The following is a 128064-nucleotide window of genomic DNA, read 5'->3' as shown; positions in this document are numbered from 1 at the left end:
TGTCGGAATTTTGTTTTAAAGGTACTGATATTTCTCTGTATTTGGATTGTTCGCATTTGGTAAGCAGTGCCGGTAGTGGTCCACTGGTACACACACTAACCAAGGCTCCAAACAGTTTTGCCGGGGTTGTAGAAGGCCAACTTCGGACTTCGTACAAGTTCCCACAAGTTCACAACTGCATGTCTGGACTCTGGACCTTGTTAATTAATAGGGTACCCTAATTATTAGTATACTGCATAGTAGTGGGAGCATGAACGGAGCCCCTCGTATGCTATGGTTATTCAACAAAGTTACTCGTTGAACAATAGTTTAACCATTGGATTGGATGCTATGATAAACTCCCCTCAATATCCAGAAGCAATAACTCTATTGCCTACCCATCAACTCCAATCTAGTTCATCGATTTGTTTAAACGTCCAATTCGACAAGTTGCATACCAAAAGCAATTCAAAGATAAAAGGTAATTAACCGACAAATAACTATAACACATTAACACACTGATTTATCAAGAATCAAAGTAAACTGCTACACCATGGTTATTCGATCTTATACCCCTCACAATTGTTTTCTTAATTCAGGTTGTACTAAATTTTTTGGCTATTAATATTACAAAAAAGAGTCAAACTTTAAGGTTGATCCTTAAGAGCATTTGCAATGCAGGTGATAGAGGGGGGGAAGTGATAACTATCACCTACTTTCCTCTAAAAGTCTTTGTGCAATCTTTGGGTGATAAACTTCGGTGATAGTTTTCCGAAGTTCAAAACAAAGTGAAACCTTCCACCGAAGTTTATCACTAACTTGTTAACCGGACGGGATGTTGGATTCCGGCCTCGTGTTTTTTTTTTAAAAATGGGTTTTTTTTAGGACGGGATGTTAGATTCCGTCTCGCATGATTTTTCGGTTTTTTTCGATTTTTTTTAAATTTCGGGACGGGATGTTTCATTAAAAGATCGAGTGTTTTTCAATTTTATGTCAGGGCGGAATCCAACATCCCGTCCGAGATATTTTTTATCACCTTTGCATTGCACAGCTTCACCTTGTTTTTCACCGGGTTGGTGAAAAGGGGGGTGAAAAGTGACGAGGTGGCGGTGATAGAGGCGGTGATAACTATGACTTGCATTGCAAATGCTCTAACAGGAGCAACCCCTGAACACACTCCAAGAACCAATTCCCTAGAAAGCAATATGCTATTGTCAAGTGTCAACTAAAAAATTAACATAAACCTAGAACATGTAGTTTATAAATAGAACATCAAAGTGACAAACAATATAATTGTAGTAAATAGAATACAAGTTCAGAACAACCTAGATATAAGTTTATTATGCAATTATTAACACATTCTACATAATCCCCAAATTGTTGGAAAGAGATGAACCAAACAATAATAGAATGCAACATTTCTCAATCACTTGAAACACCTCTCAATCACCAGAAAAAATTAACAATACAAAGGAAAATGTAACAATATAACTTGGTCATAATCTTATACTATTCCAACACCAAATTCCAAGCGACTGTTGTGATGTTCAGTGCTATATTACTCCAGTAGTAGTTTCCACTACATTTCTCCAGTATTACCTAGCCTAGTTTATTTACAGACAACTCCTATTTCTTATTTTAGCAAATGTAAGTACAGGGTTCATTTTTTCTGCTTAAAACCATAAATCCATCTAACATTAACACATTCAAATTTCCAATAACTCTAAAATCCCCAAATGCACCAATTCAACAATTGACTGGATCGCATTGCAGCTTCTTGATAAAACACTATAAACAAAGATAAAACACTATTGTGTGTGCATATTTTAGCAAATAGATATATAACACATGGCAACATCTTCTTAAGGCTCCGATATGGTCTTGGTGTGGGTAGAAAGTACCATAACACACTTTGTAACGCCCGTATTTTTAAATACGTATTTTTCTATTTTATTAATTAATTAAATTATTTATTTTCAAAAGTCTTGACAATTTCGGGATCGTGGGCTGGTTTGGGCCGAAGTCGGTGTTGAGCAGCTTGGGTTTAGGACCCAAGATATAAACACATTTTTTAAGAAAATAGGGTTGAGAGAATAATAAAATAATTAAAAATGGAAAGGAAGCATGAAAGTTCTGGAACGTTAGTTGATTTAATCGGTTAGGAGGATTCTTATTCATCATAATTGAGTAAGTATTTATTTTCTTTATTTCACGGATTCGTAGTTTACATACATCGGCGTATACTGTTTCGTTTTTATATTGTTCATTATCCTGTTGTATTGGAATTCGTGCTATTTGTGTTATTAAATTTTATAAAATTTCGGATTTGTATTAAGAGTTTAAACTGTCGAAACTTTGGAAAACTTGGGTTTTTGGAACTGTTAAAGCTTCGGAAGCTTGAAACTCCGACAGACGCTAATGGCGTCGACGGTCGTTTTGTTTGTTTATAGATTTCGTCGGCTTGAATGGTTTGTTTGGGTGTGTGTGGGGATGTCGAGTGAGGGCAGTGGAGCTTGAAGAACCGTTAATGGCAGCCAAGAAATCGCCAGTTTAAATTAAACTTGGTGTTTGGGTTTTGGTTGGAACTTGTTGTTTGGCTGTTGATGTATGATGGAAGGTCGAACTTGGGTGGGCTGTCAAAGCTCCAAGAAGCCAGTAATGGCAGTTCGAAATTAGGCTAGATCTAGTTTTTGGAAAAGATATATATTGATTGATTTGGGGGTTTCGGTTTTGTAAATATTGTGTGGTTTTTCATTCTCTTCATTTTCGGTTTGTTGAATTGGTGGTTGTGTGGAGGTTTGTGGGGGGTCGATTTTGGTGGTGGTGGAGGAGAGAAATGGGTGAAGAAGATGAACAGTAATCCGTATTGGGCCTTGGGCCTTAGCAAGTTTAATTTGGTTGGGCCGACCTTGTGTTTGTTTTAGTTGGGCCTTTGTTAGTTTAGTTCTTTGGGCCAAACTAAGTTTCTAATATTTTTGTTTGGGCCTAGCTTGTTTAGTTGGTTGGGCCGGAATTTCATTTGTTTCTATGGGCCGATTTTTATTAGTTGATGGGGCCAGCTCACTTTAGTTTTGATTGGGCGGTTTTGGTTTAATTTAGGGCGAACTTCGGTTGTGTTTTGGGCGTTCAAGATTCGTTTTTGGGGCCCGTTTTAGTCTTGCTTGGGGGGTAGGACTTAACATTGATCCCAATGGGTGGTGGAATAAATAATTGGTTTTAGACTTCGGGTTCTAAGGTTCGCCACAGTTAGGTCCCTTTATGACGCGGTGGTCATGAGCCTATGAAACACTGACCTTTACGAACCTATGTTATTATGAACTTAACCCTGTCGAACAATTTTAAAACGACAGTTTGACTTTACTAGAGACAGTTTGACTTTGACCATCGGCCAGATTGACTTTGACGGTTGACTTTGACCTTTACCATGGACGGTTGACTTTCACCTTTGACTTTGACGATAGCGGTTTGACTTTGACCATGACATGTTGAGTTTGACCTTGACTATGAGGTGTTGACCTTTGACCGATTGACTTTGACCGTGGAATGTTGACTTTTTAGTTTTTCACATATTTGATTATATAAAATATTGTCGATATTGTATAACTTGGTTTCATTATCTAATTTAGATTTGGACGTGAAGTAGTCAGAAATATATATATATATATTGGGCTTTGATTGTGTTTCGTTTATTTTTGATACGTTTTATGTGTATATTATATGGACACATATAATAATAAAATGTTGTGGAAGCTTGTACAACTTTGGTTGTCATTATCTAATAAGGATTTGACATTGATATTGTGTATTTTTGGCGCGTGACGATATTGAGATGTTAGGAGATATTATATTCCTAATCGTTATAATGTATGTGATCGTTGAAGATTGTGACATAATATAATATCTTTGGGATAGTTATATTAATCAATACCTCGAGAAATGTATATACACTCCATTATTTTATATGTGAGATCTTAATATAGTATTGGTGAATATTTTTTGGGGAGTGTGGTGTAGTCTGATAAGATATTGGCGTGAAAGTATGAAAATGGTTATGAGGTAAGCGAGATATTTCTATGTATTGTGGCTTAGTCAATAAGGTAATTGACTTGCCGTGGTAGAAGTAGAAATGCTTATGAGTCATAAACGTATGACACTGAATAAATTAACGAACGAAAATCCTATCAATTACCACAACTCATGAGATTTGCCTTGTGTGGGCTTATGTGATATGATCAACCCATGTGTTGGGTGTATATATAAGATGTGATTGACCCGTGTGTTGGGCAATCGTAGCCGAATATTGGCTTGATATATTCCGTCAAGAAAATAGAACGATGATCGCTAATATTTTATCCGAATAGTGGCGGTCTTACATAGATTTGGCTTTGTGAGGATTTACTCCGGTGTGCGGCATCCAAGGTGGTTACGCATCGGAGTGGCTCATTATGTAAGGAGGCGCATGTGGATTACATGTTAAGTTGGGTAGCGATTGTGGTAGCCGGAAACTAGGTAAAAGCAATGATCACGACGTGATTTTAGGGACACGCAAAGAAAACCTTAATTAATCTAATTATGGTAACATGCTTGGTTGGTTATTTGTTTAGTTAGAATCTAAGGCGCCTCGATGGAGGAACTACATGCCTTATTTATTATGTGTATAGTTTGTTGTGCGGTTAGTGGGAAGTTAAAAGCCTCAGTGGAGGAACTACCTGCCTAAATTATTGTGTTTCAAGATGTTGTATTAGTCGTTGAAAGTTAAGGCTTTTCGGTGGAGAACTAAGCGCCTTATAGATTGTGTATATATTTGTATAATTATATGTTGTATTTTAGCTATTACTCACACCGGCATTGTTTATAATCTTGACCCGATTTGCATGTTTGCTTATCGGGTGTGTTCATCAATGAACATAGTTGATAAGTTTTGACGAGGTTTAGTGTTGAAGAAAAGTGGTTCTTTGCTTGTGGTTTTCGTTAGCGTTAAATCTCGGGATTTGTTTTGTTTTCCCTTGAGGTGATATAGAATTTCCATCAACAATGTTTTTGTATTTTTCATTTGTAAATTTTATTAAAGAGTTATTGAAAGGAGAGTTGTAACCTAATCTTATTTGTGAATCTTTGTCATGAAGAAGACTTTGGTTTAAGTTAAAAATTTTATTGGTTTTTATTATCCGCATATTTAAAATTGTTTATGGGTTTTTGGGAGTTGAGAGTGCGTCACACCTCGGAGATCGAAGAGTCGGGAACAAATAATGTTTTTCCGAATTCTGTCGAAATTCGGGGTGTGACACACTTCAAGTCCAAATCCTCTTACTTCCTATGTTCGGAAGTGAGACAAGAAGAGGAGGTTCGTGGGCTTTGGAACTAGTTGGAGTAGTAGGTTCTTATAGCCAACTCCTAACTATGAACTCCAAATCCGGAACTCAACTACTAGGTTCGGAGCAAGTTCGTGGGCTTTGGAACTAGTTGGAGTAGTAGGTTCGTATAACCAATTTCTAACTATAAACTCCAAATTTGGAACTCAACTACTAGGTTCGGAACAGGTTCGTGGGCTTTGGAACTAGTTGGAGTAGTAAGTTCGTATAACCAACTCCTAACTATGAACTCTAAATCCGAACTCAACTACTAGGTTCAGAGCAAGTTCGTGGGCTTTGGAATTAGTTGGAGTAGTAGGTTCGTATAACCAACTCTTAACTATAAACTCCAAATCCGGAACTCAACTACTAGGCTCGGAGCTCTAACTACTACTCCGAACCTAAACATGTTTATCTGTTGTTTAAGTTAATAAAGGAGACCTATTTGACTTGGGAAACATGGGGCTTCTAGAAGAGTCAAGATGAGACTTAATAAGAGACGGTCTCCTAGTTAAACACTAATTGGAAAACCTCATCTATTCTTATAAATAGAGTAGTTGAACTACGCTTTGAGTTTGATTTCTATTCACAGGATACGTAGACAACCATTAAAGAACGTGGTTCAACTCATCATCTTCTACATCTTTTCTTCTTCTTGATCCAATATTTCTCATTGTTCTTTGATCATCAACAAAATATTTGTGTTTCTAGATTAGGAAAAATCATCACACAACTATAATGCACCAAATAACTATAACACATTGATCTTGTGAGTTGGTTGTCCATGTCAAAATCAGCGACTCGACAGTCAAACGCGTCCTGATCGATCCAGGCAGCTCGTGCAACATTTTGTTATACCAAACCCTCAAGGAGATAAACCTGCCCAGGTCGGTTATGATAGATCCCATAGCCCCCCTCTACGGCTTCAATGGATCTCGCATTGACCTGATTGGGGACATCATTCTACCTGTCTCAATCGGGTCGCGTGAAGATCAACAAAGTCAGCATCAACACGCATTTCAACATACTCGATGTCAACTCATCCTACACTGCCATATTAGGACGACGTTAGATCCACAAGATGCAAGCAATGCCATCAACACTCCATTAGGTACCCCGCTTCCCTAGCCCCATAAGCATGATGGAGCTTCGAAGCAACCAACTCGTTGCTCACAATTGCAATCAGATCCTCTCAGTGGACAAGCCCATTGTGGCTTCACCCAAAAACAAGGGAGAGATCACCAAAACCAAGCTGGCAGAAGACTTCATTGTTGAAGTCAAAACCATTGCAAAGACCCCACGTACCGACCTGGCAAAGGAAAACGCTAGGGGCTCACTCAAGGGAAACACCTCAGAACCCAAGACCACAGAGGTTGCCCATCCAATTCAGGACGCAGAGGCATCACAAGAGACCAAGACCCAAGAGGTCGCTTAGCCCACTAGTACGGCTACTCAGCTCGAACTCAAGGAGAAGGTTAACCTAGGAACTTAGGACAACCCTAAATTTGTTTATGTAGGAGGTAACATTGATCCTATTGTCAAGGCACAACTTGTAAGCTTTTTATCTCTGAATAAAGATATTTTTGCTTGATCGTACATCGATGTCAATAGAATTGATCCTAATATTGCATGTCACAAATTAAATGTCAACCCAAATGCTAAACCAGTCACCATCGACCTAGAAGACTATCTCTTAGGTTCCAAAAAGCATTGAATGACGAGATCGAGAATCTCAAAAAAGTTGGCTTCATTAGGAAGGTGGAGTACCCCGATTGGATTGCTAATATTATAGCAGTTCCAAAAAAGAACAACACAGTTCACCTCTGCATGTGTAGACTTTACCAACCTAAACCAAGAAACTCCTAAATAGAGTTTTCCTTTGCCAAGAATTGACCGACTTGTCGACCAGACCTGTGGCCACAAATTCTTGTCATTCATGGATGCCCATAATGGGTACAACCAAATCCGACCCATTGGCTGAGAAAGACCAAGAAAAAACCTCATTCGTAACAAAACAAGGCATTTACTATTACAACGTCTTCCCGTTCGGTCTAAAGAACGCTGGAGCGACCTATTAACGATTGGTCACAGATATGTTCCAAGACATGTTAGGAGACATTATGGAAGTCTACATAGATGACATGGTCATCAAAAGTAAGAAAGTGGCATATCATCTAGATAATCTCAATCAGGCGTTCTCCCGACTATGCTGAACTCAAATGAAATTGAACCCTGAGAAATGTCTCTTTGGAGCGTCATCTGGGAAATTCCTGGGGTATCAGGTCTCCCAACGAGAGATCAAAGCTAATCCAGATCAGATTCGAGCGTTCTTGGACATGCTCGACCCCAAGACAAAAAAACAAATACATAAACTATCACGAATGGTGGCAGCTCTAAACCGATTCATATCAAGAGCGACAGACAAATATCGTCATTTCCTATAGATTCACAAAAAGGGCGAACAGTGCGCATGGAGAAAACAATGCCATCAAGCGTTCTCCACTCTTAAATGTAATGTTATGAGGTATATCAAGATTAATTTACCATTCGACCATATCTGCAAATTTTTTTTGTTCCTGATAAGCACGTATATGTCCTCACATATATGATATATCATGCTTGGATCATTATTTTGCAGAGACAAATACTATTTTCAGATTCAGAACGATTCCAATTATTCTTATAATTCTAATTATATAATATACATGAAACAATATATATATATATTAGTTATAATGGGCTTGTAGAAGGCCAAGTACCCTAATTAATATTTATGAGACAATTTCATCGACTTGGTCAAGTTTCATAAGATCAAACTTTTAGAGAAATTGACAATTTAACATGATATTAAAGTTCAAATTTCGTCGAGGTCTCGCCTTTGAATTCTTGTTAGGTGAAGTTGTACAAACATAAGAAGCGTCCACTTATATTTATTTCCAATGTGTCCTGTTGAGGAGGTGTTGAGATTATTCCTATCAATTTAATTTATAGATGTGTCGCATCTATGTTCTCTCTCTGAGTCTATTCTCATATTTATAGAATTTTCCATTTTATATTAATTTGAGCTTATTAGAAAATTAGCAATTTGACATAGGCGAGAGAAAGCCACGTCACAACCCTAAACTGAAAAGTCTAAAAAAATCTTTAGAATAAATGATATCAACAATCCATTTGAATTCATAGTCAACAGTAGACCAAGACACCAAGTAATTTTTCCTGGCTTGAAGAAGCCAGCTTGGTCCAAACGGTATGGCCATATCGTTGGAGACTTAGTCCAAACAGTGTGCCCATATTGTTGGGGATTTTTCTAAGTCCAAATCCCGAACGACATGGCCACATCGTTTTGGACTCAGTCCAGATGGTGTGGTCATGTCGTTTGGGATTTAAACTTTGAAAAATATAAAGTTCTATTTTTTGGGCTCTTGACCAGTGTGGGCACATCGTTTGGACTAAGTCCCAAACGGTGTGGCCAAGTCGTTTGGGACTTAGTCCAAACGACCTAGCTGGGTCGTTTAAGTTTGGGGTTTCGAATTCAACTTTTTGGGGACCAATGACATACTTGTAATAATTGTTTTTTTAAGATTTTTTGAGACCAATGGCACACTTGTAATAATTGTTTTTTGGAGTCTGCCCAACACAAATTGGGGTCCGTCAGTAACAAATACCTTAATTAATAGGGTTTTTTTTTTTTTTTTTTTTTGAATCAGTTAGAGGTTAGGCAGACCTCAACCTGTATTGACTTAAAATCTTGTGTACACAACACCTCTCGCATCCTCATCTAATATTTCACTAAGTTGCTTAGGATAGTTTATAGAGTTATCACTCATGTTATAAGATTTGGCTAGGAAATATGTTGCCTGATTAGTTTCCATGAAAATATGGCTAACCTCTACCTTCTGGAATTTCCTTATCTGTTGTCTGATGGCTTCAGTCACATTGAAATAGAACCACGGTGTGAGTTCTTTTCCATTTAGTATATTGACAGCCCTCTTTGAGTCTGAGTTAATCTCAATTTAGTCATTCCCTATCATCCTTGCTGCATTTAGCCCTTCCAGAATGCCCAGTAATTCCTGAAAAAGTATTGACCTGCATGTGGAGCTACCATTATAGGTTATCAACACTGTACCATTCTTGTCTCTAATCAGCCCTCCATATCTATTGCATAGTGGTTGCATAATGCCATCAGTATTGAGCATAGCATTTGTAGGTTTCTGCCATTGGCATTGTATCACAGTTTTGTGGACCCATCCTATTTGCAGTCCCAACACTTTAATCATTCTTTTTGCTCCATCTGACTCTGTAACTTCCTTGAGTGCTTGTTGCAAATAGACTTTCATTTTCTTCAAGGTATCTTGTGCAACCTGTTTTGTTGTGTGTTTCTTACCCTTGAATCTTCGACTATTCCTCTCATTCCATACAATGTACACTGTTGCACATGCCATTTCTCTAATGATCTCTGCTTCAATAGAGTTTGTTCTTGTCTCCCTCAAGATGTAGTACCACTCTTGGTTAGATTCCATGACATTAGAATTCATTCCAAGATTCTTCTTCACCTCAGACCAAATTTCTCGAGTATAAGGGCAGTCAAAGAACAAATGGTGAGAGTTCTCCCTTTCCTGCATACACATACAACACTGTGATTGGTGTAGTATATTTTTCTTTATAAGTCTATCATGGGTAGAAAGACTTCCACTAAACAACTGCCAAGTAATAAAGGAATGCTTTGGCACTGTTAGTTTCCCCCATACTATTCGATACCATTTGACTTTCTCTCTAACTTTCTTGATATGAGGCTCATGTATGCTGATTTGGTGGTGAATTTCCTTGTTGAAGTTTCAGTCCACACAGTAAAGTCTTGCTGCAACATGTCTTGTATTTTTGTGCTCAAAATTTGTAAAGTCCTGAATTATTATTAAGGGTATTTTTGTAAATTTCATATCAACTCTAGGCCCGTTCTGTAAATTGGTCGTCGGGTTTATTTTTCACCCATACGTAACTTATCGAACTTAACTCCGACTCATAAGTCACGCGTTAGGTAGCGACCATAGGCGAAAATTTGACCAAAATGGCGGTTAAGCGGTTTTCTGCGTCTTACCGGGCACGAAGTTAACAGCTTACACGCATGATTGGGTCATCATTATAGCATCGCGGTGAGATAGAATATAGAAGATTAAATTTAGCGGGATGAGCGGAAAAATAATTACTACTGACGTCAAATTCGTTAGTGGTTAGGAGTCTAAGTAGGACGTTAAATCTAAGTAGGATATATTGGGCTTGGGCCTAAATATATCGCGGCCCAAAAATAGAAAAACAGAAATCGCGAAATCCAAATCGCACCCATCTTCCCCAATTCGCATCTCTCAAACCCTAGGAGAGAGAAATCTCAAATCGCCCAAATTCAACCGATTCCACCCAAAAATTTAAACCCCAATCACTAGGAACACTAAACTGAAGTGAGAGAATTCAAAATCTCTTGGAAATTCGAGCATACCGAAGCCAAATCGCGGCGGCAGTTGGGTTAGTTCCTCTCCAATCAATTCAAACCAAGAATTAGAACACCCAATCCTTAGAAACTATAAAACCAAGTGTACAGCTTCGAAAATTGAGTTGAATTTCAGCCAGAGTTAGGAGGAAAGGTAAGTTTGAATTCGTTTCAATTAATAGTTAGCTTCAATTTCGATTTCTTGAGGCGTGATGCTTTGAAATGGATTGTATTAGGGTGTTGAAGGTCGGCAAATGGCGGTTGGAGGAGCTAAAGTGGAGGGAAACAGATGGTGGAGCCGAAAATTCTTGGAGTCGCGTCGGGTTTCGCGAAAGGTTAGTGAATTTAAGCCTACAAATCGATAGTGTAAACTTCGATTTCGAGTTCATTAGTGGTATTGGAAAAAAAAAAAAAAGATAATAATAATTAGAATTGGTTGTTGAAACGCGTGATGAGTTGGTTTGGAGAGGATGAGTTGAGCGATATCGGTGGAGCAGCGACAAGCTAGGAGGCGATTTTGGTTCTCGACTTCGGTAAGAATTTAAATATTCAATCTATTTTAGAGCATTGATGCTAGTTCGCGACTTGTTTAAAATCACGTCGAGTATCGAGTGAGTGAGAAAGAACACCCACTTAGTATTATTGGATTAAATGTGAATTGAGAGGTGGAGAATGGGTTGTAGTTGAAATTTGATTTTGGGAATTGGGATAGAATAGGATTGGCCGATCGATATGAGGGCTGCCATGGCCTAAACACCCGTAGATCGGCCGTCGAGTTTCTGATGCCGTAAATGGCCTCAGAGCTCTGCTTAATGTAGTTAGATGGAAAGTTATCCGAAACCAAATTCTTAACGTCAAGAATTCTTCTCGACTTACACTAGATAAGAATTCCTCGTTGTTCGATCAATTCTAATAATCGACGTATTTGTATATGCTATTATAGGAATGAATTCGAGTGGATTGGGTTAAGCGGGATTGATTAAGTTAAGTGGGCTTGAGGAGAACGGAGCTTGCTAAGGTAGGAACCTACATACTAATATATAGCATGCTTATTTTCATACATGATTTGAATTGTTAAATTGGAAATAGATAGTTTGTATATCAACCATGCATGTATATATGATATTCATGTTTTCAGACTTGTATTTCTTATTTATAAATTATATATACTGAGATAGCTTTTCGTGTGAAAAGGGTTTTGGTAAAATCGGGTAACGGGATTTGTTTTCTTGGTTAAAAGAGAAAAACTGGTTTTGGGAAAGGTTCAGCGTCTCTTATCTCGATGGGCGACGAGAGATGGATTTTGTAATGCGGGTAAGGATTACCCGGTTGTGTGTAACTAGGTGCGAGGGTTCGATTGTTTAGGGATGGTCGAAGTTATTTACGATGATTCGCCGTTTTGGGGAATCATCGGTTGTTATTTACTATGATCGGCCCGCGTTTGGGAGTCATAGGTTGTTCTACTCGATTTGGAAATCCATGAACTCACACCTATATATTCAACAGTTTTAAAAGAAAAACTAGATATGTAACTAGAGTATTTGAAAACAATCGGTAATATGAGTATATATATATAGATATTACTATGTTTATCACGGGGAATGTAGAAAAGGCGTGAATTCTATAAAGAAGGAAATTGCGTCGATTTCAGGAGGCGGCATTCACTCTAGGATTCCAACTGTGGTGTACACCTTCGAGGTGGTGGGCCACCTTTAAAGGGATGCATCATCGGATGTAGTCGGGAATTCCTTTTCTACTTTTCTAGATAACCATGCTTCAGACGTGTCACGCTTGTATGGTGATTAGCTTCGAGTGGGGTTACATGCTTTACCTCGATGAGGGTTCGACGCCGAGTGGAGAGTTTAGTCCACTCACGGATGGATGTGTCGATCCCGAAAGCGGTCGGCGGTCGTCGAACGGTTGACCACCGTAAGTTAGGTGACAGCCCGTATGGGTCGTGGTCGTGGCCCACCGAGCCCTAAAAGCTTTGGGGATTTTGTGTGTAATGAACACAACAACGGCATTTCATCTCCCTGCCGGTAAAATCGAAAACAACGGTGCATGATTCACACCGGGAAATCATTGAACCGAGATTGCCCGCGGTGGCGAAAATTACCAGTCATTACCTCACCATTCTAATAGGATGCATTTCCACAATAGTTGTATGATGATTGTGAAAACTCTATTTTAAATATCAATGAAGCATGTCGAGATGATTTCGCTAGTTAGTGATGTATATATACATAGTCACAATATTTGAATACTATTATAGAAACCCCGCATGTTTCAAATGTTTTCTATAAGTAGACTATTTATGGCTATATGCGTTTCTTGGGCATAGTTGTTTGCTCATCCTACTTAACATTTCGACGAGCGATTGCGAGAGGCTTTTTTCCTAACCCCTAGCGATAGGGGGGTTATGGGGATTTGGGAGGATTCTCTTACGCTTGACGAGAGACGAGTCAAGTTTATATTTTGGGTGTATAGAGATAAGCTAGGTTATTCTTTTCTTTGTATATAATGAGCATAGCTCTTTTCTTTGGTTGTATAGTAAAGAGGCTAGTTCATTTGGTTGTATATATGGTGAAGCTAGGCCATTTTGATGTAATATTTGATGTATTTAAGTAGCGTTATACTTACATAGTTGGTGGATGGGATTTGATGTGGTTGGAAGGTTGTAGTTAGGATTTCCGGGTTTATGTGAGTTATTATGACAGTTTTAGGGTTTATGAATGTCGATCAAACAAAGGAAACTCGCCGAAATTCGGTAGATCGGGATAGGTGTCCGCCTCGAGATTCATTCCACGCCCCCGGGATGTGTGATGGGGGGCGCGACAGAAAACGCGATGGTATCGAGCGCCCACTATTAGATCCGTCCCCGGAGTCTGTAGTGGGGACTCGGTCGCGACGCCGTTTCGAAGTGTTAGTCGAAACCCGATAAACCCTAGATACATTACCCTTAGTTATGCGTTAGCGTTAATACTAGTTTAGCAATGTCGAGGACGTCATACGGGGAGTTGTTTTGTCCTGAGAGCGTGGACGTGTCGGAAAAAAAAAAATTGATGAATCGGACACCATTAGGTCGGAGTGAATTTTCACTTCGAGGTGCAGGGCACGACCTGCGCTTGCCCAAGCCTTATCTGAGCGACTGCGCCATCTCTTGAAATTTACTCATTCATTCGTGCATGTGAATTCCATAGGGCACGGCCTATGCTTCTTGCATAATTTTGAGAACTCTCTCTCTTTAATTTATCATACACTGAGTTGGCTCTTTGTGTATGTGCAGAATAGTCACCATGGATCCGGAAAGTACTAGTGGTGATAATGCTACGGATCGTGGTCGGAGGGGACGAATGGATAGGCTCCTCGCTATGATGAATCAAATGGCTCAAGCACAAAATGAGATGAGAGGTGAGATTGAAAGTTTGAGGGCTAGTCGGAACGAGCCCCAAACTCTTCTGACATCCACTGTTATTCCACCTGGTGTAGCACCAGAGGTAGCATCCCGACCACGGTGAGGGTTGAGGAGTTCAGCCACCGCTGCAAAGTCAATCGGGTTTCACCTTGCAAATTTCATCGCTACGCCCACTGAATTTGTGGGGTCTTCGAGGTTAAAGTAGTCAAGACCGGTTGTTAGACATGTCTAGTATCTTTGGACTCCATGATGTGTACTGATGCGGAACGGGTTACTTTGGCTGCCTTCATGCTTAGAGGTGAAGCCAAACACTGGTGGATCAGTGTTAAGGACGTGGAGACGTTTCCTATGAGTTGGGCTAAGTTTGAGGAACTCTTTCTTTTGAGGTATGTTACAGAGGCGGCGAGAGATAAGAAGCGAATGGAATTCCTCAAGTTAGAACAAGGAAACATGACAGTGGGGCAGTATGAAGAGAAATTTACTGTTCTTTCACGATATGGGAAGGAGTGGATTTCCACGGAAAAAGCTAAGGCGAGGAAGTTCATTGACGGGCTGAAACCGTATATGCAGAGCAAGATGTCGGTCCTTCAGATCGATTCCTATGCTGAGGCTGTGAGAAGAGCTCAAGGTATTGAAAGAGTGGATGATCAGTTATTGCTACAGAGGCAAGAGGTTGGAAGGGTAAGACATACCGGCATCGGGGTAAGGCGGGATACGGGAAAGAGGCAGTTTACCAAGGTAGTGGTTCGTGGTCGCAATGGATGTATAGGCCGGTTATTCAGAAAGAGCACCACAAGTGGAGGGCACCCTGCGGTAATGGGTTTGAATGTGGTTAGGCCGACAGAGTCTACCCGATTCGCGAGACCGATGAGTGGATCACAGAGGCCACCGAGGGTTGCTCCTTCTTCGCACTGAGCACCAAGTCTGCGAGAATTTGAGGCCCGTGGTGGTCGAGAGCTAGATTGCAATCTATAATACCACAGTAGTACACAGTCGGGGAAAGAGAGTGTGGTTTGCTATAATTGCGGTGAAGCTGGGCATATCAAGCGGTTTTGTCCCAAGTCCACTTCAGGGGTGGAACAGAGACCACAGGCCAAGGTGTATTATCTAGTGCCAGAGGAAGAAGTTGTGGATCCCTGCATCAGTCAAGAGGAAGCCACGGTATATAATGCTATGGGGGGGCAGATATCGCTGCTAACATCAAGTGGTGGAAGGTATGATATGTTTGTTTACTCATAATGTGCATGTCCTGTTTGATACGGGTGCTACTCATTCTTTCATTGCTAAAAATATGGTGGAGATTCTTGGTTTGGATGTAGTTAATACCGGGAGGAAGCTTATTCTATCTACTCCTCTAGGAAAGAAAACTATGTTCTTTGAAGTTTGTCACCATCAGGTGATAAAGATAGGTGATAGGAGATGATAGTCGATCTAACGGTGATGGACCTAAAAGATTTCAATGTCATCGTAGGGATGGATTTGTTAGGGAAGTATCATGCCCATGTAGATTGTTTTGCCAAGACAAGCTGACGCTTTTAGAGTACAGGGATGACTGAGGTTGTGTTTGAGGGGATTAGAAATACGGTATCCACGTGGTGAAGGCCAAGTCCGACTTCAAGTATGATAGATAATGGATTGTTAGTCGGTCTTAGTCTCCAAAGGGCCGGTTCGAATCTTCCGAGCTTGTTCCCCGTAGTTAGTGAGTTTCTTGGTTGTTCCCAGATGCATTGCGGGATTGCCTCCCGGCGTGAGATAGATTTTGTAATAGATCTAATGCGGGAACGTCGCCTATTTCGATGATTCCTTATCGAATGGCTCCTCTCGAAATGAGAGAACTCAAGTCCCAATTAGATGAATTGAAAAGATGGGGTTTATAAGGGAAAGTCACCACCTTGGGGAGCACCGGTGTTATTTGTGAAGAAGAAGGATGGGTCATTTTCGCTATGTGTGGATTATCGGAAGCTAAATAATGTGACTATCAAGAACAAATATCCGTTGCCTAGGATTAATGACCTATTCGATCGTTTAAGGGGTGCCAAGTATTTCTAAAAATAGATCTCGTAACAGGCTACCATCGATGAGAATTGAGAAGAAGATATACGAAGACGACTTTTTCCGCACACGGCTAGGGCATTTTGAGTTTTTGGTGTTACCATTTGATTGACAAATGCTCCAAACTGCATTTATGGATCTCATGCACCGAAGTGATGTGGAAATACTTAGATCAATTTGTTATCGATTCATAGATGACATCTTGATTTATTCCAAGACTAGAGTCGAACACAAGGAACACTTGAGGATTGTCTTCCAAACATTAGTTGATCATCGCCTTTATGCCAAGTTCAAGCAAGTGTGAGTTCTCGTTGAATGAAATGAGGTTCTTAGGGCATGTTGTATCGGAGAATGGAATCAAAGTTGATCGTTCAAAGATAGAGGCAGTGAATAATTGGCCGAGACCGACGTCAGTGACGGAAATCAGAAGTTTCTTGGGATTGGCAGGTTATTACCGTCGTTTTGTAGAAGGATTCTCTAGCATAGCGTCGTCCTTAACTAGATTGACACAGAAGGATGTGAAGTTTGAATGGACGGAGGCATGCGAGAAAGCTTTCCAAGAGCTAAAGACGCGATTGATAACAGCACCAGTTTTGACTATTCCAGATCCGGAGAAGAGTTATGTGATTTATACTGATGCCTCTAACACTGGGTTAGGATGTGTCTTAATGCAAGAAGGCCAAGTGATAGCGTATGCGTCTAGACAATTGAATGCCCATGAGAAGAATTATCCTACTCATGACTTGGAGTTAGCGGCGATCATTCATGCTCTAAAGATATGGAGGCATTATGTGTATGGTGAGAAGTTTGAGATATTCTCTGATCACAAGAGTCTCAAGTACTTGTTCTCGCAGAAAAGATTTGAATATGAGGAGAGGAGATGGGTTGAGTACATGGAGGACTATACATTCACATTGCAATACCATCCGGGTAAAGCAAATGTAGTGGCCGATGCATTGAGTAGGAAGCGAGAACATGGTTGTGCTCAGATGATGATGAAGGAGTGGCAATTGCTGGAGTTTGCTGCTTCTTATGGTTTTGAAATCACGGGAAATGGAAGTGGAGATTCTAAGAAGTGCTGTTATCTAGCACAGATGACAGTGACGGCAGAAAACACCTTGGTTCAGGAGATTGTGGATGCTCAGAATACATCGAGGGATGGACCTAGGTACCGAGGATATGTGGATAATGCTGAGGACGTTGATTGGGAAAAATCCGGAGATGGAAGCATCAGATTCAGAGGAAGAATTTGGGTGCCTTTTGATCACTCCTTGCGGAATAGTATCTTGAAGGAGGCACATAGATCGAAGTATACCATTCATCCTGGTGGTACCAAAATGTACAGAGATTTGCGTCGTCAGTTTTGGTGGCCGGGAATGAAGCGGCACATTGCGGAATATGTGAAGAAATGTGCCACATGCCAATAGGTGAAAGCTGAACACCATAGACCACCTGGTCTTCTTAAACCTCTGGAGATTCCGGAATGGAAGTGGGAGAATATAACTATGGATTTTGTATCCGGGTTACCGAGGACCAGTGAGGGAATGGATTCTATATGGGTCATTGTTGATAGACTAACCAAGTCTGCTCATTTCATACCTGTTAAGACTACTTACTCTGCTGAAAAGCTAAGTAGGATCTACATGTCAGATGTACTGAGGTTGCATGGGGCACCATTATCTATAATTTCAGATAGAGGTACTCAATTTACCGGTTCATTTTGGAGAAGTCTTCAAAGGGAATTGGGGACCAAACTGAAATTCAGTACAACATTTCATCCGCAGACCGATGGGCAATCGGAAAGAGCCATCCAAATCATAGAGGATATGCTTCGGGCTTGCGTGCTTGATTTTGGGGGTAGTTGGAAGACTCATTTGGCATTGAGTGAGTTTGCCTACAATACTTGATTACCAATCTAGTATTGGTATGGCTCCGCTTTGAAGCATTGTATGGCGACCTTGCGTAACACCTCTCCATTTGGAAACCGGAGATAGTATTATGTTGGGGCCAGAGATGGTTAGTGACACCACCGAGAAGATTAGAGTGATAATGGAATCGGTTGCTTTCAGCCGTGAGTCGCCGAAAAGCTATGCAGATAGCGAGGCGCCCCTTGGAATTTTATGAAGGTGACAGGGTATTTCTGAAAGTATCTCCGAAGAAGGGCATTCAGAGGTTCGGAATGAAAGGGAAACTTGCACCTAGATATGTGGGACCATTCCTGATTATTCAGAAGATCTCTGAGCTAGCTTATAAGCTCGAGCTACCAGAAAGGCTATCACGTGTCCATAACGTGTTCCATATCTCGATGCTACGCAAGTATGAGCCGGATCCACTACATGTTGTCGATTTGGAATCGTTGGAGTTGGAAGAAGACATTACCTATCCGGAAGGGCCAGTCCAGATCCTAGATGCGAGAGAGAAGAGATTGAGGTCCAAGGTCATTCCATTGGTAAAGGTCTTATGGAGAAATCACAATGTAGAGGAAGCAACATGGGAGAAAGAAGCCGATATGAGGCAACAATATCCAGAATTGTTCGAGCAATAAGGTATGATTTAATTTCGAGGACGAAATTTTCTTTTAAGGAGGGTAGGATGTAAAGTCCTGAATTATTATTAAGGGTATTTTTGTAAATTTCATATCAACTCTAGGGTCGCTATGTAAATTGGTCGTCGGGTTTATTATTCACCCATCACGTAACTTATTGGAACTTAACTCCGACTCATAAGTCACGTTAGGGTAGCGACCATAGGCTTAAAAATTTGACCAAAATGGCGGTTAGCGGTTTTCAAGGCGACGGCCGGGCACGAAGTTAAACGGCTTACACGCATGATTGGGTCATCATTATAGCATCGCGGTGAGATAGAATATAGAAGATTAAATTTAGCGGGATGAGCCGGAAAAATAATTACTGTGCGACGTCAAATTCGTTAGTGGTTAGGAGTCTAAGTAGGGACGTTAAATCTAAAGTAGGATATATTGGGCTTGGGCCTAAATATATCGCGCCCAAAAAAGAAAAACAGAAATCGCTGAAATCCAAATCGCGACCCATCTCCCCAATTCGCATCTCTCAAACCCTAGGAGAGAGAAATCTCAAATCGCCTAAATTCAACCGATTCCACCCAAAAATTTAAACCCCAATCACTAGGAACACTAAACCGGAAGTGAGAGAATTCAAAATCTCTTGGAAATTCGAAAGCATACCGGCCAAATCTGGCGGCAGTTGGGTTAGTTCCTCCAATCAATTCAAACCAAGAATTAGAACACCCAATCCTTAGAAACTATAAAACCAAGTGTCTGACTTCAAAATTGAGTTGAATTTCAGCGTAGTTCCGTGAAAGGTAAGTTTGAATTCGTTTCAATTAATAGTTAGCTTCAATTTCGATTTCTTGAGGGCGTGATGCTGAAATGGATTGTATTAGGGGTGTTGAAGGTCGGCAGTGGCAGTTGGAGGAGCTAAAGTGGAGGGAAACAGTGGTGGAGCCGAAAATTCTTGGAGTGCGTCGGGTTCTCGCGAAAGGTTAGTGAATTTCGCCTACAAATCGATAGTGTAAACTCGATTTCGAGTTCATTAGTGGTATTGGAAAGAAAAAAAGATAATAATAATTGGAATTGGTTGTTGAATGTCGGCAGTAGCTGGTTTGGAGAGGAGTGAGTTGAGCGATATCGGTGGAGCAGCAAGCTAGGAGCGATTTTGGTTGCTGACTCGGTAAGAATTTAAATATTCAATCTATTTTAGAGTATTGATGCTAGTTCGCACTTGTTTAAAATCACGTCGAGTATCGAGTGAGTGAGAAAGAACACCCACTTAGTATTATTGGATTAAATGTGAATTGAGAGGTGGAGAATGGGTTGTAGTTGAAATTTGACCGAATTGGGATAGAATAGGATTGGCGCCGATATGAGGTATTCGCCATGGCGAAACAGCCGTAGAGACCGTCAGAGTTATAGTGCCAGAAATGGCCTGTAGCTCTGTTAACGGTAGTTAGATGGAAAGTTATCCGAAACCAAATTCTTAACGTCGAGAATTCTTCTCGACTTACACTAGATAAGAATTCCTCGTTGTTCGATCAATTCTAATAATCGACGTATTTGTATATGCTATTATAGGAATGAATTCGAGTGGATTGGGTTAAGCAGGATTGATTCAGTTAAGTGGGCTTGAGGAGAACGGAGCTTGCTAAGGTAGGAACCTACATACCAATATATAGCATGCTTATTTTCATGCATGATTTGAATTGTTAAATTGGAAATAGATAGTTTGTATATCAACCATGCATGTATATATGATATTCATGTTTTTAATCTTTTTATTTCTTCGCTATAAATTATATATATAGATAGCTTTTCGTGTGAAAAGGGTTTTGGTAAAATCGGGTAACGGAGATTTGTTTTCTTGGTTAAAAAGAAAAAACTGGTTTTGGGAAAGGTTCGCGTCTCTTGTGTCCCGAAGGAGCATTGCAGAGATGGATTTTGTAATCGCGGGTAAGGATTACCCGGTTGTGTGTAACTAGGTGCGAGGTTTCGGATTGTTTAAAGGGATGGTCGTTAAGTATTTTTACGATGATTCGCCGTTTGGGAATCATCGGTTGTTATTTACTATGATCGCCCGTTGGAGGAGTCATAGGTTGTTCTACTCGATTTCGGAAATCCATGAACTCACACCTATATATTCAACAGTTTTAAAAGAAAAACTAGATATGTAACTAGAGTATTTGAAAACAATCGGTAATATGAGTATATATATATAGATATTACTATGTTTATCACGGGGAATGTAGAAAAGGAACCGTGAATTCCTATAAAGAAGGCTGATTGTCGCATTTCGAGAGGCAGCCGATTAAGCTCTAGGATTCAATTGTGGTGTACACCTTCGAGGTGGTGGGCCACCTTTAAAGGGATGCATCCTTTGGATGTAGTCCGGGAATTCCTTTTCTACTTTTCTAGATAACCATGCTTGTGCGTGTCACTTATTTGTATGGTGATTAGCTTGAGTGGGGTTACATGTTACCTCGATGGGGACGCCAGGAGTGAGAGTTTAGTCCACTCTGGATGTGTCGAGGATCCTGAAGATCTGCGGTCGTCGAGCGGTTGACCACCGTAAGTTAGGTGACGGCCGTATGGGGTCGTGGGTCACGAGGCCCACTTTGAGCCCTAAAAGCTTTGGGGATTTTGTGTGTATGCGAACACAACAACGACATTTCATCTCCCTGCCGCGGTAAAATCACGAAAACAACGGTGCATGGTTCACACCGGGAAGTCTTGAACCGAGATTGCTGTAGTCGCGGAAATTACCCGGTCGTACCCTCACCATTCTAATAGATGCAACGGTCACAATAGTTGTATGATGATTGTGAAAACTCTATTTTAAATATCAATGAAGCATGTCGAGATGATTTCTGCTAGTTAGTGATGTATATATACATAGTCACAATATTTGAATACTATTATAGAAACCCTGCATGTTTCAAATGTTTTCTATAAGTAGACTATTTATTGGCTATGTGCGTTTCTACTGGGCATAGTTGTTTGCTCATCCTACTTAACATTTCGATGACGCGATTCGCGAGGAGGAGGCTTTTCCTAACCCTAGCGATGAGGGTTATGGGGATTTGGGAGGATTCTCTTACGCTTGACGAGAGACAGAGTCAAGTTTATATTTTGGGCTGTATAGAGATAAGCTAGGTTATTCTTTTGCTGTATATAATGAGCATAGCTCTTTTCTTTTGGTTGTATAGTAAGAGGCTAGTTCATTTGGTTGTATATATGGTGAGCTAGGCCATTTTGATGTAATATTTGATGTATTTAAGTAGCAGTTATACTTACATAGTTGGTGGATGGGATTTGATGTGGTTGGAAGGTTGTAGTTAGGATTTCGAGGTTTTACAAAGTTATGACGAGGTTTATGGAGGTTTTAGGGTTTATGAATGTCGATCAAACAAAGGAAACTCTGCCGAAATTTCGATAGAATCGGGATAGGTGTCTGCCTCGAGATTCATTCCACGTCTTCGGGATGTGTGATGGGTCTCGGGGCGTGACAAAATTATAGTCTTTAATTCGCCATCTGGCAAGCTGAGTACTTTATTGTTCCATTGCTTATCAGTGATCAGCTCTGAAACTCTTGCATCATCAGGTAGCTGCAGCAAACTTTTGGCTTCTGCATTCGCATATAATAACTGCTTTGAGCACCAAGGGTGGTGCCAGAGGCTCGTCTGCTCCCCATTTGCTATCATACACTTAATGTATTTAACATCTTCTTTTCTATGTTTAAGGATAGACCTCCACACCCACGAACAATCTGAAGGAATTTTCATAGTCCAAAACTCTTTCCCTCTCAACTGATACTCCCACATCCATTGGACCCATAAAGTCTCTTCCTTGCATGCAATTTTGTAAATAAGCCCGCAATATGCTGCCACATTCCAAACCTTTGGATCCACAATGCTCAGTCCTCTCTCACACTTGTTATACCTTATTATGTTGTGGCTTGCTTTGTGCACTTTGCTTTCCATTGAAGGACATGCCCATAGAAATCTGTTTGTGAGCTTTGACACCTTATACATCACTCCCATTGGCAGAATGAAAGTTTTAGCCCAATAATTGTGAAAAGATGATAGGATTAAATGTATCAGTTGCAACCTCCCTGCAAATGTCAAAAAAACATTCTTCTAGTTTGATATTCTTGATGTTATCATTTCCACCAAAGGTAGGCAATCTTGAACCCCTAGTCTAGAGGCTATAAGAGGCAGTCTTAAGTATTTGATGGGGGGTGCAACTAGCTTAACTCCCAAAATTCCTACTAGTGTATTGCTTGATGAGAGACTGATGCTACCAGTAAGTAGGGAAGTCTTGCTTGTATTCATCTTGAGACCTGTCAGAGAGGAGAAAGACGAGAGGGCTTCCTTTACTCCATACATCGAGCTAGTTTCTCCTTTGCAGAAAAGCATCACATCATCTGCAAAACAGAGGTGCATAAGTTGTACTCTCTTGAACCTCGAGTGGTAATCAATGAGTTTTCTATCCACTGCTTGCTTCAAAAGACCACCTAAGACCTCTATAATAAGTACAAAAAGGCATGGAGAAAGTGGATCTCCCTGTCTTAAACCTTTACCACCTTTAAAGTACCCTTGTGGTATTCCATTGACCATAACGGAGAAGCTTGGTGTTGTATAACACATCTTCATCCATTCCACAAGTACTCTAGGGAATCTGAATCGCAACAAGATAGTTTCCATTGCTTCCCAACTAACTGAGTCGTAGGCTTTTTGAATGTCTATCTTAATAGTGCATCTCGAGGCTCCATGTACTCTCTTGTACCCTCTTATCAGTTCATGTGCAAGCAGCAAATTGTCCTGAATAACTCTTTCAGTCACAAAGGCTTACTGGTTCAGTTCAGTAAGCATTGGCATGAAAGGTTTCATCCTGTTGCTTATAACTTTTGAAATACATTTGTAGACCACATTGCAGCAGGCAATTGGTCTGAACTCATCAACTCTTGTTGGTTTGTTCTTTTTTGGAATCATGCATAGAAGTTTTCTTGAAAAAGAAACCATTAAAGCCATCTGGCCCAGGTGATTTGTTGTCTTGCATTGAATACAAAGCTTCCTTGATCTCTAAGCTTGTAACTTGCTCCATCAACTTCTCCGCAGCTTCACTATCAATAACATTTCTCACTATCAATAACATTAATAGGGTACTCTAATTAATATTTACTAGACAATTTCATTGACTTGGTCAAGTTTCATAAGTTCAAACTTTTAGAAAAATTGGCAATTTAACATGATATTGAAGTTCAAATTTTGACGAGGTGTCACTTTGAATTCTTGTCAAGCGGAATTGCACAAACATAAAAAGTGTCCACCGACCATTTGTGTTTACTAGCATCATGCACGTGCAATGCACGTCTTAACAATACATCCACATCAATAAAAATCCTAACAATAGTGTTCAATACTACTTACTCTCAAAAACGCAAGAGGGAAAGTCAGGAAATTGACTGAGGTAGGGGACAACATGCAACTCAATAGAAGTACCTCACATACAAAGATTATACTGCATATCAAAAGTGGTTGCCACAAAGTTGTGGGCCGAAATTGTTGTCCATCGCCTCTTGAAATTGAATTCCACTTAAATGACGTATCTCATTCGAATTTAATCTTCAGTGTATACTTTGTACTCATCGTATTGGAAACTACCCTGCAAGACATTTTCAATATAGGATGTGTATAATAATGAGTCATATGTTCCATACTACCATGTTATATATGCAGAACAAAAGAGTACATTACCTTGGGACCTCATTTGCTCATTGGGATTTCGAAGGGGAACAACAACACCATCCTCTAGTTGAAGATGAAAACACGTCTGTTCGATCCTTGACACTCTGTGAACTGGAAATCCCAATTCAGAATTTGAAACATGAGCTTAAGTGCAAAAGAACAAACTGTAACTTCTGCTATATCGGAATCACATTAGACAATTCTGTTTGTAGCACTTAATGCAGCATCTTGTGCCCAACAGTAAAATTGCTACCGAAAGAAAGAAAGAAAGAAAGAAAGGGGAGAAAAAAAGCACATTGAGTTGAAGAGTAATACATAAGCAACCTCCCAAACTAAAAGCGGTCAAGGACATATAAAAGTAATTTAAAAATGCTTGAGGTTGCTCAGAGGATTGAAAAAGACATTTCGAACACCTTTCCATATTCAAGTTCAAACCCATCCCGGCACTGCTCATGATAGTATCAAAAGGTGATAGAATGTCATATCAAATTCGGTGTCAAGAAAATATTGCAAAACTTTCATATAATATTATTACACCTTTGTAAAAGGATTTAATACACCTATGTAGAAATTCAAAGACACATAGATTACATACCAAGACACATGCAGGCTATAGGCTCTGGTCATATGGGCACCTGCAATAGGTTCGAAGATAGTCTCATCAGCATTAGCAACAACGCTAACTATATTTTCTTTCTCCATCATTTCACGTTATTTCTCAATACCCTAATTCCTCTAGCTTTCTCTCTACGGTGAGGTTTTGTGAGTTCACTATCGCCTATCCCATCACCTCATCAGGCATATAATATTCATGCTCTTCAGTACACGTATTGTTCCTGATGTTGCAAATGATGTCCTGCATATATGATTATGTAGCATATATACATGTATAACTAAGGTGCCAACAAAAAAATAATATACAAATCCAACTCCCAAATGACCAAGAGTTAATTAATTCCGTTGGTGTAATATTGTTGCTTGTAGTAGCGAATATGAAATATCGATCCTTATATATCATATTATAACCATGGATATACAAAGTTTCTTTCAGACATTTCATAAAATAAATTGACGCTAGAATTGGTGAAGTATGATTAGAGTGAGAGAGCTAGAACATACCTTTTTGAACTATCAAAGCCCCACAAAACATCAATATATTATCATCAGAATAATAATAGTTTTCAGTTTCATGTATAAAACCCAAAATCATTTTAGTCAAAGATACAAAATATCTTCCATGCATTTCGTCAAACACGTTGAGACAACAATCCAAAACTCCACATTTCCAGTACAAAACCCTCAAATGGTTTTCTAAAAAGTATGCTTTTAGAAAACCCAAATTCGATAAGAAAACAAACTTTTTGTTTCCCCGCCAAAATTTAACCCAGTAGCAATGCAACAACCTTGAATTGGTTCTTGGTGCCAAAAGTTCAAACATGATGGAACACTCTTGTTCACTGGAATCTTGTAGCAGGAGATGAAGAAGGAGAACTTGCACTTGCACACACGGAGAGAGGAATAATCGAGAAAGGTCGAGATAACCTTTTTTTTATCGTGAAAAGACCAAAATGCCCCCAAAATAGAGAACAAAAATACGAAAATATTCCTGTGACGTACGTGAAAAAACTGTTCATCAACCCCCATGTTTTTTCTATATAGTAAGATTTTCAGCGTGTCCTGCCTGGGGTGTTGAGATTATTCCAACCCAATTTTTAGATGTGTGGCACCTATATTCTCTCTCTAAACCTAGTCTCATATTTATAGAATTTGTTGTTCTATATTAATTTGAACTTATAGAAAATTGGCAATTTGACATAGACAAGAGAGAGCCACGTCACAAGCCCAAACTGAAAAGTCACAAAGAATCTTTAGAATAAATGATATCAACAATCCATTTGAATTCATAATCAACCGTAGATCAAGGGTGTGTTTGTTATGATGGAAACACTATGGAAAGGAAAGGAAAATAAGAGTGGTCCACCTTTTCCATAGTTTTTAAGGCGTTTGTTTACCCATGGAAAGGAAATGGGCTTTTCCATATGGAAACAAATGGAAAAGGTTTTGTGTCCTTAGCTAACCCCTGAAAATTTTGTGGAAAGGAAAGGAAAGGAAATAGATAGATAGGGACTTACTACTAATACACTCCACTCAACAATACAATTATTCCTTTCCATAGCTTTTGCAAACAAACATGATTATTCTTTTCCCCAGTTTTTACTTTTCTTTCCTCAGTTTACCAAACACATACCATTTAAAATTATTTCATTTCCATTCCATTCCATAGTGGACCACCCATTTTATTTCCTTTCCTTTCCATGAGTTAAAATTTAACAAACACACCCCAAGTACTTTTTCCAGTCTCAAAGAAGCCAGCTTGGTATTAGTGGAGTCCGAATTTGTTGCACACGGGTGCTTGTTGCACACTCCTGCTGATTGGTACACGTGGAAAGGTAAGTTGGAAATGTTAAAAGGTCTAAAAAAAAAAAAAAAAAAAAATCCGTTCAGACTAAACTGCCCTCATCTTTCACAATGCAAATTCTAGTTGAAGATGAAAATAAGAGCTGGGTTTTCTACATTGTGAAGAATGGAAGACCAATTTTGAATTCTGAAACCATGGTAATTTAAACACTACCAAAATCTGCTTGAGATTTAAAGACATTTCCAAACATCTTTGATTAAAGTTTCTAGTTGGGTTAAGAACATAATAGGGATTTACTGCCTTGGGGCACTACCCAAATATTATATTTCTCCATACAAACGTGTACTGCAATTATTGACGCGGGAGAGAAGAGTTGGATCTGGAATTTACAAAGTGGAAGATGAGGGTAGTTTGGTCATAATGGGTTAAACTTTAGTAGTTTTATTTTTATTACTAAAGTCTAAATGCTAAAAAAAAAAGAGTGATACGTGGGCGATGAATTTTTAAAACAAATTCGTGACTCTATTGCAGTGTATTCACAGAAGTGAAAATTTGTTGCACAAGGTCCCAATTAGGGTGTTTGTTAACACTCCAACTTATTGCTCCACGTGTCAAGTCAAAAGCAGAGAAAGTTAACAAAATAAAATTGAAGAATTAAGTCGCTCTTTCCTCTCTCTCGTTCTTCTCTTTCTTATTATCTGTAATTCTGTAAACATTTCTGTCCGAAACCACCAACTCAATAACTCAGCATCACTATCCACAACAACATCAACAAAGAATTTCCAAAGCCATCAGTATGAGATCCATCAAGAAATACTTGGTCTTTGGAACACATCCTCTTCCATTAGTGTTGCAGTTTGTTCATCCATTGAATTTTAGGTGGAAAACATATTCCGATCTAGTTCACCGGAATCTCATCAATCTTTAATGAATTTTTATTTGGAAAATGGTGTTCAAGATCGAAATAACATGAAAGTAGTTCAAAACCTCCTGATGAGAACTTGGATTGTTACTTAAAATAAAAAAAATAAAATAATTAAATTTTGTAGAAAGATTAATTATTGTGTTCCAGTGTGGCTTGTTGCATGGTGGTGACGGCAGAGCAGAAAGAAAAAGTTTTCTGAGAGAAGGAAAAAAAATGAAGAAGAGAGAGAAGGTAAAAAGGGTAATTTTCTTGAAGAGAAGGTTTTTAAAAAATGAAGAAGAGAGAGAAGGTCAAAAGGGTAATTATCTCTTGAATTTTCTATTGCCTAATTTTCATTTGCAATGCAGGTTTTTAGGGGGGGGCATCTAGAGTCCGTGCAAGGGTGTAAAGGATAGTTTTGGACAATACTTTTTTGTAGGGGTTGGATTCGCCTCGCGTGTTTTTTAAAAATGGTTTTTTTTATGAGCGGCCCAAATGCAATTTTTCACTCTCTCTGCTTTTGATTTGGACACGTGGAGCAATAAACATGAGTGTTAACAAACACCCTGATTGACCGTGTGCAACAAATTCGCACTCGTATTACCACAATAAATTTGCATTCTGCATAGTCACTACTAAATGCAGGGTTCACCGATAATACGACTTTCACAATTACGACGTTCTTTGTACCAATCCCATTTTCATGTTGTCCATTCGTATGGGTTGCATGCATTGCACATTAGAAAGCCAAGAAGAGTCGAAGAGATCACCTGTCCAAAATGAAGACCATGAAAATCTTACTACTAAAACAAGAGTAAACTGTCCAAAAAGTGTTCACATGAAAAAAACCCATTTAGTCGTGCTATCCTTGAAGTAGTGGCTCAACCCAGATAGCACCAGAATAGATGGTGTCCTAGGAATCATATATTTATTCTGATTCGATGCTCCCATCTTCCATGTTGTAGACTTCCACGCAGGTACCTTTGCCATGGGATTGAGCGAAAAAAGTAGATACAATTTGACTTGCAAGTTGCAACCAGGGAAGTATGAAGCCATTAGAGAAAGGGAAGCAATACAACCTAGAAAGCATTCTCGTTCAACTATTACCACCCAGAAAGTACATTCTCGTTCAACTTAATACCATAAGAGTAGGCCCTGAGATTAGTCGAGGTGCATGTAAGCTGGCCCGGACACACGGTTAGCAAAGTTTGCAAAAAAAAATACTCAAAAGTGCTTCCCACCGATCTCTGTTCTGCTAATATGATTATAGTTTCCTAGGATTACATGCACTCTGACTATTGAGCTTTCAGATACAGTTATTCTTTGAATGGGATCTACTTCGCTTGCAAGCCAATGGAAACTAATGAAAATACTCCCTCAACCGATTCACACAGAATAACAACACTTCGGAATGCCAACAACCACTTCCAGTAAAAATAACAAACGGAAACAGTGTCAGAGAGATAAATTTAACAATCCTTATTTGAAACACTTTTATTCATAAGAAGAAAATATATACATCGTGCCCGATCAAAAGCATCTCAGACCAAACATACAACCGCCCATCACATGGCGAGCCAACTATCATACAATTACAAATACAACACTCCAGTTCAAATCCTTGTAAAAAATTAGGGCATATTGTCTGTGTGCTGGAAACGGAGCATGCAACCATCCCAGTATAAACAGTCATGCACCACACTTGCTGCTGTAGGTTTAGTAGGACTAATTACTCCATGAGATGACAGATATGTAGCACGTGCAATCAGCACTAACAGAAAGTCTGTTCCAAGGGATCACAAACCCCAGCTTTCAAACAGAATAATTATCTAATTTACTTGTTGTTGTAATAAATTAAACCCAGGCTCTTCAAATCATTTCATAACTCCTTCACAAAATTTTCATTGAACCAACATGCAATCCACAGTCAAGAACAATATCTGGTTGTTCACATACAATGCCCTTTGAGTTTACATTTTCCAGTCAATATAATCAACAACTTACAAAAGCAAGCCCTCTTGACTAGAAAACTCTGCAAGCTCAATGTAAAACAGTAAAGCTTAACATGGTAGCAGCACATCCAAAACCGACGTTGGGATCAGACAAAAATGAATAATCAACAGCATGAAGCAAGGAAGCAATTAACAAGAAGTTAAGTAAGGTAGTCGTTATGATTCACTTCTGTTGGAACCTCCGTTGCTTGGGTTTGAATCCAGTGATAAAGAACCACAACTTATTCTAAAATTGTTCTTACTTCGAACTGCTAAATATAAACAAACTTCAGTATACCAAAGATTATACTCAACAACACATAAACAACGATTTCTTTCAAGTAAATCTTGTACAAGAACCAACAGCTGACAGTAACTTAATAGAGAAGTGGGGAAATATAAAAAAGATAAAGGAATATTAAAAGGGTAGACTACTAATTAGCAGCAACACCATATCCTCACCCAAAGACATTGTTAATTAACCACACAAAACCTGGTCATTCCAAAAAAGAAGCTGCAAGAAGATTATCACAATATCACAAACAATTAGAAAACCAAAGGGTAATGTTTGGGGAAATGCCTGGTCACTGAATCTTATAGGATATACATTCTGGATCAAAGACATGGGAATAGTCGCGTAGTTTTGTAAATGATATTGCTTTTTCTCTTGTTTGCTTTTCAAATGAATATAGCCTTTTACTTTAATTGGATTACAGCTTCTAGGGAATTAATAAATCCAGTAGATGTTGAAAGGTGAAGGTGTCATTTCACACATTGAAGGCAATGTGCAATTTCATTAAATATATACCGCCCCATTGCATTCTATACGCAGAAAAATCAGAAGGCACTGGTTTGCAGAAGGGAATGGTAGCTTCCAGTACGTGTCAGGCCAGGCGTGTAACTTCAGAATTAAATAGGTAGGATGAGATATTCCACAAGAGTACACCAAGAAACAAACACAGACATTATATTCCACCCCAAAATAGCAAACGACAACTGGAGTCATCAAACTAGCCTACCAGAAATACCATTTTCACTACAAAATTTCGGAGACTAAATGTTACCATTATATTTCATGTACACCATATTGCAGAGATAAGGATAATAGAGAACGTTTCGGCAGAAAGATGGCCCACTTCAGGTATCACTCTCTGTGCACAAGTCAAATACAGTGAATGCGGAGTACATACAGATGCCTTAGTCCACCACAACTGTCAATAATAACACGGGACAGGTTATTACATTATTTTGAAAAATATGACTATTAAGTCGGATAAGATATACTACAGGTACAACCGTCACTAACATAGTAGTTTATATGCGCAACGATGCATGTAGGGTCATTTCAGAATGTGCGGATGGCTACTCAACTAAATACGGATTACCAGACATGCTGGTCAATTAATGATTTAGTAGATATCAAGGAAAACATGTACTTTATTATCAGAATTTTACTTCCAATATGACAATATCAATAGAACTTCATAATTTCATATTACTCAAACAGTCATCATTTCTGCCTGTTTGTGTAATATGGGTGGCATTGTAAAATTGTCGGGAAAGATAATTAAACAAGAGAATGCTTACGTGGGCATTGAAACTCCCCGGCTCCTTCTCTACTACAATGCCTCGGGTCACCTAGTTTAACCGGTAATACATACATGTATTTAATCATTACAAAATTCATGGCGCTGCTCCACTCGTTGGTAATTGGTTTTGAACTGGATGTCCTAATTTTAGGATTACTGAGCTGGGCAGTTGTCTCTAAGTAGAAATAAATAAATAAAATAAAAATAAAATATGATGACCATAAAAGTTTGTTTCCATGACTGACAACCCTTTGGTCTGTGGGGGTCATACTGTCATACCTCTGTGGAGCCTGTAGATGTTACATTTATTTTCTTTGTTTGTTTGTTCCTCCTTTTCTTCTCTCTTTCGAGCTTTAGATCCTTGTACTAGTAGGACATCTCATCCTACTCTCTTTTGATAGGTTTCATAATCATAATAAACTTTATTTACCAATAAAAAAAAAGGTGTCAGAAAATATCCACATAAAATGAGCCCTTAATTCCTTGTGTAAGCCCACTTTTGGGTTGGGGTGTCTCTTGGGATGGCTATGTATGCTGGCCGTGTGTGTGTGTGTGTGTACAGAGAGAGAGAGAGAGAGAGAGTAAAACTAATGAAGGCCGCACATTCTTTTCTCTCTTCTCCAAATTTTTGTCGTTTTCTCATATTCAAAAATTAAAATATAATTAACTGAGCCAACGGGCAAATCTTTGATGCTATGAGCACAAACACTATCTAATCCCTCAAGTTAACAGCACATGTACATGAATTCAGCATCGGAGAAGTGAGTTACCAACTAAACAGTAAGGGAAAAATAAGTAGACTAATAACTTAAAGCCAGTCATGAATAACAAAAAAGAAATATTGAACAAGAAAACGGCACTCACCTTTGCAAAACGGGAAAGGAAACTAAAGCATTCTTTCTAGATAACCTGGGTAGACACATTTGATGAAAGAAGTGTTCCCCTGAAGCCTTCCTCTGCAGGCTGAACCTCCATCTTTTGTTCCGAAAGTTCATCTAAATTCCATGGAGATATATGTTAGTTCAAAACAACTACAAGCATTTCACCCAGCTTCTGCTATGTATCTTGTATATATATGCATAAAGCCCTACGCCACATTTTATACAGAAGTTTGATGCATCTTTCTGAGCCACACCATATTTTTGAACCCAGATTTTATTGCTCATCTCGGCACGAACTATAGCCTCACTCATTTATCAGCGTTATCAATTGTACACACAAATACATGCATGCACAAACACGTGGACACACAAACAATAGACAGACTTGCCCATGTATCCACCTGTGCATTCAATAATTCAAAATAGCATATACTGATATACATATATCTTAGCTAGTTCTATTGTTGATATGTACCTGCAATGTCGCGATTTTCATGGATTTCGGAGTCCTTAACCCACAGAACATCTCCAGGGAATATATTCAAGTCAGCTAGAGTAGCAGATTCATCTTCAATTTCCCTGTTGCCTTTGTGGAGTATCTGATTTTCCTTGACAACCTGTCAGTTAACTTATATTTATAAGAATGTCTTCCAGGTACTATAAAACCACTACATAACTCCAGCTTTATGTGACAGCATTCAGCAGGCTCATTTGAAACTGAAAACAAGTGTGCTGAGAGAATTCAGAGAGTATGAAGATTGACAGATTTACGGAGTTCCATTTGAACATGAACGACGAAAGCAATGTCAAAAAGTGTAGAACAAACAAGTCAACTTCCATAGAGAAGATCATAGAAGAATATTTATTTAAAATTTCGAACTTTGTTGAAATGATATAATGAAAAATAAATAAATAGAAAAAGATAACTTAAACCCCCTGACCGAATAATCACAGAGCTATCATGACAACACAAGAATGTAAATACTGCGTTAATGTCCAGGAGAAAATTGTTTCAAAATCTTTGCAATTAATTGAAACAATTTCAGTATCTCAAAATGTTCTGGTTTGAGCCTGAATATAGTTTAAAGCATATTTAGTCAAGAAAATGTGGGAAAATCTACACACCATCAGGTTCCATACCGATCTTACTACATTGCATCGTTTAGTAAATGTTATATCTGATTATGACATGAACATGGAATCCACACAATATCAGGTAACTTCATCTGTGCAGTCAATGTTAATGGACAGCAGAGCAATACATATCTTATTCAACTCATAAAACTTTTCCAGGACACTTCTGATTCTTCTTCAAGGAAACCCGAGCTGAAAGATTATACAAGTTGAAAAACGAAAACCAAGGGGAGAAAGAAGATTGCTCAGATAAAGATTATTTTCTTTTAGCCTACTCCAACTACCAATTTTTAAAATCAAAACCAAGATTACCAACAGATCTGACACCAACAAAAGTTATACACGTCCAAAAAAATTATCTGAACAAACAGACACCACACAAAGGAAGAAACCCTCTCATAGTTAATGATGCACATGGAATACAGATAGATTATTATTTAATATACCAGATGATACATGATATTGTGTCCAAACATATACAACTCTAATTACATATGACGCTTTGTGAAGATAATATCCTCACTTAAAATCAGCTTCTTCTAGAATGAGGTGATTTTGTAAGGGTAGTTTCCATGGTCAAAACAGACATCGAGGTGGGCTTCATACAGTTTAATACCTGTGTGCTATTGTGTATATGTGTGATTATCAAAGACGACTTACTCCAAAATATTCCCATATCATCAATTTCAACTGGTAGATAGATGTGGAGCCAGACACCGTCAAGTTTATACTGTTTCCGTTTGACGTCTTCCTTGAACGCTTGGAGACACGACGATCTGGCTCGGAAATGGCTCCAGAAGCTTCCACAATAGATTTAGGAGCTTCTTTACCACGCACAAGATGGACACATATCTCTTCGTTACAGTACTGGAGTTTTTGCAATAAATGATGAGTTTCTTTCTCCCCAACACAGTCCTCGCAAACCTAATAAATTGTACAAATAATTAAGTTAAAACAGAAAGAAATGTAAACCAAACCAAGGCCACGTGAGAATCCAGAGCTAACAAAGAAATCTGATACATTAACCTACCCCAACAAGAAGACAGAAAGAACAAAAGGATGCAAACCACATAATAGAACAAAAATACCAAATTTATTTAGATATATACAATGTAGTCACTACCAGCTATAGATCTCTACAATAAGTTCTGAGGAGGTGTGCCACTATTATGCACCTATACCTGGGGTTTTCTGTATCAAAGGTGTCACACAGTATATCATATCTTTGCCTCAATTTTTTAGTGCATAAACAGTCTAATCATAAGAGCAACGATGCAATTACCTCTCGATCAGTCTTAATAAAAGGTTCTCTAGACTCAAGCTCATTATTCAGCTCATCATTTGAAGGACTCAAGTCAACCTCTGAGATTTGCATCTCTTCACAGGATCCAATAACTTTCTTTGTCCCACAGTTCCTGAATTCAATTTGAGCAGATATGCCATCCCACTCTGTACCATCCCACTCTTGACAGAAGAACTTCCAATCACTCTCCGTGATAAGTGTCAAACCATCTGTCTGGTATTCAAGATGATCACATAATCCACTATCAGAATGTTACAGGAAAAAGATTTTGAATAAAGAGATGGAATATAAAACCACAAAATCAGCAAAATGAAAATATATAATATACTTGGAGATTCTAACCACGGGGAGAGCAGAAGAACAAGGAACAGTGATAAGATATGCCTACATTCCCTTTTTTTTCCTCCCAGAAACAACAACCCCCCCCCCCCCCACAACCCACAACCCACAACCCAACCCAAACCTTTTTTTTCTTTTTTGCCTTCAATACTATAATCAAAACAACCCCTTCAACGTCAAAGTATGCAGAGACCGTTCACCACAGTTTTAGGCAAGATAAGAGTTAAGAAGAGCTCACAGAAGCAATTGACTGAACATGTGTACACTACTCTGTCAAGTGCGATGATAAAATCAAGTTGACAAAGGAAAAGTATTACATATACTTACAGGAGATGCCCTCTGGAGGATGGAACCACGCTTCCAAAACAGATCAGGTGCCCTTTCTAGCAGCCTTGAATGCTGCCATACAAAAAATCTCATTAGAAAATAACAGTAAACCTGATCAAGAAACTAAAGTACTAAACAGAAGAACATGTTACACAAAATAATAAAATGATTATGATGATGGCATAGCTTAAAAATACTAATGATGAAGATAACCGTGATGAGCAAGGCATGCATCTCAGTTATTTATAAAGATAAATAATAAGAAAATAAACAGGCATGAAATCACGTCTTACATCGTTACATTTAAGTGAATCAATCACACTCTCCAAACTTTCAGGTTCAGCAGATGATGACATATTTTTTCCGCACACTGTAATGTAACTTCTCCATTTTGCCAACCATGATGAAGGCAATAAGTAATAGTTACATCCAGGAGAAAGTGCAATATTTTTTCCCTGGAATAACCTCTCATGATTTTGACGTTGTTTGAGCTTTGTTTCCCTGCAACAGTAAAATGAAAACAACCTCCTAAACAAAATACACAAAAAAGGAAAGAGAGAAAAAAAAAACCCATAAACAACACAAATCCCCCTAGTGGTGAAAGATCTAAATCCCCTGTTATACTGAACCGTATCCAAGTTTACCTAAGCCTGTCTTCAGAACATGCCACTTCTGTTAGTTCAATACTACATATTGCACATATTTCCGAGTCCGACGGAAAACATGAACATCCCACAGGATCATCAGGTTTCACTATATTAGCACTTTCAACAAGGAAGAGCCAAAGGTTCTCAGGAACCAAGACACGCTTTGCCCCAGAAGCTTGTTCTGGTGTCAGTTGCCCATGTGGGCACCTAATTGAAGCTGTTGGTCCAATGTCAGATTCACAAGGGAAATCAACATTTTTTCTCCTCAACCATTGTGATAACCTGTGAAGGAAAACAATTCACACCAACGCATAACAACCAAATAAACCAATCAGAGATTGCAATAGCATCATAGGTCTATCAGTGGTCAATTGGGTTTGACCTAGATATAGCAGGTAAATAGGACAAGAGTAAAGACACTCATGGCAGACCAGACATGCAATATTCACCTGGCACTGACTATTCGTACAAATCAGTTTGGCTAAAAAGAAACAGGAGAGAAAGCAAGAGAAAACAATGACGTGTTTTGTTTTTGTTTCTTTCCATGTTATCAAATCGATTGTTTTATACCTAAGTCTGTTTATACAGAATACACTTCACTGAAATAACAGAATTATGTAGCAAGGTTGACCCACACAAACGAGTCACTTGACAAAAAAGCATGAGCAAAATCGAAGAAACAGAGCATTTATGAGAAGAAACATACCATGCCTTGGAAACAAAATACAGGGGGGAATCAAAATTCTTTCCAGCATGTGCAGCCTCCGCAATATCTCTCATCGCTTTCCTTTGATACCGATAGTCATCAGCACGAACTGCATTATTGGCTCCATCCATGAGGCACTTGCGGCAGAAGTCACTATCAGTCAGCGTTGGCCCTCCGTCGTACTGGATATGAAAGTGCAGCACAAGTCAGCAACATAGCCATCATAGGAAAGGCCAAGCAGAGAAGATTCATATAAATATCATATATCTACGGCAAAAAAAAAATAGATCAAAGGCTACTTCATATAGTGAATAGTTGATGATGTCAATCTTTAACCCAGGAAAACCAGTGGAACATTAGGATTATAGTCTTTATAGACAGGGTGGCTTTGATGATTCTTTTTCTTTTGACAAGTCAAGAAAACTTTACATAGTTGAGAACAGATAACAAAATAAGTTACGATGAAGTCAAGACTACTCAAAAAAATAAATAAATAAATAAAAAGGCAAAAACAAAAAGAGAGAGAGAGAGAGAGAGAGAGAGAGAGAAGCCTTTTTCAAGCCTTTTTTCTTGACGACCATAGGTTGAAGATAATAACCACGAGCCAGCTACTCTCACCATCACAGGACCTTGCCGCAAGTTATTAACGAAATAATTTATTTTTATAAAAGTACTGAAATTATGTTGATTTTCTTTCTTCACTTATAAGAAGGAAAATAAAATAAAATCTAATAGAAGAAGAAAATTAAGAGAGAAAATGAGGGGGGGAAAAAATCAAATTGGCTGTGTAAAACAGTAGCCACTCAATCACAAAAGCAAACTAAAGAAAAGAATGGCACTAGCTTAGCCACCCTTTATATACATAACTCTACCATCTAAACAAAGAACTATCAACAAGCTTCCCCAAAGCTTTGAACGTATTCCTTACAAGAAAAGAAGGCTCTCAAACTCAACTGCGAGTCTGCGACAAGTAAAATTTCCGACCTTCCTTCAGAGCATATATGTTTCTTTAAAGCCGCAATCCGAAGTTCCAAACTCGATCTTCTTTTAGATAAAAAAAAAAAGCACACTCGTTGAGCAGTTCATGAAATCACGACTTCGGAAACACAGATTTGAAGAGCTATAGTGACAGAGATTCATGTGGATACCACGAGTTTTTAGAAACAAAGCTCTGGCCAAGATATTTCTAACTACATATTTTACTTGAAATTAATGAAAAGGAACAGCAAAAAAAAAACAATGATACTGTGCAGTATCAGACATTGGTAGACGTACATACTAAAAAATACTTATTTTTAATGTAAAATTCAATATATATTTATTTATTTACTCTGGAGCGATTGCATCAACACTTAAAGAATTAGCCAGTAGTTAATTGCTTAAGACCATACCACTTACAGCCATAGATGGATATTGTACTACATGCGCTACTAACATAAAGAATAAAAACAAAGCAAACATACATGTTTAAACTGTTATACCAGGCAACTTTTATTAATTCCTACAGAATCAAGAAGCTGTCCAAGGGGATATCTTACTAATGCATTGACCTAAAAGAAAGCAAAAAAACAAGAAATGATAGTATCTCTACAAGAAGACAAACTCTCCAATCAATGAATGAAGGGGTGAGCAGAAACCAAAACAAAAGAAGGATGATTAGGGTTGAGTACAAATCGAAAGTTCTTTAAAGAAAGAAAAGGATGTGTTCAACTACGTCTACAGCAAACTTGATTGAGGAAAGTCTAACACGATATGGCGGCGTTTCGAATAAGGAACAAAACATACTGAGAAGAGACTGATAAAATTGTCCACAAGAAGAACTCTTCTGAAGCAAGTTAAAATAAATTAATGCAGCCAACCAAAAATTATTTTGTACAAGAGCCCTCATTCTCTTTAGAAGATCAATAACAAGACATTCTCTGAAGTCCATAGTCAATATTATTCATGCAAGAACTAGTCAACACATTAAAAAGTAACGCTTTCACAGACAAAAGACGATCTGTGCTCTATAATTTAATTTTGAGAATTCTTTTGTATTTCCTCCAAGAATTAAAATAGAACCGATCTGAGCAGAACAAATTATTGGGGGATATCAAAACAACAAAGAGAGACATTTAAAAGGATCACAAACATTGAAACGTTGTTTTAATACATAACCACAACGTGGAAGAGTAATATCAGACATGAAGAAAAGTAGAGTTTTAAGAAGAGATAGATATCATGAATAAAATTGAGCAACCATGTACACTATTCTAACAGGTCGTTTTGAAACCAAAACAGCAAATACCTTCGAATGCAGCGTGGTCCAAGCTGCAGGTGACAACCGCTTCAATAAACCCCCCTTAGAAGCTGGAACTTTTTCATGCGAGCATTGAATTGAGGTGTTATCAATGGCACTGCAATAATACAAAACTAAGCTATAAGACCTCTTTCAGCACTGGGAAAACCCTACCGATCATAGACTCGTACAAATACATTGAGTGTTCTACTTTCGACAAACAATAAGATTAGAACGCAATATTAAAGGAAACAATCAAACACTCACAAACTTTTTGAACAAAATAAAAAAGACAGAAACCAGAAAACAAACAAATTTATAGCGACAAATATGGAAGTACATATCCGCACAAACCAAACTTATGTTAGACACTTATCCACTATATCCCTATTTGCTACCCCCGAGACAGTTGGGTGCAAGTACTTCGAGTGAAGTCTCTACCAGGTGCAACTTATATACATATCACAAAGGACTTCAAAAGCTCAAGAAATTAACAACAGTTTTTCCATCTAAGGATCTCCAAAGCTCAAGTTTTTTTTTAAGGATCCCCAAAATTAACAAAATATAGAAGGCCGTTCAAGAATTGAACTCTGGACCTCTCGCACCCTAAGAGAGAATCATACCACCAGATCAAATGACCATGTTGTTGATTGAAATTTTTCTTTCTTATCAGTAAAGATAATTGTAACCATAAAGATTACATTAGCACTTATACAATTAGCAAGAAGATAATTGTTCAAAACCAAAGATCACCCCCGATGCACCCAAAAGAGTAAAACCCAAACCAAAAAAAGCAGGGTTTTAACCGTTGGTAAATCATTCTAAGAGAAACTTGATAAGACTCTGTCGACCAATAGCATTACCAGGTAGAAGACATCCACCCCCACCAAAAAGCAACCAGTTTAGACTAATAGATGGTGAGAAAAACAATTGAGTAAAACAGGAACATGGCTACTTGCGTGACAGAATCCAAAATTCACATTTTAAATTACCAGTAACCCAAAAATATTACTATCTAGACCTCAACTGTAATTCATAGAATGCCATTCCAAGACAAGGACGGGTTCCAATCAAACTATCTAAGTAGATAAAATTTCTTATAATTCATATACTTACAGAGGAGTAACGTTATCAGCCCATTGGCGAAGCCAGTCTGTAGCGATCCAGAAGAATGGCTCTTCAAGAGAACGTACGGGGGCTTCGGAAAGAATTGATCTCACTTCTTGTCTTCTTTCGGTGATATGATTCGACTCCTTCTCCCTTTTTAGTTTGTAGTCTTCACAGGCCTTAATGTATGATGCATTTATTTCTTGTACCTCTTCAAGAAGATGAAATGGAAGGGCCTCACTACTGTCATCAGATACCAGCACTCCACTATTATCCATATCACTGCATGGGTTCTTTGTGTACTTCTTAAGATGTCTACGAGTATACATCAGCATGTACGCATCAGCAGATGAAAACGTCTCTACATGATGAATGCTTTTAGAATCAGATGAACTTTGTCGACCATTACTAGCATGATTCATATTCGAGGCATTGTTAGTTTGTTCAGACAACATCGACTCCGCAACCGACTCAATCTGCAAAGGATTAGTCTTTGAAGTTGAAGAGCCTTCGCCGAAGGGGTGGGACCCCAACTTGGTAACTTGTTCATCGTCAAATTCCCACCACAGCCCAGTGCGCTCATCCTTAATGTGTGCAACATAATGACCACTGTTTACAGCTGTTCCTTTGTGAATCAGTACAGCAGATAAGTCAAACATTAGCTCCTTCAACTGAAACGGCTTGCACAATCGCTGTCCCATATCCAATTCTCCAGGAAAACTGAATGTTGAAGTTAACTTTTTCTTCATTGTGGTCTGTAAAAGAGAAGAAAAAAAATACTAATACACATTAGCAACTATGGATTTAATTAGAAGACAAATGCATACTGAAATCAATTTTGTACTCAAGTATGCTGAAGAAGATAAATGAACCACCAACAAAACCTCTGTGACTAATTTAGTAATCATAAAGACGATCTGTAGATAAACTTTTCCAGGACCATCTTTACAGCCATGAAAGTACCTTCTATTTAAGGGATGTACGAGACAAAAGGGAAAATATACAAGCAGTGCATTGAGAACTGATGGAAACAAAATGCAGTAATAATCTGCTATTCTGCTATTATGAGACCTAAGTGATATTGAAACATGTATCGGTATTGGAAACGGAAACGGGTACGAAACAATCGACGCAGCGAAATACCAAAAATTGAGGCTTCAATATGTCCATGTATTGTATCCGAAACGCATACATAGACGTGTTTGGAAATATTTGTGAAAATATAATTTTTGATAACTCAATGTTACATATGTAGTGAGACATAAAATTCTGAAGTGTGGTGTACAGTCAGGGGTGATCGACCATCTTCCTTATTATATAGATCTCAAGAAGAAGAACCCTGACATAGTATCCTGATTTTTCACCTCATAGATCTCAGATTGAACCAAATGATGAGATTGGGGAGACTAGGACTCTATAACAGATTACTCTGGGAAGTACAAGAGCAACTGAAAGTAATGGCTGTATTAGAAAGAAAAGCATCTTCTGAATTGGGAAATCGATCATCCCTTTTTGGGACTTCTTGTTCGTTTCCATTGCTTATACCCTTTATGTTACCTTTGCTTGGTTCTCCAGTATCCTTTGACTTTAGTAACAGCATGCATCCAAAGGCCGAAACAGTTTAAGAATGTCTACTTAAATATATTGCATCTAAATATTGATAGCTATGAATATCAACCTTGAATAATATAAGGTAAGTACCTTTGGGAGAAAAACACAACGTTTTAGCTGGAAATTGAGGAAACCAGGCAGTGTTTGCAGCTTAATGCAACGGGTAGCATCAACTCGTGAACCACAGGATTAACAGAAATACTGATTGTCTCCACATAGTTCTTCCACACTGAGGTAATCATCTAAACTCTCATGTAAGTTTTTCAAACCTTTGATGTTTAACTCAAGTTCATAAAAGTCTTCCAACTTTGAGGAGGCTTCTGACTCTTGTCCACACTTTGAACACCTATGGAAGGGTAAGAAAGGCAACTAATCATTATTTGATTTACAACAACATCCCAGGGAGAGAGAGCTACAAATGATAGTCAACTGACAGATATCATTACCTGTGAGTGCAAGCATATAGAAAAAAAAATCTTACAAAATGTTAAAAAAGTATAAGGATGCAAAACAGAGTGTGTTTACAATACACCATAACTAAAATAAAACCACCATAATCAAAAAGACCATCACTCCAGGAAAAAAAAAAAAGCAAGCCAGTAACGGCAATAATTCATAAGAAGTTGTATCTAGGTTTGGTGTCTAACTGAAACTTTTTTGACCAACATATAATTGCTGAACCCTTTACTTCAAATTTGCATGTAAATAGCAAAAGCAAAGACTAATGCTTAAATTTCCGACTGCTGAAAAATTATAAAACATTTGCACTTTTCAACAGATGACCATCATAGATCATTAATTCTAGTTGGACAGAGAAAATGTTTCCAGGGAAGAGTACCAAAAATGTACTCAGATATATCTCTGCACGAGTAGATGATTTAAATAGTTAACTACCCTTGAGTTTGTATTCATCAAGAAAATGGCAATAACCTTCTCGCTATAAGTTATAATAATTGATTTATTGATGGTGCTTCCTGAAGTATAAATTATGGCAGAACCTAAAGCTTCATAACTGGCTTTGCATCAGAATGTATCGGCATTTGCATGAGTATTACTTTTCTTATCTCCCAATATGGTGCAGGTTATGCTAGGTCAATGAAAATTTTCACAGCATCATAGTACGCACAACCGTGTTCCCCAATAGGTAATCTTATCTAGAATATATATCCCATTGTGGTTCTTAGGGGAATGCAGTTCGTAAGGAAACAAACCAAATAGATTATGGACAGGATGCCGCCATTAATACAGTTAAAGAAAATAAACACAATTCAATGTTCACCATGAGTCAGACACAACAGAACCAACTTACCGGGTCACATGCGACACACTTCCACGAAATAGATCTTGAACAATAGTTCTTGCCTTGGGAACTTTAGAATGGCTTAGGGACCGTTCCAGTAAAGAAAGAAGTAATGTGAGGAATTCATGGCTATCCTGCTGTACACCATTGTCTAACTCCAATGTCTTAATGAATGGAGCTGAATCAATATAAGCCCTAATACTGGAATGCAACTGAACAAAAAGTCGTGCAAGTTGATCCAACACAGGATGTCTATCCAACAAATCAGGCTCAACACAAAAAACACCTAGCCTGAATGATGTGTTCATGTAAAGGCACTGAAGTATACTATTAGCATAGCATGTCGCACCCAAATTAGTCAAACCTGCAGGTGAATCAACAGATTCACGAAGATCCTCACATGGATCTGGACCAAGAGCAAGAATAATATCTGACATCTTCTGCCATAAGCCTGATTTCCGAGTTCCATTTGGAGGAGGAATCAACCCGCAGAAGCAATTTGGATTATCTTTTGAGTTTATACGGCATCCCTGACAAACTGGCTTCCGCATCATATAAAGCTGATGGATATCATTTTGGGTAACATCGCCTGTCATATGAATATTCCTAAAAACAAGAAAACACAAAGTAAACAAACATAGAAAATTGAACATTAAAGTTACTAAAAGCTACAGCCTAAACAAGAAGAAAAGTCAGAACCTCAAAATTTCAGATTTGAGCACGTTATCATCCTCAGGCTTATGCCTTTTGTTTTTTCCTCGGGTTGTTGGTCTACTCATTTTATAACAAACTGAACCGCGCTGGATTAGAATCTGCATTTAGATTTAGATATTAGAATCAGGAAGAAGCAACCCAGATCAAAAGCCATGTGTGCTTCTTATAAAATGATAAAATATAGGTTTTCTCACGATCATATGAAACTCAATCAATTATTTCAGTAACAGAGTTTCTGCAAAAGTATATATGTATTATTATGTAATATGTACGTAATAAAAAATAAAGATGATACTAAAAAAAAGTCAATCCATTGTGACCATTCACAAGAAGGTTAATCACTACTAATAGGATGACCTCCAAAGCATGGACACCTCTAAAATTCCACTGTCAGCGCCGCACACGTGTCCAACGCGGCACATGTGTGTCCCGCGTGCTAGTTTGGACACGGCATGGACGCGAACATGACTTATATAGTTATGTGAGATATCTTTATTACTGTTTATATTGTACCTCCGTTTATGAATCTTGAATTATTATGATATGACTTAGAATCTCATGTTACGTCAATATAAATAAATTTTAAAATATAATTTAATATCTGCATCCTTGCCATGTCCGCGTCCTACTTTTTTAGGAAATGCTCGTGTCGGCGTCTGTGCTTCATAGAGGATGACCAGGAGTATCATATACACAACAAAATCTCAGCCAAACCGCCCAAGAGTTAAGATATCATTACATATTTACATATAGTTTAAACAAATGACAATTCGTGAGTATCCAGAAGTCAATTTCTTCAAACCTTCTTGCCCATAGTTTTCTTCACCATTTGTAGAAAATACAACTTTTTCGTAAAATTGTAAAAAGTAAAAGGATCTTGTCAGAGGTACAATATATGATTTATATAGAAACTATTGGAAAAATCTTTACACCACGAAAACTACGCATGCACAGAGAATGAATTGAAGAAACGGCTTATGAACTAAATATTCACTGTGCACACATACCCTATTTCTGAACTTATTTCTAGTGGGGCCCTGAACAACTAAAAGTCTAGAACAAATCATTCACAAAATTGTGCCTCAAATTTCATACAATACTTACAGCACAAAACAGTAAAGAATCATTACATTGGCCTTAGCTATTAAATTGGAGAGAGTGATAACAAATTAAGTGAGGTGTATCTAGCAAATTATGATAAGGAAATTATTCTGGATAAAAATAATGATCTATTTATTCAATTTCTTCAGAGAAATGTTTTATAAATAAAACAAAAGTTTTGTGAAAGATAATAACTGTACCAATTTAAGGTGGAAACGATAGCACTTCTGTCTAAGGTGTAAGAATCATGTATGTAAAACTCGGGAATGATGTACTAACTAACCAAGATGCAAATGTGGACAGAGTACACGTTCCCCCCTTAAAATTACTTTGTTTACTAAACATCTACATGGAAGTTGCGAATTAAGCTCTAAACAGCTGACCATACAATGGGAGGACGAATTTCCTTACTTTGATATCAATCATTAATTCGTAATGAGCTGAAAATTTTGTTAATATATAGAACTTGGGACTCAGCAATTATCTTACTTGAACTTTAACTTGATGTCCTATAACAAAGGCGAAGGTATTCCAAATAGTAATTCCTATGATGCCCCTGTTTTTCAATTCTTAGTTAGCTTGAAATCTGAATCACTAAATCACATAAAAAAAAAAGCCGTGGACTAAGTAATTCCAAGAAAGCTCTCCACTATTACGAGAATCCTACCAAAACAGATAACAGCATTAAATGTTGAACGAACTTTCAACAATAATAGCAATAACAACGAATTCATTTACCTTAACTACTAAAATGGGATTCTTTTATCTGTATAGAGAATCTTTTGTCTATATGTCAATCTTTGACCCAGAAAATTGCTAAAAGTAAATACGGCATTATATTAATTTCAAGAATGAAGTATAAAACTTGAGCTGTATGAGTTTCAATTATACGACAACAACATAAACTCCGTATTAAACATATTCAGTACGACATTTTTGCTAAAATCAAAAACTTAAAGGAAAGTGAGTTGTTCTCATCTGAACACGTTCAAACAATAATTCCTACTTTGATTTTCCATAATTAAGCTAAAACTACTTTTTAAAAAACAAGAAGAAAAAAGTGAATTTATCTTCATAATTCAACACAACAGTCCGATCAAAAAATAAAAACACTCCTACTAAGCTATAAATGGCAGTTAAACTTACATGCAATTCCACACAAGACAACAAAACAACGATCAACACACAAACCGAAATAAAATATCAGTAATCAACACATTTGACAAAATTAGGGCAGAAAAACAGTGATCTTATCAAGTAAATTTAGGGCAGAACTGGAATTGTTGAGAGTAACGATAAGAGAAAAGGAGAGAGAATTTTTTTTACCAGAGAGAGAGAGTGACGTGGAGTGGTGAGGAGAAATTGTAGGGTTTTATTTAATTTTAATTTATAGTTTTAGTTGAGGAGTTATAATGGAAAGAAAAGCAGGGTTTTATTTGTTTTTTTTTTTGGGGGTTTGGGAAAGAAAACGGAGAGACGAGAATTTTGTGGGCGGGTCAGGGTGACACCTGTGTTTTCGGTTGCTAGTCCTGAGATTATGACGAGAGTCGACTCTTTGCTTTGTTGTAAACGGAATACTGTCCCGCCCAACCACATCCATATTTCCCCCCCTTCCCTACTTTTACTTTTGTTTATTATTTTCGTTTGAATATTATCAGGTAAACTATATATATTTTACTGTTTTAACTCAAACGATATTGATCATGTGTGAATTCTGATAATCAAATGGAAGAATAATGAGGTGAGAGAATCTAAATACAGATGTACTGTTCTAGTAGCAAACCAAGTTCTTACTTTTTAAGAGTCCGGGCAATTAAAGTTTTGAAAATAGTATATGAAAAAATGGTAAAAACTAAGGAGAACGCAAAAAGAGCGTAAAAAAGATAAAATTTGGGGAAAAAAAAGTGAAATAGAGCGCAAAAAGAACAGAGGAAGAACACATAAAGAACATGGGAAGGGAAGGAAATAAAATATAGATAAATATATGACACCAGTGCGTCGAAAAAAGAAGGTGGTTTATTGTTTTGTGAGGGAACGGAGATGTGTAATGAAGACGTATAGACAAAGTTAGATTTTCTTCAATTTGGAGTAAACCTATCTTCGTTCAGATAAATCGTAACACGATGCACAATCACAAAAATGAATAGAGAATAAGGAGAGACATTGAGATGTGTGAAGACTAACAAGACTGCTAACACGATAATAATGATATTGTTTTAAAAGTAAATGAGTTGTATACTTGCATATAATTACCATAAATTAGGTTGTAATAAACAATATGTATTATACGGAAAAAAAAATATAGACAAGGCAGACAAACATTTTACTGCATGATATATATAAATTGTAATAGTTACAGAGTAGTTTAAGCAATAAAAATAGGACGTTATGGATATCTGTGAGTGTATATCGTTCTTATGAATCTTGTATGGGCGTAAAGCGTATTGTTTGTGATGCTCAATTTGTACTAGTAATGTTTAGCTAACGGAATATGGGGTTTGCAATCACATTTTGTAGCATTGAAATCTAGCAATGTGTTTATGATGCTCGATTTGCCAACCAAATTAGAAACGGCTGAGAAGTGTTAGAAGTGTAGTTGTAGAATAAAATATTGGTAATTTTTAAGGGTCATTTGGCAAGATGAGCGCTTTCCAGCTACACCAAACAGAAAAAAAGTTTAATGCACAGTTAAATCCTATGCAATCATTGAGGGAAATTTGTACAAATAATAAGTATGTGTTGCCTGTAAATTTTGTTTATATTAACAAGACTTTAAATTTTGTTATTCATTTAGTGGTAGTGTTAACTAAATGATTATTGGGGAAAAAAAAAGGTAGTGTTAACTAAATTACTAAAATATATAGTTCGCATATTAGACAATGACAATGTTAACAACACACTAAATTATAGAGCGCACCAAAAATATGAATTGTGAGTACAAACATGTGGAAAATATTTACCCAGTTTGAAAATGATGAAATTTGAGATTTCTTATGCGTAAGAATCGTCCGTTCATATTAATTTAATTACAAGTATGCAAACCGTTTTACATACCAATTTTTTTTCTAAAGCCTTGAATCCCGTATTTCGAGATCGATAGTTAGCATGGTTTATTTGGATTATATTATAATTGGCAACTGTAATTATATAGAGAAGGCTCATCTATTTTGTTTTTATTATTATTTTTTAAATAGGAGATAATTATGTTATTTAAGTGACATTATGGAGGTTTTTATAATTTTTTAATAAAAGAGGATTTGTTATAATTTCAGTGAGAAAAATGAAGAATAATTATATAATTTAAGTGACATTAGGAAGATTATTCTAAATAATATTAATTGTTTTTTTGGGCGGAGGGGGCTAGTGTAGAGATTTTGTCTATCATTCGGTTTTTTACTTTCAAACCTTCAGCCATGTATTTCCATTAAAAAATGTTTCAAAATAAGTCCATCTTATGGTAGAGACCTACAATGCTACAACTATTCCATGTTGTACAGGTTAGATTGGATGATCTCATCCTAAAATGTGTAAATTTACAGCTCCTTTAAAAAGAAAATTATAAGAAGATGGATGAATCGGAAGAATCTTCCACTTAATCATTTTAAAGGAAACCATCCCTTCATTAGTCATACAATCACAATCTTCCACATTTCCCCCCCACGTTTTTCTGCAATTTCTTCTTGGTGCTCTTACATGTTACAACTTACAACAACTTTTCCTCACTGTACAGAGTACAAACCACCTCTCCATGCTAATAAGATTGTTTAACTGAACAAGCAACAGCTTGTGCCCAATGCCTCAGCTTTGTCTTCACATGTTGCGGATCATCCCCTGTACTCAAGAATAGTCCTAGTTAGGAAGTTACAAAACTACCTAATGAAGAAACTAGGTGAAACAAGGAAAGCTGAAAACAAAAGTCAAGGTTCATTTACCTTAGAGAAACTCATACAATTGTCCATACGTAAATAGGCCACTAATTTCCTTGCAAAGTGCAATTCTATTCCTAGCTAATTAAATATTGAATTCAGCTGACAACATACCTATCATACTCTGCCCTTGAGCTCACATATCACATTAATTAATAAGAAAAAGTCAAACAACCTTAAAGACAAACAATTCTATGTTAATCTTAGAAGAACAAGTACTTTTAACCTAAAAGGCTGAAACTAGCCACTTAGTTTTAAATAATTATAAATCGTTCTTTTGCCGGCTCTGCTAAAATTTATGATTCTGTTACGCTAGTTGGAAAGAACACCTGCCCAAGCACTCGAAATAAATTTTCTCATCCCCAAGACCCCAACATTTATTTATTTGTTTTTAATTTCTTCATTTTTTTTTCAAAGAAATATCTTGACACGCAGTACTAATTCATTACTACGAGTCTACGAAACTAGAGTGTTAATCGGTACTCAAACGTTATGTGACTTTTGTAAAATTTACTCGTAGCAATTTGGCCCAAATATCAACATGGTTGTATACTTTAATACTTGTATGGTTGTATTGCAACTTGCAATATACCAGGCTCAAATTCGCTTATTAGGCCTCCGTGGGTAACTAAATTCATGGAGGCCTAAAAGAAAAACAAACACTTAAAATCAGAATATTTCAAAAGCCATGCAAGATGCAAGCAAAATTGAAACATTATATTGAGGGTCAGAATCACGTACCAGGATTACAAATCTTCCATGAATCAGGTTCACTCCTTGGACTATTAAGAGAAGACAAAGAACGTCTACCGGAAGAAGATGCGCTCGGAGTTGAAACAGGACTAGGCGAAAATTGACGATTAACAGCAAAATACAAATCCAAAGCAGGCAATGTATTAGTAAGTTCCTGACCATCTTCTTCATTAAACCCAAAACCAAGATCAATACACCCTTTAAGCTCATGGAGATCTTCATCCGTAAGCACTGACTCATTGAAACTCCCTGAATCATCGAAACTATTCTTCCTACGTTTTTGACTCAATAAAAATTGACGACGTCTCTTTTCCCAAGCTATATCTCGTGGAGTCTCACACATGGACAATTGTTTCGACAATCGTTTACGTTGGTTTCTAATTAATGGACTTGTTAATGCCATGTGACGTAATTCTTCTAACTCGGATTCGGGCTCTTGTTCATCAGAATCCGTCATGGGGAATGACGACGATGATAAAGACGAAGATGAAGATAAAAATTGAGCATGTTTTTGTTGCTCTTCCATGTTTGGTTCCATGGAAGAGGTGGTAGGGTGGGGTACGCTGGCTGAAATTTTTGGACCAGTTTCTTCTTTTATGTTTAAACCGCCCGACCAACCCAAATTAAAGGGGTTAATGAGAGATTTAAATGGAGAAATAAGCGAATAGTACGGTGAGGTTGTGATTTGGACCAGTCGAATTTAACTACTATCTAGTTGAGTTACATACTAATATAACTGTAATTTGGTTTTGAGCTCTACTTATTTTAGGAACTGTAATCAGAGATTTGGGTGTTTAACCAAATTAGTTTTTCAGGACAGCAATCTTGTTCCTATAGATTAGGAAATTTATACAGATCCTACTAGACGATTTTGAGTAGTCATATATAGCTGGACATGTAGCCCAGTTATTTTGCTATTTGTTAGGAGAAGATAAATGTTTATAGAACTATTATAAGGACACCTGAGGAGGAATTAAAAAATTTCAAGGCCGTATTTCCCAGTACACATTTTCTATGTGCAACGCAAGTTCGTTGCATCTACACAAAATTGAATTGATGACATGTGATCCAAACAGTTAATGGGTAAGGTCGAATTGGAGAGCTTTTGATGAATTCCCATTTGCAAAGTTGTCGATTTGGTCATTTGCAAGCCTGCTCGTGGTCGACTACTCGACTCTAATGTTGGCATTGTGGTTGTGATGATATGAGCTATTGGACTGATGTCTATCAATTATTTTCGTCCTAGTTTTAGTTCGATATGATATACTACCAAGAAATGAGGCTTAGCCCCTTGGTTCTAATTCGTTGAGTATAAACTCTCTCCCATAGACCTAGGGGTGATAATTTGGCCCTCAGGCCCTCAACCCGGCCTGACCCGCCCTCAAAAATGCGCGTCAAAACCTTCAAAAGTTGGCCCTCACAGATTTGAGGGGCGGGCTGGCCCGGCCCTCATGCTTGTTAGGGGCGGGCTAGGGTCTAGGTTCTGAAGCATAGGCCCGGCCCGCATTTGGCCCTTCCAAGCCCTCACTTGGCCCTCAGTATTTTTTTTTTCGATAAGATATATTTTATTTTTTGACATTATATATATGTAAGGTACCACAATTATCCCTATTTGAACTAAATATTTTCACTACAATTATCCCTATTTGAACTAAATATTTTCACTACAAATGATGTTTAATAATAGTAGTTTACCACATATCATATGAGGTATTTTGTAATTTGAGTAAAAGAGTTCAAATATAAAAAGAAAAGTGAATTATGATTATTTTGTATAAACCCAAAATAGAGGTGATAATTTATGTATTATACTATATATTTGTGTAAACCCTAAAAGAAAACCATATTTTCTTGTTATTTTACATTATATTTATGTATTATACTATAATTATCTAAATTGTATAAAAAAAATTATTAAATTAGTTTTCAATAGGGGATAAATTATAACATAATATAATATATGCACTTTTGTAATTGATTTAATGATATGTATATAAGTCATACATAAAACAAATCCAACCTAACAACATAGTTAAGTATTAAAAATGTAGATATTTTAAGAATATCATCTCTTCCACCATCTCTATCTATTTTTTCTAAAGATATAAGAATTAGTTTTTGTATACTTATATACATATCATTAACAAAAAAAAAAAAAAAAAAAAAAAATAAAAAAATAGTAAACTAGTGAAGTATAATTAGACCCAGGCCCGCCGACCCGCCCTCGGATTGGCCCTCAAAATGAGGGGAGGGGGAGTTAAGGGTTTGAGTTTTCATGCTTGACCCTACTCGACCCGCCCCTCAATATCAAATAGGGCTGGGCTGACCCGCCCCTCAATCATGGGGCTTTTTATGGTTTGAGGGCGAGCCCCGCCCGCCCTTTATCACCCCTACATGGACCTATATCACATAACCTCCATATTATTTAGGTCTCATTAAATAGCCTCTCTGTTTTCCAAAAAAGAGATAAAATCTTGTATGTTTTTATTTTCCATTTTATCTTATTTCCTTTTTTACTCTTTTGGGATTGAAAATTTCCCGACTATATATAAATATATTTTTATATAGTCATATATATATGTAAAACTATATTTGCATAGTCATTGGAACTATAAAAACTTAAATTTATATAGTAATTTTTGGGATTGAAAATTTTCCGACACCTGACAAAATATATGTAAATGTATTTTTACATAGTCATATATATGTAAAATTATATTTATATAGTCATTGGAGCTATGAAAACTTAAATTTACATAGTAACTTTTGGAATTGAAAATTTTCTGACGACACCAGACAGAATATAAATTTAAATTTTTCTATGAAAAAAAAAATCATATGAAAATTTAAATTTAAATAGATTAAAAAGACTGTGTAATTTTACATTGTTATATGTAAATAGAAATTTACATAGGATGACGTCAGTCCGGTTTGTCCTTAAGCCGAAATTATAAGTAAATATTGATGACGTAAGCCCGGTTTTCACAGGAGTATTTTGGTCTGTTTTGGCTTTGATGTCATGTTTTAAATAATAGGAAGGTTTTATACATTTGTCCGCTTATAGGGTTTTGCGCAACCATTTAAATACCAGGGATATTAAACCCATTGTCAGGATATACTTAGGGAACTACAATTCCAGTTTGATTGAGTAACAATTATTTGGGCTGGGCAAAATCTGTTCTATCATTCTAATTATTCTAATTAGAGAGAATCTGTTAAAGGAAAACGTATCTAAATGAACGCATCGTTTCCTCTATATTCACAAAATAATCAGTACAAATTACAAAATGGATAAATAATATTTGTAACGACAATTCCTATAAACAACTTGGTGGGAACACAGAACCAAGAACAACTCCACGAGCATTTTGACAAGAAGATTCAGCTAATTCACCCAGATATGAGAGCTGTATATTTTGTTCTTTTATTCCTTCACATGGAGATGTTTGACTGCAGTCAAACTTAATGGCAACCTTAGTTGCTGATGTTCCCTTTATTGCTGTGTAAGTGACATTGCTGATTTGTATACCCGAATGCTGGTAAAATGCAACGAAATTTAGATACATTCTAATTTTGTAAATTAAAAATAAAATGAGAGAAATTAATTGTTTTATCGTCATGTTAAGCTGTGCCGTGTGAATTTACCTGGCCTGGGCAGCCTTCATTGTTAGGGCAGTAGTTTTGATCAATTAAAATTGGGTTTTGAACATTATTCATCACAACTTGCTTAAAAACCACTCCTTTCACATATCCCTTGCTAGGTCTTCCCCAAGATTTGATTCTCAATCCATTTTGTGTTCCCGTAAATACCACACTTTTTACTACTACATTCTCCACGCCTTCTTCATTCACTTCCTTTCCCAAACTCCCAATACTGCAACATGCACAAGCTAGTCATTATTAATTAACTTAGTACTCCACAAACAATATATATGATCATATATACGATATGGCCGTAAGTGCCAATATTTGTTACCTGATTCCGTGCCCAGGTCCACATGCAACACGTTGAATCCATAGGTCCTTGGTGCCTGGTCCAATGGAAACACAATCATCTCCAGTCTTTATACCGCTGTTCAATATACGTACATTGAGCGACTTTTCTACATGTACACCATCCGTATTTGGGCTTTCCTCTGGGGCATAGATTCTGACCCCTTGTAGTACAACATTTTGGCTTGAAAGGATTACAATGTGGTAGAGTTTCGCGTTGATTGATGTCAAATTTTGAATGGTTACATCTTTTGAACCGAAGAAAGTGAGGGACTGCAGATGAATAACACATATCGGTTAGCAAGATTGGTAACACAGTAACACACACTATTATAAATCTATAAGAACTTATCATGTACACAACTTAAGAAAAAAAAAGGCTTTCACAGCTCAGTTCAACTCTCAATGAAAGCAGCAGCTAATCATGTACTGAAAGCAAAAAAATTTGGTAGACAATATTTCTATACATACATTGTAATTTTTGTTCAGATTCTAAGTTTTAAAAAACGATTTGTCCATGCAAAATTCAATAGAGTACTGTACATACCGTTGCACCCACAGGACAATCTTGACCTGCAACTCCCTTACATGACCATAGGCTTGAGCCTTGACCATCAAGAAAACCGCCAGTAATGTTCACACCCTCTACCTTATCGAACAGCATCCAATATTTAGCAGAACCCATTTTCTCATATGCAGGAGAAACCAAAATCCCATCTATTCTTAAAGTAATTCCTGAATTCGTACAAGGTCCTTCGAAGGTGATCTGACCAAGTAAAAACCTTCTACGTGGCACATATATTGTTGTTGGTTCAAGTGAACTGCAAGCAACAGTCCATGCCTTGAGAAATGCTGGGCTTGCATCTGTCTTTCCATCTCCCCTCGCCCCAAAATCAACAACATTGATTTCGACCGCATACGTCAATGAAATGAAGGGAATGATCAAGAGAAGTACGAGTAGGAAGTATGTAAGGATGGACATCATTTTCGTTGTCTTTGTTACAGTTAAATGTGTTTGTGATGAGTATAAGTTTACAAGGCAATGTTATTTGAAGCGCCTAGCCTGTTGAAAATGTTCAAGGTTGGATCTCCTCTTTATAGCACTTGGCTAGTGTGAGGTTGTAAATGTTATTGTTTTAAGTTAGCTGCGATGAGCATATAATACAATGGTCAGCATCATATATTTCAAATATAAAGGGATTGGATTGAAAATGCGCTGCCGTTAGCTTCAAAAAGGGACATACCTTTTCAATGTGTTTTTATTTAAGTTTTAGATTATAAGCAATGGTGTTAGTAGTCTTTGGTCATGCTAATGGCTGTATTGGCGGTTGTATGCAAAACACTCTATATCCTAAATTCCTAACTGAATGAATATCATTCATGTCCATGCCGGCCTCCATATATGGCACATATAAATATTGATTCTTACAGGAATCAGTCTTTGATCAGAGCATTTCCAAGGGTTCAATTCACTCGTTTGGAGTGTGTCCTAAGTAAAAAAAGTATAAAGAATTCTACAGCCCTACGTTCTTGGACATTAGACCATCACTGTAATATTCAAGGTACTTTCTCTAGGCATCGATCCTAACTCATTGAGTCAGATACTCAGATTACTGTAATATTTCCGATAGATATTAATAATTTGTTTTGGATATTAGTTGTACACGTTAACAAGTTCCGATTTCAAATTTAGAACGTGTAACTTTAGCAATTTGCCTTACTCTGAAATAATTATGTCCTTTAAAATGTGGATGATAGCAAAGAATACTAAACTGATGCAGATTTAAATTTTCACACAAAATGTAAAATAAAACGCAAACATTATGTCAAGCCACATTGCACTATATTTTTCTTTTTTTATTACTTCGAGCTAATAACGTTGTGCTTTCATAGCTCAGTTGGTTAGAGCACCCGTTTAGTAAGCGGGAGGTCTTGAGTTCAACTCTCAATGAAAGCACTGCACATCCAGGTTTTGGTTGCAACATCAACTTATTTGCCAAAATAGATAGATGCCCATAGCTGAATGTGTTTTTGCTGCTACTGCAGTGCGCCAACCATTCTCATGATTATCAATGAAGAAAGATTCAGTCAAAGGGATCATAAATATTGAAATAGACCGATGGAGTGCTATCTATGCAACCATGCGGTTAGAGAGTCATATACTTGACAAACTCATCTCAAGGTACATAGTATATTAGTCTATATGAACATCATTTCTTGCATTTTAAGACAAACATGAGAATGTATGGAAAACGGATATCGCTTCATATTCAAGCTACTTGGGCAGTCTTTTCAATCCAAGCTCTTTTTTTTGCTCTGAAATGTCAGGCTAGCATTTGTTTCCAGTTTCTGTGATATGCGTGGAGAAGAATTTGTTTTAGGTCGTACAACGCAACTGAACACATTTTTATTTATCCGATTTTTTTCGAGGCAACTTCTAATGATTTGCTTATTAGCAACCCTCAACTTGGATTGTATCACAATCCAAAGAAGTCAAACACCTCATTCCTGGCTGACAAACTCTTGAAATTGTCAATGAACAAGTACTCGAAGGAATGAAGTACGATCAGCTCAATAGTTTTGAATATGAATTCGTACATGGACATAGGTTAGAATGTTAGATCCAGCAAATGAGTATATACAGTGATTCTTAGACAACCGCCAAAATAGTCATAAAGATGACAAAATTGACCTCAAAATACCACTAACACTGTTTCCTGTTTCTTTGTACGGAAGATTATTATTAAAACTTGCCTGTGGAGCATCCCAATAAGGGTGAGCCACACCACTTTTATTTTTTAAAATTTCCATTCTAAGTGAAATTACTAATTTTCCTTGTTTTCCCAAAATATGAGCGTTTACCTTCATTTAATTACAATAAGGTACATTTTGATTTCGATGTTGTTTCGGTTTTATAAAAAAACCGAAATATTAATAGTTATTCACTTAGATTAGGAGAAAAAAAAAATGGGATACAAAATATATACATATAAAGCTCAGTAGCAATATCACACAAAAAACGTATAGGAGCAATTTAATAATTTTCAATATATGACACTTTTATAATTTATTTAAGAGCATGTTTTCAAGGTCTTGTGAGATGTATGGTGGTGCTTGTGTAATGTGGGCTTTTAGATCAAGACTTTTGCCATGCAATACACACGCATCCCTTTGGTATGAGTGGCCCAGATTTGATAAAGATACCATACCTAACTCACAAGACCATAGATTTAGCCATTATTTAAAATGGGTAGAAAAACATAAGGATGTTTTTGTAATTTAGATAAAATATAGAGACTAATCTTTAATTTAGACAAATATAGGGACTGTTATATAATTATTGTACAGTATAATGATAGTTCTGTAATTACCGTAAAGAATAATAGGGACCATTTTATATAAACTTAGGAATCTTAAAAAAAAAAAAAAAAAAAATATATATATAATAATAATAATAATAAAATAAAATTTGACAACAATACTTCTGTGACCGAACATAAAATGTGACCTGTAAATTTTCCTATTCATCAACCTCCATATTTTTCTAATATAGTAAGATTAATAATTACTTTTAAAGCTAACACCTGCCTCTTTTGAATCCAAGCGTTTCGTCGAAAATATTAAAGCTAATATTTGTATTTTGAGCAGCTAACTTAAAGAGTTTTCCAATTAAAAACCTTGAAAGGACTTGAATACTATAAAAGGAGGGTGCAAACTGGACAACTTCATTATTTTCAACAATTAAAGGGTACCCGAATTAAAAGCTCAAAGCTCAAAACATAAAATATTCTTTCATTATCATATACACGTACACAACAAATACAACATACACACAAACAAACAATGACAACTTAGAAATATCCTTCTCACACTTTTAATCTTTCCTTTGTTTTCATTAATGTTTGCACTAGATATCAGTGTTATAGATTTTGGGGCTGGGGATGATGGAAAGACTGATGCAAGCTATGCTTTTATTGAGGCATGGACTGTTGCTTGTAGTTCAGATATACCAACAACAATATTTGTTCCTAGTAAGAGGTATTTACTTAGCCAGACTAGCTTCATATAGGACCCTGTAAGAATTCTGGCCGGCTTGGGATCACATTCCGGACGAATGGAATATCAGTTGCCCCAGACTATAAGAAAATTGGTTATACTGATTAATTACTGGCTCTGGTGAACATTATTGGAGGTTTTCTTGATGGTCAAGCAGGCTCAAGTTTGTAAGTTTGTGGGAATGTAAGGACTAAGGGTGCTAATCAAGCTTGTCCGATCCTTCGGTGCAGTGGTAATTAATTCTATGTCTTTCAATTTTACTTTTACGCGATAACATAATATCTTCTGAATACGTCAACATTTTATCTGATGATCGTCACGCACTGACATTTCAACCTTTCATTTGCAGACACTTTCATTCTTCGATAGACATAGCCATCCAAAATGTGACATCGATCAACGCTGAGCTCTATCATATGGTCATACATTTATGCCAAAACGTAATATTACAAGGGTTCAGGATTCATGCCCCAGAGGAAAGCCCAAACACAGATGGCATACATGTAGAACAATCGTTCAACATCCGTATATTGAACATTGGCATGAGGACTGGGGATGATTATTGTGTTTCCATTGGACCAGGAACCAAGGACTTGTGGATTCAATACGTTGTTTGCGGACCTGGCATGACATAAGGTAATAGAACCACTTTATCATGCATTTGTCACCAAGTACTCCGGTTTTTTTTAAAATACTCGTTTAAAACCCAAGAAAATGAAGAGGATCGAGTTTTATATATGTTTAAAATATGAGATTTCGATTAAAACCCATATTTAACGATTAAAATCCGTTGTAAATATTTTAAATGTGTTTATATATTACGATATTTTTAAAATACCTCGTTTTAAACTTTTATAATTTTATTTTGAAAATTTACATAATTTATTATCGAAAACTTCCATATTCTTGTTCTCTATATTCTTTACGAAATTGTAACATCTAAAATTGTTTCAATTAGTAGGTACTTGTCAATTTGTCTTGTAGTGTTGAGGACAAGAAATTTTTAAATATCATTTGTAGAACATTTTCATTTGTGATTTTTTTCAATCATTCATAGACAAACAAAATCCCCACGTCTATCGTTATTTTTTTTTCTCGTTTTTTATTGCGTTTTTTATGTTTTAAACCCGTTTTCTATTTTACACCAGTTTATTTTGCCAAAGTTTTTTTACACATTTTTTTTTCCCGTCTTTTTACTGAGCTTTTTATTTTAAATCCGTAATAAATTTTTATTAAACTTCTCATTAAAAACCAATCCCGTACTTGGTGACAATGCATGCATTGATGCATCTGAAAAGTATTTGATATATGATTACTATATATCTAGAAACATTTGGTTATAAATTGATTCCAAATCAGTTGCCCAAGCTTTAATTTTAATAATGACACCATCCCATATCTACTATCTGTATATATATATTATAGCTCTCCCCTCATCAATTGAGGGAGAGTTTTGAGAGTGTCCACGTGTCCCTAAGTAATTACGATATAGTAGGCGTTAAAACAGGAAAGTTAGCAATTCCAAATTCACGCCCTGGCGTTTATTTCTTAAACAGAGAGGAATTTTCGAACAAAACCACACTCCACTTAAAACCTGAAAACCCAAACTCTTTATTCTCAAATCTCAATCTTTCGGTCTCCAACTCTCTATAGCCTGTGAAAAAGAAAAAAAAAAGAGATCTACGCTGCCAACATCGATCTGCCTCTTTCTCCCCCCATTCCCTCAACAAAAAAAAAAAAAAAATGAATTTGGGTTCATTGCAAATGTTCAAAGGCGAAGTATGGTGCCCAATGATAGAGGAGATCTTTCTTTGAATATTTGAGAAAAGAAAAGCAGGTCCTGTGTTCTTCTACTTCAATTTATTTATATATTTATTTATTCATTTTGAATAAGTGTATAAGAGCCAATTGAAATTGTTCTCTGAATTCTTATGTTAGGGGTTGACATGGTGCTATAGTTTTAACATCTTATTATTGAACCTAGAAGTTCGAGGAAAAATACTTCATGTGTACCCCAGTGTAAACCCACATAAGCAAACTGATTGCTGTTTTTTAATGATGATGACTTTGTTTAATTCATAAAGGTCAAGTATGCCTAGAGATAGTCAATTCCACGAGGTATTTATATGTGAAATCATGTGAAACTATGATTAGAGCTATACAAATTTAGATTTTCATGGAAAAAACTTAAATTTGTTCAGATGGTTGAATCCTCTACATAAGAAAAGGGAAGGAAATTAACATAGCAAGTGATTTATTCTACATTTGCGTGCAATAGGAGCATAATTCTTAACTAAAAATGTCGCGGTTCTGAGTGTCCCTCGGTGTTTATCATGTGAAAACATAGGAGCATATGCTTTCAATGGATTTTGGTTATAGGAGTTTTAAAATTGTCAAAAGTTTATTGCAAAAAGGTATTGCTTATCATAGATCGAGGAACCGGTAGAGACTACCCTAGCGTTATACAAAGTTATATAGGCCTTTCTGAACATTTAAATGTTTAAGTGCTTTACAAGTTGTAATTGCTTTGACCCATGCCCCAACAATTTTATCGAAAATCTATCGGATGCTTAGAATAAACACATAAATTTTAAAAGATGAATAAATTTACAGGATTAAATGGAGTATCTACACCCTTGCTTTCATCTTTGCCCACATCTATCCAACCGGATGGGTGGATGAAAATCGATAAGGCTAGGTAAAAGGGACACTGCGCAAGCAATCTCCTAATAATTAAGGTTTCAAATCAACCCGCGAATCTGAGATACCTCATAGAGGGAAGACACATAAAAGTGTTTGAATTCGGGATGCCAAGAATGAGGTATGATAATCAACTAACAAAATATAATAAGAGCCTAATACTGTTTAGGCAAACCAAATAAGGGAGTTCATGGATGTCATTGCACAAGACAACTGACCTACCATAACATTTTCTGATTAGAACTGGTTATATTATTAAACTTCATTCCCATATTGTTAAGAAAATAAAAAACCATAAATTAATTACAGGTGAAAACTGATAGACAGTTGCACCTTCAGTCGACTCAACTACGACAGACAAATATGAAGATGGAGATACTTCAGGTCAGTTCATCTTATCTATTTCCTTTGCTCGAGACTAGGTATCTCTTTCAGATTCATCAAGTAGGGAATTTGCAGGCACATCTTGGATTTGGAATTGCGGTATCTTCTTTACAACCTCAGGAATTCCCTTTCTTGAGGAGTTGAGAAAGAGGGTCGTATATATGGACCTAACTATGGCAGGCCAATAGTCGAAAAGAATTAGTCGAGGTTAGTTTATCTCATATATTTTGTTCTTATAACCATTACTTAAGTCCCAAGTAAATTAATTTCACTACCAAATTGCAATGCTTTGTTTTTTTGATTATGAATTTCTACATTGGGAACTTGCAGTTGCACTCTGTCCTTCATGATGTTAGCCTGTTAAATTACACGTTACAAGCAAAAAAAAAGCTTGAAGATTCTTTCAAACCTAAGTCGGTCTTTGCAATCATAGATACATAATTTCTTCATGAACCTAAGTCTTCCCTCGGTCTCCTTAGAAGCGGTCTGCTTATCCGCTGTCTTAAACCTTCCGACCTACGACCACGAGGTCTTGGGGGTATCTACAAACTGGAATCAACCTCTTTCCCCTCTCTTCCACTTTCCTTTTCGGAATTGCCTCGCCCATAGATGAGTGTAATATCAGCTTCAGTTACCTCCCTTTGCACACTGGGGCACTCCCTATGATCACAGTGAATATGCAACCACCGATATAAACACGCCAGCCAGAACAAATGACCACATGAACTAACAACTGGTTCCTTAGCCACATCCAAACACACATTGCAATCAAAATTAGCCATTCCATTACCTTGCTCCTTTCCATCCCCGTCCTAAATCCTCAACCACAACGCCTTCTCAAGGCTATCTTTTGGGGACACACCATCCATTTCATTCAACCCTCGAAACTATAGTACCACCACCACTACGAACGGCTGGACTGCTAAAGAGATTTGGTCATATTGAAGAAAAGACAGCACATTTAGCCATTGATCCCACCTCTTAAGCCGATGAACTGCTACGGTTTCGGTCTCAAGTCAAGTCCTGTCACCAAGGTGGAGGGAAGAGACCCCTAACTTTGTTTTGACATCATTTGATTCAAACTTATCCTCACAACGACATAGTCCATCAATTATTATAATGTAAGTCACCATTGTGCACCTTACTTTCTTTCTTCTTCATCTCATCAAGAAGCTGGAAGTCCTTATCCATACTATTCTCTCGACAGTACCCTTTGACCAATCGAGGATGAATCATTAAACTGCTGTAGGAACTTTTACCTACACAAAGTAGAAATCTGGGATTAGTTTGGGCGCACCTATGATTGCTTTCGGCTCACCCCGATCATCCCATCCTTGAAGAAGTACAACACTAGACATGAAACTCATAATAAACACCACCCTAGAATAAGGACCTTCCTAAGATGGCAGTCCCTATGCCGGTGATCCTACAACCCAAGAAGGTAAAGCCCGTGTCCTGTGCTTCCGAGACCTCGCGTTGTCTTTGATTGCACTTGGTCCTTTTACAAGGCAATGCACATGGCATTTCTGCAGGAATTAACGCAAAACGTAAAACAACGTTAGTTTTGTGTCTCTAGCCTAGCTTTACACCTCTGAGCTGATTCAACTTCATTTGCTTGAGATTTTTCAAGAGCGAATTTTCAGATTTGGAAATACATATTCGTTAGAGCTTAGAAATAATCTCTAATAGATATTAATTAGAACAACGAAGAAGTGGACAAATGAAGTAAGGCGATGATCTTTGTTGAGTGTTTTTTCTTTTTCTATTTTCCTAGCTACCTAAGCAAACAAGCCGTTAAGCTTTAGGTTCAAAGTGCTAAGGCAAAATTGAGGCTGGTGTTTTAATGTTTAGTCACATAAAAACTGAAATTGGTCATCATCACTCCCATTTCATTGCTTAAAAGTAGGAACTAATCAATGAACCGAACCTAATCCCCCCTAATGATCACAGAGGTCTACAAGTACTACGACTACTATCATAAGCTAAGTTGCCCACCCTCCGGTGTCTTTCAGACCATTATGTTTTAGTTAGGTTAATTAATTCATGGAGCCCCAAACATTAAACTAGACTTTATGTTTCGAGCTGCAGCCTTTGCAGGACAGTTTAATATATTCACTCAGATTCTCTTCATTTGTTTTCTCAGAAATCAACTTTGTCTCTTCCTGAATTGAGTTTAGTAATATGAAACTTGGGATATAGACAAAGAAAGAGAGATCCCTTCAAGTTGAGGCAGCAACTCTAACGTGTTGGGATATTTTAGTTGCAACACTAGCAAGTTGCAACACTAGCTCTTGAATTAGATATCAGTAGTTATGAAGCTTAACAGAGCAATACTTGATAAGGTCACAAGGATAATGTTATCATATTGTCGATTATAGTCCAAAACCCAATACTATATACTACATTTTTATAACATATTACTATATTAGGCTTCATTTTTGGCATTGGTAAAACAGTTTAGTACTTTTGTTCTTATGATTTTGAACTTACAAAGTTACATGTAATGCATGCACTATCTCCTTTAAAACCAAACACGAATGAGTTTGTGGTCCGGAACTCATTCTTCAGAAACTGTAAAGTCAAGCTTTATCAAAATCACTATCTTTGAGTGAAACTTAAAGATTTGAGTAATAATGGGTCTCGGGCATATGGTTTCCCCTATCCCCCTATCCATTTGTTTAACCCTGCCTATTAGAATGGTTCTGATTTTTGTGAGACCGTGATTTTTGTGAGACCATGCTTTTGTCTCCACACACTAAAAAAATGTGGAATTCCCATATGGTAGGCTTTATAGTCGCAGTATTCAGACTCAAATGTTGCTTTTGCATTATCAACTATTATCTCCAATTGAAGTGATACTAAAAAGAATTCTATTACACTTGAAAAGAACGTTATATTAAGAAAAAAAAAAAACTTCTTCGCCATGAATTTTAACTCTTTACGCATTAAATAAAGTTTACTCATGATTTTGTGACCCAAGAATTAAGACTTTTGTTAGTTGACTATGCTGAAAAACCAAAGCTTCATGGGACTACACACGTATGTTGTATGTGTTATAATACCTCACTTTGGTTTTTCTCTCGTGTTGGACCTTTATGTGATCCATGTTGGACACAAACATAATGATCAATGTCAGTGTAAGTTAAAAAAAAAATGTGACTTTCCCATAACAAAGTAGGAATAAATGGATGTATGTTGACACATATATATTTTCCGAAGTTAAGAGTTATTATATATCCCCCTCTCATGTTTAACACGATCTCTTTCTTTTTCTTCGTGCACTTTATGTGATGAATCCAAATAAGTTCAGGGCTTGCGAAGTTCCCGATTCAGTTTCATGAACCACGATTGCTCACTAAGTATGTCGTGAAGCTCCGTAGAACCTTTGATATATGGTGCTACCATGTTTTTATCCGTGTGACAGATTATTTGTATGAGTTTTGCTTTTTATGTATTGTGAACGTTTGGAATCCTAATAGGCGCTTTTTGTTTGCTCAGCCATCGAGAGAACAAGAATTCTTCTGCACACTTTTAAGAAAAGTCCAGATGTAAACACAGTTTTCCTTTCAAAGGTACTTAATTATATATGTCATGTTTAATACCTTTTTAGGTGAATTTAGACTTCTTGGCTCCATCTCTATTCGGCTCAAACTTAAGGTACTTAATTTAGACTTTTTAGGTGATTTGTCATGTAGATATTGCCATCAAATCTTTCTTTATGAATATAATCTTGATATGTCTAGGAATCATAATCAATTATTATTGTTTTTGTTGTTGTTACTGTTGTTGGGAATCAATGGTTTTATTGTTTTGTTGTTATAATGCTTTGGTAGATTAAATTTCAACCCTGCATATTAATTGTTTGAGGAAAGTCTTCATAACAAGATTACATGAAAGGAACACGGGTTTTCTTCCGATGATATATCTCTTGCCGCTCTCTCAATGCATCTACTCATCCGTAAGTTGTTAAATCTAATATCAATTGAAGTTTTATGCTACCAACTCAACGCTATGTCCTAATCCTTCTTTTTTTCAAAAATAGTAATATAATAAACAATAAGGCCACTGAAATTTAATTGTATGAAATTTACTTACTATGGTAGTTTGATTTTATTAAACGAATGGTATTACTTGATTATTGATTGATTTTTTTGTTTCGTAGTAGTTCGAGAACTAAGAATATAATTCACGGAGCAGATATCTACAATTATTATTATTATTTTGAAATGTGTGTTGCAATGTAAGTTTTTCATTGAGGTATTGTTGTGCTTAAATTGATAATACTGCGAACGAGTGTTAACAATAAGAACCCTTCTTAAGGTCCGTGGATTGAGTCCACCAAATTGGAAATTGCTACAAAGCTACAATAATTTTTCTAGGCTATGACATACCTACAATGGACCTGGATTGTCCTTTTAAGTTAGAAGGAACAAATGTGAGTTTTTCGACTTCTTATTTTGGTTTTTTATGTTTCATCTTAACTGAAGTTATATGAGATTATACATAGCTATGAGATTATTGGTCGTATTGGTACTTGCATAAATGCATAGCCCGTAAGTTGTACACTTCAAGAAGACTTCTTTTTGGCAAGATTGAATGCTAAATCTTTAGCATTTTTAACATTCAAGAGAAATGTTTAACATATGGACTGATTTCTAGGAGGCTTACATTATATGTTGGTCGAATGTGATTTGCCTGCAGCAAATTTCTGTAGTTTGATGACCTATGGGCAAGGAGATGTGTTTCCTCAGCCATCTGGTTCCTTTGGGCTCGAGCTCTAGCCTGAACAGTCACCAAGGATTGCATACACCGGAGGGTCCTAGCAGCCTGTTTTCTCACAAGGTAACCCTTTACAAGTGCTTGCAACTTCACCAGTTCTTTTCAGTGCACAAAGCTTTCCTTGATGATTTGCAATGGAAGATACAGAGAGTTGATTTATCTAACACGAGAGACTTCTAATTGGTAATCTTTATATTGACAAATGGTGATTGTTTTGAAAATTATACCAGATACCCACGGAAGAATGCTTGAATCCTGATTGAAGCGCCTCTTGAATTGCACTTGATCTTCTTCTAGAAGCTGAACGTAATTGGGTAACGGGCGGCGCGGCTGTCCAACTGCCATGACCGCGTCATTACAGATACCCTGCCTCATCCGTATTATCTTTAGACAAGCTACTGAGCTTTGCTTTATTATCAGCTCCATTTGATGAGTGAACAGCAGCTCCAAGGAAAACTGCAATGAGAAAGAATCCAACACCAGGGAAAAGAATTTCGGCTTTATTGATGCGGTCATCTAAGAAATAGTTCAGGGTAGTGCCTGTTCCACAAATACATTTATCACCATAATCCATAAAAAAAAAGTATTCAGATGAAATATATCGGTTTGTAGATGGTACACTGGTACTATACAACAGACCTATAACAACAGTTATGCTTGAGGTGACGACCTCGATTCGACAGTCCTACAAAAGAGATGCTATCCAAATTGTTTTTGTAGAAGGATTTAGTGCAAGGGTAGATTTCAGCACTTTTTGAATGTTAATTATGGTGATTTCCCATGTTGATGGACTTCTTTCTTTTGTTTCTTGAGTTGAATACAGTTTGTTATTTTCTCGAGCCAACAAAATCACACTCTAAACTGTTTTGATCCCAAACCAAAAAGTAAGCATACCAAATTAACGGATCACTTAATTACATTTTCAAAACTTGATTATTAGATATTGTTGCATACCAAAAGTAAGCATACCAAAAGTAAGCATACCGATTATTAGATATTGATTAACGGATCACTTAATTACAAATTAACGGATCACGAGATGCACAAACATAATCGAATATATACGTGAAAAGAAACGAGATGCCAAACATAATCGAATATAATGTATAGTTGCCATTAGAGTATCCCGTGAACAAGTTCGATAAAAAAAAATGCATATCTATAATGGATTAGTTAATTGATATGTATTAGTTATTGGATATGGATACTAATTAGTTAATAGATATGGATACTTAATTAGTTAATGGATCAACAAATGTAATTTTATGCTATTCAACCTTTGTCATATTAAAATCTATATAAAGACATAAATATTCATGAAGCATTCAACAAAACCTATTGAAACCATACACCAATATAGAGAAAGAAATCCTAAGAAAACACATCAATATTCACGAAGCACACACCATCATCCTTCTACCGCAGTTTTTTTTTTTTTTTCCCGGATCAAGGTTTTTCCCCGGTACACCATCTTTCAAAGGACTCCAAATTCTTTCCAATCGAAGGTTAGTATTTTTTATTGTTAGTACATATTTTTGGTACATATTTTTTAGTATGAAGCGTTATTTCCCGTTGGGTGGATCCCGACTCTTAGGGAACCCGATGAACGCGTAAACCATGTCAAACCAAGACCGATCAATATCCGAACGGAATGGATTGAACTTCTCCTAGAATAGTTTCCGTGCTATATATAGTTTCGGATTCGACAAACTATATCCATTGTCGCCATCCGTCTCTCGCCCATATATAGGATCAATGGAACCAAACTCGAGGACGGATTGGCATAAACCCGAGAAGAAAATAGGTGTTAGACTCCAATAAATCACATATTAGATATAATTTTATTTTCAGAGTAAAGATAGATGCATACTAAACAACTAGCTGCATACTTGGGCATACAACATGCATATTAAAACAACCATGCTAAGTTTGGCACGGAGATTGACCAAACCAAGATCAACTACTTCTTCACCGGATTCCCAAATATGAACGGAATCAAAAGCAAGCCTCGCATGATAATCTGTCTAATTTCTTTGAAAGAGAGTTATTAAAACTGCTATAACAACACTTTCATGGAGTATTATGTCGATCGTAGGTAAAAGCACTACCTATTACATACCCCTGTGGCATGTGGCATGTGGAATGCCCTATGCTTTAGACAAACCGAAGGCGGCACATACACCACGCCGGCAATTGCAGTGGTGTGAGCCAATTTTACTCTTTATCCACCAAAGATGGTGATGGCGCAGTTGTCTTAAAAAAAAAAAATCCTCGATATATTGGTAGTAATACCATAGTTTTTACCGGAAGCCAGTGCCAAATGATTTTGATATATACCTTTGATGACGATGTTTACGGCTTTTAAGCAAACTTGGTTGAAATTATGGCTTAGTTGAAACTTGAGTAATATATGTTGATCGAAGAAGTGGTTGTTCATGATCGATAGGATAGTGTGTAAGCCACCTAATTTATATAATGTCATGGCTATATCAATTGTAGAGCCGAAACTTCATTTGTTGCCATCCGCAACTCCTCCAAAAGGCTTTCAATCCTCGGTGTTACATCTTCAAACTTTAACCTTCACAAAGAAATGGTTCAAGAACCATGTATAAGCATTGAATTGAACAGGGTTATTAGCTTTAATGATAAAAAGTAAATGTATGCCATGATGCACTTCAGTAGCAAATAGCTCGGATGCATATTTATCCAAAAGTGACATGGGCCGACTCGTGGAGGCCATCCGACCGACATATTTTTCCAACCATCGTGAATAGCATGCATCAAACCCTTATTGATGCTCTATAGCTGTAAAACTACAAAGATTTCACATCCACCGGTGTCACGCTTGAACCCGTAAATCTTAGCTATGAAAGGGGTAACTTGCTAGCACCGGTATAGTCAAAATAAGTAAGTAACACTACCACGCACAAGAAATATCACTAAATTCACATATTTGTTTGATTCTCTACTTTAACTTACTCATTTTCTTTCCAGCTTCCAAAGATTTCGTTCTACATGATTTTGATTGACGAGAATTTATCCAAAGAGAAGTTTATGGACACCAACAACAATCCAACTTGAAAAACTACATCAAGTATTTGATCAATTCAATGGAAGTCCAAATAAAGAGATAATTAACAATTTGAAGGCTGAACTAAATCAACACGGTAATGTTTCAGAAAAAAATATAGTTACTTGGTTTCGCAAACATGCTAAGTTGAAAAGAAAAGCACTCATTAACGCAGAGAAAGATTCGGATGAAATTCAAGTAGAGATTGAAATTTCTCCAAAGAAGACCAAGCCTAATAATATGGAAGAAACTTCTGGTGACATTGTTCCTTCACAAGAAAGTATGTCTTAACTTACAACGATTCGACAAGTACTTTTTATATATTCATGATACTAATGTTACTCTTAAATTGCGTGTCAAAGATCAAGTATCGTTAGAAAAACAACAACTACAAAGTCTACCCCTACCAAAAGAAAACAGAGGAGGAAAACACGTAAGAGAAGTTATAAATCTAATCGCCTTAGTAGAATGAAACGTTTTGGTAAATATTTTCTTCTTATGTATTCAATTTATTGTTCTTATAGCACCAAATACTTTATTAAATGACATATTATTATTTTTTAAACAAGATCTATGCCCGAACAAGTGAAGAAGAAGCTAAAATAAATAGAGCTAAACTAAAAGAGATCTTTGAATTTGAAGAGCATTGGAAACGATAATTACATTGACGATGAAAGTGATGATGATTACCTATCACAAATGAGTGGATCAGATTCGACATTGAAGTGGACAATGAAATGAAGTTTCCATTTCATGTGGAATAGATGTCTCACATAAAAGTAATTTTCTTACAAAGAATGTTTTATATTCTTATTATAATTAAATTCAGCAATGTTTTATATTCTTATTATAATTAAATTCTTTAATTTTTATTAACTTTTGCCTTGCGTGAAGTTGTTTTGAGCCTTTGGATTTTGGATGTCCAACATCCATATGTTCTCATCGCTGGGAGCTATTGTTTGCGGTACTAAGAAAGGAATGATAGGAGCAAAAACCTATTAATCCTAAATTCTCAATATGTTGTCGAATGGAAAGGTTCAATTGCCTCTTCTAAAAGATACTCCAGAATTTTTTGAAGAATCTTTTGGATTGCAATGGAGGGTCAAAATCGTTAAATTACATGGAAAACATCAAAGATTTACAACTCAATGTTCGCTCACATCTATGGTGGACAAGTTCGTGAGCTCAATTAATGATGGAAAGGCACCCTTTGTTTATAAAATAAAAGGGCAAAATCACCACAAAATTGGAACATTGCTTCCAAATGAAGGAGTACGCCCAAGGTTTGCACAGCTTGTACATACATGATATCGAAAATGAAGTCACCCACGTGTTGAACTCTCTTAGTAAGAAAATTGTTAAGAGGAATCCAAAATATGCTTTAGATTCTAGCATTGTTCAAGGATTGATAAATATGTTGAATGTTACCAACTAACTCACCAAGACTTATAGAATGGCAAGGGATAGATTTAAAGAATGTCATGTGGCCGACGCCAAAGATACAATTGATTAATAGAAGACAAAAAGATGGAAGACTTTATAATTTGCCATCATCAAAAGAGATAGCTGGTCTAATCGTTGGCAATGGTGATGAATTTAACGAGCACGAGATGTTATTGTGGACAAAAAAGGATTTGGCTTGAAGAGAATCAACGAATTGCTTCCAAGTTTCATGGCAATGCAAGATCCACTTTTGTTCCCCATGTCAAGATGGATACGACTTGACATTCCATATAGAAACAATGCAAGAGTTGGAAAAAGAAAAATATTAGCATGAGAGAATACTATGCTTTTAGATTACAACTCGACGAATGAAGGCCGCATATAGTTCGTGGGAAAAAAATTGAGACAAACTTTGTGTAGATTCTTATACAAACCGTTGAACAAAATAGAATGGATTGGGTTGAAATAATCAACAAACGATTCGGGCAGAATTGTATCAAGGATTAGTAGATGCAGCTTGTTCTTTGGTGACACGAGGCCCTGCATCAGTAGGCAAACGGTTAGTTCTTCCTTCATCTTTCACAGTGGTCCGCGGTACATGGTACGTAACTATCAAGATGCCATTGCAATATGCAGCACACAGTTCCCCGTGATCTCTTCATTACTTTTACATGCAACCCTAAATGGCCGAAATCCGAGATGTATTGACATGATAGCTCCCGGTTATAAACCGTAAGACTTTCCGATATTGTTGCAAAGAGTTTTTGAGATGAAATTGCACTAACCGATGACCGATTTACAAAAAAGCGCAAGAAATTTGGGAAGGCTTGGGCAGGTAACCTATATACTATATCGTTTTAATTAATTTAAAAATTCATAATATTTTATGAAAATATTAATAAATACGTGTTTTGTTAATGTTTTGCAAAGATTATACACTATTGAATTCCAAAAGAGAGGTTTACCGCGACGCCACATTTTACTTTTTCTCGACAACGCTCGAAGCCTACTACTCCTTCACTAATCAACAAGCTCATATCGCCAGAGTTACCGCAATCCAATTGGTGACAAAATTGCTTATGATTCAGTGCTAGAATTCATGATACATGGGCCATGCGGAATAGAAAACTTAGATTCCCTTGCATGAATGAGAAAAAGTGTACTAAGTTCTATCCAAGACCGTTTAGTGAAGAAACAACCATTGACGACAATGACTTCACAGTTTTACAGTGAGGCTAAATAACAATCGAAAAAGGGAATGAAGAAGAATATAGAAGTTGATAACAGATGGGTTGTTCCACACAATGTTGATTTGATAGTTAAGTACCAAGCTCATATTAATGTGGAACACTGCAACAAGGGAAGATCAATCAAATACCTTTTCAAATACATTAACAAGGGAAGGGACAGGGCTACTGCAATTATTGTTGAAAACATGGTTACAGACAAAGATAGTACTCATCAAATAGTAAAGGACGTTGATGAAGTTGCAAATTTCTTAGACTGCCGATTCTTATCTGCTTCTGAAGCGGTTTGGAGACTATTGAAATTTGATATTCAGTACAGAAGACCTGGCGTTGAAAGGTTACCATTCCATCTTGAAGGTGAGCATTTGGTTTATTATAGTGAGAGAGATGATGCAAGAGATGTTGTAAACAGGAAATCTTCATCAAAAACCAAGTTCACAGAGTGGTTTAAAGCAAATATTGAGTATCCAGAATTAGCTATGGGTCTTACGTATGTTGATTTTCCTACTCAATTCGTATGGGATAAGAAGGAAAGGAAGTGGAAACCAAGAAAAAATGGGAAAAAAAATTGGACGGTCTACTACGCACATCCTACTTCAGAGAGAGATTTTATCTCGGCGATCGTTTGTGAATATCGTCAAAGGTCCTTTGTCTTATGAAGATATTAAAACTGTTAATGGAAAAGTTTATCCAACTTTCGTGAGCAAAGATGTCGTATATTTTATTACATATTCCATATTAATTTTTTTTTTTATATTGAATTAGATTGGATGGGACGATGTGGAATAAAATTAGGAGTTGTTCTCTGTCCAAGTCGACATAATCAATATGTGTTGAGTAATTATAATCCAACACACTAACATAAATAATTATCCAAAATAAACTTTAACATAACTATGTAAAAAAATGCAACATCAAAAAAAGTGTGAACGTCTAGAATTCGAGCTCGAAGTTTTAAACTGTGCTCAAACTTGACTCATATTATTGAATGAGAGAGCTGTTGACGAGCCAAGTTCGAGTTACTCACACACCCACGCCTCATAATAAATAGAATAGATGGAGATGGGCATGGCATCCCAGACGGGGAGACTAAAACCGAATCCGAGGTTGCTTCTCAGATTCCAACATTCAACTATAAAACTACCTTTGGATGTTTCTTTGGCATTTCATTAGTTATCTGTAACGGCCATGAGCCCATGACGTTGTTGCTCCTACAGTCCTACTTTAGTATCAAGATATGTCAGATTTGGCCGGATTGTGAATATAGGCAGACTAGGCACAAAAAGAATGCACTTCTAAGTTCTAACACCTCTGATATTACTTTTTAAAATATAATCTATTCGTGAAAACGATTGTGAAAAATAAAATGAAAAAATCTTAGTAGTACTGTCCACGGGATTGTTATGAACTGCCAAAAAAAATAACACCCAGAATGGAACATTATAGACACAAATACTTAATTGGGTGTTTACAGACAACAACAGGGCTATTAGAAAAGCAGCCTCTAAATCTGATATTTCTTTCTAATGAATATATAACAATTAAGTTACAAATGGACCTATCCTGCAGTCCATAATATGTACTGTGGGGAGCTGATGGTTTTTACTCCCCTCTATCTCTGAACCTCTGCAATGAAGGCCTTTAGGAGATTCAACTTCCACTTGCCAAGTCCAAGTCCACCGTACCGAGATGAACACTAATTTACTGGCAGTTTCTCTTGAATTTGCATCAGCTGAAATGGACCTCCTCCATAATGCTTAAGAGACTCAAATTTGGTGCACTTAGTGTACATTGTCCACCTCTATGCATATTACACAAGTTTGCTGCATATTATGCAAATTTTCAACTCCCAGCAACTAGGAACTGAGCAGATGGACATTCGCGCAAAAATGGTGGGAGATCAACATCTGATGGATCTGTTGCAGGAATGGCTTTTGATATATCTTCGGTAGAAAAGGGAATGCTGCAATAAAGAGATGGAAGAGAATAGGATATATACTATGGTAGAAAATCTACAGAAGTAGTAAATGAGCTCAAGTAATCAATTTCACACGAAGTAAAACTACGCTTCAAATTACTACAATATTTTGAAACAGCAATGACCAAGAGATCTTTCATTATGCATGCACTGTAAGCTCAAATATCTAAAAGGTAATAAGAAACTCCAGATCAAAAAATATTCAGGGTCCGACCTGATTCGTGAAACCAATCCTGCAAAACAGTTATTCCAATTAAAAGGCCATTAAATGTAATAAATATTTGAATACATTAGAAGAAAAATAATAATAAGAAGACAATATTATATATAAAACAAAACCTTAGCTCATTTTATGATGGTTTACTATTAAAATGCAATTCATATTGTTACATTATTATTCTAATTTTTCATTTTATATCAAGGCACATGGATTACTTGAGGACGATTAAAGTGAATGGGATGACGCTTATGGAGGAAGCAAGTCATTGGCAAGTTCCAAAATCTTTGAGACAATTGTTCGTCACATTGATTTTGTTTTGTGGGGTGACATATCCTGAAAAACTTTGGGAGAAACATCAAAAGCACCCGGAGAAGATATTTTGTTTCGATATAGAAAGAAGAACAATAATGAGAATCTCCACACTCACCAAGAACAGATTAGAAATGAGACTCTCTCGTGAGATTGAACAAATTATGGCTGAAAAGGATTATCTCTCACAAACATTCCTGATTTCCCAAATTTAATATGTCTTCAAGGATCTCCACAGATAATGATTGATTGTTTGAAGAATTAGATTACATTTCGCAATGAGTTCATGAAAAAGAATATGAGATTCTTAACAACGGAATGAATGCTAATCAACGAGAGGTATTCAACTCGTTAATGATGCGATTCAATCTCAATCGAGGTGTTTTTTCGCGGTAACGGATGCGGAGGAACCGGCAAAACATATCTTTACAAAACAATTATATCTAAACTTCGGTCCGAAGGAAAGATTGTTCTTGCTTCGTCTTCCGATATAGTCGCTCAGCCCTACTTCCGTGGAAGGACTGCCACTCTAGGTTTAAAATTGTTATTCGACCGATGAAAACACCAATTGTGACATCTCTCAAGGGACATTATTACACAACCTTATCGACGGGCTGATCTAATAGTGTGGGACGAAGCACCAATGACTCACGCATATGGATTTGAAGCAAGAAACCGCATTAATCGGAGGATCTTTTAAATCACAAGGCAAAGAATTTGGTGGTAAAACATTCCTAATGGGAGGAGATTTCGCATGATATTATTACCATTCCAAGAGGCACAAGAACTAATGTTGTTGATGCTTCTATCAACAAGTCAAAATTATGGAAAAACCGCAAAGTCTTTCACTTAACGAGAACACGCGATCAAGAATGGAAATATAGAATCGCCTACAACAAAGTCTATTGAAGAGTTTAGCAAATGGGTTTTAGACCTTGGAGACGGAAATCTTCCTACTTCTAGAATGAGTGACGAGGTGGAATCAACTTGGATCAAAATTCCGTAAGACCCGCTTATTCGGATAGTGATAATCCAAGAGAAGATATTGTGTCATGCATATATCCGGATTTGGTCAACAAATATACGATATTCAATATCTTAAAGAAAGAAGCATTCTAGCCCCGAGGAACTAAAACAGTTGATGAAATTAACTCCACAATAATTTCAGAACTCCCCAACGTAACTAAAGAGATACTTAAGTGCGGACTCACTAAGTCCAATTCAAGGTAAAAGTGTTTGAACAAGATGTTTTTATACCCATGTAATTCTTAAACACTCTAGAATTTTCCGCATACCGAACCACAAACCGGATTTAAAAGTTGGTGTTCGATCATGTTAATGAGAAACCTTAATCGAGTCGAGGACTGCAATGGGACTAGGATGATCGTCACAAAATTGGCTTCCAAAGTGATATATGCGGATATTATTACAAAAATGAGTAGGAGATCCATCTTTATTCCAAGAATAGTTTTGTCCCCAAGCGATACTTAAATGGCCATTTGAATTCGAGGAAGCAATTCCCCTGTTAAAGTTTGTTTCGCTATGACCATAAACAAAAGCCGGGGACAAACATTGAAAAAAGTTGGAATATATTTGCCAACGCCGGTTTTCACTCATGGCGATTTATATGTCATAGTTTCAAGAACAAGCTCACGAGAGGGATCAAGTTTTAATCGAAGGAATGGGGACGAGCCTCGAAGGACATACACAAAACATTGTCTATAAAGAAGTTTTCAATTCAATCTGAATATTATTACACTCAAAGGTATTTTCTTAAAACAAATGATTATTATATTTTTTATATTTTAGATTAATCGATTTTATTTTTTTACATTGTTTAATAGGAAAATCTCCTTTCAACGGAATATAGGGAAAACAAATAGAGACAAGATGGACATAAACAAAGACGTAGATCAAATCCTCCTTACTTCAACAGAATTGATTATCTCCTAAGCCCTCAGAGTACTACGGACAAGAGGGAGATAATGTTAGCTACCTTAACGCTTCCTTCTACTTGTCTTCTTCATGGTTCTATTAAATCATATTGTATGGAATCTTATATATTCTTAATTATTCTTTTTAATGTTTGGAATTCTTCTTAACATGCAAACTTTATTAAGTACATTAATGTTCGGATTGTGTACTCATTCAACAATGCATTGAGAAGACCATTTTGAACCGAAGGTAATGATTCTAAACACTCGATGCTTCCAAACACCAAATTTTTTGTTTCTATGTCCCGATTTCGCCGGTGCTCTTAAGTTTGTTAGAGTATGTATAAAAAGACATATAGTGACATGCAAATAAATTGAGGTGACCAACATGATTACTTGACAGGTTCGGCCGGTGTTAGCGTAGATTTTCGAGCAAAGAATTCAGAATTCGCGACCTACTCCGCTATATCGATTTTAAATAGATCCAAGAAACAAGATATGTTTTTCATGCAAGGATAAGAAATATTACATAAAAAAAATTAACCTGAAGTCCAAGAGCCCATTTCCGCCAACCGAAGTGACGCCTCAAGCCGATTCCCCGATAATCCCTATACCCCACAAAGCGATGCCCCATGAAGCCGCGGCAGTTCACTTGGATTTTCAAACCGCTATCCTGTTTAAAAAGGATAAGAATATAATATAAAAAGAGGTCTCAAAAAGATGGATCTTGATAAAAGGTAAACCACTTTGGGATTTATATCTGATTAGTGGTGCCACATGCCTAGAACATGACCTTGAAGGAGAAAGTTAACCATGCTCCCCGAGTTTGTACATGCACTGCAGAGTGTTGATGGTATCAAAAGAAGTTGATACCTTCTTAGTAAGTTCTTTCCTCACCAATCTCAACCGGATGAGCATGTTAGTTCCATCGACTACCACTCTTGACATCTTCGGATGATTTCGGTACTTATCGCTTTAAGAATAGTCCCATCGCCGCTTAACACAAGAAACCTGATTGATTAAGATGTTAGTGAGAAGATGGGAAAAGGTGTCTTCAGTTGCTTCACTTATCTACTTAGTCGTAACTATGCAACGTGGTCAAAGCATATCAGTGCGGATCTCAAACAACTAATTTCATGGTCTCCCCCGATACATCTGGTACTATGGATTGACATAGTTTTCAAAAATATAGTGCTTTGGTGTCAAAACATCCTAAAAGTTAGGAAAAGAGAAGAAGTTGCATAATACAATGTGGTATTTCAAATATATTGATGGTCGAAGGAAGAGAGGGGGAAAGATCTTAAGTTAAACATAGTCATAAGAACCAAGCTGTCATCACATTGCTATACATATTAGTGGAAGGACCAAACCAAGGGTCCTGATAAAAGGTAAACCACTATGGGATTTATATACAGATTAGTGGTGCCACATGCCTAGAACATGACGCCAGTGAGAAAGTTAACGATGCTCCCAATTATGAGTTTGTACATGCACTGCAGAGTGTGTGTGTGTGTGTGTGTGTGTGTGTGTCCAATGCGGACTGTATAAGGTACATAACCATGGAAACAAAGTGGAACATAAGCTAATTTTGGCAAGTGGAACATAATAATTTCAAATTTTGGTCGGATTTTTCAGAATATTTCAGAATTCCAAACGGAATTCCAACAATTCTGAAATCCTTAACTATGGTAGTATTACACATTAATATGCCAAGATGAAATTCAAGTTACAAACAGCTAGCGAAAACGGTTAAATTGTTATACAAGATAAATGTGAGTAATTTGTGTACTCACAATTTGAACGTGACCAATGCAGTTTCAGATTTTCCCGATCATACACAATGCGGTAGCGGTCATAAAGTTCTCTGCATAAGCAATTCACTATGAAGTAATAAAACCAACGGAGGAGGGGAGGGGAGGGGGGATAAAACATTAAAATTCTGCAAAAGTATCTCAACTTACGGCCGATGATTCCAAAGTCTCCTTCGATGGACTCAGATAGCTAGACAAAATCCGGTGACTCCTCAAGGCCAACAAATCCAACCATTTAGGTTTGACTACTTTCTTTGAGTTCACATAAGAACCTCCTTGCACAACAAGAGTTAAAGAAATATGTGTTCCTCAAAGAGGATTATATAATTTGAAAACAAGTTTTAGTTATTCAAGTTTTCAACAAATAAAGAGCACATCAAACATCTACGATCTCAACTAATCCAAACATTTCATCTTGAAATTTGAAGTCGAAGTTAGGGTGCTCTCTTTTTTCTCAAACATTTGGATGACAATAAAAGGACCTAAAAAGATAACGAAGTTCATGCAAAACAATATTAGGAGAAAACATTATCTCTAAGGGCACCTAATGAGGGGTTTCCCAAATCAAGAGCTAAAATAAAGGACACCCCTCTATTACTTCATGTAATCGAGAAGTGTACTTTTGACGCTTTGAAGTGAGTCTCAGAGGCTTTGAGGCTTAATAATTATTATTATTATCATAATTTTCTAATTATAAATAGTAATAATAACAGTAATAGCAATAATAGTAGTAATACCAATTGTAATAAAAATTTATAACAAGTAAATGAGGAAAAATGTGGTTGGATGATGGAAGGTTGTGATTTCTAATAGATCGAGGTGTTTTGATTTTCAACACATAGCCTAACAGGGAGTTTGTAGTCATTACTCTTTAAAGAAGTTATGAGGTAATCAAAAGAGATACATAAAATTAGAAAATGGAAAAAGATATAAGACTTGAGCCTCAAGGCAAGTAAAATCATAAAAGGCTCGGTAGCACCTTGAGGCTTAAGCCTCCGAATTTTTCTTAAACCCTATCCAGGATTTAATGCAATAGAGAATAAGCTCTAGCACACACTTTGCAGACAATTAACAAGTTAAGAGATGAAAACTCGGATCAAGAAACAAAGAACATACCCGACGCCATGTATAAGGAAAATTGGATTACTAACGACAAAGGTATTGTTGAGTGCAAACATTAATGTCACAGAGGGAATCTTATGCTAACTCCTCGAGTCATTTACATAAGCAAAGCAAAGACAAATAAGCAAGAATCACGTGGGAGAAAGCTCATAAAGTACCCTTTACCAAGTGCTGCAACTTACATGGCCTCATAGCAAGATTCCCATGGGGATCCTTCATAGTTGGACCTTTTGGCATTTTACTCCTCTCGTCAAACTAACATAAAGAAAGAAAAGTGTTGGGCTGGTGAAAAGGAGCCAAAAACATAGTTTAAAAAGGCAAGAAATACCTCCAAAGAAACTTTCTTATAGGCTTCATCTGGAAGCAATGTGAATGATGTCCCACTATCAACCTACACTTTCTAAACGATAAAAATTATGCGTGTCTTAACAATTACAATGTCGGACAAAACATCTCAATAAATAATAATATGCATATGCAAAAGCGGAATTGAAAGGAGAAAGATATTGAGAACGGGATGAAGAACTACGTGTTTTACGACGTAATGGCTTGACTCGATATTTTTGGATTGGTTCTTGAAAATGTCATCCAACCTGTGGCAGTTAGTGGGCAAGAATTACGCTTGGTGTCCCATCTGCAAAACGAAGAGAGTGGAGTAGATCATCATCTTATTTATTGCCCTCATAGGAAACTTCTAGTTCACTAGAGTTGAAGAGGTGCAACCTACACTTTCAGTCGCCTTATGAAGACGCGTCTCTTCCAACAGATTGTCCGATGAGGTTCCAAAACTTTGCATTAGAAACAAAGATACTTGCATTAGGTCAAAATGCGTTTTCAGCTCCCTAACCTCAAAATCTTAGTACTGAAGCTTAACTCGAAAGCACCTCGATCTCCATAACAACAATATAATCGGAGAATAGCTAGAAATCCTCTACCAAATGTCTAGCCTTCAAGTTCTTAATCTTAAAAATAATTCTCTTGAAGCCCGAATCACAAAGACGCCAAGGTAGAACCATATACAAGGGTCGAAGCATCAATAGGCGAAGGAAGAGTTGATTCCTTCCATGGGAGAGCACCCATTGTTAGCAGATTCTCTGCGACGCTGAAAGGACTAGGCCAATATCCTAAGCCAATATCCTACGCTGAAAATGGAGCTGGATACGTTTTACAAGTCCAAGTGAAGTTTTACAAGCTGGATACGCTTTTACAAGTCTAAAGTGAAGTTTGGGGATAAGTGGTAAAACGCGCCAAGTTCAAGGGTGAAAACTGCATTTTGCCTATGTAAAAGTGCCTTGCATTTCCCTTCCATCAAGTGAATGAAGTCATGTATAAGTGCCTAAGTCTAAGGAGACTACCACTTCAATCAGATAGTTGCCGTAACCGATTGCAATTCATTGGAGGAGACCCCGATTGGTGGAATAATTTGGAGTGGAGGACTAAACTATCGAGTCCAGATTTAAGCTCCCTCAGTCCCAACTCTATCAATCATTAAAAAGAATAGCGGGCAAGGCCCCGGAGCAATGAACGGCCTCAACAAGAATATATATGATCTTTCGGACTAATAGTCAAAAGGGCTTTGAAACTTAGATACTACAGTTTTGTTTACATTTATGCATCTTTTGTTGAGACTTCTTAGTCTCTTATTATTGCCGTGTTTACTATGAGTGTGACATGATCTACTACTTCTAGCCTGCTTTTGCCCTACCTATTTTATCTCCATATATGTTAATGAATATGCACTTGGAATTTAGACTATATATATTCTGAGAGAGATGCAAAATGCATGCAAGCCTGGGATAGAATCTGTTACAAAGCTCTTAGATAATAAGAGAGGGACAGATGCAAGACAAAACAAATACAATTCCTACATCAGTATTTGCAGATGCATGGAACCAACTAAAAGTGAAACACGAGAACATCAGCGTCGGACTCCGAATTGGTTTTCCACCATGCACAAGAAATGAAACGAATGGATAAAATCAAGCCGGAATGGTAATGGCTGCCAAATAAAGAGGAGGCCAAGTGTCCCGAAGTTTAAAACACCGAAGAGCACCTAGAGTTTGAGTCGTTCTAGCTTAATCTCTGTACAAGTTTAAATTGTTATTAACTCGAGTTAGATTTGCACTATATACGGGCCAAACTTGGATTGGTCCGCCTTTACCATACTAAAATTAATTCTATTTTATATACTTATCCGTTTCTAATTCAGAAAAATATTCCTTAATTCAACTTCTACCCACGTTCAGTTTCAAATTTAGATAAGTATTGCCTAATTAAACTTATACATACGGTACAAGTCTAAAGCAGGTATACTTCTAAAACTATAACAACACCTTCGGAACTTATAAATACAAGACAACCGATTAATATAATTTACAGAAAACTATAGAGCTACTACAGAGAAAAAGGTACACATGACAATAATTTCTTTTTTCAATCTTATTAGATTTTTTAATAGTATTAGTAAACTGTTGTTATTTCAATCCATGAACTCAAAGATAAATAATACATCCGTCCATGCATACATAACAAAACGGTTGTATATTCATCATAATTGTGATAACAATTGTAATTCTAATAGCCGGATATATCAGAATGTAACATTATGACTGGAAAATTCAATTTTTTCGATGAGGTAAACGACAAATCTAAGGTTGGAAGGTTCGAGCACGATAAGCGAGAATGTGGGAAGCTGTTAATCTACGGACAAGACACAATCATATGGTCTACACATGCTGCTACTTGACTAAAAGGTAGAAACGGACTCAAAAATTACTTCTTTTATATCAAAATAATTTTTGAATTTTAATCCACTTATATTACATCAGGTCAAATGAATCAAATTCATGCAAAGATTTCACCAGGAATCCAACACATGTTTGAAAAGAAACTGATAGAAGGAGACATATTTGTAATTGATAAATTTGAAGTCAAAGAAACAACCGGAAGATATCGTCCAGTAAGATCTAAGTACACTATTTCTTTCACAAAAGATACTATAGTATCTCCTTCGAAAGAAATTGGGACGACATTCAACAGATATAATTTTTCGTTCGTAGAATTTGAAGATCTTATGAAAACAAAGGATATCTCAGTTTTTCATACCAAAGGTGAGTTCTTTATACATACAATATTGTTTATTATAACTAATTTCTAACAATGTCTACAAATCAGATTTCATAGGAAAACTTATCAGAGTCGGGCCAAAGAAACCTCAAGGATTTAGGGAAATCACAATACAAAACGAAAGGTAAACAAAATCTACATAAATTAGTTTTTAACTTAATTTATTACACAGCTAACTATGTAAATACGTAATCAGGGGAAGTGAGCTTACTATAGCCTTATGGGGTGACAACTCCGATAGACTAGCAAATATCAGCAATCAAGAAGAAGATATGATGCTCATCATCACATCATTATACCTGAAAATGATTGGAAGTAAGTACAATTCTTAATCATCAGTTATAATGGAAGTAAGTACAAATCTAATGTTTTGAATTTTCATATTTTACAGAGGAATACAAACTTTGTTTAACATCTGCGACAAAGTTGTACTTGAATTTGGAACATTTTGGCCACGTCGACCAGATGAGAAACAGGTGATATTCATTAACAAAAGCATTACTATTCCTCACAAAAGCATTAACAAATATGACTTATCCCTAATTTGTTTTTCGTAGATATCAAATTAGAAATACAAGAGTTCAAATTGAACAAGCAAAGGATGCACAAGCCTACTTCAATGAAGGAACTAATGAATCAAGACAGAGTCTCAATTTCGGAGCTAATTTCACTAGGAAAAGAAACACACAATCAGGTATACCAAGTAAATGTCTAAATAATACCGTGATGAAATTAATAAAAACTGAACTAATAAACATATTTTTTGCAGGGAAAGCAATTCACTTGCAAGGCAAAGTTTGTGAAGATATTTGGAAACCAAAGATTGGAGCTACAAATCATGCAGAACTGCACTTATAAGCATGTTGACAAAGGATCGAACCTTTTGCACTAATTGTGAAACAACATACAAGACTCCACAAGACAGGTAAAGGAATCACTAATAAATACTACATCTTCGGGTTTTATAATTCATTACTAATTCCAACTTTAAAACATCAATGTGTACCTACTTAAACTATATGCACAAGATGAGGGGAGATCAAACAGCTTTTGTCGTCTTTGGTAAAAAGGCGCAGAAAATAGTCGAGTTTCCTATCCAAAAAATAATGGAGCTGACTTCTGAGGCAAGTACATGACTAAATACGAAAAATTATTTTATAGAATGATACAAAGTTCGTAATTGAACCGTACCTACATTTATTTTGTCAAAAAGCAGGGAAAAAGTACTGAAGAAATTAAGGAAAAGCTTGAAAAGAATGCGGGGAAGGAGTATATTTTCAAAGTTAAGCTGAATGAGTATAGCATAAAAGAAAAGTTCCCTTCATTCAGCGTTACGGATATATTAGAAGACGATGAAGACTCATTGAAGAAAATCGGCCCATCAAAAACCCCGTGAAAGATTCGTAAACAGAGGAAAATGAGTACAACAAAGAGATCAAAGGATGAAAAATATCTCCTTAGGATGGAAGATTACTAGGAATTCTATTAGGATTTATTCATATTTCATCAACAACATCTCAGACTTTGAGATACATTAATGATGTTTAGGTTTTAAACTATTTGAGGTATTTAGTAGTGTCTTTGGATTAATTTACTTTAATTCATTAATTCAATCTGAAATTTCTGAGTTTAAGTTGAAATCTTTATGATAATTTATTTGTCCAAGTTTGTGCACGCAAGTCCTACATCTTGCAATTGTCGCATGCCATGAAGTTGTGTCATGGGAAATTCTTAACATGATTTTCTCGAAAAGGTTCCAATAAAGTTTCTCGAGAAACACGGGAAGCTTCAAAATATGACTTCGTTATTTGTATACAAAGTTTGCATACAATGATAAAACTATCGTCTCTCATCACCAATCGATTCGAAAATGACATTTGTAAAGATATCTCTCGAGTCCAATCTACACACTTGGGGCTATGTTACACTTAAGTACATTGCCAATAAATAATTCTAACAGCTATGTTACACTTAAGTACACACCTCCTTTGGGCAGTGGGTGATAGTTTCTCTGAAATACCACATGGAAGCTTACGCAAGTTCGTCTCTCGCTCTATCCGACCGGGTGGCGGGACCGCTAGGGGATTGGCTCAGGGTGTAGATAGGGTCAAATCTGCAGGGTACATAGGCCCCCTTCCTTCTGCCAAGTGGTTTAGAAGGCGCTTTCCGATCTACGGTCCCTCAGAGCGAAGGGTTAGGCAGGTAGTACGGGTCCTCTGACTTCCAGCTATGCGGTCGTATGGCTCCCCGGAAGTGAATGATGGGAAGCTCGAAGAGCTTTCTCCGCCAGCGGCTTATGTAACTAATTGGCCAGGACTTGGCGCTTATCATGGCTTTCAAGATATAGAAATACCTTCGTAAGAATGATCTCATAGAGTAGCTCTTTTGAGCTCTCTATTGCCCATTTTCAGAGAGAAATCATTGTTTTAGGACTCGACAATAGATGTAGCATTTCAGGATGGGGCCAGCCCAAGCACTACCTAGCTTATTCAAGTGGCAACCCTCATTTGAGCACCAAGTAAAGCTATTTTCTGAATTCAGCCATTCAATCGCCCCACATCCCGAGAGAGTAAGGGCGCATCCCTATTGCTCCCATTTCAGGCCTTCATTGATTGACTATACTCATTACTTGCTTTATCCCCGCCTTCACCGACTACAGCCAATTAGAGTTCCGTTTCCCACTCACCGCTTCTTGAGGATCGCTCAAACTCTAGCTTCCAAATGCTTGAAGTAGGAGTGGCATGTTTAAATGCATACCGCGGCTTCAAACAAGAATACTAGGAAAAGCATAAATTCTCCCCCGCGATGTTTCCTCCCTAAAGGCTTTATCCGTTCCCCACCAAATTCTTCCGCTTTCTTCGGGCGATCAAGGAGCGTAGCTAACGGTTACCGACCCCATCAAGGCCGCAGCCTTATTAGTATGGGGCAACCATCGGGTCGGAAGGTTTCTTGCTCACCAAGATAGCATTCCAGTTGTTCTTGAGACAGATTATGGTAGACCTACGGTTACCTACTCTAGGAGTCCCGGGTTCGTGATAGTTCAATCAGAATCGTTCCCACGGAAGGAATCGAATTCCGATAAACAAGTTGCCGTTGATGATTCAAACTGGGACTAGATCCGTTAATAGGATTAGTAGAATCGTCTTCTCAAACAAGTTAAAACCTGAAGATACTCAGGTTGAACCACCAAAGTCAGTTATAAAGCCACCTGCAGAGGTAGATAGAGACCAGCCTCACAAGAAACTCATAATTAAGCACCCAAAGGGGAACATTAGTGTGGACTAGGTTCAAGAAGAAAGTAGTTCTGGTCTGCAAGAAAATTATAGGAAGACTAAGACTATGAAAGAGTTGTCGAGCAGTGAGAAGCTCAGAAAACAGGAAGGCAAGCGGTTGTCTGAAGAACCAGAAGCAAAGAGAAAAGCTAATGAGGAGAGCCGATTGTGCCCCACAAAGTAAACGCCGTAGGGGAGAAGCAGGGGAGGTACTATTTTTTAATTTTTACCCTACATTTTCTAAAATTTAGTAGGATTTTATGGTTTTTATCTAAGCATCAACAAACAGTGATTTCTGAGTTTCTTTATTGTGTTTTAGTGGAGTATCCTGAGAAGATTGGAACTACTACTCACACAGCATGTATACGAAACAGGTCGAATGATGCAGAACCAACAAGTGTCCCAGGACCTAAGCCTACAGATCATAACAAAAGATGCACTTAAGTGCATAAACAAGATAACCAACATTTATTGATAGGCCTATATAGTTTCTCTTAATTCGTAAAGATGCAAATGTTGTTAAATGCAAATGGAAAGGTGGCTGAGATAACCACGGTAATACAAGTTAGAAAGTTCATATGTGGAGGGGGGGACGGGCATCAAAACACTAATCCTCTTAGTGCACCCAAAAGTACAACACAGAGTAGTGGGTGAATTCAATATACAAATTTTAAATTATTTATGACTTGCCACTTCATAAGGTCGTTACATTTTTTTTCAATACGAGGGTTATGGCCCCTTATTGATGTAATTTTTACCAAGTCGTGAAGGTGAATAGATTGTCCATAGGTTTATATTTCTCATTGTTATTGTCAATCCCGCTAGGCAAACAAATTCACTATCCTTGCAGGCTATGTATGCTTATGGCGCCTATTCAATCGACCACATCGGTTTCACCTACCCCGCCATGGGAAGGAGACTTTTCGATAGATGCAACACGTAGATGCCCCACCAAAGGCTATTCATCGCTACTTCATTCACCGACTGCATAGTCTTCTATCATCTAGAGATATTCTGCCACGCACCGCAGCATGGCAATGTTATCCGTACTTATTTCGAAGTTTATCCCATAAGAATTATGGCAGAAGATGTCAAATATTATTTTTGCTCTTGGACCTCCATCTTAATTCTAATTCCTCCATTGCCTAATGAATGGCCCATATCATCACCATCAGAATTTATTCAGAGCCTTCAATGCCTTCAATATTCCCAATCTAACACGCATTTAATTCTACTTATATGGGAATTAACATCTTTATATTCAACCCACCATTTCAATCCTCAGATGGCCAACATATACCTCAACTATTCAACCAAGTGATCACCAGGCCAACATCAGTTTTCTCTCTATATTCATGGAAATCTCTGGCAATTGAACACTACTAAGTTTCATTAATAATGATGAAAAGAGCTCCCAAAAATCACCTCAAAGATGAAATATATGATCCCGATCCTCAAAATAGTCGACGCCCCGCAAAAAATATTATACGCCTTCACGGACACCCATATTTCCTCCGAAGTCAAGAGTTGCCATGGGCATGCACCCCTATTAATCCCTCGCCTTCTTCAACTCTTCTCTACCAATGTATTGCATCACTACACCGTCATGAAGGAAATATTTTCTCCATTGCAAAATGGCAGCTAAATCTAACTGGTTGCACATTTTTACAGAGACAACATTAAAACTTCTTAGGGAAATAACCTATTGAACTATTAGAAGACCTGGAAAAGTTAGGCGATACATGATTGTTACAATGAGAATAAAAGGCCTATGTCAGATATATCATGTCAAGAATGATTGTGGTATGGAATGACTTTCCATTCAATTTTCCACATAAACATGTTAACAACTGACTGCTTATGCGAATCCAATACTACTTAAATGAAATCATGACCAACGTATATTCTCCTGACAGACCAATTTCGGGTGCGTCGATGAATCCGGCGAGGAGCTTGCGGCCGGCATTGGTGTATGGACGTTATAAAGGGTTATGGATGTATTTCCTGGGCCCAATTTGTGGAGCTGGATCCTACTTCAAGAAGCATCTTGAGTTTGGATTCATTATTGTACTCGAACTTCACTGCCTGAGTAAGATATCCTGAACTAGCAAGGAAGTATACGGTCTAATTCCTAGGCCTACATAACGACTTCTTCTACCCAAAGAATCCTATTTATACTTAAGTTCCTAAACAAACATATCTAATAAGAATCCTATTAATACTAAACTTCTAATAACATAATAAAACCTAAACAAACCTATATATAAAAAAAAAAAAAAACGATCCTCCCTAACACAAAACAAAAACAAAGGTAAACTTTTCGGTTTTTTTCTTTTAGTCTTGATTTACATTAGTTTTACATATATAACTCGAAGTTTTTTTTCTTTTTTTTTCATTGCATGCAATAGAAGATATTCAATCAAGGCTTGAGAAAGAGTTAACAAAATCGATAAGGTAAACAATTTCTTTTTCCAAAGATTTCTTTTTATGATTCAACCGATGATAATATTAAAGTTTAAACACATGAGATATTAGCGTTTTTTAATTCAAAATTATATTGAACTATATTGAACTTAAGACTGTGATTAGTGTAACAACCACTCACTATTAATCGTTTCGTGGGGACGGACCGGGGAGGACCAGATTTGATGGGCTTAGTGCTCTTAGCTAGACTAGACTTCGTAGTTCTTTTCAAGGTCCATCGGCATGCCTTCTTAGTCATCTCTCGATTTCATGTTACCATGGGAAGGACCGATCACTACGCTTTTAGAGTATAGGCCACAGTGCTGAAAGAGTAATCATCGTCTTTTTCAGCTATCCTTACCTAAAGGCCCCCACCGATAGGTAAATCGGACTTATACTAGGAGTCTCGAACCAAAGAGATTTAGAGGCATAATCGGGCAGCCTCCGATTCTATTATCCGGGGATTCAATCCGGAAGAAGGAGATACTATGAAGCTCATTAATTAGAGCTTTGATTCAAAAGTAAGCTTCTCAATATTGTGGATAGACAAGTCTCGGTCTCCTTAGAAGCGGGTCCCTTATTATCCGTCGTTTTAAACCTTCCGACCTACGACCACGAGGTCTTGGGGGTATCTTCAAACTGGAATCAACCTCTTTTCCCCTCTCTTCCACTTTCCTTTTTCGAATTGCCTCGCCCATAGATGGGTGTAATATCGCCTTCGCCACCTCCCTTTGCACAATGGGCACTCCCTATGATCACAAAGTGAATATGCAACCATCGATATAAACACGCCAACGTAACAAATGACCACATGAAGTAACAACCGGTTCCTTAGCCACATCCAAACACACATTGCAATCAAAATTCGCCATTCCATTCCCTTGCTCCTTTCCATCCTCGCCTTAAATCCTCAACCACAACGCTTTCTCTCGCAGACTATCTTTTGGGGACACACCATCCATTTCATTCAACCCCTCGAAACTATAGTACCACCACCACTACGAGCTCACACGGGATGGCTGCCTGCCGATGAAAATGCCGCGACTCGAAGTCGGACTCCACTCCATAAGGAACCCTAGACCTATACCTCCTAACCCCGGTCTACGATTCGCCTTAATCAATCTCCTAAAACGAAACTCGGTATTGAAGAAGGTCTCACTGAAAAGAGCCATCATCAACCCTCGATACTTAACGAGTGATGGGACCACCACCCAACCCGCCACCAATATTATCGGTATTATTGACTTGATTAGTAGTAGTAGGTGAAACCGAAAATACGGAACATGAGTATGATAACCCAAACCGACGCTTTCAATCCAACCCAAAGATGAACAAGATCAGGGAGCAGTTAACCTCCCACCAAAAATCTCATTCATTAGCTACGCATACGCAAAGAAGCAAAGACTCGCACCACTAAACCCCAAACATCTCTCCAACCAAAAATCTCATTCACAAAGAAGACTCACTCCACTAGACCCCAAACCACTCTTCCACCAAAAATCTCATTAACGGATAAAAAGCTGCAAAGAATAAAGACTCGCCGACTCGACCCCAAACCACTCTCCCACCAAAAATCTCATTGATCGCATACTGCAACGGCAAGACTCGCCACACTCAAACCCAAACCATTCCCTAACGGCAACCCTTTCTCAAAGTGTTTCTAACAACAATAATGCAACTCTCTTTTCCAATCATTTGCATTTTGTTGACATAACATAATATACAAGTATATTACACAATCAGCGACAATTCAATAAAACATTCTAACAAGTGTACGGTCAAATAACGAGGCCAAAAAATAATGCTCGACATTACTCGATTATATACTTTTCTAGAACATACAATGCAAATTAAACACTAATTAAGAAATTATAATCAATAAAGCAAATTAATAATGCTAAAAAAAAAGATACTAACCCTGCGTAATCATTGCAGGTGAAACCTTTCTTAAGTAGACTACATCCGAATCTCCCTTTTCTCCTGTGGAAGACATTCGACCAGAAATGTATCGGGCTGGCCTCGTTTCCCAAGAACTCAAAATCTATCTCATCATGCTTTGAGTTTTGAGATGATAGTTGAACATCATTTTCGCACATTTGCGTAAATATAAGAAATTTGGAATACTTCCCAAGTGATTAAGTGAACAAGAACTTTTGGTGAACAGGAACCACTTACATAGAAGGCATTCAGATTCAGTCGCTCATGCCAATCGGCAATCAGAGTATATAGGTTCCATTGTTTCCATTTGTCCCATCCGGGAACATAGCTTCAAGCTCCAGACATTAAATCGACGCTTTTTCCGTGTTCAGAGCCCCGCCAAGTTTCTTCTATTGAAGACCTCACACAATCCATACTTTCGATCGTTACCTTGACCTCATTATCGAACTCCACACTTTAAATGAAATTAAAAATATGATGCATATGCATCAATTAACGAGAAATTGGAAACCGGATACAAATGTAAGGAATTAATCTAAAAAATAATTAACAATAAATCGAAAATTGGTTGCAATCGCATGGAACTAATCTCAAAAGAATAATTCTTTGGAAAATTAGAAACTTGATGAAATTGCATTTAACTGACCTCAAAGAATAATTAACAAGAAATCATAAAACCTGGATGAAAATGTGTTGAACTAACCCTCAAAGAATAAAATGTAAAATTGGATATAAATACATTGAATTATTCTCAAAGAATAATTAACTTGAAATGGATGCAAATCGCATCAATTAACCCCAAAGAATAATTAATGGAAAATCAAAAATTGTATGCAAATGCATTGAATTAAGCTAAAAAATAATTAACAAGAAATCAAAACTCAGATGTATAGACAAGTGTTTGAGTGATAGACAACTACGAGTATATAGTTTGTCTTTTCGCTATCACTAAGTTTTTGAAAATAAAATAGATTTTAGTATGATCTCTAATTTATCATAAGTAAAAGTTAATAGATAAATATAATATTAATATATTTTTTTTACTTATTAAAGAAAAAATAAAAATATATGTTTTTTTCAAATCATAAGAAAAAAAATATTTTCATATAACGGCACCCGTTCGTAGGACGGGTTCGAAAACTAGTATATATATATATATCAAAATTGACCAGCACTAATAAAGAACAAAAATTCTCGGATACCAGTTCCCTCAGCCTCAGCTACAATGTTGAACATTCTCTCACTACAGATTACAGACAGGCTAATTCAAATATATTCCTAACCTTGTCAAACATGCTAATAATCAACATTGTTGTGCATTCACAAATTATCAACACATCAATTATTTTAAGATGGATCGCCATTGTAGTCACATAGATCATTGTTTAGTTGTCATTAGTTCGATTCCCTTCAAAGCCACTGCGAGGTTGTGCGTAAACTTGCCCGGACGCTCAGTTAACAAAAAAAAAAATACAAATTTGGAATTCAATTACAGATTAAGTATGTCTAATTTTAACAATTTGAGAGCAGGTCGAATTCATTGTATCGGTCTTTAAAAGTCAACTACATTTCCATTTGCAGTCAGAATTGAAGACTCTTGCAATAAATTACTTATACACAGTCAATGAAAAACGTGTCTGTTTACAAAGATTCTCCTTTTGTTAAACTTCTCTCGCAGCGGGCAGTACGGAAACACACGTTATACATGATAGCTAAAATCCCAGTCTCACTTATTGGTCAACGTTAAAATCTCACCGTCCAATACTTTCCATGCTAGTCAAATTAAATCTCACCGTCCACTCCTCCACCAACAGAAGAACAAATGTTCATTACATCATCACTTATTTAAAGCACCAGTAGTGCTCTTCCCACTAACACAACTCAAATAATTAGAGATCTTATCTTTGAATCCAGAATCATTCATCATGGCATATGCAAGTTCATCTCTTAAGATCATGTCCACTTCTTTTAAAGTTCAAACCAATTCTTCATCCCCTTACAAGGTGTTAGGCTCCAATTTCTCAAACTCAACAAGTCTGAACCTTCAATTTCCAACTGCCCATCAAAGTTTATGTGCTCTTAGTACTAAGAACTTCACTACTAAGTCTTTCTTTTGGAATAAGAAAGAAACTAAAACTGCTGCTGCTATTTCTGATTCTGCAAGGCCAAGTGAGTATAAAGATATATATATTTCTGTATGATCTATGTGTTTTGGTCCAACTAATAATATGTTTTGTTTTGTTTTTTCTTCAGCTAAGTTGCAAGAATTGAATGTGTATGAGATCAATGAAAGAGACAGGGGAAGTCCAGCATATCTTAGATTGAGCAAGAAAGAGGTTAATTCTCTTGGTGATCTTGTCCCCTTTAGCAACAAGGTGAGTTTTCAATCTTGAATCAATTTTAGTAATTTCCACACGGTCAGGATCAATAAAAGTAAATATAATCCTTAGTCTAAAATCCTGCCCAGATTCCACTTCAATCTGTTGACTGGAGAATTAGCACAGAAGTCCAGTTTTGACCAATTTAATGAATTTATTGGAATCACATTGTCTAAGATTGCCTACATTAAAAGTTGCATGTGTTCAGTGAGATATTAGGAAATTGCATTAAACTTTTAGAATATTAAGTGAAGCCATTGAACATATTATGCACACTTAAGTCTGTAGGCAGTCACACCGAGTCGTTCGCTCCAGCGTATTTCCGTTGGGGGGAGTGTTGAGGTTATACTTGGCCGTTGTTAGACCATTTCTAAATATGTCTGTCTTATAAGCGTACATTTTCTCTAATCAGGTGTACAGTGGAGATTTACAAAAGAGAATTGGGATCACAGCAGGACTTTGTGTTCTGATAAAGAACGAACCAGAACTTAAAGGAGACAGATATGAGGCAATATACAGCTTTTATTTTGGTGATTATGGCCACATTTCAGTTCAAGGACAATATCTAACTTACCAAGACACATATCTAGCTGTAACTGGTGGATCAGGAATCTTTGAAGGAGTTTATGGACAAGTGAAGTTACAACAGATAGTTTTTCCATTCAAGTTGTTCTACACATTTTATCTCAAAGGCATTGCTGATCTTCCTGCTGAACTGCTTGGTACACCTGTGCCACCTTCTCCTTCTATTGAGCCTTCAGCTGCTGCTAAGGCTACTGAACCACATGCTACTATTGCTAAATTTACCAATTGATTTTGTTGGTTCATCCAATCATTTCTCTTTGGAGGGCATTTCAGTGAATAAAATTTAGTCAACTGTGGTCAGAGGGATGGTTTTTAGTTTGACATTACCAAATGTGGTCATTTATTATGAACGCCACTTATGATGAGTTGATGACAATGGTGAATGTAATTGTTCGTTTTCAAATGTTAAATGAAGGGTTTGCATTTGTATTAAGTATAGGATAAGAGTGTGACTTGAAACTTTTATTTTTTGGCTTCTTTCATTTCCGCAATTTGACTGATATCAACCTAATTTTTGTTCTGAAGTCCATCTTCAGGCTGTGTTTGATTAACACATCAAAGTTTTCTATGTGAGCGATTTCTTCATGCCACCATGACGTCTTTGATCCGGCAATACTATCGTTTTTTCAGCCAATTTCTTTCTGGCAATACGAAGTTCATGCTACTAACAGCAAATTAAAAACACTCCAAAACGTGGACATGCGATTGGAAATGTTCTTCAAATTCTAAATCCTGCTGGAGAATATTGATGTTAATCGAGCAGGACAAGGGTTCTTATATGTGATAATTGACGAAGTCATTTTGTCGTGGTATTAAACAGAGTGAATTGTTAAATATAGGACTACACGTACACGCGCGTACGTGACGTATAAGGATTATGTCACGCTAGACATTATCAAGTTACAGTTTTTTTTTAAACTTGAAGGAGTTGAAGAGGAGTTGAAGCCTTCAACAACAATTTAGCCGTCTTCGCGTTCCACAAGATAAAGTTTTATATACATTGTATTTGTGTAGTGGTGGACCGTGGACATCGTTGTTGATCTAGTTGTTTAGTTTTTCTCTACTTTTGTATCAATGTGAATTAGATTGAAGCAATTAAATATGCAGAAAATACTTTGGTTGTGCATTTATAATATTTCGAGAGAGAAAAAAAATGGAAGTAGAAATTTTTGACCAACAAGTCAGCAACAATGTTGAAGGCTTGTGAGGGTGTAACTTGAGTTGGTCCGGGCTCATAAACGTAAGCTCGACAAGGCCTCAGGCTGAGGCCTTATGACAAATGGATGATGAATTGGGCTTCTGAGTTGGGACGGGCTAGGATTGGGCTTTGGGTCAAATTGCAGTTAGAAAAGTGCAAGAGATTTTCTTCTTTTTGATTATGAAGACCATATTACCTTCATGCATATTGTGTTCGTGAGGAAGATCGTTAGATAGGAAGATTAGTATATTTACTACCCTAAAAGGCTAAAACACTCCATGTACTAGTCAAGTTATCATAATGCCTAGAAAGCTTCTAGTAAGTCCGACTCCGATCCCAATCTTGGAGCCTCCACATCATTCCCCTGTTTAATTCCTTACAAACATTGATGCGGGAATGGACCATGGGCCTCAAACCAACTATATCTGGGCCCCTGGATCCAAATAATGAAACGTTCATTCAGAAACTTACCAACACCTTTAACTTCCCAAGAACTTTCTATGGTGCATACAAAAAAGTAGTCGAGAGGATTGTGATGCTGATAGGGTTTGTGTAGACCAACAAGCCTATTATGAACCTCAAGAACAAACAAGTGCATAAAGGTGCCTTGGATCCTGTTCTACACATAGAAACATATTTTATATAAAGCAAAGCTGCTACCTATCAGGCTATCACCACAAATCTGTCATCATAAACTACGACGACAACAGCATACTCTTAGTATTTTCTTAATCATCGTATCGTCATGCATGCAAATAACAAGATTGAAGAACAGTAATAATCTAACTGTTCCCCAATGCGCAATATTATATGTGTGTTAATGGGTAAAAACAGAAGTCTCAGAGTCTTTCACAGTATCTGTTTGTTGTTGGCCTGAAAAGGAAATAAGTAGCTAGCTCTTTGGGTGAAACCCCAAAAGCAGTGTTTTCAGTGGTCCTACGTAAGGTGCTGACAAACAAAATTGATAAAAGTGCTCAAGACTGTTAGTCTATGGTCAGAAAAAGAGAGAGTCTTCCAAAGAGAGAGTGAGAGATATAAAATAGTGTTCCATGCAGTGATATCTAATACAAAGCTTGACATCAGTAACTGAGTCTGATCACTGTACTCATGTCTCTTGTCATCACCTAAAGTCACTGAATTATTTACTTCACTTTCTCTCTCTTACTAACATCTGCAGGTAATGACCAAACCAATTTAGTAAAAAAAGTGAAAGTAGATCCAATTATCAGATTCTCATAGCCACCATTTCAATGTTTTGTCATTTCTTTATCTCAGTGTCCAGTGTCCACCGATCTAAAGTAGAAAATTTTGAAACCCCATCCAGTAATACACAGGAACATGGCTAGCTTCTATTTCAATATTTGGTCCTCTCTCCTTTTCAAATGTTCAAATTCAGAATTTGATTTATTATCAATCATCTTTTAACACTACGTACATGCATTATTAATAGGTATTAATACCATTGCTTTTTTTTTGGTAAATTATTAATACCATTGCTGGAAGGTATATTTTCTGAAGAAGTATTATAATGTGCGGAAGGATCTTCAAATATATAGGGGATCATATCATATTATAATCACGAGATATTGTTGTGTCGTGTAGTGGTCTACGCCTCATATTTGATTAGTTGTGAGCCAAATGTGTGGTTTAAAAGTTGGTTGATCAGAACACCTTTGGCTTGCTTGTTGTATTATTGGTATATATATAACTTAACTGGTGTACTTAATGTGTTTCGAAGTGTCTCGCAAAAAGTTAGCCCGGCACTTCTGAAGTGGTAGTGCTTCCGAAAGCTCAAAGGAAATAGGGATTAGGTTTTTTTAGGAAGAGAGACTGCCACTAACATTATGGTTGCCTACATATCTAGTGAGGAATCCAGAATTAACTCTCTTAAAACGTAGTTCTGGAGGCTGCGTATATATAGTAATTTTCTGTCTTGGCAGTCAATAAAGTGATCATCCTTGATGAATCCTAGCATGATTCTACTTTTAAAATAAGATTATTCCCCAAGATTTCATTCTATTTTTGTGCAACATCTTTGCAATTCCACTAGGGTTTCTTGCCCCTGCAGATCGGATTACTGGATCAGAATGATCCGAAAGGATTGGGTCCGTGAACTTGGACAACCCAGATAGGCCCTGGACCTGTTGTAAATTTCGGAAATATGATATAGGGTACACACAAAGCTCTGTATGTAAGCTGTAAAGAACCCTGATAAAGAACTTGAGAAACATTGATACAACAATTGTATATGCATATGCTTTGAGCCTAAGTATGAGAATAAGTTCCTAATGTGAACTTTATTTGAATAACTGAGGGGAAAAGTTTACTTTAAAAACTAGAAAAAAAAACATAATTACATACGTAAATTCTGTTTTAATGTTTAATACCACACCTCCAGGCAGAGATACAGCATGCATATATTAATGTAGTACATATATTTATATATTTGGTTCAAAAATTTTATTGATTACAATATAGTAATATACTGATATGTGGGCTTAATAATTTAACTTTAACATATATATATATATATATATATATATATATATATATATATATATATATATATATATATATATATATATATAGGTGATCGTTTTTTGAGTTGAGTGAGGAAATCAGATTGATATGAGGGGTTAGTTTGTATTAATTATTTTATTATTATTATTATTATTATTTTTTCTGATAAAGGTATATCTACACTATATGATAGCCGGGTCTTGCGGAATACCCTTCCTAATATCGAGTAGCAATTTAAGATCTCTTTATTTATTTAATTTAGAAACACCTCCCTCACTAAAGTTAGAATAAACTCCATTTTTATTAATATAATTTGAGCAAGGTTATTTTTTTATTAATAATTTAGAAACACTTCTCTAATGCCACTTAAATTAAATAATTACCCCCATTTTCCACATTGAAATTAAAACAAACCCAATTTTATTATTGATAATTTAAAAGAATTTCTCTAATATCACTTAAATAATATAATTATCTCCCATTTTGTTAAAAATAAATAAATACTTATATAATTACAATTACCATTTACAATTTAAATCTAAAAATCATACTAACTATCGATCTCACCAGACGGATGTGTAACAAAACTAATGTGTAGCAAAGTTTGCATACTTGTTAAACCTTAATGCGGAATAAAAAAGTATATTAACAAAAAAAAATTGATGTGTAGCCAGGTTTGCATACTTGTTAAACCTTAACGTTGAATAAAAAAGTATATTAGCATATCGCAACAGTGATAGAACATGGGATCTGATACATGAGTTGGTGGTGTCGTTACTTATGTCTGTGTCTGTGCTATCTCTTAGTAGCTATGGACCAAGTGCCTGTGATTTAAAACCTATTCCCAAGACCTTGACACTAGGCTCATATACCTTTGATTATGACAGTTGAAACAAAAACTCAAAGAAGATGGATTCCTTATCAGACTGGGGTCAGTGACAGAATATGAACACAACCTAGGGATCTGTCAAATCAATGAAAGGAAATATGTAAATTACTGTATTTTTTAGTTGTGGACTTGTGGTTATACTATTTTCAGTACTTCAGTTTTGAGAACTTGGCAAGCAGGAATATGACTCCTCTTAGTTGTGTTATAGTAAAGCTTATCTGAATCCCGATTCAACATTTCCAAAGAATACGAATTTAACGTGTACAAATTGAAGCCACTTACATCCATCATAATTCATAAGTCATAACCATATTATAAAATCAAAATTTGATAAAGATATAAGGAAATATATGATTTCTTTAAGGGTGATCTAACGGCCTAATAACCTCCCTTAATCAGAAGCAAGATCAATGAGAAATGAATAAGTAAGCTAATACCAGAACACTGGATTTTATGTTAAAATATGCTTAATGAAAATTTAATTGGGTTCGAAATTTCCATCAGAAAGTATCTTATTATTATGTACAAGTAGAACAATGGCAGGTCGTTTACGATTGCGCGCAGATTCTAATTGTTAATTGTTCATGCCTAATTGTGTTACAGAAGAATTAGCTATATGATACTAGAGCATGAATGAATAGGCAATCAATATTTATGTAGTTTTGCGAGGCAAAATTTCAAATCTTAAATCATGAAGTAGTAGGTCAAGTACTACTAGCTAGCATAAAACAAGAATTGTCCCTGTAGTAGTGTATTCAGTATTATAGGCCCCGCTTGGTACAACGCAAAAGTTCTTAAAGCCAATTCTGAGGATGGCTTACTGAATTCAGTGTTACTAAAGGAGCGTGGCTGTATCTTGGTGGAATGTTCTCAAATGCTAAATCATGGTGTGCTGGAAGCAGAATAATCAGTGTATACTATTTACTTGGTTGGTCAAGGGTAAACCACTATTTGTGCACAAAATCAACTCTTATTATGAATGTATTTGAGCCACTCAACTACTCCCACCATTGCCAAATTACTCCTATATATAAGTAGTTTTGCAACTTTTCCTAACTCCCCTTTGAGTATAGTCGATAGGCGCCATATTTTGCTTCTCAGCTCGCATGATAGGGATAGCATCCAAACAGCAAATATTTGAACGGTCACCTCCGGACACTTAATCCCTCTTTAGGGGAACCCCCTTTTTTAGTCTAAGCCACTAAAGGCCTAGTTTTAAGGTTTCCCAAAGTGCCTTCACCCGCAGAAGGCTTACAAGCCAGTCACATACCTAAGAATCAAATGAAATTTTTGTAGGAGCTATGTCTGCGAAGTTTGATGGACTCACATAGTGACTGCATCACAACTGATGATCTCACCTAAGCATTGGTCCTTTATATTTGCACAACTTAGGGGACTGCACCTTTTGCTTGAACATTCAAGGTAGCCTGAAATTATCATAACTGAAAATTGAAAAAAGATCGATACTTTTCTTTTTGTTGATAATTAACGTTTATTGTGAAGTTGTACAATAGCACGAAAAGTTCCTAAAAGTGAATGAGGACCTCACAAGCCGTTCTAAGAGGCTTACAATTTATACAATAACCCCTAATGACTTGAGACCAGTTTAGCTCCGTGTCTTTGAAGTTTAAAGTAATTGCTTCTATGTGTAGAAAAGATCGATCGAGCAAGTTCAAACACGCACACACATAACACATATTAGAATTACACAAGAATTTTTTATGTATTGAACTTTCAATTCCAATAACAGTAATTCAATTCCAATTGTTAGATGTTATGCACTCTACAGACACTAACGGTTGGACAAAATTTCCTGTTGGTCAATGCTAATACCAGGACCATTCTCCCCCTCCCCCCAGCCCCTTTCTTATACTCCGCATTCCTGCTACTATATCACCACCAAAGTAGTTACATTTTTTTTTCAATAGATATAATCTTTCCTTGCTGCATCTCTTAAAGTCATATTCTCATATCTAATTAAATACTTCCCAAGAGATTTGGCGCTAATCTCGGTGTCCGTTTTAAATATTAACAACATTTGTTCTTCCTTGTGAGAATTAAAATCCAAAGTTGAACCCGATACCTCGATTGCAATAGATCTTGTCAACCATCTGAACTAAGGGGTCCCTCTACTAGGTATATTCAATATTCATAAAATAACCATTAGACTCTCTAGAGTTTGTCGTTCATGCGTCTTTTTAATTTTTTCGAACTCAAAACCTGACATTTATTAGAAGACATCTTGATTAATTTCACTATTGTGTTGCTAAATCTCTTCTATAGATATTTGACTAAACTTTCAAAAGCAATTAAAAACTGGAGCAGTGAAGAAAGATCAAGGAGACAAGTTAGTATACATTAAGAGTACAAAATACTTCAAAGCTGGTCACCAAAACTCCTATAATGTAGATCCTTCTAAGAAGCTATTTAGTATTGGTGTCATAGGAAGTTTAGTGCACCTTGTACATGTGCCTTAGTGTCTCCATAATCCATACGGATAAACTTTTAAAAACTTGCCTAGTGAACTACAAGCTTTTTTTTAACCCTTCTTTTAATTAGTACAAAAATTAAATCTTCTTCCCAAAAGGTCATGGCCTAAATTTCCTTGCTCTTCATCATCATCATAATCAGCATCTTCATCTTCACACAACTCTGTACCATGTGCAGCATGACCACCACCAAAAGCTCTAATATGGTCTTTGAGTGACCTCTTGTGCTTAAAATCAGAACCACAAATACAAAACCAAAGCTTACCACAGTTCTTCTCATGGGTGCGCCAGTCTCCTCTCACTGCAAAATTTTTACCACATTTACGGCATCCAAATGGTTTCGCTCCGTGCTTTCTCTTGTAATGTGTTTGAAGTGTTCGAAAATCCTTTAATGGCTTCGACCTTGGGTGTTCAATGTTGTTCTTACAACCCTTAGCACAACAGTAACATGGTAACCTCAACATAGGTGATGCTGGTGTTGTACCCCTTAGCGAATCTGAGCCTTTTCGATACTGTGATCCATGCCCCCACATATGCATCTACAAGAACAAAAAGAAAAAAAACAGTAAGGCAATGTACTACTGACCATCTTTCTTATCAGAAAAAAGATGGAAATTGCAAAGGAAACAATGACAACAACTGCACCAAAAAGCTTATATATTTACAAGAAATACTTACACATCTAGATACAGAAAATACTAGTGGAAATGCGTGAAAAAAAGTTTGAAAAAAAAGAGTTTATTAGAAAATAGACCACGAAATATGAAGAGAATTATGACTTTTAATCCTTGTAGATGAAGAAAAACAGGATACCTGCATGTTGTTGTATCTATTGAAGGTCTTGTTGCAGACGGTGCAAGAGAATTGAGTTGGACCGACAAGGATCTGGGCCGGCGAAGGGATCCAGTACTGACCCTCAACTGGTGCGCCATTGTTAGTAGTACTAGTTGTGCTGCTTGCACTACCACTTGGAAGCCCAATGTGAAGTGCAACTGTTACACTCTCTTGATCAATACTTTGGTTTCTGAAAGTCTCATTTTGACTAGAAGTCTGGGTAGGGAAATGGTTTTTGGAAATGATGTGCTGACCAGGAGGACAAAGAGAGAGAAATATGGATTCTTCATCTTGTTCTTCTTCATCTACACAAGCACTCTCACTTGAAGAGAAATGAGAACTAGATGGGAAATGAGTAAGAAAAGAAGTTTGCATGGTGATAGGAAAAGTTAAGAGAGGGAGGGAGAGAAAGATGTGGGGTTTTGGGGTGGAGAAGATAAGAGTGGCCTGGAGGGGAACAAAGGAATGGAACTAATAAATAAATGTACTGTGGGATTATGGATTTGGGATTTTGTTAGGGTTTAGATTAGGGGAGAAAAGGAGCAGGGGGACAAGAGAAAATTTAATATGTTTGTTTGTAGATAGTTTTGTTGTGTGGAATAGTAGTAAAGTACTATATTGCATCAAATTTATGATGCTTACTCGACTTGACTTGCAATTTCCAATATACTGAACTCAACAGTACCATGGTACAAAATGCCAGTAAATATTACAAGAATCTATCGCAATAGCGTCTGAAACATGAGGAAGTAAGCGACACAGTGCTTAGAAGTTTGAATATATCTAGTATGCCAACATATCATTTCGGCCTTGTAGTTCCACACTTCAACACTTCCCTGAGTTCCGTCATCAAATTAGCGTATATATGTCGAGATTTCGGATGTCTGAGAATTTTTAAGCTACAAACTAGCTCATTCGAAGATTGCTTTGTCAAAAGAGGATTGCAAGTTGAAAACTATAATTGTTGACCGTTTGATTTTCTTACGTACATATTTCGATCAAGTTAGAGATTTGGGAAGGAATTCATGTTTCTTGCAAGGATAATCTCCATGGTGCTATGGTAGAGTATCATTTCAAGGAAAAGTCAACCATCTCTAAGATGGATGGTGTGAATACACTTAATAACCAAATATACATGAAAAAAAATCAGATCAATAGATAGCTTGTAACCTTCGGGATTATAAGGCTACATTTTTTTTTTTTTTTTTTTTGCGATAATTATATTATAAGGCTGCATACATACTACTTAATTACTACTGTAATATATGAAACCAAACATAAGAGCTAAAATCACGAATTCCTCAAACTGATATTACCAAGAAGTGGACCCTTCATTAGTCAACATACAAAAATATGTCTAGAGACAATAAGTTTTGGAGTGATTGCACGTGCAGCGGAAAACTGTTGAAGGGAATTGATATGTTGGTTTTGGCGTGTTTGGGATTGAGGGAGACAATAGACCGGCAAAGGTAAGAAGTGAAATGCATGGAATAGCGAACCAACACGCTCTCTCTAAAACAAGCTCGTTCCCCAAGCCTCAATCCCCACCAACATTTCTCTCTTTCTATTATTATCAATGAGAACTATTTCTATAGTTAATTTTTGCACACAATGATATATATTTTCCTTTCCTTTATGTATTAAATATTTTAAAGCTAGTCACTCGGTCACTCCTCTGTACTTTAGAAGTGACATTATTTGAGACAGTATGATAAAAGATGCAAGTGGTGATAGAGAAAGGAGAAGGGTTAAATTTGTGTAAATGGTCCAAGTAAAAATTATTGAGCTCGATTTCCTTTAAGTACTTATCTGATATTCGTAACATTAAAATTTCTTATGCTGTTCAGGTATTCATGGCAACCATTAACAAGCTGAGCGATGGCTGAGATTCAATCGCTTATTAATGTAAAGGAGGACGATAAGAAGACCCACAAGTAAAGTGTGTTTGTACACACACAATGTTACACTTGTCACTTACTGACCAGCCATATCTATCCTTCTACCAATGCATCATGGAGTAATACTATATGCACCAACAAATTACACCAACAAAGTTTACTAACTAAGGTGGACACTCTTTTTTCCTAAGAGAATTTGGGGACATACCTCAATTTCCTGTCCACACAAGATAGTGAGACACCAAGACCTGATTGGTCCATATCGGCACTAAAGCAAGTAAAACATTCTTTCTTTTTTCAGTTTTTCTTAACAAAATCATTCTTCCACTGTTCATCTTCTCCATTTGACCACATCAAATTATGGCCAACAACAAGTTTTCGTATTATTTTTAAAACCTTAGTAAAAAAAATAAAAAAAAGTATTATTTTCAAATGGGTTCTGTTGTGAATATAATACTGCGGAAACAACGTTACTATAACACCCCGACTTTTTCTTTTGTTTTCTTAGTATAAAAAATAATAATAATAATAATAAATAATAATAATAATGAAAATAGATAAAATGGATAGATGATAACTATCAGTTAAGGATAAAAGTCCCGTAAATAATAGATAAGTGTTGTCCTTGTTTTTCGGGGAGTTTTCTCACGTAGAGTTTTTGAGGAAAAACACAGCGAGAGTTTTATACAGAAAAACGGGATTTTACTGAAAGAAGAAAAAAAAAAGTTTTTTCTTGTAGGCGGGGCCGATAATCGAGAGCCTTCTTCTGGTGAGTAGATTTTTACGTTTTGTTGATTTTCGTTTCCATAGATCGTCTGATCGTTCACATGCTCATATGCTCTTTTAGTGTATCTCGCATTATACAACCGGACCATTTGTCTCGAAACTTGTCCGTATCCGGTGATGGCCGAGGGTAATAAATCGATCATGGTTCTTTGTAAACCATTTTGGTCGATTTAATATATTAACTATCGCGCTTTGGCGTTTTAAGCCAAAAGAACCAAATTGTCATGAACCGCTATAATGTTGTTGTTAGATCTTGTTGTTGTGTAAGAACATTAGTTTGATTTTGATTGTTGATGTTGAATTGGGTGTTGTTGATGTTGAAAGGTGCGGTTGGGTTGAGATTGGGTGTCTTTGTTGAAGCTCGGAGGAGGCGTTAATGGTGGCGAGAATTCCAAATCTGATTTGGTTGAAAGTTTTCGAGTTCAAGAAGTGAGGTTATTGCTCATTTAATGTTATAGGGGTTTTGAAGGGGAGTACTTTCGGTTAGGTGGGGAGGGCTGTCGAGTGGCTGATCCGGTGGTGGCTGATCGGTGGAGAGAGGGAGAGATGATGGCGCTGGTGAGGGAGACGACCCTTGGTTGGGTTTGAGGTTGGGCCGAACCACTCATAGTGTTGTTTGGGTCAAACCACGAGTCTTGTTAGATGGCCGGTGGTGGCTGGAGGTGGAGGAGAGGTGCTGTGAGGAAGAAGAAGATGAACAGTGTGGGTTGTTTTGTTTGGGTTTGGGCCGAACTTAATGGTTGGGATTGAGTGTTTTGAATTTTGACATTTCAATTTGGGCTTAAGTTATGTTAGATTGGGCCTGTGAAAGACTAAACCCTTTGGGCCTTAGTCTTTGGGGTTTTGATCAGAGTTGACTATTGATTGTTGACTAGAGTTGACTGTTGACCAGAGTTGACCTTGACTGTTGACCAGGGTTGACTTTGACCAGTTGACCAGGATTTGACCTTTTAACTCGGATTATGATTTGGTCTATTAGGATAGGTCTAGGGCTATTAGCATGCTTGGCTTTAGGCTAAGAGCCTAAGACCTTTCTACATATACGTGGGTACATGTATTAACTACTATGTGATATTTTTTCTGTCTTTTATGATATACAACGTTATGACACTTAGACATCAATCTAATTAATAACGCGTAAACCAAAAATACATGAAACAAGATACTCCTACGTTCTCTGAAATGATATATACAATAAAGTTCAATAATGCGTAAACAGATTTACCGCACTCTTTTAGAACTCTCAACGCCTCAAGTTTTGGAAATGAGACTTATGATTGAAGATGTCATGTGATAGATGGGCATTTATTGAATGTGTCATAAATGGCCGTTAGCGTTATAATTGGGTATTCATTGACTGTGCCATGAATGACCCGAGTATTCACTGAATGTGCCATGAATGACCAGATTCTTTGGACTGCCCTAGAGAGGAACTAAGGTATTCGCCTTGCGGGTTAGTTGTATTCCTTGAGTGTACGGGAATGTAGAGTTAGGTATTCCTTGAATGTGGTGGGAATGACCTAAGGCACATAGGTTATGAAATATGTGTATAAGAAAAGTAATTGATTAATTGATAAGAGAAATTGATTTGATTATACGAGTGTTTGGGTTACTTTTGAATACCTAATATAATATCTACATATGTTATATAGAAGTTCTAACTTTTTTTGCGGGGAGGGTAGGACTTAATAACATTTTGTCTTGAGGGCCTTGATCCTACCCTTATACAAAGCAAATGGATATCGGTAAGTGTTAATTCAATAATTTAGATATTAAAACAAGTTATTAGAATGAGTTAATATAATGGAAGTTTTGCTTGGGAAGAAACTATGCCAGTTGAAATGACGGAACTATCTATCTTCCAAGCTGAGAATGATTAAGTTATGGGAAAATATAAAGTGATTGTTTGGATAGTTAAAGTATGATAATGTTTATATGTGGTTAGTCTACTAATACCAGCAAATTCCATTTTGCTGACCCATGTTTGCTTTGTTTTGGCAACGTGGGTGTGTTCTTGGGAACATAGGTGGAAGGCAGTGGAACCGCGGCGTTTGATTTGGATTTGATCTGGAGCAGTCCGTTAGTTCTTTTATTAGGTCTGTTCTTTTTGGAAGTATGTAATAAGTAGTTTCATATTCATCATGGAATGAGAATACGATGTTGAGGACCTATTATTCTTAGAATGTTATATTGATAATTTTTGGAGATTATTTTTGTTGTTAAGATTCTTTATGATGTGGGTTTTAGGTTTTGACATGTGTTGTATCCACCCCGTCATAGCCTGGGTTTTTAGACAATTGAACCGAGTGATGTTTGATATATTTATATTTCAAATATTCATTTTTTTTAATTGTTTAGAAATTCGGGCTCTGACATTTTGGTATCAGAGCTTAGGTTAGCCTAGATTTGGAAGGTCTAGGTGATCCTCGGAATGTGGTGATTGGGTGTGTTTGAGTTTAAGATGTTTGGAGTACTAATAGAAGTCCGTTTTGTTTTAAGATGTTTGGAGTACTAATAGAAGTCCGTTTTGTTTTAAGGTGATGGCTGGAGATGACAATGACGTTACTGGTATTGGAAGTAATACCATATCTGCTAATTTAGGAGCAATATTAACTCAGTTGGTGCAAACTATTCAGAGGGGTCAACATGCTAATCTAGGGGATCCTTTTGCTAGGAGAAACAAGGATTTTGCTACTTTAGGAGGCCAGAAGTTCAAAGGAGAGAAAGAGGCCATTGATGCTGAGAAATGGGTTACTATGTGTGAGTCCGTGTTTGCTAAGATGCAACTCACTGAGGTGCAGAAGCAGGAGTTGGCTTCTCACCAGTTGGAGGGGTCAGCTTTATTTTGGTGGAGGTCTATCAAGGATAATGTGGATATGAGAACTATGACTTGGGAGAACTATGACTTGGTCTATCAAGGTCTATCAAAGATTGCTAGTCCTGCTACTGGTCTAGAGCTTGTTAGAAAGTCTAAAAGTAGCTGCAAAACTAGTCGAGTAAAAGGAAAAGGAAAGAGTGAGGATTTTAACTTGAACATCATGTATACTAATCCTGTTACTGGTGGGGCTGAAGTCATCCAACGATTTGACTGTAGATTCAAATATGGGGTCATTGTTGCTTGTCTTCAACTAGATAGTATACATGAGGAACTGTAGATTCAAATATGGAGATCGACTGGAACTGGATGAAGGAAAGACCCTTGAAGACAATATGTAGGAAATGGACCACAACTTGTGCTTTGTAAGTATTTGACTTGACATCTCTCTTATGCTATGTGTGTCTTAAAGATTTTAATTACTCGTATGGCCTCCAAGTTCTGAAGGGTACCAAAAGCTTAAGCAATCTGTGGTGATCCACAACTTGACAGTGAAAGAACTGGCATAAACTCAGCAAACCCTGAGCGACCTGAGATCTATCATATCCAAGGTCTAGAACGTGTGGAAATTGAGAAAGTAACTAGGTGTATATGATAAGACATAAAATGATTAGTCTTACCTACGAAATGAACGATGAACTCAAAACGTAAGTAAAACTAAACTATTTAGGATGCTATTCGTTTATCAAAGTTTCCTACTCTCAATTCTATGAGATATAGTGGAGTAGGAAGTTCGTTCCACTCCTAGTGCTCTAGCATGGATTGTTTTCTAATCTAATTAGTCGGTCTTAAGTCAATGAGAGCTTTATGAAGGTGATTACTACGATACTTACTGAATTTGATTACTTGACTTTTAAACTACTAATGCTATGGAAATACGATTGTTTGAATCTAAATAAAGAAATTAGAGGGGAATTGAATCCACTTCGAATCCAACTTAACAACCTAGCATAAAATGTTATTGTATCTCAATTCTCACGTTCTTACGGCGAGAATTTCGAGTTCTAATCCCTAGTGTTCGTGGCATTTCTACCGAATACTAACTAGCATGTGAGGTCATCCACCCATTCTCATGGCGAAACACGACCTTCTAGAGTGGAATAGATTCTACAACCAATTCTATACTAACCACTAAGTTTTCATCAAGGCTTCATCAACCCCTCTAATGGAGGTTTTAGCCTTGAGTCATCAAACTAACATTTCCCATTGAATCTAAACTAAACATAATTTAAGAAATTGAAATTTACTTACTTAAACAATAATGATTAAAATCTAATTAACAACTAAGAAATGGTAACCAACAATAATTAAAATAAATCTAATAGATTGAAATACACAATTCGAAATTGATAAAATAACTATTTTATTTATCTAAATCAATCAAGAACAATGATTCAAAGATTTAATCTAAACAAGAATTGAAAATGGAACTAAACTTAATTTAATTAATAAAACTAGATCTAGAATTCTATATATTAATTTAGGTCTAACTAGCTACCATTAACTAACTACTAAGCTTTTGTTTTTATACATTCAGATCCAAAAATCGTGCATGGGCTTGGAGCCATGTTTTGGGCCAGAGAATCAGGCCTAAAACCCAATTCTTTCAGTCCAAAAAGGCCTCTTCAGCTGCAGTTGGCTTCCACAGACTTTTCGTCTACTTCTGCTCCTCTGATGGGATCAAATCTTGGACCATTGGAAAGCTCTTTCCGAGCCGGTCATTTTGACATAAGGTAGGCCCCATTCCGAGGTCTGAGTCCAAAGATACGGCCTTCGGAAGTTCTGTTGACTTTGATCGTTGTTTTACGCCCGCGTTGACTTTGACTTTTTCAGCTTTAACCGGGCTTTAGCAAGGCTTTGTCTTCTTGAATCTTGGCCTTTAATCATAGAACTCCTTAGCAACCAACCATTGCTCCTTTATCTCGCTAAAGTGGCACATTTCTCGCACATAATGGACTTTGCAACCGAAATGCATAAAACACGTAATCGGTGCTAACTCTTTAATTATTACTCACATAATTGGTCTAAAAAGTATGTCTCATTCATGGGTTAAAACTACAGTTTTGGGCTCTTATCAAACCACCCCAAACAGCATTTTGCTTGTCCTCAAGCAAAGATGAGAAAATTAGAATAAGTGACCCAAAATGGAGTTCTAACTACTCTCGTTTATTTGAGTCGCGATTGCATTGACCATATGCAACAAGGCCTTAAACCACTAGGAATTCCCTAGTGGACGAGTTATAGCCTCGTGAGAGTTTTCCAGTGAAGGTACTCACAAACTTCATCTATACTACAACGACTAAGAAATAAACTATTGTTTCCTTATTCATGCTCCAAACTATCTATACATCTCACTAGCTATGAACAAGAATAACCAAGTCAAAAACCTAAGCTAAGATATGCATAATAATCAATCATCTATAATAAACATATATACAATGAGTAATACCATGAAATGCCTAGCAGGTTTGTTTCTGAAAACTCGGAATAGCGTCCTTAAGTAGGTCCTCACATAAATGTCAAGACAAAACCACTGATTTTTCCACTCAAGTTTATTTACTCGGTGTAATGCATTGGGGCACTTTACCTTACAATCTCAATGACAACAAGGAAGCCAGGGTCGATCAACACATCTGCCACTTACTATCACACTAACCTATTCCTAATTGAGCTAGAGGTCTTTGTTAGGTGTTGCGGGGATTAGGAGATGGTTTAAGAAGGAAGGAAATGGATATTCAAAAGGACAAGTCTGAGATAATAGAGTCTTCATATTATGTAACTTAGAGAAAACCTTGTTATTTTCTTTTGCTTCTATTCAACAAACCATATTTTTTTTCTTTTCCTTTTCTTTGGCTTTTGACTCCCTTTTATTCTATTTTTGGAGTTTTAATTTATTTCTATTGATTTTTTTTTTCTTTTCCTTGGATGGAAACTTCTTTTCTTTTTCTGAAGCAACTAACTAATTTTTGTTTACACAGGTTTTTCTCTTCTTCTTTCTTCACTCATTCTATTCTCAGACTTATTCTAGATTAGGTAAGTTGAATTTTTATTTTGTTTTGTTTTTGTAACAGGTCAAGGAATTGTGGTTTATGGAAGGCTAAAGAAAGGCTCGAGGGGCTTAATTAGCGGAAAATAATTCATAGGTTTGAATTTTTGGCTATATCGATCCAAAGAGGGCCTAAATTCTCGCTTAGGATATGGCATAGTGATCAAGCAAGTGGACGCGATGATTTTCTATCCGGATTATACTTCTCCATTGTGTCATTTCTCAAATGTTTCACTCATATAAGGCTTTAGGCTATATTCTCACAGATTTTTGTAGAATAAGTACTTTAGCCTAGATTTGAAACTTCTTGCTAACAACCATAGATACTCATGTAATATATTTATAGATAGATGCAAAGATTATTACCTATATATTAACCTAAGTTTCTAACAATTATTTCGATGCAAAAACTCATTGAGACTTCTAGATTGTTAAGAGCATGGAGAAAGAAAACAATACCAATATTCCTAAGTGTATAACATAACTTATTTATTTATATTTTTGAATTTTTGAAATTTTAACTAGAAACAAATGCATATTATACATATCTATATCCTATCAGATGCCTTAATTACACGTGTTTCTATGCCCCCCAAACAAAAAAACATGCTTTATCCTCAAAGCATTTAAATAAAGAGGGTAGGAAAAAAAATACCATTCAAAGCGTGAAATTCGGGAACATCTATAAAACAAAGTTAGAACGCACTAATATAGGAAATAAACTCCGACACAACTCTATACGAAGTTCTACCCATTATGGGGTTAACAAAAATGAAATTGCTTGGGACATAAGCGGACAAAAAAAAACTAAAAACTTACCCTTTATCTCCGCTTTTAAGCATTCTCGCTCCTCATTAAAGATATGAGGTTCCTTCGCATCCCGCCATCCATTATAACTTGCCAAGCTTTGCCGCCATTTATCATCGACTAATGCTAACTTTGTTAAGTGTTATTATGTCCGATGGGATGTACGGGCGACCAAATGAGGTCTGCACCGCCATCCCATCCAAGTCATTATGCTTGAATGAGCGAACCACCCTATTGGTGGGTCTCATGACTTCAACCCTTTTCCAATCGTGAATTGTGTGCGAATACGTAAACAACTACGATGATGCGGCTTACCAACACAGGCATAAGAAGATACTTACGCCTCATGGTTTGGGCTCTCTTAAGACTAGTGACCAAAACTTCGGGGAATGTCATAGCGGCGGCCCCGCCTAAAGCGAGGAAAATGTCACCAGCTAGATCTTGTTTTGCGAAATGAACTGGCATTCCCCCAAAATATTCATCAGTATGAATAACATGGTGGTGCCTATGTTTAAAGAAAGGCTACCAAGGGCAATGCTATATCGCCCCTGGTCCATTACTCGAAATACCCCTCCTCCATAATATTCATGGAAATATGTATAATCATAAAGATATGCATTATCAGTCATATATGCCCATGTGTGCACAGGATCAGGTATTGGTATTCCTAAAACTAAGGCGACCAAATTTTTATTGAATTCATGTGTCGTGTCGCCGACTACGACGGTGAATTCTTGATCTCCATCCTGATTACAATAGAATTTAATATGGTCATAGAAATAAGCAGTAAGTTGTGGTGAATATGACTCGTCATCACTTACCGATAGATGGCGCCATCCCCTGCGAGGATCCCGTAATGCGAACCAATGTCCATAGGTCGGGTGCCCAACACATCTTCGAAAGATTGTTCGGTATGACTATAGGAGATGTCATCACAATAACTCTTTGATCGGGTTCCACAAAAATCCGGAGCGACCCTCGAAAATTTGAAAATCCGCGTTCGCGGAAAGCGTCGGCGCGCTAAGGGCGGTGGCGGCTCTTGGGTAAAACGACATGATGTTATGGCGCGGGTCGCACTTTGAATGAGGGCGGGTCGCGCTCTAGCTCCAGTAGCTGAGGGCGGTCGCGCTCTGACAAAAATTTTTAAAAGAAGTAAAGGCAGGACGCAGCTCGTAAAATCTTTGAAGCCGGAGTTTGAAAAAAAAAAAAAAAGGTAAAACTTGGAGTGGATGGTGCGAGATGATGGTGGAATATATTGTGGTTTGTTAGTGTAGAAAGAAGGGAGTTTAAATAGGTTATGAGCTTCCAAAACGAATCGGGAAGTTCCCTATTTGTTTGAAGGCAATTTCCGGAAATAGGAAAATTCCCAAAACCGAAAACGGAAACAAGCCATTTTCATGCATGATTTCCTAAAAATCTTGGTATCTTTCATACTGGATTTAGAATAGTAATTTCTAAACTCTCCTAGATTTCATGCTACCACCACATAAGTCATAGATATGCCGATATCGGCCAAATTATCAATTTTTCCTCCAAGACAACTTAACATATATATGATCATATAACGACTTATGCTTGGTCTAAATATTTCCACCCCCAAACAAGTCGGGAAGGTGGGATAAATGATAAAACAAGCAGTACTCGAAAATACCCAATTATATTAAAAATAAAATATAAATCCAAACAACATTAAATAAACACATTAGTATTTAAATTTAACTACTGAATTAAAATCCTTCTAATAAAACGAAATTATGAAATAACAGCTAACTCCAACTGGGTTGAGCACCTAGTTTTGTGATGAGGATGGACCCTGAGATGGAGATTGGCTCTGGGATGGAGAATGGCTTGAACCATCTGTCCTTCGGCGACGCTCATGCCTGTCGGAACTTCGGTGAAACAGAGTCCTCCACGGGTGGCATCGCGTCGTAGCATCTCTATTCGAACAAGCTACGGGCTTCCATCTCGCATCGAAAGCATCTGATGGGTTTGTTGTTCTTTGGTGGATAATTTCCATGTTAGACAAGATATCGTCAGAACCCCTTCGAGCATTTCAAATCTCCTCTCGAAGGTTCCCTTGCTTCCTTTGAACTACTATCCGCCTATTTCGGATATCTCCACAAATACCATAAACGCATGCAAGGCAGTTTGCAACACTTGCGCGTTCTAAATTAGAATTAGACTTCTCTAATGCATCTTCATCCAGCCATGTCATATCTTCCCTTTCATCCTCCGACTTCGTCCATTTTTTTTCTTGCATAACGGCCAAGTCTCTTGGATGCAATCCAGATAGATACTTGCATTAGAATGCAATTTGATCTTAATAGGAGCAGATTTTTGTGATGACTCTAAAGGAGAGCATGATCTTAGTGATCAATACGGGAAGAGGCGCTAAACTCTTCCCCACTCCTCGAATCACATTAAACATTAAATCAAGGATGCAGAAATTATACTTCTTTGTTTGCAAAATCCAGAGAACGTCGCGGACATTGCAGGCCGATATCACTGACTTTGTCTTTCCCGAAAACGTTCCTACCAATCCACTGAGCTACAGCCAGTTGATTGGTTCTCAGGGTGGTCTGGCGGACGCAATGGGATGTCGGATTGTATTCACCCTCCACGACAGTATCCTTCATCAAAGCGGGAACTCCAAAGATAATCGGGATTCCTGAATTGTCGTTACTAGGTTGCTTTCAAAGCGTAATTCCTAACGATTCGACTAACAACCGGCCGCGTTACTTCTCTCCGCGTTCCTCCTAACTTTATGAAAATCCTATCTCCTTCCAATTCTCGCTTTTTTTATAAAACTGTTCTACCAAATCATAGTGATAGAACTCCTCGGTTGAGTACCACAGTCCGTTCAATGTCTCTTGAACATCTCCGTCATAAAATGGCGCAAAATCGGAAGCAAACGCTTTTCCCGGCAAAATTCTACGTCGTAATGGCGCCATGAAGTTTCTATTTTTAGGTTTGTATAAGGTGGAGGAGACGAGTTTGATGAAAACTTCCTAAAAACGATGGTGGTGGGTATGGTGGAGGTTGGAGACTTGAATTGTTAGGGGTTTGCTTAATGGAAACGGTTGGAGATGTGTGGGAGATTGGTGTTGGTGTTACACAAACGGGTGGGTGGTGTTTCTATTTTGATATATTCTATTTATTTGGGTTGCTAGGGTTTAGTTTAAATTTGTGAAAAACGGTTTGAGAAGATGAAGTCGCGATTGTGTTTTTGGAAAGGGAGGCGCGGTCGCGCTATAGGTGCGCGCTAGTTGGGCCAAGCCCATTTTGAATTTCGAAATTGTCCGATTTTTCGCGCAATTTCAAACTCAATTTGCCGCTTCGTTACTGGCCCGATTTTGGCGAATGAGTTATGGAAATGATCAGTAGAGAATTTCCAATCCAATGATCCATAAAATACTCAATTCCAACCATGGGTGACGTATAAGAGGGTGGAAGGACGCCTCGAATTGCGTGTGTGACGTAAGTTATGCGAACGAAGGAAATCTAAGTGTAGATTACGTCAACCCAATTGAACTAATGGGCCTAAACAAAACCAATGGAAAGTTCGAGCAATCCCGATGGAAAGATCGACTGCCCACCCCCAAACAAATTTTTAAACACAAAATTTGTTTACAACGTGGGTCGTTTAAAGTCAGATTCCCAAGACTTGTTGGATTGCTATTTCTATGATTTAAAGAATTTTAATTTTAATTTTATTTGTTTAGTATAAGAAACATGAAAAACAATAAATACATAATTCACTCCATAGAGGAACATGACTCAAAACCGAGAAAACATGCAAAAGTGGAAAACGTGAATTATGTGAACTGTGGACTTAGGATCCGGTACTTACAGCCACACACTCCATAGGGAGGGCCCGGTTACCTGAATGGTGCACTTATCAGTATATGGAAATAAAAGTAAGTACACCAAATGCCAAGGGTCAGTCCTCATAGACAGGGTCCTGTAAAAGGACTTCCTCTACATCAGGGGACAGAAGTTCGTGAAAGTGTTTTAACCGTTGACCATTAACTTGAAAGGTACTGTTGTCATTTGGATTTACCAAGGTAATTGCCCCGTAAGGGGTGACTTCAAGATAACTAGAAAAAGGGCGGACCAACGGTTTTTAGTTTGCACGGGAAAATATGTAGACGGGAGTTGTAAAGCAAAACCTTTTGACCGACTACTTAACTCTTTGCGCAATAAGATATGCTTATCATGAACACGTTTCATGTTAGCTTTATAATCCGCGAGATCGCATTTAATCGCCACGGATTTTTCAAGCTCATTCAATTGCAACTTGCGTTTGACACCGCCTCATCAATATTGAAGTTAAGGCTTTTATAGCCCACATAGCACGGTGCTCTAATTCAACCCAAGCAAATGACATGGTTTCCCAAAACAAGTCTAAAGGGAGACATACCTATAGGAGTTTTGAAAGCAGTTCTATCGCGCCATAAGGCATCCGATAGATGCTTTGACCCGATCTTTCCTATCGGGGTTTTACAGTTGTTTTAAAATCTTTTGATTTGCCTATTAGAAACTTCTACTTGTCCGCTAGTTTGTGGATGATAAGGAGTTGCTACTTTGTGTGTAACTCCATACTTTTTACTAGGGATGCAACAACTCTGTTGCAAAATGTGTTCCACCATCACTAATGATGGCTTTCGGAATGCCAAACCGACATTTAAAATATATTCTTTAATAAAAAAATACAATGGTCTTATGGTCATTGCTACGGCAAGCTAGGGCCTCTATCCATTTTGACACGTAGTCCACAACAACTAGAATATAAATGAAACCGTGGGAAACGGGGAAAGGACCCATGAAATCAATGCCCCAGACGCCGAAAAATTTCTACTATCAAGATTGGATTTAATGGCATCATATTACGTTTCGCGTGATTCGCCCAAGTTGTTAAAACGAATACACGCCTTGCAATGCATTTGGGCATCCTTAAAAGGGTAGGCCAATAAAATCCACATTGGAGAACTTTAGCGGCTGTTTTCATCCCACTAAAATGGCCACCACACTCTTTGTCATGGCAAAACGATAGAACTTCATTGTATTCCCAATCGGGAATACAACGATTTAATAATCTGATCCGCACAATACTTAAAAGGTAGGGCTCATCCCAAAGTAGTATAACTTCTCGGCCAAAAACTTCTTTTCGTTCATTTCTTGACCAATTATAAGGCATAACATCAGCCGCTAGATAATTTACAATGTCAAAGATACCATGGTGCTGAAAAAATGGCATACGATGCTCATCGGGAAAAGAGTCCGGTATGGACTCGTAATCACCGATCGCCGTTTGTGAGTCTAGATAAGTGGTCGGCAACTACGCGACCCCTCATTTGTTGTCCTTTATTTCTAATGTGAACTCTTGCGTAAGAAGGATCCATCGGATTAATCTCTTAGCATCCTTCTTTGCAAGAAGGTACTTAAGCGGTCGCATGGTCCGTGTAAACTAAGGTTTTAGAACCAACCAAATAAGGACTAAACTTATCTAAAGCATAAATGACAGCTAAGAATTCTTTTTTCGTAGTTGAATAATTTCGTTGAGCATCGTTTAATGTTTTACTAGCATAATAAATGATGATGGACTTATTATCTAGTTTTTGTCCCAAGATCGCACCAACCGCATAATCACTAGCATCACACATGAGTTCGAAAGGTTTAGACCAATCGGGAGGCTGTATAATTGGTGCAGAGGTTAGGCGACTTTTAAAGTTTCAAAAGCCCGCTTACGCTTTAAAATTAAAATCAAAGATTGCATCTTTCAAAAGCAGGTTAGTTAAAGGCCTAGCTATTTTCGAGAAGTCTTTAATAAATCGCCTATAAAAACCTGCATGGCCTAGAAAGGCTCTAATATCACGGACAGTCCATGGTTTAGGTAGAGTCGCTATCTTATCTAGTTTGGCCTTATCTACTTCGATGCCATCACTAGATACAATGTGACCTAGTACTATGCCCTTTTTCACCATGAAATGACACTTTTCCCAGTTTAAAACAAGGCTCTTTTCTTCACACCTTGTCAAAACCTTAGACAGGTTAGACAAACAGTCTGTGAAGGAGTCTCCATAGATAGAAAAATCATCCATGAAAACTTCCATAAAGCGTTCTACCATGTCACTAAATATATGAAGCATACACATTTGGAAGATACGGGAGCATTACAAAGGCCAAAAGGCATTCGTTTATAGGCATACGTTCCAAAGGGACATGTGAAGGTAGTCTTTTCTTGGTCATCAATATCGATAATAATCTGAAAATAGCCCGAGTAGCCATCCATAAAACAATAAAAGCATGACCAGCTAGGCGTCGAGCATTTGATCTATAAAGGGTAAAGGAAAGTGATCCTTTCGTGGTCATAGTATTTAAATGTGCAGAATCAATACAGATCCTCCATTTCATAGGACCTTGTGTAACAACATAGTCACCTTTTCCGCTACTTAACCATGGTAACTCCCGATTTCTTAGGAACTACATGAATGGGGCTAACCCATTCGCTATCGAGATTGGGTATATTATACCGCGATCGAAAGTAATCGTAAGACTTCTTCCCTAACCACCTCTTTCATGGCAGGGTTCAAGCGACCGAGGTTCGCGAGAAGTCTTCGCGTTATCCTCCAAATGGATAACGATGAGTGCAAACATTAGGGTCAATTCCCTTAATGTCACTAGGGACCAACCAATCGAGACCGATGTTCCCTAATCACCCGGATTAAACGCGTGTCTCTTCATCCTTAGATAACAGAGAAGATATAATTACTGGATGATTACCATCCGGATCAAGTTGTATATATTTTAACTGGGGGAGGGTTTTAAGACTGGGGTGGAAGGAAAATCAATAGATGTTTCGTTTTGGGGTCCTCATTTTGCATAATAATGAATACTTGCTTTAGGGCAGCAAGTCTTCATACTCGATATAAGGAGCAATCGGGCGGTCTACAACTTGTGTGGACTCAAGGATGGTGTTGACTTCCTCTAAGTAGGAGTCATTTACAAAATCTGACTTCCCAAAAGAAAGGAATTTGTACATATTGTTTTCGTGAAACGTGTTATTAAAATAATCTTGAGCTAAGCTCTCGATCATGCTAACCTCCCCATCTATAGGCGAATCCGGTAATTGTTTCATCATTTTAAAACATTTACCTCAACCGTGAGATGGCAAAAGATAAGGACATCTTACCATCGCAATTTATAAGCGTTGGCGGTTGCTAAGAAGGGGCCCTAAGATGATCGGGCAGAGTCATTAGCGATTTCAGATCGAGGATAACAAAATCAGCCAGGATAGTAGAATTCCCGAACTTTAACAAGCACGTTTTTCCACTACACCCTTAGGATACTTAATAGACCGTCCGCTAATTTCAACGCTATTTTTGTAGGTTGCATTTCTGTAGACCTATTTGTTTATACAAGTAATACGGGAGTAAGTTAACACTCGCCCCCAGGTCTAATAAAGCGGTCGTCGTGTAGGAATCTCCTAGGGTGCATTTTACAGTAGGACGACCAGGGTCCTTGTACTTAACAATTCCATTATTTTCGGATAAAATTGGGAATTGTTCAGTTAAAAAGGCGTCTTTTGGTATATTGGTCTTACGCCTAGTAGTACACAATTCCTTAAGAAACTTAGCATGGTGTGGTAGCTTTTTTATAGCTTCGAGGAAGGGAAGGTTTATAGTTAGATTCTTGAAAACGTTCCTGATCTCCTCGAAGTTGGTATCCCTGGTTAGCATGGCTAATTTTTGAAGGAACGGTGGTTTCGCTCTATATTTAGCGTATGGCTCGACTTGATGTGTAACCTTGGCTTTATGTTTCTTAGGTTGTTGTTTAACTGGTACCTCTACAGTGGTAGGTTCTTCAGTTTCTATTTCGGTATCTAGTTCGATATCCGGTGTAGGGAGTACTGATGGGGTAATTATAGGCATAGTTACTTTGTTATCAACCACCTTTCCAGATCGGAGAGTGGTGATGGCATTCAAGTCACCTACTATTTTCGTGTCCGTACTAGTATTACCGTTTACCTCAAAGGCTGTGTTTGTTGTTTTAGGGTTTGGTATCGTTTGTCCTCGAAACACGCCTTTTGGTTGGGCTTTCTCTTGGGCTAACCGTTGTATGCCATGATTTATGGATTGTAATATCATTGGTTTGATTGAGTCATTGATTGGAAAAGTTGTTGGGTAACTCAGATAAAGCGCCGATACGGTCGGTTATTGTAGGTGTAGTAGTCGCGTGTGGTGCGATTGGAACTATCTCACGTTGATTATTTATGGGTGGGTTTTGATAGTTACTATTGTTAACCTAACGATACCTCTATTGGTATTATAATTATTATAATTATTCTCGACCTTGTGCTACACCTTGTCGTGGTGGCGCTTTGGTTGTTATAATTATTATAATTTCCCCGACCTTGTCCCCCGCCCCTGCCTAGGTTGAGCTTGATTATAATTGTTTGTTTGCATAACATTTTGGTTATTAAAGGCCGGAGTTGTAACTTGTTGATTGTTTCGCCAACTAAAGTTGGGATGTTGTCTCCATGGGGCATTAGGAATAAGATAGTTATTAATGGAGCAAACATTATCTTGCTCTAATAATTGTTGTTGTTAAATAGAGAGGACAAGAGGGAGTCGGGGTGCTCGGGACTCAAACAAAATTACATGGGTTGGAGTTGACATTCATGACGAGAATAGGCTTTTGTTGAATAGAAATAGCATCTACCTTTTTAGTTAGAGATTCGATTAAATTTTTAAGTTTCGATCGGGTTTCATCTCAAACATTTCCGCGCCTTAACTATTGAAGAGGAACTAGCGAGCGGGGGATATCATCACTCCCCCCAATTGTTATTAGGCGTTTAGTTTGTTCTTCTAAAAATTTGTAAGCCTCGAGGCTCCTTTACTTAGGAAACTACCCCATTCATTATGTCAAGGACTTCTTTATGGTGATGTTGAAGTCCTTTGAAAAAGGCACTAACTAACGTGTCTTTTGCTAGGTTATGGTGTGGACACTCTATAAGCGATCGGTGAAACGATTCCAAGCCTCGAGAAAATGATTCGTGAGGGGTTACGGAAGAAATGAATCTTGGAAAGCATCTCATCCGTCTTTAGGGGTGGGTAAAATGTTCCATAAATAGTGAACAAGTTTAGCCCACGAAGTCCTGAGTTAGCTTTGGGCGTTAACCAAAGACGCGCTTTATCGGCTAAGGTGAAGGGAAATACCCTCGGTTTAATTTGTTTCCCCAACCGTAGGATGATGGAATGTTGTAAGGACTTGTTCAATCCCTACGATGTGTTGGTAAGGTTTTTCATGGCTTAAACCATGGAAAACGGGTAACAAATTAAATATGTTTGGGGATTCGAAAATCTCCCAATGGTCCGCTAGAACGATGCAAGATTTAGGGCTATCGCCAAAGCTTTATAGAAGTCTGAGAGAGAGTCTCTCTTTCTTCACCCATTATGTCGTATGGTTGGTGGAATAGTAGTTAGAGGTGTTGTGATTGGTATACTCGTTATGTTTGTTTGTTGACGGTTAATTACGTTCGATGTTTTTCTCCGACCAGACCTTAATCTCATGCAAGTCTAAGTCAAAACACGAAAACAACCCAAACAATCTTGATATACTAGTATGAACCTCTAACTGGAGATGCGAGGTATGGAAGAAAGGAATACCTGAAAGCGTCCTTGCTTCGCTTATGAATAGCGTCTTGTTTACGCGTGTTCAGTGTAATTAACAAGTTAGAACACTGAAAAACTTTAAAAATTCGAAGTTCGAAACAAACCTGTAGAAATACGCAAAATTTTTGCCTAGGCGCAGTCAGCGCTCGAGAGGAAGGTGATGCGCTCTTAGTTTCAAGTGAAGCTGGTCGCGCTTGGGAAGAGGGCGGATCGCGCTTTGAAGTCCAAGACGCGGAGTATGGTCGCCGCGGGAAGAAGGCGGTGGTCGCTCGGTGTCCAGGCTATATAACGCAGCGGTAGCGCCCTTATAAGCGATCGCCCGTGTGTATTTTTCCTAATGTTTTTCAACGCTTGAAACGAATAACCACAGTATGAATCAAACAAGGGTGGGTGGGTTTAATGGGACTTAAAAATGACTAATTCTATTATGAAAACAATGCTAAAGTGCAACTAAGATGGCAGCGGCGCCATTTGATAAAAATAAAATAATTAGTCTACCTACGAAATGAATGATGAACTCAAAACGTAAGTAAACTAAACTAATCTTATGGGTCTATGTTTATCAAAGTTTCTACTCTCAAGTCTATCGAAATAGAGTGGAGTAACAAAGTTCGTTCCACTCCTAGTGCTCTAGCATGGATTGTTTTCTACTATGAAAACAATGCTAAAGTGCAACTAAGCCGGCAGCGGCGCCATTTGATAAGACATAAAATGATTAGTCTTACCTACGAAATGAACGATGAACTCAAAACGTAAGTAAAACTAAACTATTTAGGATGCTATTCGTTTATCAAAGTTTCCTACTCTCAATTCTATGAGATATAGTGGAGTAGGAAGTTCGTTCCACTCCTAGTGCTCTAGCATGGATTGTTTTCTAATCTAATTAGTCGGTCTTAAGTCAATGAGAGCTTTACGAAGGTGATTACTACGATACTTACTGAATTTGATTACTTGACTTTTAAACTACTAATGCTATGGAAATACGATTGTTTGAATCTAGATAAAGAAATTAGAGGGGAATTGAATCCACCTAGAATCCAACTTAACAACCTAGCGTAGAATGTTGTATCTCAATTCTCACATTCTTACGGCGAGAATTTCGAGTTCTAATCCCTAGTGTTCGTGGCATTTCTACCGAATACTAACTAGCATGTGAGGTCGTCCACCCATTCTCATGGCGAAACACGACCTTCTAGAGTGGAATAGATTCTACAACCAATTCTATACTAACCACTAAGTTTTCATCAAGGCTTCATCAACCCCTCTAATGGAGGTTTTAGCCTTGAGTCATCAAACTAACATTTCCCATTGAATCTAAACTAAACATAATTTAATAAATTGAAATTTACTTACTTAAACAATAATGATTAAAATCTAATTAACAACTAAGAAATGGTAACCAACAATAATTAAAATAGATCTAATAGATTGAAATACACAATTCGAAATTGATAAAATAACTATTTTATTTATCTAAATCAATCAAGAACAATGATTCAAAGATTTAATCTAAACAAGAATTGAAAATGGAACTAAACTTAATTTAATTAATAAAACTAGATCTAGAATTCTATATATTAATTTAGGTCTAACTAGCTACCATTAACTAACTACTAAGCTTTTGTTTTTATACATTCAGATCCAAAAATCGTGCATGGGCTTGGAGCCATGTTTTGGGCCAGAGAATCAGGCCCAAAACCCAATTTTTTCAGTCCAAAAAGGTCTCTTCAGCTGCAGTTGGCTTCCACAGACTTTTCGTCTACTTCTGCTCCTCTGATGGGGTCAAGGCTTAGACCATTGGAAAGCTCTTTCCGAGCCGGTCGTTTTGACATAAGGTAGGCCCCATTCCGAGGTCTGAGTCCAAAGAACGGCCTTCGGAAGTTCTGTTGACTTTAACTGTTGTTTCTGCCCGCGTTGACTTTGACTTTTCAGCTTTAACCGGGCTTTAGCAAGGCTTTGTCTTCTTGAATCTTGGCCTTTAATCATAGAACTCCTTAACAACCAACCATTGCTCCTTTATCTCGCTAAAGTGGCACATTTCTGCACATAATGGACTTTGCAACCTGAAATACATAAAAAACACGTAATCGCTAACTCTTAATTATTACTCACATAATTGGTCTAAAAGTATGTCTGTTACAGGGTTAAAACTACAGTTTTGGGCTCTTATCAGTATACAAGAGATAGAGACTAAGCATGGTGCATATGAATCTAAGTTGAAAGATGATATTCTTGTTTAATTTTGAAGCAAGAAAAGGAGAAGTATGCAATATTTGAGCTAGCTTTCTGAGAGATTCAAAATACTACGCAAGAAGCTACCGATCCGTATAACAAGGTTGGTAATCAGATCAATGGTGGAGAATATGTTGTTGTTGGAGATTATCTCATTCGATCTGCATAAGAAATATGATCAATTATTTCTTTCTGTTAAAAGTGATGGTACCAAGGGAGCTGAGAATGTTGATGTTGAGATTGCTGGAGATAAACGACCTGCTGGTAAGGGCGTTGAAGCTGGGACTGGGTTTGAACATCTTGCAACTGAAGGTCCAAGCTTTGGAGTTGGTGCTGAATGACCTAAAGGTCCAAAGGTCCAACTTCTGATAAAGATAGTCTTGCACTGCTCAATACTGAGGTTCTGACTAATGTTTCATGATTCCTGTTTGTTTGCATGAAGGGTGAGGATATTTTTTGCAATACACAATTTATATGTTTTGTATGCTACTATAACAGATTGTTTCTTGTTTGTTCAGGAGTATGTTCTATTATTTGAATATTTGGTAGGTGAGGTGAACTGGTTACACTGGTGTATTTCCAGTGGGTTTATCCATTTTTTAAGTAATTGAACTTTTTTCAATCTAGGTGAAAACTCTTGTTATAGATCATTTTGTGATCTGACTTTATAACTTAGTTGTGCACTTAGATCGTTTTGTGATCTGACTTTGTAATGAGATCGTTCTGTGATCTGTAATTGGTAGATTGCAAGTTGTGCTCGTTCTATTTGTAGATAGTTTGGTAAACTACTTGGTATTAGATTGCATATCTGTGATCCAAATCTTTTGTCGCTGGACAAAAGTGGATGGTATGGTATGGGATCGTTCTATGATCTGTAATTGGTAGATCGAGTTGTGCTTGTTCTATTTGTAGATCGTTTGGTGAATTGCCTCGTAGTAGATTGCATCTCCTTGATCGAGACCTTTTGTCACTGAACAAAAGTGGTATGATTGGTATGGTATTTAGTGATAATTCTTTGTGAAGGAATTAACACTTTTAGAATTTGTATTGGTATGATAATTGCAAGTCCAAATGAATGGTACTATTGCTTTCGCTGAATGCGTGACCTATGCTTAGAGATAGGTGGTAACAATGATACAGTATGGATAATTGTATCAAAACATAATAGAAAGAATTGAAGTCAATCTTATTGAAAAAACGAAACATGAGATACATAATATAATGCATCACACATAGTACTTCTTGAATAAAGTTGTATACCAGGGGCGAGGTAACCTTGTTTGGTTTTCAACCAGTAGGCACCATTACCTACAACTTTGTGAATCCAGTAGGGTCCTTCTTAGGTTGGATCTAGCTTAGATGAGATTATGGTCTTCTCTTGCTAAGGGGATCTGATTATAACCACTATAAGCATCCCTGAAAAACAATAGTTCATGGCCAGAGGTTTTTCCTTTGTTCTGACACTTGTTGAATTCTTGTATTTCGAAGGTGAATTCATTGGCAATTTGTGTTGTAGAACCCAAGTGATATTCCTTTTTGGGAATGATAGATTTTATTAGATTGCATCTGTATGCATCTATCTGTTGCATATGAGCTCCATGATTCCCCTAGGTTCTGGGAATCGGATTACTTGATGTAGAGTAAAAGGTACTTCTAGCATTTTGTGAATCCATCTGCCACCTAGAATTGCAGTATAGGACGAGTTAACATTTACCACATTAAAACAAGTTGAATTTTCACCTTATCACTTAGCTTCCTAATCCAACTGAAACTAGTAGAATAACGTCTCCCATAGCGTCTGTATGGTTTCCATTGAATCCAAATAATAGAGTGTGGGAATCCATTAAAATCAAAGTAGGAAGTTGCATGTCTTTGAAAGTTTAGTAGATAAAAAATGACATCACAAGAATTGCCTGGGTCGATGAGGACTCTTTTCACTTTCTAGCCATTGATACTAACATGAACGACCCAAAGCGTCATTGTGAGGACAATAAACCTTTTTCAGGTCATCTTCGGTGAAGGTGATAGCCCCAGGTGTTACGTTGTGGATTGTTTTTGCATGGCTAGAGAGGTTAAGGGTTTACACTATAGCCCCAACATGTTGGTGTACGTTTTTCTCTTGTTGAGGTTTCATCTCCGAGTGTATCTGTAATTATGTTGATTACATGTTCTCCCTCTCTGTCATAAGAATGTTGGTGTCTCTCATGTCGCGACCTGCAAGGGGTTTTAGAACGCTCTCTAGGTCGAGCTCTGTTGTTGTTGTTGTTGTTGTTGTTGTTGTTGTTGTTGTTGTTGTTGATGATGATGATGATGATGATGATGATGATGATGATGTTGTTGTTGTTGTTGTTTGTTCCTGGGGGATTGATCTCAACGATGACTGCGACTGCGTTCTCATCTGGATTCAAGTTGGTGACGTAGGTCGTTGTTGGAAAGTTCTAGGTATTGTTTCAAATGATCCTCTTCAGCCAGGGCTTGGAGATAATGTTTTAGACGCCAACAAGAATCTGTATCAGGATAGTGCACCGTGTGGAAAACACAATAAGGTTTATCAGGGTTATCGATTAACTTACTGACTTAAGGCTTCAAGTATGAAGCCTTTTTTTATCTTGTCAAGGATGAAACTTTGCGACCTAGTGAATCTGACAAATATTATTTTGTTATGAGATTTGGGCTTGGAGCCAGAACTGTTGCTTTATGCATTGGCAAATTGCTTAATGGAAATGAGTGAAATTGATTATTTGCCAAGTAGATGCTCTAATGTTTCCTCGAGTTTGATGTACTTATCAACTTGGATGTACAGGTCGTCTAACTTGTCAGGTTGATTCTTCAGTAATGATTTGGCGAGATCACTATCTACTTGACTGGAGAGAGTTGGAGAATGCTAATGTGGGGAAGGAGTCTTTCAGTCCAGCCTCTATCAACAGGAGTTCCTTCTTGAATCATCCTAGAAAACTTCTAATTTATTCAGCTCTTGACTGCTTGAGTTGGAATAAAGAATCCAAGTCAGCTTTCTTCTTGTGATTGTGCACAAATTCTGCCTCAAGCTTTTCTGTCAGTTTATCAAAATTTGGAATGGAGCCTAGCTCTGAAGTGTACGTAGAACTAGTCAAGTACTCCATCCTTCAAGCTTGTAGGGAAAAGTTTGCAGAGTAGGTAGTTATACTTCTTCTCAGTGTATAATGTCAGGGCCTACATGTAGCGAGCTACATGTTGTCCTGGACATCCTGGATATGAACTGTCGTCGTAAAGTGGAAACTCTAGCTGAATAAAGTCTAGTGGAGATGACTGATCTCGAACTTCTACTACAAAAGGTGATGCTTGATAGGAGTTAAATATTTTCGATCTGGACAATCTGTGAAGCATCTTTCTTTTCTGTTGAACGATCTATCCACTGTGATAGTTCGCTAATGTGTAGTTGAGTATCGTAATCAACAACGTTTATACCTTAAGCAAGTGTACAAAGCTGGAATGTAGTATGTTGTCGTAGATTCTAATTCTCTTGTTCTAAAGAGGTGATTGATTGTTGTAAAGTTTCGATGGTGGATGCTAACTTTGAAACTTGTTCTTCTAGAGTAGACATTTTTTGTGGGCTTGGAAAAGATCAAAGAAGTAGTATTATTGATTTCTATAAGAAATCGAACTAGAGATGGCGCCAATGTAAATGGGGAAAACTCTAATCCTAACTGTAACTAGATTGGTAGATGAATTTGGTCAAGGCCACATACACTCAGTTCTGATGAGTTTCCTATGTATCAAGCTTTGCTCTGATAGAACTTGAATCAGGCCAAACGTAGTTCCTCCTCCATTTATAATCATCTTTATAACTGCTCCATTCCTTTTCTGCCCATCATTAGGTAATAACTGTCATTAATATCCATAATGTAAGTCCTTAATGGCCACTGATTGAATTAGCTGCTTGAATCTCTCCTTCTTCCTATAATAGACGGATATCATTTAATACGTACATGTGTTCTGTGCTAATGTGATCTGGTTGACAGTCCTGCTTAGGTCTACATCTGTATGGAGACCTTAGATCGATGGAGCCTAGGTCGTGCAATGCACGTGTAATATATTCATTGGTCCGGAATATATGGTACTTACACAACTTCTTCACGTGTCAGTACCGATAAAAAAAAATTTCTTTGCGTGTTGAATTGGTTGCAGATTTGCAGCGATAAAGAGACCAAGAGATAATAAATTGTTGTACTTTTGTTTTAATTTTATTTTGCTTTAATATATTGTTGTACGAAGAAGTTAGGAATGGTAAAACAATTTTCCATGTCAGTTAGTAAACTTTGTTGGTAGAACTAATCTTGCATCATCTCCTTGTCTATGTTCATTCTGCCCAATTTAATTTGGACAAACTTCCAACTTCCATGAACCTTCTCTTTTCATTGTCCCTCTACTATTTCTTGAGCTTTAGTTGCTTTTGCGAGCTGATAAGCACCCAAAAGTGTATTATGAAACCCCATTGAGACATATAAATTTGGTTCATTATGTGTTTAATAATCATGAAATAAATATGTTTTCATACTTTTGCAGGTATTTGCAATAAACATGGAAATATTGGTTAAACTCGCAATAAAGCACGAGGAACGGGTGATATATGAATTCTCCCAAATCCACGTAGAAGCATCAAACTTCCAAAGCTCCTACCTCTCGAACCGGGGACTCGAATGCGACAAGAGAGCGCTCGGACAATCGGGCGATGAACTCTACGATAGGCGGGAAGTTGTAAAACCGCCCAAAAATACCGGATCGCCATTGGATCGCATTACATGGACCCACTACGGGGCCACAAGATTGATGAGTCATCAATCATGGAGCATGTCAAGACAAAGATAACAAATTATTGGTGCAAAGTTGACACCTTGCATGTAATAAATTAGATTAGGTGTTAATAGTGAAAAAAAGGCAAAGTGTCACTTTGTTTTAATGTGGTAGATAAAAATGAATCAATGTGGTTTGATAATTCACGTGGGAGGAAATGAGATTTCTCTCAAATGGAGAATAAATTAGACAAATGTGGGGACACTCCATTTACTCCCTTGACTTATTTTCCTCACATGACATTATTTTAGTTCCTTAGTGAAAATGAGAAGTTAGTTTTTAGTTATTATTGAAAAGCTTGTAATAGTTTTAATGGAGGAACACTTGTTCTTCTAGAAAATAATAGAAGTGAGTTTGGTTGTTGATATTTCTTCTCTCTCTCTTTCTCTTTTGTGTTTTTTTTCTTAGTTCATAAGTCCTTGTCCCAAGGATCATGAGCTAACTTCCCTTTTGGGGAGTTAATCTAACTCATGTGAGGGTAAACCAATTGTTGTTGGTTTGGTAGGTTTAGGAAGAACAACTAACTCTACATCCTACCCCAAAATGGTAGTTGGTGTAGAGTTTAGTTAGGAATCAAGCAATGAGCTTAGAGATAAGTCATTGTTTGGTTTCACTTGCTAGCATGTATGAGCTCTTCAGTGAGCCATGCATGCTAGGGATCAAATCTATTTTTCCGTTAGGGACTTGTCTATGAGTCTAGGAAGAATCAAAACCTATTTCAAATCAACACTAATGATAGTTTTACATGAGGAGGATTAACTCTCCAACTTCTCTTTCAAATTTCCATTTCGGTACTAAGTGCATGTTTTCATTGTTAATGTTTTTATTAATGTTTGTGTAGGAAGGAAAAATCTAACATTTATATTATATCCTTACTCCTTAATTTCCCTTTATTGTAACATCTAATTTTTAGTTGTTCTAAGCTTTAGGTTAGTTCGAATCCTTATTCAAACTCTACGAAACGAAGATCGTGAGTAAGGAACCTTGATTGCTTTTGCACCAATTTAGAGAGTTCAAAACTCTAAGTAGTGTTCTCCAAGCCATATATCACGAGCTATAACATTTTGTATAACAAGCCAGCACAAAGATTCATTGAAGTTTTTAACATTTAGATCATATATATTGTCCCTGGACGACTACCCTACAATTTGCCAATATGACTACCATATACAATTTGCCAATACAATGTACTGTACGTGGGGTCATCAGCTGTGTTTTGTCTTTGTGTATGGATTCTAGTTACCAATGCAATCGATTTTGGTTGGGCCTAGACCGATGTCTTTGATCTCTAAGTGGCTCATGGAGTCATCGACCATGGTTCGTGAGTTTGAAAAACCCAAGTTGAAACATGGGTATACAATATACTTCAGATGACTGGTACAGTGGAAGCCTGGAAGGTGCGGTTAGATAGTTAGATTTCAATAAGAGGTTGTAACTTCCAAGACCAAGGCTCTTAAGGACAAAAGTAGCAGCTTGATCAGAATGATGGTTATTAAGTCTACTTACATCTATCTTATTCTATGGTCCAAGTTATCTGTAATTTTGTATGGTCTACTCAACCGTATAATAGCGTAAGTAAGTTAGATAGT

The 128064-nt window shown here is 37.1% G+C and overlaps 8 protein-coding genes, 2 long non-coding RNA genes and 1 other non-coding gene across 12 annotated transcripts; 5 read left to right on the top strand and 6 right to left on the bottom strand.

Moving 5' to 3' along the window:
• Window positions 1–19670: 19670 nt before the first annotated feature.
• On the top strand, window positions 19671–20438 carry LOC147479727 (uncharacterized). The gene is made up of 3 exons (XR_015204240.1): window positions 19671–19797; window positions 19911–19986; window positions 20388–20438. It is a non-coding gene; the product is annotated as an uncharacterized LOC147479727 (long non-coding RNA).
• Window positions 20439–30819: 10381 nt separating this feature from the next.
• LOC147479725 (ubiquitin carboxyl-terminal hydrolase 26-like) lies at window positions 30820–46563 on the bottom strand. The gene is made up of 15 exons (XM_086575724.1): window positions 46234–46563; window positions 43792–43904; window positions 43102–43698; window positions 41883–42138; window positions 40191–40936; window positions 39084–39192; window positions 36797–36978; window positions 36088–36372; window positions 35737–35944; window positions 35444–35515; window positions 34757–34990; window positions 34135–34398; window positions 32816–32957; window positions 32324–32454; window positions 30820–31081 (listed from the first exon to the last, which is right to left on the bottom strand). The coding sequence occupies exons 5-14, from the start codon at window positions 40928–40930 to the stop codon at window positions 32360–32362; spliced, it is 2331 nt and encodes a 776-aa protein (XP_086431850.1). The 5' UTR covers window positions 40931–40936; window positions 41883–42138; window positions 43102–43698; window positions 43792–43904; window positions 46234–46563; the 3' UTR covers window positions 30820–31081; window positions 32324–32359.
• LOC147479726 (ubiquitin carboxyl-terminal hydrolase 26-like) lies at window positions 41982–43871 on the bottom strand. The gene is made up of 3 exons (XM_086578482.1): window positions 43792–43871; window positions 43102–43698; window positions 41982–42138 (listed from the first exon to the last, which is right to left on the bottom strand). The coding sequence occupies exons 1-3, from the start codon at window positions 43869–43871 to the stop codon at window positions 41982–41984; spliced, it is 834 nt and encodes a 277-aa protein (XP_086434608.1).
• Window positions 46564–48389: 1826 nt separating the features above from the next.
• On the bottom strand, window positions 48390–50185 carry LOC147479724 (uncharacterized). Its single transcript, XM_086578258.1, has 2 exons — window positions 49575–50185; window positions 48390–48738 (listed from the first exon to the last, which is right to left on the bottom strand). Exons 1-2 carry the CDS (start codon window positions 50122–50124, stop codon window positions 48659–48661), a joined length of 630 nt encoding a protein of 209 aa, XP_086434384.1. The 5' UTR covers window positions 50125–50185; the 3' UTR covers window positions 48390–48658.
• Window positions 50186–52806: 2621 nt separating this feature from the next.
• On the bottom strand, window positions 52807–54628 carry LOC147479723 (polygalacturonase-like). The gene is made up of 4 exons (XM_086577948.1): window positions 54127–54628; window positions 53563–53852; window positions 53232–53460; window positions 52807–53122 (listed from the first exon to the last, which is right to left on the bottom strand). Exons 1-4 carry the CDS (start codon window positions 54562–54564, stop codon window positions 52904–52906), a joined length of 1176 nt encoding a protein of 391 aa, XP_086434074.1. The 5' UTR covers window positions 54565–54628; the 3' UTR covers window positions 52807–52903.
• Window positions 54629–55462: 834 nt separating this feature from the next.
• TRNAT-AGU (transfer RNA threonine (anticodon AGU)) lies at window positions 55463–55536 on the top strand. Its single transcript has one exon. It is a non-coding gene; the product is annotated as a tRNA-Thr (tRNA).
• Window positions 55537–65984: 10448 nt separating this feature from the next.
• On the bottom strand, window positions 65985–66171 carry LOC147479721 (uncharacterized). The gene is made up of 2 exons (XR_015206133.1): window positions 66138–66171; window positions 65985–66038 (listed from the first exon to the last, which is right to left on the bottom strand). It is a non-coding gene; the product is annotated as an uncharacterized LOC147479721 (long non-coding RNA).
• A 5098-nt stretch (window positions 66172–71269) lies between these two features.
• Window positions 71270–71917, top strand: LOC147479720 (uncharacterized). Its single transcript, XM_086578481.1, has one exon. It carries the CDS (start codon window positions 71270–71272, stop codon window positions 71915–71917), a length of 648 nt encoding a protein of 215 aa, XP_086434607.1.
• A 9554-nt stretch (window positions 71918–81471) lies between these two features.
• LOC147479719 (replication factor A protein 1-like) lies at window positions 81472–82335 on the top strand. Of its 2 annotated transcripts, XM_086581022.1 has the most exons (5): window positions 81472–81591; window positions 81692–81742; window positions 81807–81882; window positions 81955–82073; window positions 82150–82335. In XM_086581022.1, exons 2-5 carry the CDS (start codon window positions 81706–81708, stop codon window positions 82236–82238), a joined length of 321 nt encoding a protein of 106 aa, XP_086437148.1. In that variant the 5' UTR covers window positions 81472–81591; window positions 81692–81705; the 3' UTR covers window positions 82239–82335. The 2 variants fall into 2 exon arrangements, with proteins under 2 accessions (XP_086437148.1, XP_086437147.1); XM_086581021.1 differs by having other exon boundaries at window positions 81478–81742; window positions 82150–82317.
• An 8622-nt stretch (window positions 82336–90957) lies between these two features.
• LOC147479718 (allene oxide cyclase, chloroplastic-like) lies at window positions 90958–92827 on the top strand. The gene is made up of 3 exons (XM_086575730.1): window positions 90958–91600; window positions 91685–91806; window positions 92222–92827. The coding sequence occupies exons 1-3, from the start codon at window positions 91357–91359 to the stop codon at window positions 92621–92623; spliced, it is 768 nt and encodes a 255-aa protein (XP_086431856.1). The 5' UTR covers window positions 90958–91356; the 3' UTR covers window positions 92624–92827.
• A 6505-nt stretch (window positions 92828–99332) lies between these two features.
• LOC147479717 (zinc finger protein WIP6-like) lies at window positions 99333–100783 on the bottom strand. Its single transcript, XM_086578007.1, has 2 exons — window positions 100304–100783; window positions 99333–100029 (listed from the first exon to the last, which is right to left on the bottom strand). Exons 1-2 carry the CDS (start codon window positions 100697–100699, stop codon window positions 99553–99555), a joined length of 873 nt encoding a protein of 290 aa, XP_086434133.1. The 5' UTR covers window positions 100700–100783; the 3' UTR covers window positions 99333–99552.
• Between the last annotated feature and the right edge of the window lie 27281 nt (window positions 100784–128064).

This window comes from Coptis chinensis, chromosome 8 (genome assembly GCF_015680905.1).
Source record: "Coptis chinensis isolate HL-2020 chromosome 8, ASM1568090v1, whole genome shotgun sequence".
Lineage (NCBI taxonomy): Eukaryota > Viridiplantae > Streptophyta > Magnoliopsida > Ranunculales > Ranunculaceae > Coptis > Coptis chinensis.
This window is presented reverse-complemented; position numbering and strand designations above follow the sequence as displayed.

Coding starts and splice junctions, on each gene's coding strand:
- LOC147479725 (XM_086575724.1), bottom strand. CDS start 40,930: ATGAAGAAAAAGTTAACTTCAACATTCAGTTTTCCTGGAGAATTGGAT. Junction 36,979..39,083: donor GGACCACGCTGCATTCGAAG/GTATTTGCTGTT, acceptor TTTCATATCCAG/TACGACGGAGGGCCAACGCT. Junction 32,958..34,134: donor TGATATGGGAATATTTTGGA/GTAAGTCGTCTT, acceptor GTTAACTGACAG/GTTGTCAAGGAAAATCAGAT.
- LOC147479726 (XM_086578482.1), bottom strand. CDS start 43,871: ATGAGTAGACCAACAACCCGAGGAAAAAACAAAAGGCATAAGCCTGAG. Junction 43,699..43,791: donor CTCAAATCTGAAATTTTGAG/GTTCTGACTTTT, acceptor TCTTGTTTTTAG/GAATATTCATATGACAGGCG. Junction 42,139..43,101: donor AGTGTGTCGCATGTGACCCG/GTAAGTTGGTTC, acceptor ACCCTTCCATAG/GTGTTCAAAGTGTGGACAAG.
- LOC147479724 (XM_086578258.1), bottom strand. CDS start 50,124: ATGGAACCAAACATGGAAGAGCAACAAAAACATGCTCAATTTTTATCT. Junction 48,739..49,574: donor ATGGAAGATTTGTAATCCTG/GTACGTGATTCT, acceptor TCTTGAGTACAG/GGGATGATCCGCAACATGTG.
- LOC147479723 (XM_086577948.1), bottom strand. CDS start 54,564: ATGATGTCCATCCTTACATACTTCCTACTCGTACTTCTCTTGATCATT. Junction 53,853..54,126: donor ATTGTCCTGTGGGTGCAACG/GTATGTACAGTA, acceptor ATTCATCTGCAG/TCCCTCACTTTCTTCGGTTC. Junction 53,461..53,562: donor GGACCTGGGCACGGAATCAG/GTAACAAATATT, acceptor TGCATGTTGCAG/TATTGGGAGTTTGGGAAAGG.
- LOC147479720 (XM_086578481.1), top strand. CDS start 71,270: ATGAAGAAGAATATAGAAGTTGATAACAGATGGGTTGTTCCACACAAT.
- LOC147479719 (XM_086581021.1), top strand. CDS start 81,508: ATGTTTGAAAAGAAACTGATAGAAGGAGACATATTTGTAATTGATAAA. Junction 81,743..81,806: donor CTCAGTTTTTCATACCAAAG/GTGAGTTCTTTA, acceptor TCTACAAATCAG/ATTTCATAGGAAAACTTATC. Junction 81,883..81,954: donor ATCACAATACAAAACGAAAG/GTAAACAAAATC, acceptor ATACGTAATCAG/GGGAAGTGAGCTTACTATAG.
- LOC147479718 (XM_086575730.1), top strand. CDS start 91,357: ATGGCATATGCAAGTTCATCTCTTAAGATCATGTCCACTTCTTTTAAA. Junction 91,601..91,684: donor TTCTGATTCTGCAAGGCCAA/GTGAGTATAAAG, acceptor TTTTTTCTTCAG/CTAAGTTGCAAGAATTGAAT. Junction 91,807..92,221: donor TTGTCCCCTTTAGCAACAAG/GTGAGTTTTCAA, acceptor TTCTCTAATCAG/GTGTACAGTGGAGATTTACA.
- LOC147479717 (XM_086578007.1), bottom strand. CDS start 100,699: ATGCAAACTTCTTTTCTTACTCATTTCCCATCTAGTTCTCATTTCTCT. Junction 100,030..100,303: donor ATAGATACAACAACATGCAG/GTATCCTGTTTT, acceptor TTGTTCTTGTAG/ATGCATATGTGGGGGCATGG.